General features: G+C 36.7%; 6 protein-coding genes across 7 annotated transcripts; 2 read left to right on the top strand and 4 right to left on the bottom strand.

The window, feature by feature from the left end:
- Positions 1–50,767: 50,767 nt before the first annotated feature.
- On the bottom strand, positions 50,768–55,699 carry LOC149237473 (putative glutamate carboxypeptidase LAMP1). Its single transcript, XM_089369287.1, has 10 exons — positions 55,600–55,699; positions 54,138–54,232; positions 53,483–53,635; positions 53,305–53,379; positions 52,590–52,677; positions 52,406–52,489; positions 52,079–52,167; positions 51,616–51,744; positions 51,394–51,516; positions 50,768–51,291 (listed from the first exon to the last, which is right to left on the bottom strand). Exons 1-10 carry the CDS (start codon positions 55,697–55,699, stop codon positions 51,100–51,102), a joined length of 1,128 nt encoding a protein of 375 aa, XP_089225413.1. The 3' UTR covers positions 50,768–51,099.
- Positions 55,700–62,622: 6,923 nt separating this feature from the next.
- Positions 62,623–64,350, bottom strand: LOC149237472 (flavonol synthase/flavanone 3-hydroxylase-like). 2 transcript variants are annotated; one of them, XM_089366823.1, is made up of 3 exons: positions 63,742–64,350; positions 63,309–63,630; positions 62,623–63,089 (listed from the first exon to the last, which is right to left on the bottom strand). In XM_089366823.1, exons 1-3 carry the CDS (start codon positions 64,140–64,142, stop codon positions 62,784–62,786), a joined length of 1,029 nt encoding a protein of 342 aa, XP_089222949.1. In that variant the 5' UTR covers positions 64,143–64,350; the 3' UTR covers positions 62,623–62,783. The 2 variants fall into 2 exon arrangements, with proteins under 2 accessions (XP_089222949.1, XP_089222950.1); XM_089366824.1 differs by having other exon boundaries at positions 62,626–63,086; positions 63,742–64,337.
- A 1,869-nt stretch (positions 64,351–66,219) lies between these two features.
- Positions 66,220–66,846, bottom strand: LOC149237471 (uncharacterized). The gene has a single exon (XM_089369286.1). It carries the CDS (start codon positions 66,844–66,846, stop codon positions 66,220–66,222), a length of 627 nt encoding a protein of 208 aa, XP_089225412.1.
- A 2,137-nt stretch (positions 66,847–68,983) lies between these two features.
- Positions 68,984–69,742, bottom strand: LOC149237470 (uncharacterized). Its single transcript, XM_089369285.1, has one exon. It carries the CDS (start codon positions 69,740–69,742, stop codon positions 68,984–68,986), a length of 759 nt encoding a protein of 252 aa, XP_089225411.1.
- An 8,702-nt stretch (positions 69,743–78,444) lies between these two features.
- Positions 78,445–79,476, top strand: LOC149237469 (uncharacterized). The gene has a single exon (XM_089369284.1). It carries the CDS (start codon positions 78,445–78,447, stop codon positions 79,474–79,476), a length of 1,032 nt encoding a protein of 343 aa, XP_089225410.1.
- Positions 79,477–80,709: 1,233 nt separating this feature from the next.
- Positions 80,710–82,053, top strand: LOC149237468 (uncharacterized). The gene is made up of 2 exons (XM_089369282.1): positions 80,710–81,518; positions 81,951–82,053. The coding sequence occupies exons 1-2, from the start codon at positions 80,710–80,712 to the stop codon at positions 82,051–82,053; spliced, it is 912 nt and encodes a 303-aa protein (XP_089225408.1).
- Positions 82,054–144,179: the final 62,126 nt, after the last annotated feature.

Genomic DNA, 144,179 nt, shown 5'->3' with positions numbered 1-144,179 from the left:
TGTAACCAGAAACAATGTATTTTTTTGTTCCAATTAACCCATATTATGATCTAAACAAACCTCGATGGGGGGGACAAACATGCCTAACGCTTAGGGTTGTACGTCATTCATTAATCACACACATACACATGATGAAGCATGTTAAGGATGTTAGTTTTCATGCCTTGGATGAGAAGTAGTTTGTATGTGTTGGAGGAGAAGGATCGAGAAGAAAATAATTTAATTAAGTTTGAAGGAATATAAGGAGTCGTTGCTATAAGGTTTTGTGGTATAGGAGGAGTGATGAGGTCAGAATCTGATGTTCTTACTAAGTAGGGTGGTCATTGGTGCAACTTTGTCATTCAAACCCCTAACACAATGATACCATATAGTAGTTTTTTCTTTAGTTGTAGGAACAATTGGAGCAAAAGAGTGAGGGGAGAATTTAATGTCTAGCACACGGGGCTGATGTTAGAGGTTTGGCTCAAGGAAGTCCCATGGAGATAGTGAATAATTTGACACCTTCTTCAAAGTAGAGAGACCACACGAGGGGTAGAGGGGTTTCTTGTGTCTTCAATAGAGGTAACAACTTTGTTTTCTTTGGTTTTTTCTATACATTATTTCCATATCTAGGGTTTAATTGTGTTTTGTATAAGTTGGTTGGGATTGGATAGACAATATGTATGGTAAGATTTGGTCCTTGACCGCCTTTCATCCCGTGTATTTGAAATGTGGGTGTGCATAGCAATGGGAACTTTCTAATTCTAGTTTGGGGGTGTTTTACAGAAATGGGTTAGAGCATATAGTAGAAGTTACTCTTCTAGTAAGTCTTTATTTTATTTCTTTATTTGTAGATGCGTTATTGGTTGTTGAGGACATGAATATTGATTATTGTGTGGAGTTTTGGGCATGTGTATGTCTAATTTTCAGTGGAATTCCTAGCTTCTAGCCTCCCACTATTATAGAGTTCTTGGTGTTGGTCAAAACACAGAGGGTATGGGGTATTTGGGTCAGTGAGTCGGGAGGAAGTTTGTGGAGGAATTTGGGTAGTGAGTTGAGGCTTGGGAGAATGTTGCGTTAGTTGGGGCAGGTAAGATGGGGAGTGGGATCCTATTGCTAGGGTGTGGGGTATGAGAGAGAGCCAAATGATTTAGGACAAGTGGTTGAGAAACCTCAAGGAATCACATCTGTGTGGGTGGACATGTTGTAGCCTTTCAACTCCTTGGAGGAAAAACTCAACCATGTCATAGCTTTAATTTAGTAGATGGTAAGGGATCGTTATGAAGAGATAAATGAGATAGTATCATTCATGAAAAATATCTAGCACAACCAATGGAAAATGTTGGACCAAATGGCATCGCTTTGTCGTGGACAAAAGCATCTATAGGAGCATGTGGATCATCTAGAGGGGAGAGTGGAACACATGGAGGCACATGTTAGTGAAGCTTTCATCAACAACATAAAAATGGTATTACAAACCAACCTATAGGAAGAAATATGGGTCGAATATTGTCATGGTTTGTATTTGGCTACTTGGTATATTTTGGGAAAGATGGGTGATTTTCTTGAGAAACCAAAAATTTTTGTTATTTTGGTGAACAATTTCTTTTTGTATAACTTAGCCAACAAGTGTGGGAGGACCAAGGCCATTGGTATGATTTTAAAAATATTTCAAAGTATCATTTTTTAGAATTAACATAAACTATAGACTTACAAAAAAGAAACATTTGACCCCCGCAATTTTCTTTTTGTTACAACAATATCTTGTTCATATCCAATACCTCAATAGAACCTAATATAATCTTGATTCCTTTTTTATAAATTTTAATCAAGGTCATTTCAAATTGTATCAAAAACACTAAATGAAGTTTCTAATAATTTCTTAATAATTGTTTAAAAAGTTATAGGAATCAAGATCGGTCCATCTCCAATCAAGTTTATTGCAAGCCTACACATATTGAAAAATACCTCCAAGCTCAACTCCACCACAATGTAAGCCAAAATCTTGGGGTTCTTAACACCTTGGCTGCAAGATCCCTGAGAATTTTAGATGACAACCATTTACTCAATGAGAAAACTCATATTATTGATTTTTTAGGAAAAATGGATACACTAAACACCAATATATTAAGGTCTTCAAAAATGCCAATAAATGACCTAAATCAAAATATGATATCAAAAATAGTGTTTCCAAAGTTTGTCTCACTTACATTCATGGGACTACTGACAAAATTTCTAATATCCTTAGAAAGAAAAACATTATCACTACTGTTAAACCTATAAACACTATTCATACCCAAATTAGTTTCGTTAAAGATCCCATTGACCCCACCAATAAGAAAGGTGTGTACTTGATCCCTTGTTCCTGAAGTAAATCATATGAGGGTGAAATTGGTTGCTCCATAAAAATTAGAGTTCAAGAGAATTGTGCTGACATAAAACATAATCGCTCTTGATCTTCAACTCTTGGAGTGAGCACTCCCTAAAGAAAAATCCTCACATTTGCATTGAATATTCCAGTTTATTTGATAGGATTGACCATTACCACCACAAAAAATTAAGGGATGCTATTAAGATTGGTAAGCATCCCAATAACCTAAATAGAGATGATGGTGGAAAAGAAGTGAAAAATAGATTGTCACCCTCACCTGTAGAACTATCCCATTTTAATCTTTCTCTCTTTGAAAAATGATTTTTTCTTTATCTTTAATAATTATCCATATTAACTTACCATAGTCCTTAACCCTTATATCATTAATTTACTAAATTCCTCTTTTTAAACATAATATCTATATTCATATCTATCTATCTCTATCTATAAAATTCGAAGTATATATAATCAAATCAATATATTTTAAACATTATAAATTTTCACAAAACTTTAATTATTAACATAATTATATTAATAAATAACTAATATTAATTGTTTTGAAAAAAAATAATGTCACAAAAATATGCTCATTCATAAAACACATATAAATTTTGAAAACTTCAATTTAAAAAATATATAAAATAAAAAATTATAATATATTTCTATTATTATAGTTATATTAAACATTATTGGTAAATTTATATTAAATATTTTTGATAAATTTATATTAATAATTTTAGTCTCATATATATATATTTATATAATTATGAAATTTTAAAATAATCTTTTTTATATATAAAAAATTCCAATAAATTTATTAATATAGATTTGGGTATATCATTGAAATTAATTTTATTTCTTTTAACAGAAATGGTTGATTTTTATTTATAAGAAGAGGTTGGGCATGGCCAATCAACCTCGATTATAATCATTTGAGAGATTCTAGCTTTTAGAATCCTCCTATTCTAGCTTTTGTATCAGAGCTTAGCTGTCACTTTTGAATCTTTTGGAATGGCTGACTGTTCCTTGCTTTTTTATAGGATTCTGGGTTTCCTTTCTTACATTTCCGCTTTCCTTTGGTAATTGAAAATTGCCTACCTTACAATAATTCCCAGATAAATATTAATCCTAAGTCTATACTTGCTCGCCCAATTATAGCTATATTATTAAATAACCTGGCCACACCACCAATAAGCCATCCTACTCTTCCATTACCGACCCTAGGTCAGGGATAACTTCCCTTCTTGTTCCTCACGTGGTAGCCATAGATCTTCCCCCACCTAGATCCACCGCTTATCGCATCCTTCACTTTCCGACTCTTAACTCCTCAGGAACGTGCGATATGGGAAGTTTTGTCCCACCACGTGTCAAGCCCTTAGGTACATCATGTTGATTCATAAAAAGCTGCCCAGCAGCCAAAAGCGGGGCGATGAAATCCACTTACCGCTCCTCATGGCATTAACTCCCCACCATGATACTTGCACGATGACCATCAGATCTTCACTTGCCAAGATCTGACACTTATTGTGTCCTTTACTGTCTAGCCTTTAACACCGCGGAAGCATGCGATATGGGCGGTTTAGTCCCACCATGTGTCGTGCCCTCAAGTATATTGCATTTGATTGAGAAAAAACCCCCCAGTAGACATAAGTGGTGTGATGAAATTTGCAAACTGCTCCCCGCTTCATTAACACCCCACTATGTTCCAAGCGTGATAACTGTCAAATCTTCGTTTGCCCAAATCCAATGCTTTTTTTGTCCCTCTTTGTCTGACCCTTAGCACCTCTGAAACACACAAAAAGGGATCATCGTGTCCAAGTGAGGAATACTGCCCAGCCTCCATACGCGGTGCAATAAGATCGCTTACCACTCCCAGTGTCAAAAAGACACTCATTCTCTGATTACCTTCTATTATGTTCCTTGTTTAATCCCCATACCTTCGATGGTCCATGCAGTAAAACATATGCAATAAACCATCCCACAATCTGATTTCCTATGCTAGAGCCTTGAATCTGCATAATTCTTCTACCCTCAAAGTGGAATTGGACAAAAGCATTGGGACTAAGGCCCACTACCTTGTATAACCTATCCTTGTACCGCTCACCTGTTCTGTCAAGGAATTGGGTGCATTTCAACATCTTCTTCATTCTTTGCCAACATTCCTTGAGCTAGAAGACACCCTTTATTATCCATTACGTCATCTTCCTTGTTAAGAGTTCTCAGGACATGGCAGAATGAGCAGGAAGTGAAATTTTGAGTAATCTTTCTTATTATTTCTAGGGTCTTGCTTAGAGCAGAGCTATTGAGTTGGTCACCAGTATTAAGGGATTTTATCATGATTTTAGAGTCACCGAAGATTTGAAGATTTTCCACTCTGTTCCTCTAAGCCAGTTGGCATGCTTTGAGCAGTCTTAGAATCTTAGCCTAGTTATTTGTGCTCTGGCCTATACCCGAACTGAACCTGTCCCTTTTGTGCCCATCTGTGGAGTAAATTTTTCTTCCTACCCCTGATATCCCTGGGTTTCCTTTGGAGGCTCCATCGAAGAATGTCGTGACTTAGCCCTGATTTTTCCATCAATTTTTAAATCCTCCTCAGAATTTCGAAGTTGCCACTCTGGATTATGGCTAGGCAGGGAGATGTTATTTTTTATGCTGGCCCATCTCAGGGATTCACCTAGCCAGCTAAGTTCTTCAGGTAGTAGGGAGTTGTGATGCTTAGAAGGTATGTTTTCAAATGTTTCTAGAAGCAGAGAATTAGCCTTTACTGACACTGCGTTGGTGGATTGAAGTCTTTTGTTAAAGATGGCTTCATTCCTAACCAACTAGATTCCCCAACAAATGTATTTTGGGATTGCATTCCATATTTGAGACCATGTAGATTTTATTTTCAGAGTGTGTGGATAGCTTTCTTTCCATGTTGCAAAGAGACTAACAATTGATGTCTGCTTAGGGATTTGGGCTTTGAGCCCCTTCACTGCTTGATACCAGACTTCTTGAGAGAAGGGGCAATCTATGAATAAGTGTTTGATTGTTTCTTGAGCCTTGCAGCAGAGAGGGCATCTGTGGGGTCTAATGATTCCTCTTTCCTCTAAGTTATCTCCAGTGAGATTCCTTCTACAAATGAGAGTCCAGTAGAGGAATTTGATTTCGGAGTCCATTAAGGTCCCAAACATGCTGCCAAAGCTTTGCAGTGTGGATTTGATGATGTTGTTCTTGTAGAGATGCAAAACCCATCCTTGCTGAGTAAGCTCTTGTCTTTCCCCAACCCCACTTGTCCTTCAACTAGAGATGCACAGGTGCCAAACCATTGAGTTTAGCAAGTAATTGATGGAGTTGAGGGAGAATCCAGTCAGGGGGATGTTGGAGGGCCCAATTACTCTAGTTTCCTATCGTATCCCAACTATAGATGTTAGTGAGACTATGGATGCCTTTTTAAATGAGCCAATTGTGTAGGTCTGTGATTTCCGGTGTAAGATTTATGGGTTGGAGGCCCATGATCTTGTCATCCCACAATATAATTCTTTCTCCATTTCCTGGTATTTTGTAGGGCTATTCTTTGAAAAACTTCCAGCCTTGGCTGCATAGCTTCCACAATGCGGTTCCTTTGTGGGAGGCTCCTTCTTCCATATTCCTTTTTGAGAGTGTGTGTAGATATTTTTTAATTAGGACTTGACTAACAGGGTGTCTTTGATTTGAGAAGATTTTCCAGAGGATCTTGCCTCCCATTGCCAAATTGGCCAACCTAGGATCTCTTACCTGTAGTCCACCTTCAGAAATTGGCCTTTTCACTATGTCCCAATTTACTATATGGAAAAAAATTTGGTTCCCCCTTCCTCCTTGCCATACAAAGTTTTGAATCAACTTTTCTAGTTGTTCGATGATAATTTTTGGAGCTAAAAGGAACGAGGCCTATTATATAGGAAGGGATGAGAGAACTGACTTGACTAGAGTGAGCTTACCTACTGTGGTGAGCCACTGTCTGCCCCAAGAAGTAATTTTAGCCTTGATTTTGCTGATAATTTCCATCCAATGAGGGGCCTTGCTGGTATCCAAGGTTAAAGGTAGGCCAAGGTACTTAAATTTTTCTGAGGAGACATAACCGATGAAGCCTAGAGCGTGGGAGATCCTAAGTATAGTTTGTTGATCTACCGCCCAATCGTACACTACACTTTTCCTCTTGTTGACCACTGCTCTGGAGATTCTGTAGAAGCTTTGGATTACTCCATTGAAGACTCTTTCTATTTTAATGGAGACCCCCCCATAAGGATGGAGTCATCGGCGAACAAGGCATGATTGATTGGGGTTGTTCCAATTATGGTTGAGATGCCAGGAAGAGTCCCCTTGAGCTTCTCAGCTGTGATCTTTCTGCTGAGAGAGTCTACCATCAGAATATACAGGAAAGGGGACAAAGGGATACCTTTCCTCATTCCCCTCGAAGCTTTGAAGTATTATGCCAGTCTGCCATTCACTAGGGGGGCTATCCAAGGTTATCCAATGCATACTTTAATTAATTTAACAAATTCATGACTGAATCCAAAAGCAAAAAGAACTTGGAGGAGGAAATAGTGCCTTACTTGGTTGAAGGCATTCGCCATGTCCAGTTTGATGATCATACCTTGCCTTTTGTGTTGATTACTGGAGTGGATGATTTCCTGCACCAGAATCACAATATCCAGGATATGCCTGCCTTTGACAAACCCTCCTTGGTTGGTGGAGATGAGTTTTTTTAGTAGAGGCTTTATTCTATTTACCAGTAAGTTGGTGAGGATTTTGTAGGATGCATTACAAAGCGAGATTGACCTGATTCTGTCGAACGCCTCTGGGTTGGCTTCTTTGGGAATTAGAGCTAGGAAGGTGGAATTTGTGCTTCCTCCTACTTTTTATTTTCGAAGGAACCCTTTGATCATTCGGTACAAGTCAGCCTTGATAGTGTCCCAGTAGATTCTATAGAAGTGAATGGAGAATCCGTCTGGTCCTAGGGGTCTGTTTGGTTCCATCTTCCATATTACATTTCTTATTTCATCTTCAGTGAATGGCTTAAGGAGAGTTGTGTTATCCTCCTCATTTACCAACCTTGGGAAATGCTTGAGGAAGTCACGAGCTTCCTCACCATCCACCACGCCTTCTTCTTTGAACAACAACTAAAAATGAGAGGTTGCTGCCTCTTTTATTTGAGTTGTGCTATTGAGTACAACCCTGTCTAGCGAGATGATTTCAGCAATGTGGTTTCTAGATAGACGGGTTCAGATTTTCTTGTGGAAGAATGCTATGTTTTTGTCTCCAGACGCAAGCCAGAGATTGTGGGACTTGAGTCTCAAGTATTCTTCCTCCTCTCTAAATGTCTAGAGGGTTCTGGTTTGTTGCGCTTGCTCACTGTGAATTTTTGCACTGGTTATGACTTGCTTCTCCAGGCCCATTTGTAGATCCAACAACTTCTTTGTGCTCTGTTTTCGTTGGGTAGTGGGGGAGTATGTGGACTTTTTTATCCATTGTTTCAGTGCTGATTTGGTGGCTTTTATCTTTTGCTCCCACTCATAGTTAGGTGAACCAAGAACATGTATGGACCATGCCTTATTCACTATTTCCAAAAACCCTTCTCTATTTGCCCATAGTGGGCAGAATCGATAGGGGATTTGCCCAAGGTTTTCTTATTCTTCTAGCAGAAGGAGGATGGGTTTATGATCTAACTTCCACTTTGGCAGAATTTTTGTGGAAATGATCATCTTCTCTGAGAGGAAGGAGCTCTGGAGCAGGAACCTATCCAGCTTGGCTGATATGTACTCCTCCCCTGTTCTGTTATTTGTCCATGTGTAAATCCCTTTTTTTGGCTTGAAGTCCAGTAAATCCCATTGTTGAATCATATTTTCCACCAAGGTAAGAAAGTAGTCCCTGTTGTTGGTTCCTCCTCTTTTTTCTTTTGGGTTGAGGATTAGATTGAAGTATCCTGCAATAATTATATTCTTGAGGGAGTATGCTTCCATAAATTCAGTTAGAGTTTGCTAGCATTCTTCCCTTTTTGTATAGAAGACAGGTTAAAGAAAGCAAAGTTTATCTTACTTTTGAGATGGCAGATTTCGGTGTAAATCTAGTGTTGCATCTAGAAAGAGCTCTCAATATGAAACTTGTTTGCCTTTGAGAGTGTGGCTATTGGGTCACATGTTCCTTTGTCACTTACTGCTTTTCCAGCTTTTTTTTCCATTTTTCTTTGCGAGTTCCAAAAGGGCTTCACCTTCTATTTTAGTCTCCAGGAGCATGAGGATCTTAGGGAGTTTTGATTTCAGTAGGCTGTTGATTGCTTCCAATTTTGATGGATTCCTGAGTCCTTTATAGTTCCAAGAGACTACTCGCATTATTTACTATTATGGGTTAGGGTAGCACCTCCCTTGGGAGGCCTTTTTCTGGTATTTTTGCTGATAGACATCTCTATAGTGGCTTGAATTCCTTGCATTTTTTGTATCTCTGCTTCCTCTTCTTTGGCCTCTCTATGATATTTCCTTCCCACTCTTTTTGAGGGCCTCTCATTTGTTTCATCTTCTGAGGATCCTGATGTCTCTAGGGTCTTCTTCCTTGTCATATCTGCATAGGATGGGGAGCTAGAGGCAGCCTTTGGGGTTTTGGTTTGGGGAGGGGCTATTTCCTCTTGCCTTTTGTTTTCTTCCATATTGTTAGCCTATTGTTCAACCTCTTTGTCTACTAGATCTTGAAGCTTTTCTAGTGTGTTGTGTATTTCAAAGAGATTTGTGGGTATGTCTGCTCTTGGAGGGGTTGTGCTTCCTTCAGCTTAGGCTTCGGGGGAGCACCCCTCCCAGTGGACAAGGCTTTCCCTTTGTTCCTTTTGTTCTACTTAGTTGTTCTCGATTTCTGTACCCGAGTCCATTGATCTCCTTTCTCCTTCTTGATTCCATCCTTTGTTTTCTTTTTACAGTGCTTGGCAAAGTGTCCATAGCCATGGCAGTGCTTGTATTTAAGTGGGAGTTGTTCCTAGTCTGGCACTTGTAAGTGTGTCCAGTCAGCCAGCGTGAGTTTAATAGATTTAGGGAGACCTTCCTCCAGCTATACTTCTACACAATTCTTGCACAAGAGTATTGATCTCTTGTTTCTGGTCGATTGATGTATTTACCCAGTTTGTTGCCTGTGGTTTCTAAGGATCTAGGGTTCCAGCAGTGCAGAAGTGGATGGGGCAATTGCACCCAAACCAGAAAAGCTGAGGGCACATCGTGAGTTAGATCGAAGTCTGGTGTCCATTGATTCAGATACAAACCCTGCGGCCCCATGAGATACGAGTGTTTTTGAATATAAGATTCTTGTCTTCTATTGCTTCAAATGTGAATACAAAGAATCCTTTGCCAACGAAATGGCTTTTTATTCCTTCCTTGAACAATGGCCTCCAGTTTCTTTGTACTCAGGCTTCTACAGCTTTAGGCGAGGGCCATAAGCATGTGAACTATCCAATAAGCCCTTGTTCCACTAGGTTTAATGCCACTTTACAGGGTTCCTCAGTCGGAAGAGCAACTGTGGGGATGGATTCCATCTTTTGTTGCCCCCTCTTGGGGCCATGGCTTTGTAACTACGCGTTGTCTCTTGGTTAATTGTAGCTCTTTACGCACTCCCCTCAACTAAGTTCAGTTAGCTTATGCAATTTTTATTTAAATTAAAATTTTAAATCTATATGTAAGAGGAATTTCTATCTATAAATAAATAATATAAAAATATATAAACTAATATTAGGTTTCTAGTGTATACCTTTCACTAAAAATAACTTTTTAATTAAACATATTACTCTTAATTTTAATTATTTATATACTAACCAAATTTTAGTACCATACAACCCTATGGTTTTCATAGTTAACTCCAATTAAATTTTTGGAAACCTATTAATCTTTGAATAAAATATAGTTATTATTTACTTATATTTATATTTTAAAGTATTTTAATACATCAAAATGCTTATAAATTATAAATTAAACATTTTGGAAACAATATAAATAAATTTATTAATTGATATTTACAAACATTTATTTAAAAGCCATAGATTTAATAGTGAAAAGTAAAGAGTCTTTTTTCTTGTTTTTCATTATGTGTAAAGTTCAATTTTTGTGAGGAGCTATCTAGAAAGTTATAGAATAACTTGATGTAATAATTAATTATGTTATCGCCTGAATAGAGACTAAATGAAAATATATATATATATATATATAAGTGGATCAAATTATCCTGAGTCTAACCTAAAAAAATCAAATCCAATAATGAAAAGTATTGAATTTTTCACTATTGAAAAAGTCTAATTTAAATACAGACCTAGCGCCATAAAAAAAAATCCTGGTCAAATATATTATTACACCCAAATAAATTATATTAAATAATTTACTAAAGCCGTATTGGAATCATGTACCTCACATTTTTATTATTACTTTAAATATCAAAACCAATTTATATATTTTACATTAAAATAGTTACGATTCCCTTGGCAGATTCATATATTATAACACTTCCACTATTTCAAACTTTTAAGAGTCCCATCCCTGGACTACAATTCTCATTATAATGAAAACCATGTAAAAAGTCATGAAACTAAATATAATAAAATGAAATCTATATCTTCTTCGATCAAATCCTCTAATTAAAACTCGTACAATATCATTCCTACCATCCATTGACTACGATCCTCGTTCTTGAAAACCGTACACACTACCATTAAAAGTGAATAAAATAAAATAAAAATAAAATGGATATCCGTAGCTTCCTCCATCAAAACATACAGTTACAGTTCCTGGCTCGGAAGACATTGACAATCTCACACCTACTTTAACAATTTTGTTCCTGCTCTCCTTTGACTTTATTTCTCTTTGGACATTATAAATAGTTTCATTTTCGACATTATTAATTAGCTGATCTTGAAGTGGTTGAAAGTATCAAATTTAATAATGGATGAAGTTTGTAACTTTTTTATCTCTAAATAGTATTGTCGATCCACTCGTCAAAAAAACATTTAATTTTATTCTTTCAAATCCTATAACCTACATATTCCTCGCTAAAAGCAACAGCATTTAATACTGCCCGGGTGGCCAAATTAAAATTAAAATAAATATAAATATAAATATATAAAGTTGTTAAACACCGTTGAATTTTCTGAAATAAATTTTCTAACGATATCCAAACCTTTAATCGCAGCATTTATGTTCAGTACTATAAGAACACTCTCGAGCAATGTAATTAAAATACATGTAATACATGTAATGGAATCTAAGGAATTAGAATATATATAAGCTTATTTTGTTTAAAATTTTATAAAGCAGTTTACTTTTATGTAGCCATTTCACTGCTAAGTCTATGAAGGTATACATATTTTACTACTCTATGGTTTTGAACCTGTGACTTTTTAGGAGGAAACACATGCTCTAAACCATTAGGCCCACTGAAATTGTATAAAATAAGCATATAATTTTGTAATTTCTTCATTACATAAATTTATTTATTTATATAGCTATTATATTTTTATTTTTTTGGTATGTTTTGGTGGGTCTTCACATCAAGGAGTGCCTAAACAAAGAACCCAAAACCCTATACATAGCTATTATTAGTATTATTATTATTTTCAAATAGGTTTTAATTTTTTGTTTTTTTAAATGTAAATTTTGAAATTATTACTTGTTATTTATGAAAGGACATTTTTAAATTTTAAAATAAGGGTGAGATGATTAAGGATTTATTGAGTTCAAGTCTCTATGTTATGAGAGAATTCTAGCATTCATAATATACAAGGGTGGATGTGGATGATGAAAAATATTTAGGATTTGATACTTATTATTTTTGTGTGACTTATGAGGACAAAACCATTTCTATTTTGTTGCATTTCATCTATTCCTTGATATGGTGTACCTTTTCATGACATAAACTCCAACACAAACTTATAGATAAGGAATCCTGATATTGTAATTCACCATTTTAAGTGTTACTTAATGTAAGCTTTCAAGAGACACCTTATCCTTTTGAAACCCTAACTGAATTCATGTTTCAAATGCATTTTGTATTTGATGATATGATAATTAGTATGATGTTTAATATCAATATTTAATATCTTCAATCCTAAGTCAGCATAATGTAAATTCCTTTCTTAAATTTGTATGACTTTTCACTTTACAAAATACCAAAATTATTAGTCATGGATTATGGGTGTAAAGTGTAATCGTATTACAAACATACGAGTGAGATTCACTACAAATGTATGGTTCAATGATAACTTGAAAAAGAAACATGATAACTTGAAAAGGAAACATTAGACATCCTCTAAAGCCTGGAAAATAATGTAATCTCTCTTTCTTCTGGTAATATAATATTCACTCTTCATAAAAGCATGTAACATATTGATAAATCTAACATGTTATATCATTGCTATTTTAATATTTTATTATTATTTGAGAATATTGGTTATCTTAATCACTTCTAGTATGTACTTCATGGCATCTATATTATGGTAACATATTCTTAGTGGAAAAACATGTCAATAAGAATGGAAAGAGTATGTGAGCAATCCATTAATGTTGTATAGGTTTAATTAAAGCTTTTAATAAGCATGTTTCATACTTTTCTTTTGTTTCACACAAAATTTCGTTAATGATTTTGTTTCTAATAAAAAAACCTATTAATATAAGTGATAACTTGTCTATTCTTGATTAAGTTTATATATGAATCTATTCAAAATCAACCTAGTCAATATAAAAAAAGAACTCATAATTGAGATAACAACAATATTAATTGTGATATTCCATCTATTCCATTTTCTATTATTTTTCTTCACTTTTAAATAATTTTATGCATTTTTATTAAATAACATTGGTATTAGTGTAATAATACTCAAGTGCAAAATATTTGAAAATGCTCCTTATATCATAATTCATGTTTTCATGAGATTGGTGTAATGGGGATTATTGTCTAAGCCCATTATTTCAAGTATTGTTTTTTTTTTCTTCATTTTTTCATGATTTTAGAGATAAGTGAAGATTATATATATATATATAGAGAGAGAGAGAGAGAGAGAGAGAGAGAGAGAGAGAGAGAGAGAGATTATGTTTGTCACCTACATAATAGATTTATTTAAAGGGATCACTTCTTATTGGCTTAATCACAGAGTCTAACTCTTAGAGTGTCAAGAAAATTGAACCCATAACCTTTGAATAGAAAAGGTGCTTTAAGAACAGAAAATCCACGTAGATAACCCTTGGGCCTCAAAATTTATTTATTTATTTATTTCAATATATGATTTAAAAATTGTGAAGGACTCAAGTTCGTGTTCAAAAAACCATTGAATGGAAGCAATGCTATCAACGTGTTTTTACTCGATTGAGGTTGACACACGACCAAATATAAAACATTCATCACTTGAATAGGAATGCACACCATCGTATTGTTTCAAACAGAATTGTAAGCACGTTAAAATTAACTTATATGGAATCTATGAATTCAGGATGCACTAATTCATGTCGCCCCATGGAAACTTATTAGTCTTCGGTGAACATAGAATTATATAGCATATATATTTATTAAAACTGAAGTTTTAGGTGTAGGTGCACTTAGAGATTTTATTCATGCAACTACATTGCATATGGAGATGTTTACAAAATCTTAATAGCTAGTAAGAGGGCGTGTCTTGTCATGGATTCTCTTAAGTATATAATCTTTGTACATGAACGTTGTGTAATAAGTATAGAAGTTGATGTCAATGGTTAATTGAGGAAGAGGCCTCACTAATATCCCCTAGTTTGGAATGTTGCCATATGCAAATGAGCATCATCTTCTTTCTTTACTTTTCAAAACACGATGTACAACACTTCTGAATATTTTGTTGCTCCATACTTGCTATATGTAGAGAAAAACACACTTGAGGCTTAAGATTGAATTCGATTGAAGAATTAGACACCTTTTTCAGAGCACAGAGACCATGCCAAGGGTAGAGGGGGCGCTTTTGTGTTCGACATAGGTAACAACTTTGTTTGCTTTATTTTTTTCTATAAACAACTTCCATATATGTGGGTTAATTGTGTCTGGTATAAGTTGGTTTGGGTGGGATAGACAATTTGTATGGGAATATTTCATCCTTGATCCCTCTGTAACCCCTGTATTGGAAATGTGGGTGTGCAAAGGCATGGGCACTTTCTAATTCCAATTTATGGGGTTTTTTGTGGAAATGGTTAAGAGCGTACAATAGAAATTACTCTTTCAGTCAATTGTTCTTTTATTCTTTTGTTTATAGATTCATTATTGGTAGGACATGAATCTTGGTCATTGTGTGTATTTTTGGGCTTGTGTATGGCTAATTGTCAGTGGCATTCCCAGTTTCTGGCCTCCCACTATTATAGATTTCTTGGTGTTGGTCAAAATGTAGAGGGTCTAGGGTAGTTGGCTCAGTGATTTGGGAGGAAGTTTGTGGAGATATTTTGGTCATGTGTTGAGGTTTGGGAGCATGGAGCATCAGCAAGGTTAGGTAAGATGGGTAGTGGGACCTTGTGGCTAGGGCATGGGAATCAAAGAAAGGTAAATGATTTAGGATAGGTGGTTGAGCAACTCCTTGGAGGCACATCTTAACCATGTCATGTCTTTAATGGACAAGATGGTAAGGGATTGTCATAAAGACAAAAATGAGATAGTTGCATTCATGAAAAATATCCATTACAACCAATGGAAAATCTTGGACCAGATAGCCTCCCTTTGTCATGGATAAAAACATCTTCAAGAGCATATGGATCATCTAGAGGGGAGAGTGGAACACTTGGAGGCACATGTGAAAGAAGCTTTCCATGAAAAACATGGCAATGGTCATGTATACCAAACTACAGGAAGAAATATGGGTTGAATATGGTTATGGGTTGTATTTTGGTTCTTAGTCTTTTTTGGGCAAGATGGGTGATCTACTTGAGAAATCGTAGCTTTTTGTTATTTTGGTCAACCATTTTCTATTTGTATAGCTTGGCCAACAAATCTTGTAGGATTAAGGGCATTGGTATGGCTTTGATAAGATTTCAAAGATGTATCATTTTTATAATTAATAGAAACTATCGATTACAAAACAAAACAAAAAATTGATCTACACAATGGTCTTTTTGTTACAACAATATCTTGTTCATATTCAATACCTCAATAGAACCTAACATAATCTTTATAGATTTATAGAAATTTCAATGAAGATCATTTCAAATTGTATCAAAAGCACTAAATGAAGTTACTAATTTCTTAATAATTTTTTAAAAATTCTATGCATCAAGATGAATTCATCTTCAATCAAGTTTATTACAAGCCTACACATATTGAACAATACCTCATGTAAAATTCCACCACCATCTGAACCAAAAGATTGTGTTTCTAAATACCTTAACCACAAGATCCCTGATAATTTTGGATAAAAACTATTTGGTCAATGAGGAAACTCATCTTCTTGATATTTTTATGAAAAATGGATACAACAAACACCAAGTTATTAATGTCTTTAAAAATTTCAATAAATGACCTAAATCAAAATATGATATTAACAATAGCATTTCCAACGTTTGTCTCCCTTACATTCATGGAACAACTCACAAAATTTCAAATATCATTAGAAAGAAAAACATCCCCACTACATTTCAACCTATAAAAAATACCGATAACCAACTTAGCTTCATTAAAGCTCTAATTTTCCCCACCAATAAAAGAGTTGTGTACTTGATTCCTTGTTCCTATGGTAAATCCTATGCGGGAGAAACTGATCACTCCATAAAAATTAGAGTTCAAGAGCTTCTACTAACATAAAACACAATCACTCCTGCTCTTCTACTCTTGCAACGCACTCCCTAAAGTCCAGTCATCACTTTTGCATTGAAAATTCAAGTATCTTGGCTAGGATTGACCATTACCACCACAAGAAATTAAAGAATGCTACTAAGATCGATAAGAATCCCAATAAACCTAAATAGAGATGATGGTGGAAAATCAATGGAAAGTGGATTCTCACCATCTCCTCTAGAACTATCCCATTGTAATCCTTCTCTCTTTGCAAATTGATATTTTCCTTATCTTTAATGATTATCCTTATTATCTTACCATAATCCCTAACCGTTATACCATTAATTTACTAAATTCCTCTTTTAAACCTAATATATACATAATTAATACAGACTATATATAAAATCAAATCAATATGATTTAAAACTTAGAAAATAATGGAGAGACTGTAATTGTTAAGATTGTGTTTCTAATTAGGAAGTAGTTCCTATTTTCTAGTTGGTTGTTTCATCTCCCTAACTAAACATCATCGTATAAGATTATATTAATTGATTTGTGAATTCAATTAATTGAGCCAGCACTATGGGCAGCCTCATGGTCTCCTAACTTGAGGACTACTAGTTTCTCTCCTTCGATTATGTCTTCCTATTTTTCTAGGTGGTATCAGAGAATGAGATCAGAGGTCAGAGTTTCATTTGTTAAGGGAGTGTTGTCCATTGCGTGGACATTTTGCGCAGAGTCTGTTGAAGAGAGTCACAAAGTTGGTGGAGAGGTATGTGATTCCATGTCGCATGAATTTTCACTTGAGGATTTTCATGATGCCCACAGTGTTAGAACTGGAGCTAACATGGAATCATAAGGAAGTATGTGTGATCTTCATAGAGGTTGGGGTTTTTTATTTAGTGGCACCAAGTTGAAAAAATGTGCTTCTATGACTGTATTCTGTGGCTCAAAGGACTAGTTTGTGTGGGCATTATGTTGAAGATCGAGACTTGATCTGCCACTACCTCGTTGCCATTTGGATGTTTTGATCTTGTTCTGAAGCAATTGTATGATAGATTTAACCATCCTTATTTATTATTAAACCACTTGTACCAACGGAGGCAAAGCATTGTTGTAGGAAACCTGGTTCTCTTAATCCGGCCGATCATGGAAGCACTGTTTCCAAAATTTGAAATTTTATTACGTGTTACTAAATAAAATTCTCCAAATTGTTGTTTTGCACTAAAATGGCTTATAGGTCTTTGAATCAAACTTTGATATGGACAATTAGTGTTATCATCCTCCATGTAAGGGCATTTGCAGCGGGAAGTTTTTTACTTCGTTCGACCACACCATTAGAACAATAGCGCTATTCCTAATGAGGATCTAGGCTGGATCAGATATGATCGAAGGATCCATGTGAAAGGCCATCGAAGTCTGTTGTTCCTGGTAATAAACCAATGACATTTTATTTTTCATCTTTGGAGCATCACCTTTATCTCCTAAGAGGAGGAGCACTGGGGGAGGCAATCTTCACAAAGTCCAATTTTTGGAATTGCAATGCTGCTTGATGCTATCGAGGAATGTGGTGGTATTGCTCAAAGGAGAAAATAGGTCGAGGAACTCGTTGGTAACACTGAAATTTTTTTCCACGTTTCATTAGTATAATCATATACAAGCCAGGATAGTCCTCGTCCTATTTTGCAACTATTTGTTTATTTTCTTTCTTCCTATAGTGACCAACTAATCAAACAATGGAAGGTGGTCATTTACAATAGCAGGTGTATAGAATTATTATTCAGACTAATGTGTGTTGGTAAGAAGCACATGAGCACAACATTCTTTCTCCACTCTATTTTTTTAAAAAGGGAGCACGTGAGCCCTCTATTTTTTAAAAGAGGTTTCAATATATTTAAAAGATGGCTTTGTTTTGAGTGCCCATGATCTGAACTTAAATAGGAACATAACAAATTACAGATATAATCATAAATATAGAGATTCAGTACAAAAGCACTTCATTTCATTAATAGAAAAATATTGAACTATGCTTAAAAACGAAATGGAAATAAGATAGCTTTGGTGATGGTAGCTTGCCTCTAAGAAGAGATTTGGCAGCTACATGCTAACTGAACTGTGTTACAATGAGGTTCAAGGGAACATTTATTATTGAAAAACATGAGAAAAACCTAAACAACCAAAAACCTTACCCCGGAAGATGTAAAGCCAATATTTTGTGGGCTTCGTTGGGGTTAGTTGGGCAACCAACTTCCGAGGGCCGTAACTTGGTCATATTATCTTTGTTTGGCACGTACGATACCTTGTTGGAAAGGTATTTCTTAGTAATACATTTCTTTTAACAAGTCCCTACACATGTCTATGGACTTGTATCAAACCTTAAAAAAATGCCGTTTAGGGGGTCAAAACTTCTCTGGAAGTTCAGGACCCAAAAATATGCTAAAAATAGTAAATGCTAAAATAAACAAGGAAACATATGAAACTGACTAGAGGGTCTAGGTGGGATATGTGGGTGGACACCAGTATCCACCTGGATCATTTCTCATCTCTTAGAAATCAATGGTCCCCATTAAATGAAGAGGCTCCATGAGGTGAGGAAATTTATGCTGAACCTAGTCCATGGTGAACCACATTCCTTGGTGAAAGAGTTGGCCTACTTTGAGAACTCAATATAGTTGTGTTTTTTGTTGGCAAGTGTTCTTGACCTATGTGTCCGTCATCTGATCAGTTGTGGCCTATTCCATGTAGTGTGGGTTGAGTTTTGCTGGTGTGAGTTATTCTACAATGTCGTATGTGTCCAATAATAGTGGAAAGTATGGCTGAATGTGGTCTACATTGAACATTAGCTACAGAACAAGGAATGATGGGATGTTGAGATTGAAGGGATTGTCACCGAAAACCTTGGTGATGTTTTATGGTCCATATCAGAGCAGGTGAAGCTTGTGGTGGGCTCTAGCGAGGCGCTTGTTCTACAAACATAGCCAAACTTTTTCACCCACCTAGACCTTGTGCAACACTGGCTGTTGATGATGGTGTTGCTTATACTTGGCAATGGCTTTGTACAATATATCATGGATGTACTGGTGAATCTTCTAAATGCACTCAATCAACTATTAGCCCTTTTGGCTTTAGACTAGATGTGAGCTGAATTTTCCTGAGTGGTTGCAAATGGTATGGCCAAATAAATGGGACATGATGGCTAAAATCCCACCCCTACCTGAAAGGGGCTATGCCCTGTTGAGATCTAGAGAGATCTATTGTAGCTATGTTGGACATAAGGGAGACTGTCATCCCACATGCGTGGATGCTTCGAGTTGTACATGTGCAGAATGTGTACAATCATCTTGTTGACAACCTCTTTTTGGCCATCAGTTTGGGGATTAAAAGCCTTGGAATTAGTAAGTTTTGTATCCAGCATCAAGTAGAGACTGGACCAAAATGCACTTAGGAATCTACTGTCCTGATCTGGGAAAATAGACTATGAGATCCTAAAATGTACCCACACTTGCTCAAAGAAGAGCTTAGCAGTCGCCTTTGCTATGATGCTCTTCCTGTAAGAAGCCATGATGTCCATCTTGGAAAATCTATCGATGACAACAAAAACACAATAGTTGTTGTGCATAGTAGAAAGAAGGCCCAACATGTAATCCATGGAGATAAGCCTTTCTTCTTAATGGTTGGATTGGAAATGAAGTAGGCGGTGGAGTATCTAATGTACTTCCTAACATCCTGACGAAGTTTCAACTAATCAAAATACTTTTGTAATACTGCCACTCTTTTCTCTTCTCTGAAATGTCTAGCAACTTGACTGTAGTGCGCCTCCCAAATCATCTAGTAATGCTCGCTTGAAGGAATATAGATGCGTTCAATAATGTCTGGTATGTGTTGCCAAATTTTGGATAGATCTTGTGAAGATGCAGGCACCCCAATGTCTCGTTCCACAAGGTTCGAGCATAGTGATCAATGCCATGACCAGTGGTTAGCTGAGGCAATCAGCAACATTACTGGTGTTGCCCTTATTCTAGTTGATATTCAAATGGAACTCTTGTGTGTAGGTGGACCATTTTTGATGGAGATCGTTCTACAACTTCCCCTTTGTTTGTATGAGCTGGAGGGGTCAGTGGTCTGTGTGGATGACCGTTTCGTTCCCTAGAATGTAATGTTTCCATTGCTGGTAGGCCTACACAATAGAATTCATTTGTTTGTCTTAAGTGGGATACATGCAGACTGTTCCTGAAAGTGTATCATTGTGGTAAGCCACTGGATGCCCATGCTGAGTAAGAACAACAAAAATAACATAGTGAAAGGCATCTTTCTCAATCTCAAATGGTTGTTGCAGGTCTGGCAATGTGAGCATTGGTACAGAGTAGAGGCGATGCTTCAACTTAGAAAATCCCTGCTATTGGGTTTTAGTCCCAAGAAAATTTGCTTTTGCTTTGCCTTTGTGACTTGACTTAAAGGCCAAGTGATATGAGACAACCCCAACACGAACCTGCAGTAGAAATTGGCAAGACCCAAAAAGTGACGAAGCTCTATTAGAGTGGTTGGGGATGGCCAATCCTGAATGACTTGTATCATGGTTGGGTCCACATGTACACTGATCTGAAATGGGGCACTAAAGGCTTCTTGTCAAGCTTACAAGAACCTCTCCCACTGCAAATCTTATATATTCCCCTAGATCTATGCTTATGCTTGATAAATGCGGAATTAAATAACTTGAAATAGGTGTGTGCTTGTTCTTGTTTTTAAACTTTTCAAGTGCTTATGTATATTCACTTATGCTGATATTTAAACACACATAACAGTAAATAAATCAGCAAATCAGCAAACACATAAGACAACAATATAATTAGGAGTTCACCCAAACCTCTTGGGCTACGTCTCCATGAGCTTTGGTCAGCTCGACTAGGCTCTCTAGGAATATGTAATCTTTCTTTTACAAGTTCCACACTCAACTCCATTGGTTTACAACTGAACCTATGGGTTTAGAATACCAATTTTTTGTCCCTGGCCATTTGGCTCTCTGGCTCTTGGCTCTTGGCTTTGGCTATCAGCTCTAGCTCTATCTCTAGCTCTAGCTCTCGTCTCTGGCTCTGGCTCTGGCTCTCAGCTTTGGCTCTTGCTATGACTCTGGCTCTTGGCTCTGACTCTCACTCTAGCTTTGGCTCTGTTGGCTCTGGCTTTGGCTCTTGGCTCTAGACCTCATGAGCTTCTGGGTTCGCTCGACCTCCAAGCGACCCTCTGTCAATTATGCTCTCTATGTTATCTCTTGTCCTATGCATGCATTCTCAGTAACCTTCAGCCGGCCTGTCAATTGAGCTCTATGTGTTTTTGTAACACATCGGTTACAGTACTCCACCATGGAAAACCACGTGTTTCCACAAAAGAATTAGTTTCACATTGCAATGAATCTGCGGGCACAAGAAACCTAACCATTCGGCCTTCCTCCTACAAAAATCCCGCGTTCGAACACGTAGCAAAATACACAAGTAAAACTAGCAAAATCACATCATTGGAGCATTTAACCGAAACTCAAAATGCATTCAAACGCATTGACAAACCTATCGGGTCTGTCCTGTCATTGCAAATCGCAAACGCATAGGCATATGGCCAAAAACCCCAATACACGGGAAATACACAGAAATCCCATATATTTGGATTTCAAAAGTTATGAAATCATGCTTATAAACTCTATTGGGTCCACCTTTTATCAGCATATCGCAATGTGCATTGGCCCTTTGTATCAGGGATCACCAACCACTGATCGCTGATCGCCAATATTAGCGTATCACTATTGACCCCATCACTATATTGTCATATCACAATATCACTATCACAACGGCCCCTAGGGTCTTCCCTTTGACTGTGTCGATCACCAATCCGCCGAACCCAATTGCAATTGCTCATCGCAATCACTAATCGCCTCACCCGGGGTTCCGATATCTCATGTAGGCCTACCACCGATGCGATATATCAAAGATCACTGATCAACGATCCGTCCAACCTTTGGTCTAAGTCCACCCCTTTCACCTCTTCCAATGCGATATTTATATAGAAAGTATTTATTTCTCCTAAGTCCAATTTAATAAAAAAATTCCTTCTTTTCAAAGAACAATGAACAATTTTCTTTTTATAATATCTCCTTCATCTGATGTCCATTTTCACCAATTCAAATTGCATTAGATTCAGAATGAGGAGATCTCTGTAATGAGACTATTTCCAAGAGCATCCTTTGACTTTCATTTTTCCTCTGTGAGGAAAATTCAGATACTTAGAAGTCTATGTTAGATCCATTTTGGATCACGCCTTTCCACTAAAAAGCTTTTGGTCTCCAAAAGTCTGATATACTGATTTGAATAGTAGATGAGAGTACATCACCCTCTTATTTTAGCCTTCATACACTTTCCTGCATGGCTAGTGCCTCTGAACGAAAGCCTTTGAACACTTCCTTCCTAGATGTGCTTGTCCTCCTGGGAAGAACTGCTTTCCTCCTCTTAACATTTTCCTCCTTGATTTCATGCAAAACTCCTACTGAGAAGGTCACAGAAGGTAGTTTGAAATTCTCTACCTTGATCATTGATCCAAAGTTGTTGAAAGTAATGTGAAGTTATATCCACTTCACAAAATTTTCATTTGTACCTATTTCACATACTGTCAACAACAATTGTTAACAAGAATAGGATTACAGACAACAACCAGATGACTTAAACTTCTGCTTCAACAAAAGAAATAGATTTCATAACTTGTGAACACCTCCATTTCTTTACATCTACATACAAATGATTGACTAGATAACAAGCCAACAAAACATGCCTTTAAAACAATTGACCGTTCAAGTCAAGCATGTCTTTACATATTTTTCAAAGATGAAACACTTCATCATTATCTCCATCTTGGAGACCAAATCAACTTTTTCCATGTCAATATTAACATTACATGCATGCCAAAGCAATAAACCCTTCAAGTTAATTACACATACATGTTCAAATACAAGGAGATTATTAACATCCCTATGTTCATGCACATCATTCTCATGCATGCATTTCATGCTTCAACTTTTGCTTAAGCACACTGTAGTTTTGAAGCTGAAATGAATATAATGTTGTAGCAATAAAGTGAGTCTCCTACTCAATTTTTTCCATTCACCTTCTTGGTAAAACTTGAAACTTCCATCTCATTAACAAAGAAATGCAAATAGATGCATTATCAAAAGACATGCAACCTTAATTGGATAAGAACTCTAACCATTTCTTACTAATCTGTTTCAAAGGTCCTTCCTTTGTCTACACACCTGCATCAACATGTGAATTATCCTGAAACACATCAACCATCGAATCTTTCTTTCCATTTCTGCCATTTTCTCTTTCCACCTTCTTCAAGTTTCATGGAAGCATTGTTGGATTTAGAGTCCAACATTTCACAACAATATGTCCTTTCTTATGCTAGTAAGTGCAACACATGTGCATCCTCTTGACAACATGATTTACCTTGTCCAATGGACCTTTGGCTTCTTGCTTCCTTTCCTTCAAAAGTTTCCTGTATGTGGCTATTCTCTTCCAACATCTAGAAACATTATAGTTAACCAAACCAGAAAAGGAACATACAATTCTTTTCCCATGCTTATATGCAAATTTATCATGCTTAACATAGTCAAAAGGAATATGGTTAGAACCAAATTTATACCTTTCTCTTTCACCTTTATTGCCTTCATGAGGAGGTGAACTGAATGAAGAAGTAGCTCCCTTTGGAACACCATCAACCTCTTTAATGGTTTCAGAGTTTCCACAACTCTCTGGTTCAAGCGTATGCTTATGAACACCTGCATCTTGCAAATGGTGTTCCAAGCTATTGCATTCCCCATGAATACAATCTTCACACTCTTGAGGTAGAAGACCTGAAATGAAACTCCTTGGAACTGTTTCAATTGTCTTCATGGCAGCTTTGGAAATTTCTCCATAAGATTGTCCATAGCCAAGACCCAAATACTTAGGCCTTTCCTCAACTATTATTGGCTCAAAAATAATCTGTGCATGTTTCCCTAAGTCTTTCCTTCATAGCCCATCTTGGACGTTAACTTGGAACTTATGCCTCTGGTATGTTTTTCAAAATAAGCAATATAAACATACTTATAGGAAATTGAAGACAAACTGGAATTATTTACCTCTTCTTCAAGCTGATACTTGACTAAGGCTTCTTTGGCAACAAAGAGTTGTATCTCCAACACATGCATCCTCTCCAGCTTCATATTTGCAATAAGAAGTTGCCTCTCCATTTCCTGCAATTTGTCAAAAAGAAATTTCCTCTATTCCTTCATGGAATTCAACTACTCTCTAAGTATGATGCTCTTCCTTCCATCCTCATACATTTCTTTCCCCATGTCCATCATGATGAACAAGTCTTGCTTCATGTCTTCATCAAAGAATCTTGTGAAGAAAGAAGAATTCAAGGACTCACTTGTAGAAGTAGTCATTATCAAAATTAACAAAATAACTTCAAACAAGATTAACAAAGAGCTTATTCAAGCAACCTTTTGCAACAAACCTCCTTTGCTTCAAGGATTGAATTAAGGTACTTGTGGATAAGAAGGATGCGTTCAACCCTTCTTCCTTCTTGTCCTCTCCTGGACTTAGCTAACAACAGCTTCCCCTGAACCTTTGCAAACTCAAACAACAGTCAGTTTACAAACTATCAAACAAAAAAATCCTTGCTACTATTTGAACACCTTTCAATTTAAGAAAGAAAATAGATTGCTTTGTCAATGAAGCATTCTGATATGATATCACCTGCATGATGATACCATCTGCTCTGGTATAAACAGTTCTGATATCACCTTCTTCGAAGGTGGGGTTAATCATCCTAATGCTCTGATGTAATGCTCTCATACCACCTGATCTAAAATGGGGCACTAAAGGCTTGTTGTCAAGCTTACAAGAACCTCTCTGAATCCAAATCTTATATATTCACCCATAACTATGTTTACACTTGATAAATAACTTGAAATAGGTGTATGCTTGTGCTTGTTTTTAAACTGTTCAAGCGCTTATGTATATTTTATTATGCTGATATTTAAACACACATAACAGTAAATAAAGCAACAAATCAGCAAACACATAAGACAACAATATAGTTAGGAGTTCATCCAAACCTCTTGGGCTACATCTCCATGAGCTCTAGTCAACTCGACTAGGCTCTCTAGGATTATTCTAATCTTTCTTTTGCAAGTTCCACACTCAACTCCATTGGTTTAATACTGAACCTATGGGTTTAGAATAACATTTTTTTAACCTTAGCCATTTAGCTCTCTATCTTTGGCTCTCGGCTTTGGCTCTGGCTCTAGCTCTCGCTTTGGCTCTCAGTTCTAGCTCTAGCTCTGGCTCTGGCTCTGGCTCTTGGCTCTGGCTCTGGCTCTAGCTCTGGCTCTGGCTCTAGCTCTCGGCTTTGGCTCTGGCTTTGGCTCTGGCTTTGGCTCTGGCTCTGGCTCTTAACTCTGGCTCTATCTCTTGGTTTTGGTTCTCATGAACTTTTGGGTTATCTCTCAGCAACCTTTTATCAATTCTACTTTGTGTGTTATCTCTCAGCCTCTGTGCGCATTCTCAGCAACCTTCAGCTACCCTATCAATTGAGCTCTTTGTGTTTTTGTAACACATCGGTTATAGTCCTCCATCATGGAAAACCACGTGTTTCCACAAAAGAATCAGTTTCCCATTTCAATGAACCGGCGGGCATAGCAAACCCAACCATTTAGCCTTCCTCCTATAGAAAGCCCGTGTTCGAACACGTAACGCAATACACAGGGAAAACTAGTGAATACACATCATTGGAGCATTTAATCGGAACTCAAAATGCATTCAATCGCATTGATAAACCTATCAGTTTCATCCTATCATTGCAAAATGCAATCGCATAGGTTTATGGCCAGAAAACCCAATACATGGGAAATACACAGAAATCCCATAAATCCATATTTCAAAAGTTATGCAATCGCGCTTATAAACTCTATCGGCTTCGCCTTTTATCGACATATCGCAAGTCACATATCACAATGTGCATTGGCCCTTTATATCGAGGATCACTGATCATCGATCGCTAATGTCGGCATATCACTATCGGCCCCATTGCTATATCAGCATATCTGTATAACATCAAAGGGAAGACACTGATATCAGCATATCAGTGTTCCAAACATCGGAGGGTTCGATAGACGCCTGGTGATACCTTGACTTCAATTAAATCTTGCTAAAATATTTGTCCCCTTTGAGCTGGTCCAGGATGTCATCAATCTATGGGATTGGGTACCTATTCCAGATAATGATCTTGTTCAGCCCCCGATAGTCAATACAGAGTCTCCAGGTCCTCTCCTTCTTCTCTAGAAATACAATCAGCCCCCCACAAGGTGATGAACTTGGCATAATGTGCCCTTTCTGCAATATTTCCTGAATCACCCTCTTAGTCTCATCGTAATTTAGAACAGAGCATCGATAGACCAGTATAATGGGTAGCAGTGCACCCGAGGTCAGAGCAATGGAGTGATTGACCTGACAGTGTAGAGGTAGCCCTATATGTGAAGCGAAAATATATATGTACTCCTCCACGACCTTGTCCATCTACTATTATTGTGTAGAGGAGCCCTGCCTGGAAGTAGTGGCCACAACCTTCTTCTTGCCCTGAGGGTGAGTCATAACGAAAACAAATTTCATGGTTTGGGAAATGATCTTAGTGCATTGCTTTGAAGTTATCAAAGAGATGGTGGTAGGCGGGGCTCCCTCCATTATGTTGTATAACTTATTGGAAAAAGTAATAATCACAAAGCGAGGTCTAGATGCATATACAACATGTCACTTCCACAAGTATGGTTGTCCTAACAGTACATCAAAAACTGCAAGAGGAGCAACATCACACAGTAACTCATCCATGAAGGGCTTGATGCTGTAGGGAAGGCGACCCTACTAGATGATGCGTAGATCTCACCCTTGGTGAAGCCACCTGATGATGTAGAGTTGTGGATGTGTTGTAGTCTTTACATTAAATTGCTTCATGACCTCTATTGAAATGAGGTTCTTTTGGCTCTCGTTGTCGATAATGAACTACAGTGGAGAACCCTTATCCACATCTGTGAGTGGAAGAGGCATTCCCCCTCCTTTGGATCTTCAGGTTCAATCTTCTGGATCTTGGTGGTGGCCATGGTGGGACTGAGCTCTACATCAATGATCTACTTCCCTTTGTCATTCCCCTTATTAGGTTATGATTCAGAGCTAGAACATGCATGTGATTCAGAGGCCTTCAGCTTGGCCACCAGTGACTTCTTGGCTCGACACTCACTTGTGTTGTGAGTGGAGCTCTTATGAAACTCACACCATTTTCTCGTGTCCTTCTTTGTGTTCATGGTGTTTTTATTTACTTGCGACTTTGGTCAGTTGTATTGGGTAGCCCCACCTTGGTTCCTTCCTTTTCTTAGTGATTTGCAGGTGCCTTTACTTACTTTGGATTCGTAAATTCAAAGTCTTGCTTCTTATGTTTAAACCTATGCTCAATCCTGATAGTGCATTGGTACATGGTGCTGAGCCAAGATTTCTCTAGGAACTCAATCTCATCCTAGATGTACTTGTGTAGATAGCTGCGATACCTGAGTACCAAATGTCTCTTAGCGTCCTTGATACCCAAATTCACAAAAAGAGTATGGGAAATATTTGTGAACTCCGACACATCTTGGTCCCTTCCTTGCCATAGCATGCTCCACTTTATGTATTTATCTTTATAGCTCCCGATAGGATAATATTGTCCCTTGATGGCATCTTGGAAATAATTGCAAGTGGGTGTGGCTGAAAACGAAATCTCTTCCTTTTCTTCATAGTAGGTTTCCCACTAGTCCTTGATGTGTGGGGCAGATTTGAGAAGTGAAAAAGTAATATTTTCATGATTGGAAAAGTCATGAACTAAAAAATATCCTTCCAACAGGTTTAATCATTTATCTACGACATCTACATATATTAGGCACTCAAATATTGGAATATCAAAGTTAAATTGTACCTTAAAAGGAGTGGCACTTCCAAAGTGGCTCTTGGATGAAGATTTATTTCTTGTGCATAGCTATTGAAGGATGTAGGCAAAGTTATCCATCATCTCATTCCTCTGTTGCTTGAGGGCTTCCTCGAACAACATGTTTAAAGGATCACCTGCCCCCTCATCTTTCCTTTCTTCCGCCATGGGAGGTCATCGTGGTTTGCGAGGCCGATCTTGCAATGTTTCAACTAGATCGAGCCATAACTCCTTATACCTTGACCTCATTGGGGACATGCAAAGAAAAATAGAGAAAGAACAAACTGATCTGATACCACTGATTTTAACTTAAACATGAACCCAAAAAATATATATATAATCATAAATACAGAGATGCAACAAAAAACCACTTCATTTCATTAATAGAAAAATATTGAACTATTCTTACAAACAAAATGGAAATGAGAGATCTCAGGCGATGGTATGTTATCTCAAAGAAGAGATGTGGTGGCAAAATGCCAACTATATTGTGTGAAAATGAAGATCAAGGTCCTATTTATTATTGAAAAACATGAGAAGACCCTAAAAAACCAAAAACCTAACCCCAAGAGATGTAACAACAAGATTTTGTGGGCCTCGTTGGGCTTATTTGGGCAACCAACTTCCCAGAGTCATATCTTGGTCATATTATATTTGTTTGGCATGTACTATACCTTTTGGAAATATCTCTCTCAGTGCTACATGTTTTTCCATAGCCCCTTGCCTATGGCTACGGGCTTGTGAGAAACCTCAAAAAAATGTTGTTTAGGGGGTCAAAACTACTCCAGAAGTTAAGGACCAAAAAAATTTCTAAAAATAGCAAATGATGAAATAAACAAGGAAACATATGAAACTGACAGGAGGGTCTAGGTGGAATAGGTGTTGGCCACCAATATCCACCTGGATCGACTGATGTGAAGGGGATATATTAAAAAAAAAAATTATATTATTTTTCAAAAAGCAAAGCAACCCTTTGAAATTCATAATTTCAGTTATTTGAGCTATTAGAAATCCTCTTGAAGATATTGGGAGAATATGGTGAATCCACTAACAAATACATACTTGAATGAAGCAAATCAGTTGGATGGCACAAACTACGCAACTGGAGATTCAAGCTACAAACATTATTAGAAGGTTATGGCGCTTGGACCATCATGAAGGGAGAACAAGCGAAACTTGTTGCAGGCTTGACAACTGCATCAATTCAGCACTGGGAGAAAAGGGATAAAAAAGAAAAGGTATTATTAAGAATGTCTATGAAAGACAATATAATTACTTACATTCATTATTTTCATACCTCCCATGCGACTTGGAATGCATTGAAGGAGCTATATGAAACTAAGAACACAAATTGAGTCATGTTTTTGAAGAGTAAGCTCTTTTATATTAAGATGGAACTGAATGAATCTGTTAGTGCCTTTATGTCCATAATTAAATAGCTAAAAGATAAGCTCGGACATATAGGATAACGAGTACATGCCACTCATCTTGTGAAAATTACTTTAAATGTAATGGTAGAAGAACACCTGATTTTTATTACAGGTCTTGCAACAAGGGAGAAAGTGCCAAACTTTGATGAACTGTGCAGGAAGAAGAGAGGTGCAAGAAATTCAAGCCTCAGAATCTAGATTTTGCACTTATGGCAATGAGGAAATTCAATAAAGGGAAAGAAGGAGGAAAAAATAAAGGTGGAAAAGTATCCCATAAAAGGCTATTTCTGAAACCAAATCAAGGTATGTCATATGGAATAGAATGATTTTACTGTGGTAGAAGTGGTCATCTTTCCAGAGACTGTTATAAGAAGAAAAATGATGATCTAGACATAAACATAGAAAACAATCAAGACATTTTGCAGGAGAAGTGCTGAATTCTGATATCAAAAATCTCAAGCTATTTGTGACTAATGTTTCATTGTCTGCTAAAATGGATTATGCTAATACATGGTTTGTGGACTTTGGAGCTTCGATTCATATGACATTCAATAAGGACTAGTACAAAAACTTCATGGAAACTAGCAATGATGGAAGCAACTACCTTGGAGATGATTGTGTGTATAAGATCATGGGATATGGAGATATACCTGTGACTTTACCAAATGGCAACAACAAGTTCATCCATAATGGTATGTATGTGCCTCGAATAACTTTTTTTTTATCTGTGCATCTACAATTACATATAATAACCCGAAGGTTGAATTCCTTAAAAAACATTGTGTAGTGAAAGATTTGTTGTATCACTGCAAACCTGCTTCTTTGGAAGTCATAGTTGGAGGCCTGTACAAGCTTGATTTTACCAGCAAAATTCATAAATCACTAAATTCTACAACAATTTCAACATAAATTCTTTTGCATTATAGGTATGGTCACATCAATTATCATGACTTATTGTTGTTGCAGAAACAAAGTATGTTTGAAGGTCTCCCTATGTTAAAGAATGAACATGTTGCTTTTGAAGCTTTTGCATTCGATAAAATTCTCAAGGATGAATTCCCCTCTAACTATGATAGGAGTAGAAGAGATGTGTTAGAACTTGTGCATTTTGATGTTTGTGGACCCATGCAAACTAGATCCCTTGGAGGATCTTATTATTTTCTATTTTTTATTGGTGATTGCACAAGGTACACTTGGGTGTAACCTCTTAGGAAAATGAGTGATATTTTTTAGTATTTCAAAGAATTCAAAAACATTGCAGAGAAGGAGACAGTTGAGTTTGTAAATATCCTCCATTTAGATCAAGGGGGAGAATACAGATTAGGGAATGTTGTCAAGTACCACAAGAATCATGGAATAGTGCAATGATTCACAATACCCTACACTCCACAATAGAATGATTTCGCAGAAAGGAAAACCATGAAATTGGTGGAGTGTGCACGAAGTATGATCAAAGGTAAGAATCTCCCAAATTTTTTGGGCAAAAGCCATTATTCCTGTTGCTTATCTAAAGGATAGAAGTTAATAAGTTATCCTGGTTCTAAGACTCCATTCTAAGCCTTGTATGGTTTTAAACTAGGAGTTCGCCATTAGAGGACATTTTGGTGTAAGGCTTTTGCACATATTTCGAAGGAGTATAGAAAGAAACCTGATGCTAAAAGGTATCAAATGTATTTTTGTAGGATATTGTTTAGAATTTAAAGCATTTAAAATATTTGACCCATCTATTCATAGAGTATTTGCGAGTAAATATGTAATTTTCCATGGAGAGGCAGATGAAGGCAACAAGGATAACAACTATGAAAGATGGCACATTCTTCCCGAAGTTAAAGACAATAAAGCAGAAGAAAAAGTAGAAGACAATGAGAAGTAAAAGCTTGGGGAACAATCCAGTGATGTGGACATCACCAATAATCAGAGCCCAATCGGAAGTGGAGAAGTACTTTCAGAGAATAGAGGTGAAAAAAGTGAATTACAAAGGAGAGATAGTTGGCAACTTCAACTACCTGAAAGGTATAAGGACTATGCTGTCATGAGTAGTGTTTTGAATGTCATAGAACCCATGAACTTTAATGAAGATGAAGAACATGAAGAGTGGAGAGAACCTATGGAGGAAGAATATGAAACTATAATTTAAAATAAAACTTGGGAACTAACTGAATTTCCTAAAGGAAAAGAGCCTATAGGATGCAAATGGTTATGCAAACCAATTATAAAGTAGATGGTATCATTAATAAATATAAGGCTATATTGGTGGCAAAATGGTACTCATAAAAGGAGGGTATCAATTATGCATACAAATTTTCACCTGTAGCTAATCTAAATACCATTAGGTTGTTAATTGCATTAGCTACAAAGTACGATTGGAATTTTCACCAAGTAGATGTAAAAATTTCTTTTCTGAATGGTGACATAAAGGAGGTGTATTTGACACATCTTGAGGGGTTTATGAAAAAGGGTAGGTAACATTTAGTTTGTAGATTAAATAAAGATTTGCATGGGCTGAAACAGGCATGTAGGTTGTGGTATGAAAAGATACGATCTTTCTTTTTCCAACAAAGTTTTATGAGAAATGAAAGTGATCTAAATTTATATACCAAATTTGATGCAAAGTGGTATGTGTTGTTGATTCCTTTGTATGTTGATGACTCAATCAATATAGGAAATTCAACCAAGTTAATTAATGAAATTAAGATGCAAATGTCACAAGTATTTGAGATGAAATATGTTGGTGAGTTGCATTAGCATTTAGGTCTTGAAGTTTGGTGAGATGTTGGTCAAGCTTTTGTTTCACAGGGTAAGTATGTCAGAGAAGTGCTTAAAAGGTTTAAGATGGATCAGTGCAAGGCTACTTTTCTTCCTATGCAACAGAATGTGAAGCTTCATTTTGATGATGGTTCAAAATAGGTTGATGGTACATTATAGAGAGAAATAGTTGGAATTCTAATTTATCTAACTTCCACTAAATCTGGCATTACATATTTAGTTAGTGTGTTGAGTCAATTTATGAACAGACCCCTAGAAATACAATGGAGGGCAGCGAAAGAAGTACTCAGGTATCTTAAATGTACAATTGATTTTGGCCTTAAATATACCGATTCATTTGATATTAAGATTAGGGGTTCCTCATATTCATATTGGGCCAGTAATTGAGATGATAGAAAATCTACTACAAACTATGCATTCAATATTGGATATGGGATTGTTTCATGGAGTAGCAAGAAGCAGCCTACTATATATTTATCATCTACAAAGGCATAGTACAAAGCTTTGTCTGCAACAACTTGTGAAGTTGTTTGGTTGAGGAGAGTTCTCCAAGATGCTGGGGGAGAGTTCTTGAAGATGTTGGAGAAGAAGGCTATAGTGATCAAGTGTGACAACCAAAGCTCAATCATGTTGGAAAATAATCCAATCTTTCAAACAAGGACAAAGCATGTCAATGCCCAGTTTCATTTTATTAGAGAGAAGGTACAATCTAAGGAATTTTTTAGGGAATATTGTAATACTTGTGAAAATGTTGTTGATATTTTCAGAAAGCCCGTTGGGAAGGTGAAATTTGAATTGTTTACAGAGATGATAGATTTGGAAAGAAACCATTTGTCCATTAAAGGGGGAGGTTAGAAAATAATGGAGAAACCATAATTGTTAAGATTGTGTTTAATTAGGAAGTAGTTCTTATTTTCTAGTAGGTTGTTTCATCTCCATAACTAAATGTCACTATACAAGATTTTGTTGATTGATTTTTGAATTCACTGCATTGAGCCAGCATTGTGGGAATCCTCAGGGTCTCCTCACGTGAAGACTGCTCTCACGATCCCAACAATAAATATGTAAAAATAAAAAAAAATATTTACATGGCTTATTAAACCTTACTCCACCCATCTATGCGAACATAGAAACACATATGTAAAGGTATCGTTCTTAAGTATTATACGCTCTGCTATATATGCAAACCTTAACAACACGTATGTCTCACTCTTGTCATAATACTATATGGTTTACACTTGGTGACCTTTGGGAGTTAATGTTTAAGTCAAGGTCAGTTCATCTACCGGATTGTTGCCCTGACCAACTCTGGCACCAGGTGGTTGACGGAAATTTAAATGGCTTCACCAACCCTTGCCAGGTGGCCTAGCACCGTCGTGAAGCCATGCGACTCCTCGGTTGACACGCTGTGGATTTTCGCGCCCAGACTCCCGCTTGAATGAACGATGGGGATTCATTACTTACATCTAAGGGCTCAAACTCGCCCAAGGGTTTGGAGGGTGATTCATATACCACTGAGTCACTTGATTTGGCTCATTTGCGTATGTCTGGTGAGGCCGAATACTCCCCAGCCCGGCGGATTCCTCCTCTGCACCGATTGCCAGGTTCTGCATCGTTGTTCAGGTATAATAACAACTGATGCCTACCATGCTTACTAGTCTACTCTTTGGCTATTCAGATATATATACAGTGCGTTTATTTTCTCAGAATGTATTAGTTTAGATTGTTTTGCTCATGAGCTAACTCCGAGTATATTTGCCAGTGTACAGGCGGGTTGCATCCACGGCCCTCCTACCGCTCGCGGAATGACTATGCTGCCTCAATGCGCTCTCAGGTATGTACTCATATCTTGACTGGATGCGGAGCTGAGATTTACCCTGATTGGTAAAGGGTTTATACATATGAGATTTGTTTAACGTCGATTTCTTGGCCAGAGGAGTTCCTCATGGCACTCTCTGTTTTATTTGTCTCAGGGTTTCTGCAATCGATCCAAACCCTGGGTTATGATTTGCGGTCGGCCATTCCATGCCGGAACCTGTGTCTCGTTTGATTTATTAGGCTATGTTAAATGCGGTTTCTGGCTTATATGCCCAATTGTTGTATGTACATTTGATTTAAGGGTTCACGGCCTCCATGCCTGAACTGATTTAATCTGAAGTCTGAATACTCACCCCTTTTGTTTCTCATGTTTTAAAAATGTTTAATAGAAACTCTCAGATCGTCGTCTTTATTTGTGAAGAACTATATGGTATTCATCGGTTCTCTGGGCATTTAATATACATTGTTTCGTTGTACCCATCAAGGGTTATTCATATAACTTAATGTTAATATGCTTCCTTTCTTCTTCTGTGAACACGATATTTATACTTCTACATTCGGTCGAGTTTGTATCAATGGTCGTCTTTGCCTTATACGCCATTAATCTTGCTTAAGGTAGTATGCCTTAAGCTCGCTTTAATGATAAGATTTATTGTTATTTCCATTGTTTAACAAGGTTGAGCTAAACTGCTATAGGGTTTTATTATACCAATCGTATACATTTGATTCTTTATATGTAGCTGTACCACAGCAGGGTACGTGGCCATTTACCCATGGCTGGGTTCTGTTCTGAGATGATATAATGTTCGATTTTCGGTGATTATTTGTATTGGTTTACTTGTGCGCTTAGCTGGATGAGTCCTGGCGTAGCGTAGCACGATAAACACAATTATTTGCTGCCATACATGATACAAAATGTAATGGAATGTCTGAACCCTCGGTACAGGGGTCTGTTTTAGTTTTCATTACTACTTCGTTATTTAATATTCACAGCACTGTTATTTCAAATGTATCTTTCTACTGTTCTGGTATTTCAAATGTATCTTTCCATTCTGGCTGGGCGCCATGCCGTAGCTGGGCACCATGCCGTGTAATCGCTTTTTATTTATACTATTTACATAAATATTCTGCACAACTACTATGGTCTTTCAGGACCGCATTTGGGTTTTCGTACTGTTATATATAGATAGCATGAATCGTTTACAGCAGATAGTTTCTCTCGTTTACTGTCTTAAACATCTAGCTTCCAGATATTCATTTGAACTGTACATACTGTTTCTATTTTACAGATATCCCACAGTTATATTTCTCTTTACATTTAGCTGCTAAAAGAGACTCAGATTCAACTGTATTTTCTATCTATATACTCAATATACTGTTACTATTGTCTAATTTCTATAAATAACTCGTACCTGGTCTACCAGTCACAGGAGTTAGCGCTCCAGAAGTTCACCTGCGTTTCATGCTTGCTCTTATCCACCCAACCTTGAGATCCATCATCACGTTGGATTCTCCCCCCGAGCTATCTTGCAGGCCTGCAGCCCTCAACAAGACTCATGCACCTCCGTGCTTGGGTTATCTGGTCCTTACCAGACTTAACCCTTTCTCCTTTTCCTTTTTTTCCTTCCTTAGAATTTTCCCCCTGTGTGTCCCAACAGCCCAGGGGTTTTCCTTCCCAGGACTTTTCCTGTGTGAAAGGGTAGTTTTTCAGTTTCATAACTGATTCCTTTTCTTTAAAAATCCTCCACCAAGAGGCTGCCAGCATTTCAAAGATATATATTCCAATATATTCAATTTCATAAATAAGATAATGTCATTTAGTAAACAATAATTAACAACTCACATTAGTTTCTTACCACAGTAACATTCCATATTTACATTTTTCCCGGGGTCATCACATCTCCCCCCCCTGGGATTGGACATCGTCCCGATGTCTATTCCCCTTAAATAAGTCCGGGTAAACTTTTCTAATAAGTTCCTCGTCTTCCCAAGTAGCCTCCTCAGGCCCGTAGTGCTGCCACAACACTTTAACTTGGGTAATAACTCGTTTCCGCAGCCGCACTTCTCTCCGGTCGAGAATGCTCTGTGGTTCGACCAGAACCTCGCCTTCCGGTTCGACCTGCAGACAATCAATACCTTCAGTCAGTTTCTGTTGAGTATATCTGCATAATCAAAACAACCGGATTAATTCTTACCCGAACATCTTGCCATCTGATCACATGTTTAGGGTCGTATACATATTTCTTTAGAACAGAAACGTGGAAAACATTGTGAATCTTAATATGACTTGGCAAGGCGAGTTGGTAAGCCACCGGCCCCACTCTAGCCAAGATCTGAAAAGGTCCAAAGTACCGAGGAGCCAGCTTAGCGCATCCGCTCCATTGCAGTGTGCTTCTTCTGGCTTGGATCCTCACAAACACATGGTCACCAACCTGATATTCTTTGAATCTTCTTTTCCTGTCCCCAAAACTTTTCTGTCTGTCCTACACAGCCTTCAAATTGGCACGCACCCTTTTCACCATGTCTTCCATTTCTTTAAGCATTTCCGGACCCAAACTCAGCTTATCCTCAGGTCCACCCCAGCTTGAGGGTGTGCGGCATTTTCGCCCATACAGGACCTCAAAAGGACTTAGCTGTGTCGACGTATGATATCCATTATTATATGCGAATTCAACCAGGTGTAAATACTCTTCCCATTGGGTTGGTTTCAGCATCACATATGCCCTCAACATATCTTCCAACACCTGATTCACTCGTTCGGTTTGACCATCGGTCTGCGGGTGATAGGCTGTGCTAAAGTTCAGCTGTGTTCCTAACTCAGCGAACAACGTCCTCCAAAAAGTGGATGTGAACTTTACATCACGGTCTGATATGATTACTTTCGGCAGTCCATGCAGTCTGAACACATTCTGCATAAAAAGGTGAGCAATTTGCACCGCCTTATAAGTGGACTGCACGGGTATGAAGTGTGCCGCTTTACTCAACTTATCAACCACCACCATGATGGAATCATTGTGTTTCTTTGTTCGTGGCAAACCGGTTATAAAATCCATGGAAATGGTTTCCCATTTCCACTCCGGAATAGGCAAAGGTTGTAACAGCCCGGCCGGATGCAGATGTTCTGCCTTAATCTGCTGGCACTCCAAACACCGCGCCAAATATTCAACTACCTGCTTCTTCATTCCTGGCCAATAATATTCCTTCCTAAGTGCAGTGACCATCTTTTGGTATCCTGGGTGGCCAGTGTAGTGGCTGATATGGAACTCGTCCAAAATCAGATTCTTAAGATCATTCGAGTCAGGTACATACAACCTTTTATTAAAATACAGCATTCCAGCACCATCTAGTGTATATCCTTGCTGTAATCTTCCATTAACTGATTGCTGTACCTGCTGTTTTATTTGTTGATATTCAGCATCTTGATTTGCTGCTGTTTTTATTTGCTCAAACAGAGAATTCCGCCACTTGCTGACTGAAAGTTCACACAAACACTGCACCTTTCGACTTAATGCATCAGCCACCCGGTTCTCTTTGCCTTTTAAGTGCTTAATCTCGAAATCGAATCCACTTAGGAAATCTGCCCAACGACCTTGTCTTGCATTCAGGGTAGGTTGACTGAAGTAATTTGTCAAGCTGTGGTGATCTGTTAACAACAGAAATTTCCTCCCCAGGAGGTAATGTCGCCACATTTTCAGCGCATGAATAACAGCTGTTAACTCTAGATCGTAAGCAGAGTATTTCTGCTCATGATCTTTTAGTTTTCTCGATTCATACGCAATTACTTTCCCTTCCTGCATTAATACTCCTCCCACACCCTCCTTACTTGCATCGGTACACACCACGTAATCCTTATTAGGATCAGCTATACTCAAGATGGGTGCGGTGGTGAGTAAATGCTTCAACCGATCAAAGCTCTGCTGACACTCCGGTGTCCACTTAAATACCTTCCCCTTTTTCTGTAAGGAAGTGATAGGGTATGCTATCCTCGAGAAACCTTCCACAAATCTTCTGTAATAGCCAGCTAGTCCCATAAAGGATCTGATATCAGCTACATCCTTGGGTATGGGCCATTCCATAATAGTCTTTATCTTCTCAGGATCCACTGCAATTCCTTCTTTGGTAATCACATGGCCTAAATATTGGATTTCCTCCTTGAAAAAGTCACACTTACTAAACTTAGCGTATAGCTGGTGTTCTCGAAGAGTTTGCAACACCACCCTAAGGTGCTCTTCATGTTCCTCCTGGGAACGAGAATATATCAGAATATCATCGATAAATATCAGCACGAATTTGTCCAAAAACCTGTGAAACACGCTGTTCATCAAACACATAAAGGTGGCAGGTGCATTGGTCAAACCAAAAGGCAACACCACAAATTCGTAGTGGCCGTAGCGTGTTCTGAAGGCGGTTTTGGCAATGTCCTCTTCTTTAATCCTGATCTGATGATAACCAGATCGCAAATCGATCTTGGAGAATACTTTTGCCCCCTTCACTTGATCAAAGAGTTCATCAATCCGAGGCAAGGGGTATTTATTTTTGATCGTGAGCTTATTCAGCTGACGATAGTCTATGCACATACGGAGAGTTCCATCTTTCTTTTTGACAAATAATACTGGAGCTCCCCATGGTGATACGCTGGGGCGGATATAATTCTTATCCAACAGCTCTTGCAGTTGCATTTTTAATTCTGTTAATTCTGGTACGCTCATTCGGTATGGTGCCCGTGACACCGGTGTTGCTCCTGGTGTTAGCTCTATAGTAAAATCTATATCCCTTTTGGGGGGCAGTCCTGGTACCTCCTCAGGAAAAACATCCGCAAATTCCTGTACCACCGGAATATTGTCCAGTGCAGATGTTTTGTCTTTCTGGTTTGCATAACCAACTTGAATAGCATAAATTTGACATTTCTTCCTGAGACATTTAGCTAGCTGGGATGCAGTAATAGGTCGGATCTGTACAGGGTGTTTAATCCCCTGCAACTCCTGCTACTTTCCCAAGTCATCCTTATAGTAGATGGTTTTGGTCTTGCAGTTTACCAATGACCAGTGTTTTTCCAGCCAATCCATACCAATCAGGACGTCGTAGGAACCCAATGGAAGTACATTCAGATCTACTGTTATTGGCTGTCCAGCTATGCTTAAAGAGCAATTACTAATTTTGGCCAAGACTCGTCTCTTAGCTCCCGTAGCTACCTGTACCAGCCATGGATTCCTGAATCTTTCAGATGGTAACTTACACTGTTCTACTATTTTTGGGCTAACATAACTTAAAGTAGCTCCTGGGTCAATAAGAACAGCTATAGAAAGATTTAAAATTTTACCTTCAAACTCCACCATGGTCGGCTGGTATTCCGCTTGACGATCATCCAAGGCTGCGTTAATCCTTGGTACGCTGTACGCCACTTCCCCAACGGTCGATGCTTCATGGATCTGAGATATCTGGTCCACTCCTTTACGCTGCGGGCAGTTCTTAACATAGTGCGGTCCTCCACAACCCCAACATTGGACTGGAGGTCTGGTCATCCCTTCAATATCCGACCTAGCAGGTGGTCCACTGATCCTGCTCTCACTTGGCTTAGTCCGGAAAGTACTCTTTGTTACATTTCTGCTAACCTGTCCCTTACCAGCACCCTTGCTGCCATTACCACGACTCCCTTTATTATTACCAGCAATTCTGTTACCCTTTCTTTCATTCCATCTTTTATTTGAAATGTCTCCTTTTTGTTTGTTCTGTTGGTAACAGATTCTTGCCTTACGAATCGCCTCATCCATTGTTCTGGGATTGTCAAACTCAATTCGTTCTCTTATATAGGCAGGTAGGCTGCTCACAAATCTCTGCACCTTGGCCTTCTCCTCCTTAATATATGGCACATAGCGAAGCAGGGAAGTGAAGCGGTTAATGAACTCGTCCATAGACTGTTGTCCTAGTCGTAAATCATGGAATTCCCGTGCCTTCTCATCATAGAAACGCTCGGTTAGATATCTCTCCTTGAAGTATTTCTGAAACTTTTCCCATGTTATGTTCTGCTCACTCACTCCTTTTACAATCTTGGTTTCTTCCCACCACAGGGTTGCTTTACCTTGTAGCTGGAAGATGGCCAGCCGTGCCTTCAGATTCTGATCATACTCATACAGCTGGAAATACTTGTTCATGTTAATTAACCATGCCTCCGCCGCTTCTTCCTGTTCCCCATCGAAATGTGGAGGTTTAATTTTTCGGAATTCCCCCTGTAATTCCATCTTCTGTCGCTTTGAGGTCTGTTGTTCTAGTACGTTATCAGAATGGTCCTCCTTTTCTTCTGAAATTTCAGGTGCAGTTGGGTAATTTCGTTCTTCAGTTGCCCTTTGCTGTTCTGCACTGGGATTGGCTAACGGTGGATTTTGTCTGTCCGACAAACTCTTCAGTATTCTTTCCTGCTCCACCGTCAATCGCGCATTGTCTTCTCGCAGACGTGCCATCTCATTTTTCAGTTCTTGAACAGTTTCTAGTATCGCCAGATTGGTACTGCGTGTCTCTTCACCAAGCTGTACCCACAGCTCTGGATTTTCCCGAAGAATGCTGTCAGCTCCCTGCATTTCCTCTACTTTTATTGTTGACTGTTAGCTGATTATCGTTTCTGTATTTACCCCCTAATTAATAAAACAAGAGAATCAGTTAGCTGAATTAATTCTTCATATATATATATAAGATAATCTTCCATGCAGCTGGATCTTACTGCTCCAGAGGCCACAGTATTGAAACCTCCGCTCTGATACCACATTGTCACGATCCCAACAATAAATATGTAAAAATAAAAAAAAATATTTACATGGCTTATTAAACCTTACTCCACCCATCTATGCGAACATAGAAACACATATGTAAAGGTATCGTTCTTAAGTATTATACGCTCTGCTATATATGCAAACCTTAACAACACGTATGTCTCACTCTTGTCATAATACTATATGGTTTACACTTGGTGACCTTTGGGAGTTAATGTTTAAGTCAAGGTCAGTTCATCCACCGGATTGTTGCCCTGACCAACTCCGGCGCCAGGTGGTTGACGGAAATTTAAATGGCTTCACCAACCCTTGCCAGGTGGCCTAGCACCGTCGTGAAGCCATGTGACTCCTCGGTTGACACGCTGTGGATTTTCGCACCCAGACTCCCGCTTGAATGAACGATGGGGATTCATTACTTACATCTAAGGGCTCAGACTCACCCAAGGGTTTGGAGGGTGATTCATATACCACCGAGTCACTTGATTTGGCTCATTTGCGTATGTCTGGTGAGGCTGAATACTCCCCAGCCCGGCGAGTTCCTCCTCTGCACTGATTGCCAGGTTCTGCATCGCTGTTCAGGTATAATAACAACTGATGCCCGCCATGCTTACTAGTCTACTCTTCGGCTGTTCAGATATATATACAATGCGTTTATTTTCTCAAAATGTATTAGTTTAGATTGTTCTGCTCATGAGCTAACTCCGAGTATATTTGCCAGTGTACAGGCGGGTTGCATCCACGGCCCTCCTACTGCTCGCGGAATGACTATGCTACCTCAATGCGCTCTCAGGTATGTACTCATATCTTGACTGGATGCGGAGCTGAGATTTACCCTGATTGGTAAAGGGTTTATACATATGAGATTTGTTTAACGTCGATTTCTTGGCCAGAGGAGTTCCTCATGGTGCTCTCTGTTTTATTTGTCTCAGGGTTTCTGCAATCGATCCAAACCCTGGGTTATGATTTGCGGTCGGCCATTCCATGCCGAAACCTGTGTCTCGTTTGATTTATTAGGCTATGTTAAATGCGGTTTCTGGCTTATATGCCCAATTGTTGTATCTACATTTGATTTAAGGGTTCATGGCCTCCATGCCTGAACTGATTTAATCTGAAGTCTGAATACTCACCCCTTTTGTTTCTCATGTTTTAAAAATGTTTAATAGAAACTCTCAGATCGTCGTCTTTATTTGTGAAGAACTATATGGTATTCATCGGTTCTCTGGGCATTTAATATACATTGTTTCGTTGTACCCATCAAGGGTTATTCATATAACTTAATGTTAATATGCTTCCTTTCTTCTTCTGTGAATACGATATTTATACTTCTACATTCGGTCGAGTTTGTATCAATGGCCGTCTTTGCCTTATACGCCATTAATCTTGCTTAAGGTAGTATGCCTTAAGCTCGCTTTAATGATAAGATTTATTGTTATTTCCATTGTTTAACAGGGTTGAGCTAAACTGCTATAGGGTTTTATTATAGCAATCGTATACATTTGATTCTTTATATGTAGTTGTACCACAGCAGGGTACGCGGCCGTTTACCCATGGCTGGGTTCTGTTCTGAGATGATATAATGTTCGATTTTCGGTGATTATTTGTATTGGTTTACTTGTGCGCTTAGCCGGATGAGTCCTGGCGTAGCGTAGCACGATAAACACAGTTATTTGCTGCCATACATGATACAAAATGTAATGGAATGTCTGAACCCTCGGTACAGGGGTCTGTTTTAGTTTTCATTACTACTTCGTTATTTAATATTCACAGCACTGGTATTTCAAATGTATCTTTCTACTGTTCTGGTATTTCAAATGTATCTTTCCATTCTGGCTGGGCGCCATGCCGTAGCTGGGCACCATGCCGTGTAATCGCTATTTATTTATACTGTTTACATAAATATTCTGCACAACTACTATGGTCTTTCAGGACCGCATTTGGGTTTTCGTACTGTTATATATAGATAGCGTGAATCGTTTACAGCAGATAGTTTCTCTCGTTTACTGTCTTAAACATCTAGTTTCCAGATATTCATTTGAACTGTACATACTGTTTCTATTTTACAGATATCCCACAGTTATATTTCTCTTTACATTTAGCTGCTAAAAGAGACTCAGATTCAACTGTATTTTCTATCTATATACTCAATATACTATTACTGTTGTCTAATTTCTATAAATAACTCGTACCTGGTCTACCAGTCACAGGAGTTAGCGCTCCAGAAGTTCACCTGCGTTTCATGCTTGCTCTTATCCACCCAACCTTGAGATCCATCATCACGTTGGATTCTCCCCCCGAGCTATCTTGCAGGCCTGCAGCCCTCAACAAGACTCATGCACCTCCGTGCTTGGGTTATCTGGTCCTTACCAGACTTAACCCTTTCTCCTTTTCCTTTTTCCTTCCTTGGAATTTTCCCCCTGTCTGTCCCAACAGCCCAGGGGTTTTCCTTCCCAGGACTTTTCCTGTGTGAAAGGGTAGTTTTTCAGTTTCATAACTGATTCCTTTTCTTTAAAAATCCTCCACCAAGAGGCTGCCAGCATTTCAAAGATATATATTCCAATATATTCAATTTCATAAATAAGATAATGTCATTTAGTAAACAATAATTAACAACTCACATTAGTTTCTTACCACAATAACATTCCATATTTACATTTTTCCCGGGGTCATCACAACTGCCAATTTCTCTCCTTAAGTTTTGTCTTCCTATTTTTTCTAGTTTAAATATTATAAATTTTCACATAACTTAAATTACTAACATAATGATATTAATAAATAAATAATATTAGCTATTTAAAAAGATTGTTAGAAAAGTATAAAAATTCATCAAAAAAATATAAATTTTAAAAACATCAATTGAAAAATATATGAAATACAAATATTTTTGTTAATTTTTTTATTAAAAAAATTTATAAATTATAATTTATTTCTATTAATAAATTTATATTCATAATTTTATTCTTATTTTCTTTTATTTTCTTATATATAATAAAAATAAAATAGATATCTCTATCTCCCTCCACCAAATCTTACCGTACATCGACTTTAACAATTTCGTTCTGCTCTCCTTTGACTTCATTCCGCAGAGACGTTAACCACCACCATCTAAATCTTATTTTAAAAAACAAAAATTAAAATCAATATATGAGTTCCTCCATCATTCTAACGTACATCGATATCTTTCGACAAACCAATGACTTTGTAAGTTTAACTTTACGATGCATCTTTCAGGGCATGGATATTTATACATGTAATTTCGCTCATATGGCATCAAGTATTGTTTAACTATTATATGTTTTACAGTTTTGGTTGCTAATGTTTTTTAAACTTACCATTTCATGCATTTTTCACAAAATAAATCTTTATAATGGTAATTTCATCCATCTAAAAGCCTTATCTAACTATTATGTTTTAAATTTTACCATTTTATGCATTTATCACCTAATGGATCTTTAAAATTGTAATTTCCATAATCTAAAAGTGTTATTTAAAATCAGATAAAATTTTAATATTTAATTATTTAAAATATATTTCTATATGAACTTAGCATTTTGAAAATATTTTAGATGGAAAAAAATTCACAATTTAAACTTATGAGTTTAACAAACCGTCTAAATATCATAACGAAAGTGAGAATGGAAGACGGTATCCATCTCGGATGGAACATGGATATCATCATGGATATAACGCATAGAATTTGATGGAGAATTATTTTTCGTAGACAAATTTGTGTGCGACACATTGTTAAGAGTTTGAAATAATTAGAAATAGTTTCATTGTGGACATTATTAATTAGCTGATGTTGAAGCTGTTGAAAGTATCAAATTTAATAATGGATGAAGTTTTTAAAATTTCAAACCTAGGTATCATTAATATGTTCTGTCACCTTCTTTTTCTCACTTTTTTAAATACTATTTTCTATTCACTCGACTAAAATAACATTTAATAGTATTCTTTCAAATCCTATAACTTACATATTACGAGCCACAAGCAACGACATTGAATACTACCGGGGTAATTAAATAACTAGCATTTGCACCACATGTTGCAAAGGAAACGCCGTAAGGCAATGATATAAAAAACAATAGAATAGAAGAAAGAAGTCAAAATTTTATGCAAATGACATAAGAAACAACAACATAGAAGAAAGAAGTCAAATTTTTATGCAATTTTGTTTCTTTACCGGTGTTTATTTGTTATCATCAACAAATGGCTAGATCATCTATTCATATTACCAAGTGCTTTCAGTTCATAAGGTTTATCCTAAGGTCCTTGATGGATGCCAATACTGTCTTCTAACATTGCTTGATGAACATTTGACAAAGGATGAGAACAATGATGTAATTGAAATTCAAAGATTATGAATAAATAAGGAAGACCTTTATATAAGGGAAATTAACTCAATATGTTCATTTTAAAGATATGCTATCACCAATATTAATATTCATTAGGTTGGGGACAAATAGAAAATTAGCATTAGGTTTCTAACATCCAAATGGTCTCACCATTGTTTGAATTAAGCACTCCTAGTGATAAAAAGAGTGAAAATATGTTAAAAATTGGATTCTATGAGCTTCTAGAGGCCATTATGTTGTCAAAGATTGCCCGAGGTGAGAATTAATCAAGTGTCAGATACCCAAAAAACTAGCCATTGGATTTAGTAAACTACAAGTAAAGCCTGCTCAAGGTGTAAGATCGAATTTACCATAATGAGCATAGACAAACTAACTAGTGGACAGGTAGTCAAACAAACTATGTGCTTCGAAAGGCATTATGTCGTCAAATATTGCAGATGCCCCAACATGAGAATTAAACAGGTGGATGATACTAGAATTTGAATGTGTAACATCAAAGTTTCAAATGGCTAGTTTATAAAGAGAAAAGTAGTAAGAAAGGAGCAGGGTAATCTTATATAATTTCATTGGCTTCACATTTGAACATTATGTTGTTCTGAACCATGATACCCTTAACTCATATATTAATTCAATGGAGTTGCCCTCTGTCAGGCTTGCCTGGGCATGTATTTATTTATGTGAGGTTGTGGCTAGTATCACAATCACATGTCTCTGCCTTTCGTTTGCATGGATCTATGCTGGGCCCTGGCCGACCAGTAGTCTGCTCTACTTTCCATTGGTGCAACAGTGAGACAGAGCCTTGAACAAAAGTTCAGTCTGGTAACGTAATAGAAAAGGCATATGTTCTTGACTTAAAGGGATGACCGGATGGTGATCTCATATGTCGTTTTCCCATTTTCTGAGCATTCACATCCACCACTTCTTTAAGTATCACTTGTGTTACAAGCGAAAGTTAGATTGCTTCTCTGTGTTGAATTATCCACTCAGGAGATTAATTTGGGTGTTAGGATGTTTAGCCAGTTTATAATTGAAATCGTGTAGAAAATTAATGAGAATTTGAAATCACTATTTTATTTCTGAAATGAAAAAGCGATTTAAACACATTAATTTTTTTCACCATATTCCGATGAGAACTGGGCCGTCAGGGCAAAATTGTAGTTTCAATAGATAATGCATCTCCTCAATCGCGTAGTCTAAACAGATCACAATTTTGCTCGAAAAAAAAAATAGAAATTCTAATATGATTTTGAGAAAATCTCACAGAATTTTTTGAGAATCTCGGATACCACTGTCAAGCTTCAGGATTTTGGGGTGCCCTCCTCTGTTTTCAAAGTCTTAATTTATATTGGAGAAGGGAATGACCAATGTCTTTTTATTTGCATTTTTGTTATACACTAAAAGAACTACTAGTACCCTTTTATCCACAATTTCTCTATACAAGGAGCATAGATTTAAATTTCCCAAAAAAAATAACCTGTTACAATTTTACAAAATGTTAAAAGACACAACAACATGAATACAGGGTATGCCAGCTTCCTTTTAAAAGCTTTGCACATGAAATCGAGCTCGAAACCAGATCTGCATAATCTTATATAATGTGACCATGATCTTGCAACTGATGCATGAACTCCCTCTCCTGGGTAACAAATCTGGCTAAAGCAAACTTCCCAGCACTTTTATAGGCATCTATAACTACCTTGAACATGAATTCGTTTGGCTAAAAACCCTTCTGTTTCATTTTGTAAAACATTCTCCTAACACCGTCTACCAACCCTAGCTTCTCATAGCTAATTGTCATACTTGCATAAGTAAGTGTATCTGGTTCAAGACCTTTGGCTTGCATGATCATGAACATGTTGTAAGCTTCATTAATCCTCCTAGCACTACCAAGTGCATATATAACAGCATTGTAAGAAGACACATCAAAATCCAACCCAGAAGCTCTCAGTTCATCACAAGCTTCCAAAGCTTCAGCGTGCATCCCCACTGCAGAAAAGATTGTCATTCTCAAGGCCCGAATACCATGTGGAAGCTATACAAGGAGCATAGATTTAAATTTCCCAAAAAAAAAATAACCTGTTACAATTTTAGAAAATGTTAAAAGACACAACAGCATGAATACAGGGTATGCCAGCTTCCTTTTAAAAGTTGTGCACATGAAATCGAGCTCGAAACCAAATCTGCATAATCTTATATAATGTGACCATGATCTTGCAACTGATGCATGCAATCCCTCTCCTAGGTAACAAATCTGGCTAAAGCAAACTTCCCAGCACTTTTATAGGCATCTATAACTGCCTTGAACATGAATTCGTTTGGCTGAAAACCCTTCTGTTTCATTTTGTAAAACATTCTCCTAACACCGTCTACCAACCCTAGCTTCTCATAGCTAATTGTCATACTTGCATAAGTAATTGTATCTGGTTCAAGACCTTTGGCTTGCATGATCATGAACATGTTGTAAGCTTCATTAATCCTCCCAGCACTACCAAGTGCATATATAACAGCATTGTAAGAAGACACATCAAAATCCAACCCAGAAGCTCTCAGTTCATCACAAGCTTCTAAAGCTTCAGCATGCATCCCCACTGCAGAAAAGATTGTCATTCTCAAGGCCTGAATACCATGTGGAAGCCCACTTTTACGTGCAACATCGAGCTGCTCTACTATATCCCTTGGAATGCCTCCTCTCTTCAGAAGAATGCCTAGTGTTTTGTATGTATTCTCATTGGGTGAAGCCTTTAGTTTTAACACTTGATGAAAAACTTCAGTAGCCTCTCTCAATCTTCCATCTGCAATGAATAGGCTAATGACGCTATTAAAAGAAAGAACGTTAGTAAGAAATCCAGATTCTAACATTTCCTTTGCAATTTCAGTGGCTTCATTAAGCCTTCCATTCTTTTTTTATAAGGACAACATCATGGAAAAAGAAAATTCATTTGCCTGCTGCTTTTCCTTCAAGACTTTGAATATTTCTTGTGCTTCAGTCACCATATCAGTGCGAGCATAAAGGTCAAGCATACAACCTGATAAAAAGGCATCTGGTTCAACACCCAATTTCTGTATGCGTTTGTACGTTTCTTGTGCTTCAAAAAACCACGTTTACTATAAACCTTAATCAAAGAACTATACACCACAGAGTTCCCTGCAAAACCAGCATTTTGCATTATTTGAAAGTAACGTACAGCTTCTTCCACACATCCAGCTTCAGCAAATGCATTTATCAAGGCACCATAAACAAAAACATCTAGCTCCACACCTGCGTTAACCCTCTTTTCAAACATCTTCTCTGCCTCTGCAGCTTGACCCAATCTTCCATAGGCGAGAATAACAGCACAAAATGATGAACCCTGGAGGTTGGGAGTGGATCATAAGCTCCCGGAATTAACTTGGAAACTGAGGAGGCCAGGCTATAATGACACTGGGTAGCAGACCCCGCAATTACAAAGGAAAAGAACATACAGTAGGTAATGTTAAATGTATGTAACTGGTAAACAAGCTGCAATTATTAAACGGAGATCAGGTTGGCCGATACCACATATCCAAATCGAAGATTTATAACTCTTTATAACGTAGACAACTCCTTGAAATATGTAAACGATATAACATACGGGCAAAGACGAGTAAGCAAGGAATTGAGTATACATCACATTATTTTCTGAAGATATAACCGAAGACGCAAACCCCGAACTGGGTATATATATTTAGCAAAGATTCAAAAACAAATTTAAGCAAATGGTGCCGTCGACTGCTAGCCATGGTAGCCATATCAAACCGCAAAATAATTAACCGGCACAGCTCTATAAACCTTCATCGTCACAAAAGAGAATAACAGGAAACTATATAATTTCAGAGCAAAATAAGCTCTGGGTAATATCTGAAATGATAATCACATCGTCATAGCAAAATTTATTTACATTTGGGAAAAAACCCATTAAAAGCTCTAACCCTCTTCTAAATTGAGCTTTTTGGCTACGAAACAGGCATCCCATAGATGCAGAGAGCCATAGCCACGATTTAAGTTTCCCCTCCAACCAGGGCAAGTTCTTACCCATAACTGGAAACTCCGCCACTGTAGACACGTCGCCCTACCAAGCAGGTTGAGCCAGCTCCGGGTCCCAACGTCCTGCGTTGTATTTCAAATACAAGAAAACTGATTAGGGTATCTAATAGGGCTTGAACGCCTACAGTCACGAAGAACAAGGAAATAAGAGCAGAACAAGGAAATAAGAGCAGAGAACCAGCTGAAAGATAAAACCAAAGCTTTTTACCTGTAAACATTTCTGATCCATTGCCAGACCATCAAACAGGATTGAAACAGAGTTACCGACCACCGAAACAGCACTGCAGAAAATGGCCGCATCAGAGCAACCTTCGCGGGTGGAATGCAAAACAAATGAAGTCATTCTCTCCACAGTTGGAGATGAGGAAACTCTGGCAAAAGCTCCACCGTTGGGTCGCATTGGAGCCACGCTTTAAATTTCCCCTCAAACTATGGCAAGTTCTTACCCGTAAGGAAACTCCGCCACTGTAGACACGTCGCCCTACCAAGCAGGTTGAGCCAGCTCGGGGTCCCAACGTCCTGCGTTGCATTTCAAATACAGGAAAACTGGTTAGGTTTTATGATAGGGCTTGAACGCCTACAGTCACGAAGAACAAAGAAATAAGAGCGGAGAACCAGCTGAAAGATAAAACTAAAGTTTTTTACCTGTAAACATTTCTGATCCACCACCAGACCATCAAACAGGACCCAAACAGAGTTACCGACCACCGAAACAGCACTGTGGAAAATGGCCGCATCAGAGCAAACTTCGCAGGTGGAATGCAAAACAAATGAAGTCATTCTCTCCACAGTTGGAGGATCTGAATCTGGCATCTTCGTTCATAATCCAGTCCGCCCTCTGTCTGTAAGGGGATTTTCCTTCATAAAACGCGGGAAATTTCTTCTGATCGATGCAGGATTTCTCTTTCGATGGATGAAATTTGAAGCCCTGAAGATCCATTGAAAACTTTGCCTGCAAAACCCTCACTGGAGATAAAAGCTCATCAAGCTCCAAGCTCCTAGAGTCGGATGCCCAGAGACGCTGCCTGCTCAAGGAGATTTGAAGCAGCGAGAAAAATTGTGCGGCGATTTGAAGCAACGAGAAAAACTGTGCCGAAAAAATATAAAAAACTAACCTAAACTACATCCAACGGTCTGGAACGTTTCAATCGTCTAACATCTAATCTGATGGCTCAAACAAGGACACGGTGGCAATTGGGGGAGTTGATTTCAGAGGGAAATGCCTTACGGCATAAAAATGTTAGGTAGTAGAAGATCCTTTTTGTGAGAAATAATTTAAGCAAGTCACTTGCAACCATAATAATTGTTTTGCATATGTAAAAATCTCTCTCCATCATAAATTAATATTCTGATTGTTGGTTGTCGGGGAAAACAAGGCAATATATTTATGATGATAATGCTGGGATATTACAAAATGACAACACAAGATCGTTAGCTTGATTCTAATTATTGTAACCTTATAATATGCTGATTACAATTTTAATAGCTTTCTTGTTTATGACGTACTAAACCATACATAAGGAAAACTAGAGACATAGTTTTACTCTGATCTTGTTTGCCCCAGTGCCCCATCTAACCTGATGATTTATCGAAAACCAGAGATACGTAGTTTTACTCTCATTTTGTTAGTTCCTAAGCTAACATGATGATGGGCCTTATGGTATCAATCCCACTGGCCTTATGGCATCTCATGTGCCATTGCCTTTGTTTACCCCCAGGGAACATTTTGAATAGAGACTCAACTCATAACAGCTTGAAAATGACCAAATCAACTGAGCTCCCCATGAATGACCAGAGCTACACGGCTGATTGCTCTTGACACCCTCCATATTTGGTGCTGTACACCAGCCCACCCATCACCACTATGATTGGCCTCATTACCTGCTACAAGCGCAAGCAAGTCACTTATACCAGGAAACGCTGTTGTCCCATACTTGTTGATTTTAGACGGCCCATATACCTGCATGCGAGCCAAACATATGTGCAACTCTGTTTTAATAACCTTGCATTTAAGAAACATCACAAACACAACAATCATATATTTTGAACATATGTCCTTTACCAAGTGCTTATACCAAGGCGAACCAGGCAGCCCATCTGCGTCTGTAAATGCACGCTCTGCCATTACAAGATGTTCATTCAAGCTCCTCAGCTCTGCACTTTCATCCTCAAGAGCCTCCAGTTCCTGAATTTAGAGCATTATAAAGTTGTACCTAATCAATTACCATCCAAAAATTTAAAGGCCTTTATATCTCTTGCAGGGGTTTTGAAGAAGAAACCAAACCTGTGCTTTTTTCTTAATCTGCAACGCAGCTTTTCTGAGCTCAGCAATGGACTTATGCAATGGATTTGTAGACACGAAGCAAGGTGCATCGGCAGAGCTTAACTGTGATTCTAATGTATCCACATACAACTGTCCGAATTACAGGCCAAATATGTCAAATAAATTTCAATGGATTTTCAAAATTTGCATCTTCTGATACTAATTTGCCAAGTATAAGCAGTTGATTTATAGCATATGGTATCAATTAGAATTAGACTGAACAAAACTTCCTACTATCAATTAGAAAAGAGTTAACAAACACTTTTCTGCCATTTATGTTCAGAACAGCAGATGAATTTATGTTAGGTTTAGATTTTATTTATTTAAAATGAAAAACTTAACATGAATTTTTGCTGGTTTTTAAATATATTTGTTTATAAAAAAGACGAAGTCTTCATTTAAACTAATCCAACATCTTTCCTACCTGCAGATTGTCGGCATACGTTGTATAGTTGAAAGGGAGAACCTTTGCATCCGCTAGCTTGAGCGTTGTTAGACCCCACATTGCTCCCACTGGACAATAGGTAGAAAATCAAATGTTTGATTATAATCATTAAATTTAACTCTCCGACCATCTTCAAAGGGGCCAGGGATGTCTGCCATGAACAAATTGCACAGATACTAAGACTTTACAGGTTGTGCTGTGGGATGTATGTTACTGCAACCTGTAAGCCTTTGGATCCACACAACTTGTGCATGGCTGATATTCCTTGCCAGAGGGCAATGTATGGAACGTTGACAATGTACTTACGTGCAACATGCCTATGAAAATGCGGGTTGCCATATTTTGCCATCCACATGTAATCATCATACAGAGAATGATATGCCGGAAAGTCTATCATCAATACATTGTAGAAATAAGTACAATAACTTGTTGATCTCTCTATTTGTATTTAATTTCAATTTCCTGTATTCTATGACTGTGATTTCTTTACCTTCTCCAAAGGTGAAGTCAGTGCCTGGAATTCCGGCATGCTGCACAAATGGGGCATAATCGGATCCCCCTCCACCTAACCTTTTAATCTGAGATGGAAATTTAGTAAGCTCTTTACAGCAATACCCAATTTTTATTGGCAATTTACAGCAATACCAGATTGTTATGGGCAAATATTAAGCACCATGTAGTCAAATCCGATGAGAATAATGTGATATTCAATTTGACCAGATAAAAAGAGAGTAAACCAAAACTAATCATTGACTTACTGTGTGGTACTTAATATTTGCCAAATTTCCTTCTGATAGGGAATCAGATTAATCATATTGATTTAAAACCAATGAGATGTAATCTTACCCGATGAGAATAATGTGATATTCAATTTGACCAGATGAAAAGAGAGTAAACCAAAACTAATCATTGACTTACTGTGTGGTACTTAATATTTGCCAAATTTCCTTCTGATAGGGAATCAGATTAATCATATTGATTTAAAACCAATGAGATTTAATCTTACTTATCCTTATCATTAATTGAAGCATAAAGTCATGAAACAAAACATGAGGACTTACAGAAGGATGGGAATCTTGGCTGGAAGAAGCCAAGATTAATCAGAATCAGATTAATCATATTAATTTAAAACCAGTGAGATGTAATCTTACTTATCATATCATTAATTGAAGGATAAGGTAATGAAACAAAACACGAACACTTACAGGAGGACGGGAATCTTGGCTGGAAGAAGCCCATGATTCATAGATTGTCTTTCCAGGATTGTCTGGATCTTCCACCTTTGCAAATCAGAGTATAATAATCAATTCAAAGTATAACGATCAGTATTTCACTGAAAGTGGAAAGTAGAATAGACCCACTTGAATAAAATATCCAACTGACCTCTTTAGCTATATCCTGAATAAAATCGTCAAGTTGGGGTGTTGATTGAAGTTTAAACCCCGGGCCCTTGACAGCCTCATCAACATTGAGATATGCCACGGCTGATGAGAACAGTAAATCATAGTTCTGCTCCACCCATTCCGTGGATCCAATCTGCAATTTTTGTTGGTTGATAAATAGCATATATATCAGAAAGATTCTAAGTTTTGTGTTAATCACATTTATTTAACATAGAAAGAAAAAAGTAATAAAATTTTCAGAACTTTTTTGGATTAATCTGGATATATATATATATATATATTTCAAAGTGAACTTTGTGGGGAATTTAAAAGAGTAAAGGGAACATGACACCTACAGCTAATCCATAATTAAACAAATATTTAGTAGTAGTAATATTACTATTACTAGAGACTAGTTAAACTTACCCATCGATATAGACTCTTCTCTTGGTACAATGAGTAGCTATAATTATATTTTTGGAATCCCAAATGGATATCCTTGACACATACCTCCTCTATCTTAATCTAAACTACCATATTTATTCATAGATCAGATAACTGTCAAAAACAGTACCCCAGAACACAATGGGGATGAAATACTAATTGCCAGAACATCATATTCCTCCACTCCTCCTAAAGTAAATACAAGTTCTTACCATTGCGTATTCCTCTGCATCCCAGTTACATAGTGTAGTATACTTCTCTTTGGCTGCCAACCTTGTTTTAGCAACTTCCCTGGTCTCTGAGATATCTGAACAAGACACAGAGCGATTAACTTGGATATATTTACGAATAGAAATAGGTTAGAAACAAGGGGGATTAAGCTCGCAATGATTCAGACGGTTGCAGTTCCGCTATTTGGGTCACTGGCACCAAAGGTCCATGCATCGTGGTGGTTACCCAGCAAAACATACCTGCTTATCACTAAATATATTTTTCCTTATATCAATAGCTAGATTTATTTAGTGAAGACTTGCACCAAATAATCAGGAGTTAGATGATATTAACCATCGCTTCAGCATTAAAATACGCTCCATGAATTGACATGAATTGATGAAGTCAAAGTCCCAAAAGGTGATCTATACCTGTTAGGCTCCTCCGAACCTTTTATGAGTCCAAATACATCTCGAATTTTGGCAATGGTATGATTTGACTGTAATTGCAATCAAACATCAATATGTAAGAATCTCTGCCTTTTATCAGAACTACAAACAATATTCAGATTAATTGTAACAAACTTTACATGAGAGGAAAAACAACTGTTATAGAGTGTGAATTTGATCTAAAATCACGAGAATGTAATATTTCCATTAAAGAAAAATAAGTATAGATTTCATAGCTTCTCACCCAAATATAAAATGTACTGTAAGGAGAGTGCTAAACACCATGCTTCTAACTGGTTATGAAATATGCACATATCAGTACAAATGTCCTAAACTAATGGTTCCGTTGAGGGGGCCTAAGTTCTAAATCTTGTTTGGAGAAGGCAGTCTCATGGAAGCAAATAGCCGAGCCTTTCATGAGTAATGGAATTTATATCTCATGAAAATTCTAATCTCCTCCTACTTCGGAGATTCTGATAATCTCACTGTCTTTTCTCTTATTCCGGTCGTCGAATTTTGCTGGCCTTGTGCGGTTTTCTGCTTCTTCATATCGCCAAAGTAATGTCTTTTGCAGCCTTGCTACTCCGAAATCTTTCTCAGAAGACACTTTTCAGAATAATACGAAGCCCCTCTGTATAAGCATAGCCTAATATTATGCTTTGTGTGTAACAGAAAGCTAACTATCCACACCAGTTTTTAGAAAAATAGGAAGCTCCTCAATGAAACTATAGCGTAATATTGTACTTTCAGTGTTACAGGACGCTAGCTATCCACACCTTTAAATTAGATGAATTGTTAAAAGAAATGATGAAAGGGGCATATAAGTCAGTGATAGAGTAAGAGCAAGTACTATGTTTAATTCTTAGTTTATCCACTTTTCAACATGGTATTGGATTCAATAGGCTCCTCCAGGATGTTAGCAGTTCTGAGCAAGGGCGTTGGAAATCATGGAAAAATTGACAGAAACATACTTATTTTCCTGTATCTTCCTGGGGATCATACATTTTAATCTTACCGCTGTATAATGAACTAGAAGGATCCAACGCATACAAGTTACCATCCACCACAACGCTTAATTTTGTCCCTGCCTGCCTTGCAGGCCAACCATCTCCCATACCGTTTGGCATCTCCAGCCAAGAATCAGTAGCAGGATCATGTAAGGACCTTTGACGCTTTGAATCATGTAAGGTCTCAACCAATGATTTAAAGTTTGTGCTGGTTCCGTTACACTGCCCACTCAATCCGCTGGTTGAAGTTCAATCTTTATTTCCTTCAACGGCCATAACGCTCCACCTTCACCTCGATCTCTGACACCTTCACCTCGATCTCTGACATGTTTCTGCAGTTGCCGAAGATGAGAGAGAAACAATGGTGGCTGGAGTATGGCAAGCGCTGGGTAGTTTGATCCAACGGTAGCCATTATTCGAATCGTCTAACATTAAATCAGACGGAGGATAACGATGACAGCAAAGACCAGAGGTAAGTTCCTCTCAGAGGGAACGCCTTACGGCGTAAATATAGAGAAAAAACAAGGTTGTTAAACACCGTTGAATTTTCTGAAAAAATATTCTACTATATACAAGCCTTCAATCGCAGCGTTTATAACTGACAACCTCCACATCTTCTACGTGTCATATTTATAAGAACATGCATGACCCGCAAACAATGTTATTAAAAAATTAAAACAAAAAGCAATTGACATGAGATGGGTTGAGACTGGAACGTAACACATGTCATGGATCGTGATGACTTAATAATGTTTTTAATATATATATATATATATATATATATATATATATTTTTGTTTAAATATTTTTAGTTTATTTTGTTTAAAATTTTATACCGTTTTTTCAAGAATCGTAGTTATATTATTTAAACGTTATACAGATATTTTATAAGAAACATATTTTAAAATATTTCTTTTGTAATTTATTTATTTATTTATATATTTATATAGTTATTATATTTATTATTTTTAATTTTAAATATGTTTTAAAAATGTAATTTTTTAAATTATTACTGGTTATTTATGAAAAGAAAAGAATATTATAAAATTTTAAAATAACAGTCGCATATTTAAAGATTTATCAACTTTAAATATCTTATTTTTGATCAACTTTCATATTATATAAGGGTACATGTTGATCAAGAAAAATATTTAAAATTTCATCCGCATTACTTTTGTGTAACTTACTAGAACAAAATTATTTCTATTCTGGTTAGCTTTCATCTATTTCTTAATATAATATACATTTTCATGAGATAAACTCTAGCAAAAACATATGCCTAAGGAATCCTAACATTGTAATCCATCATTTTAACTGTTACTTAATGTATGCTTCGAAGAGAGGCCTTATCCTTTTGAAACCCTAATTGAATTCATGTTTCAAATGCAGTTTATACTTAACCATATGATAATTAATATGTTGTTTAATATCTATATTTAATAAGTTCAATCCCTAAATCGACATAATGTAAATTTCTTTGTTATATTTACATGGACTCTTAGGCTTTACAAAATACCAAAATTATTAGTCATAGATTATATGTATAAAGTGTAATGGTATTACACATTTATAAGTTAGATTCATTACAATTGTATAGTTTAATGATAACTTGAAAAATGAAACATTAGACATCCTCTAAAACCTACAAAATAATTTCATCTCTCTTTCCTCCTGTCATATAATATTTTCTCTCCATGCTAACATGAAACCTATTGATAAATCTAACATGTTATATCATTGTTATCTTAATATTTTGTTATTATTTGAGAATATTGGTTGACCGCTTAATCACCTCTAGCATGTGCTTCATGGCATCCATATTATGGTAATATATTTTTAGTGGAAAAGCACATCATTAAGAATCGAATAAAAATATGTGAGCAATTTATTAATGCTATATAGGTTTGATTAAAAGATTTTAATAAGCATGGTACATAATTTTTTTCGTTTCACACAAAATTTTGTTAATGATTTTGTTTCTATAAAAAAACACTATTAAAATAAGTGATAACTTGTGTATTATTAACTAAGTTTACGCATGAATCAATTCAAAATAAGCTTTTTCAAAATATAAAAAACAAAATCTCATAGTTAAGGTAAAGACAATAAGATTTGTGATATTCTACCTATTTCATTTTTTATTATTTTTATTCTCTTCTAACTAATTTTATGCATTTTTCTTCTTTTTAGAAATATTGGTAATAATATTCAAGTGCGAAATATTTAAAAATACTCCTCATACCTTAATTTACGTTTTCAAGAGATTGGTGTCACTTGGCACTATTGTCTAAACCTATTAATTTGTGTCTTTTTTAATCATTTTAGAAATAAGTGAAGTTTCACTTCTTGTGAGTTCAATAACAAAACTTAATTTCTAGAATGATTAGAAAATTGAACTCATAACTTTTATTAAAAATAATTTAATAAAAATAATTTGAAGACAAAAAAATCCACCAAAATTTGTAGTCAAGTTCGTGTGAAAAGAGCCCTCGAATGGAAGCAACGCTATCAATGTGATTCTGCTCGACCGACGTTGACAGGAGACCAAATATACGTCACTTGAATAGTAATGCATACCATCGAATTGTTTCTAACAGAAGTGAAAAGCGCGTTAAAATTAACTAATAGGGATTCCATGCATTCAGCACGCACTAATTTATATACTATATATTATTTATTAGCAGAGTCATATTAATTTATATACTATATATTATTTATTAGCAGAGTCATATTTATGAAAGTAAATATGGTTGATATAGGTGGATAGACCAACTGGTTATTAATAATTATATAAATATTAACAATTATATTATTTATATATATTATTACATGAATATTATATTAATATAATAATAATATAAACTCATAATAATATTATTAATAATATTTTTTTTGCGTAAATACTAATTCTATTAAAAAGAGAAAATTTATGTACAAGGAGGTTGAGATCTCAGAGGGGGCAGATGCCAATCCTCAGCTAGAGATTTAGAGATATACATTTCATGCTTTCTATTGTTTTCAAATTACAGACTTCAAAAGATTTTGTACTAGACCATGACCCCCTGAAATACTTTTGTTCTGATTCTAACATGACATAGCTAACATCTTCAGAGATTTTACTAAGACGCATGCTATCATGCTCGCCATGAACAAAAAGACAAAATGGTACCCATCAAACCCATAGTTGTAACTGCAAGCAGAGAGCAGGTTGGCTAGTGCCACGAGCTTAAACAAGAACATAAACCGGACATAGGACCAGAGATTTAGAAACGAAGACACATAGCAAAAACTACATAGAGCAAAGACAAGAGTGCCACCCGTCGGTGATGAACCAGCCTTAGTCTGCATGCTGCAGAGAGTCAGGCATGTCCTTATCCACCTGGCTAGACGAAGCGACCCAGGTGACGAAGCCATTGTCATCATTTCCTTCAATGCCGCCTTCAGGAGTAGTCACTAGGTTGAGAATGCAGCCTGCACGATGAGACGGTCCACAGGCTAGAATCTCGTTCTTTGTTGAGTCGGCCTGATGCAGAGGCGCTTCAGAAACAGGGGTGTCATCCTGCATATTGTCAGTGTTAGACACCACCCCGGCCCTTGAAGGACACTGTCTTCCTGAGATTGAGAGGAAGTAGTGTGAGCCGAGCTGGTAGGATTACTCTCTTCCTCAGCGAGAATGACTGTGATGCTGGCAGTCAATACAGGCCTGTTGAGCCTACTGTGGAAGGTGAACCTGGTAGTCTGAAATGAATTGTGCGGAAGAGGCCCAGCTTGACCCGGGGGCGGAGATGAAGGGGAGGCCGATGCAATGGGTATGACATTCTGCGGAGCAGGCCGAGAGGTTCTTCCTCTGTTCCCAGTGTTACTTCCTCTGCGTGGGACTCCTCGATGGCGAGGCATACTTTGAATGACAGGCCGACTGAGAAAGGGAAGAAGGCGGAGCTGACGGGAGAGAAGCTGAGCGCAGAGGAGCCCAACAACACCAGTTAACCAGGCGAGCTTCCAAACAAGTTGAGCCAGGCAAGGGTGCGGGAAGAACCCCGAGCGGAGGTGAAACGAACCAGTGACAATGGCGTGAATTAGATATGAATCCATACATAAAACCTTACACAAAAGCTCTTGAACCAGGCGCTCATAAATGCTGAATTGTGTGACCAACATACCGTTCTGCAGAAGATTAAATTCGCGTGCCTTTGAAGTTGTCCGCCAGCCCGAGGCGCATGCTGTGGGGGTCGTCCGCCAGCCAGGTGCAGGGCCAGCTGCCTGCTCTGTGCGGCCCCTCATAAATAACATTTATTAGCACCCGCATCCGGGTAATATTATTAATATTAATTAATTAAATTATAATTATATTATTCAAGAAATAAAATAACATAATTATTATTATATTATTATAACAATAATATAAAATTATAAAAATAATAATAACAGTTACAATTATCATTATAATTATAATTATAATTATAATAATAATAATAATAATAATATAATTATTAATAAAATAATAATATAATTAATATTATAATAATAATAATATAATAGCTATTATAATAATAATTATTACTATTATATTATTTTTGTTGTTATTATTATTATATTATTTTATTATTTTTATAACAACAATAATAATAATAATAACAACTATATTGAATTATTATTATTATTATAATAGCTCATAATAATAATCATGATCTAATAATAATTACAATTGTGATAAGTGAATTATTATGTTTAATTTTTTAAAGACCAGCCATTTATGATAATTAATGAATATATAAATAATAACAATGATATTCTTATATATTTATATATTGATGATTATTATATTAATATTATTATAATAATATAAACTCATAAAAATATAGTAATATTAAATATTAATAATTTTTAATAATAATAATAATAATAATAATAATAATTAGGTTTTATTAATTCAACCATTTTTATTTTAATATTTTTAATATTTATCTTAGGGTTTGTATACATTGGGTTTATAATATTAGTCCATTTTGTTTATCATTACCCAAGGGATTAATACTAAAAACCCAAGGGATTATGAATCAAAGGGAATAATTTTAAACATAAAAGACTAATATTATAAACGCAAGGAACTAATATTAGACAACCATGGTCAACCATGGTTGAATGTCACATTGTGACAAGGATTGTCTCACCATGAAAATAAACCATGTTTAATTTAGTCTTTCTAATATTTTTATTAGGGTTTACCAATGTTGGCTTTATAACATTAGTCCCTTGGGTTTGATATTAAACCCTATGATTAATATTATAAGCCCTAGATGAACCCTTATATGATAGGAATATTATATGATAGGAATATGAACCCTTAGATGAATAAACCCAAGGGATTGATAATATAAACCTAAAGAACTAATAACAACAAGAGATTAATACTAAAAACGTAAAAAACTAAAAGGATTAATAACATAACCCAAGGTATATAAAACCTAAGATAAACAAAAAGGACTAATATTATAAACCCAAGGAACTGATAAACCCAATGGTTTAATATTATAAACCCAAGCAATTATTGAGCCAAACAAATAAATATTAAAAACCTAAGGGATCAAGAAGTGCAAGGTATTGATATTACAAATACAAGAGATTAATAAAGATGACCATGATTGATATTATAAACCCAAGTTAATAATAAACCCAAAGGATTAATAATAAACCCCAAGAGATTATGAACCCAAGTAAATAATATTAAACCCAAGGGACTAATATTATAAACCCAACATTGGTAAACCCTAATATAAATATTAGAAAGACTAAAATAAACATGGTTTATTTTCACGGTGAGACAATCCTTGTCATGATGTGGCATTCAACCATGGTTGACCATGGTTGTCTATGATTGACAATGGTTGACTATGATCGATATTATAAACCTAAGGGAATAATAAACCCAAGGGATTGATATTATAAACCTAAAGGAATAATAAAACTAAGACATCAATACTAAAATCCCAAGGGATTATGAACCCAGAGAAATAATATTAAACCCACGGGACTAATATTATAAACCCAACATTGTTAAACCCAAATATAAACACTACAAACACTAAAATAAACATGGTTTATTTTGTTGGTGAGATAATTATTGTCACAATGTGACATTCAAACATGGTTGACCATGGTTTGATATGATTGACAGTGGTTGACCATTATTGATATTCTAAACTGAAGGCAATAATATTAAACCCATAGGGACTAATATTATAAACCCAAGGAAGTAATATACCCAATGGTTTAATATTATAAACCCAAGGAATTAGTGAACCCAACAGATAATTATTAAATAAACATGGTGTTTATTTTGATGGTAAGACAATCGTTGTCACAATGCGACATTCAAACATGGTTGACCATTGTTTGCTATGATTGACAATGGTTGACCATGATTGATATTCTAAACACAAAGCAATAATAAAACGAAGGGATTAATGCTAAAACCCCAAGGGATTATGAACCGAAGGGAATAATATTAAACCTAAGGGACTAATATTATAAACCCAACATTTGTAAACCCAAATATAAATATTACAAAGACTAAAATAAACATGATTTATTTTCATGGTGAAACAATCCTTGTCACAATGTGACATTCAACCATGGTTGACCATAGTTGACCATGATTGATATTATAAACCTAAGGGAATAATAAACCCAAGGGATTGATATTAAAACACAAATGAATAATAAACACAAGGGAGTAATACTAGAACCCCAAGGGACTATCAACCGAAGGGAATAATGGACTTTGTAAAGAACCACAATCACCAATCTTTGCATGAATAGATAATGATGCAACAAGTCCAGCATTCATTCCTTCAGACGTATCAGGACTAATATTATAGACCCAACATTCGTAAAATCAAATGTAAATATTACAAAGACCAGAATAAACATCATTTATTTTCATGGTGAGACAATATTTGTCAAAATGGGACATCCAACCATTGGACTAATATGGTAAACTGAAATATAAATATTACAAACACTAAAATAAACATGGTTTGTATTGATGATGAGACAATCTTTGTCAAAATGCGACATTCAACCATTGGACTAATATTATAAACTTATTACTCTTAGACGAACATAGGTTTATGTACCATATAAATTTATTAAACCGGAAAGTTTAGGCGCAGGTCCCACGTAGAGCTTTTGTTCATACAGCTACATTGCATTGTTCTTTAATATCAACTTTATCAATAGCGTAGACGGAGATGTTGACAAAATCTTGGGAGCTAGCAGGAGGGTGTGTCTTGTCATGGATTCTCTTGAGCATATAATCTTTGTACATGAATGCTGTGTAAGCAGCAGGGCAGTTGATGGCAGTGGTAAATTCAGGAAGAGGCCTCACTATCATACCCGGGTTTGGAATGCTGCCATATGCAAACGAGCATCGTCTTCTTTCTTTACTATTCAAAACACGATGCACAGCACTTCTGAATCTGTTGTTGCTCCATACCTGCTATATGTAGAGCACACCACACCCATTAGAGGCTTAGGATTGAATTCCTTAGATTTAATGGTATGAATATATGTTGATTCGTAGGTAACGAAATAGTTTAATTTACCATTGCTATGCTATATGTTATAAAATATTATGTAAATCAAGTTCAAATCACGGTGGACCAAACGAACACAAAAATAAATAAATAAATAATTATATGGTGATTCCTTGAGTTACCTGAAGAATATCGCCAATATTGATGACAAGGGCGCCCTTGGTAGGCTTGATATGCACCCATTTACCATCCTTGAGAACTTGGTACCCTCCACTCTCGTCTTGTCCCACCAGCGTGATGCAGCTGCTGTCCTGATGCTCCCACGCTCCTATCTCTTCCTGCTGGCTCGTGGCTCTCGGATAGCAGAGCACTTTTAAGGGCTCAATCCTGTCCCCATTGAGTTCCTTGAGAAAATTAGTAGGCAATCCGAGGCTTTGGGAGATGAGGCTCTCCATAAATTCCACCATCTTGGATAGGAATATCATCAGCTTCTCTATTACCATCCTGCACTAGCAAGTCACGATATCAAATTAATGACTTCCCTATCAATTGGCCTATACGAATATGAAGAACAATGTTTGAAATAATAATCGATAGCTATGCTGGTTTTCCTACCCTAACTGAGGCAATTCCTCCGGAAAAGCGTTGCACGCTGATGGGCCAACGCCATAGTATAGATTCTCGTATGAATCCCATCTACCCGGTGGATACAAATTGTAACCCATCACGGGAATCTCGGAGTTATCACCTCCCGGGGCCCGTGCTCTGGCCTTCATCTTCTCTTGTGCAGGATACTCGAAGAATATACGTGAACTAGCCAACACTTCTTCTATAAGATCTAAGGGATCTCCATGGTTTATGACTTGGAAAAATCCCCATTCTTCACATGCCTTACCGATCTGTCCAACAACAGCTAATTCCGCCGCTCGAGCAGCAGAAGGGTCATGGGGATCCAACAAAGGACCAACATCGATGACGGGAACCGCGGCCTCCTCGTCAACAACTGTAAAATCCATGCTGCGTAATTCCAACAATCACACAGAAAAACACAAGGGCATAGTCGACAAAGAGGCCTCTAATACTTTAACAGAAAAACAAAAATGCGTACTCGACAAAGGCGCCCCGGTCGATTGCAGGAGATAGCATGGCTCCTTTTATAGGAGAAAATGGAAATGGGTTATTTAACGAGGGTACAATTTTTTCTAATGGCGGGTGAGAAACTTTTTGAAGATGCTGGAATTGGTGAGAAATTTCTTGAAAAATAGAATAATGGGAATGTTTGAATATTTTTGATGGCCTAAATAGATTTATCACCGTTAAAAACCTACATCACCTGAATCTTCGAACTTAATAATTATAACTAAAATTTCCAAAAAAAATAAAATCATAGAAATAAAACATATACGACTTCTGATACTCTCTTCACCTATCAAATTTCAAACCGATTGACGCTGGGGCTATTCTTTTGGTCTCGTGATATAAAATAAACAATAGGTATTCTAAATCAGATGACCTCGGCGTTCAAGTGAGTCCTATCCATTGAATCCGAACAGGCCGATTTTGTTGACGAATCCATATTTATTAAATGCGAATGGGACCATATCATATCCTCGAATGGGACATTGAATTGAAAAGGAAAATAAATAGTTCAATGTTTTACGGACTACCGACATGTCAGAGGGCCGCTTTTACCATTGAGCATATAGATTAAATTATCCCATAGAATCTTCAATAGCAGTAGAACTTGAAACTTCGTGGCTCTCAATTATATGGCACAATAAAGTCAAACATAGCGATTGTGAAATGCATTTCGAAGTTGTTTCTGTGACGGTGAGCTTACTGACTGATTGGTGTTAGACTTTATATTATTGCTGATGAATTTTCATCGATCTATGACAGAGTATATATATATATATGATTTACACATTCAAAATATGAATAGTCAAGTTAGAAATAATTAAGATGGAAGTTTCTATATATATTTAAAATATGAAAGGTTAAAATAAATTTATATAAATCATAAAAAATTATGATAAATGGAACTTTCTACTTTTTATTAAATGATATGATTTTTTTTATTTATATATAGAGTTGGTATTGTTGTATTTTAATTTTATAATAATATGTATATTACAGATATGAATAGAGGAATTTTATTATTGAGTGCATAGTTTCAACAAATATATTGTAAAAATCCTTGATAATTAGGTATAGATTTTTCTTATTGATTATGGCTCACGATGATTTGTAATCAGGTTGAAAATTTTTGAAATTATTTTAAAACTGAAATAAATGATGGATATAAAGAAAAATAATTTTTATTTATATGGTCTGCATTTCTTAAAAGTATGCTTTTAATAGATAAAATATCTATTAAGGGATAAAATCATAATAAAAAATAAATAGAAAATTGTAATTGTAATTAAATAATGTTTTTTTGTAAGGTTCAGCGAGACTTTATATTAATAAAATATAGTAGAATACATGATGCAGAGTGGGAGTCGATGGGACCTCCCTGTGTCTGCCTTTGAACAACTGAGCTGGTCTAGTCTCTGCTCTCATTCTCTCCTCTCTTTTTTTTTAATTTTTTAATTTTTTTTTCCTTCGAGTGGATCGCTTGCAACTTATATAGTTGTCAGTAAATGGATATTTGGAAGAATCAACAGAGCCTGGCATTTGCTAAGTTTGCTGGTCTACCTTGTTTATGGTGTGGCATTTCTTTCTGAGATCCCCCTCCTCCAGGTCTTGCCAGAGGATGTGATAGTCTTCACTCTTGGACTGAACGCCCGCATTGGCTATGGTGTCGGCCAACTTATTTGCAGTTCTTCTGACTGCTTGAAAGGTGATGCCTTGAATGTTGCTGAGATGGACTTGCAGATCCTTCAGAATTGCCGAGAGCCTCCAACTGGGTGTGATCTTGTCCACTTGCGTGCCGTTTTGAAGTTTCCTCATCATCTTGATGACTATCTCCGAGTCTCCTTCCACTATCAGGGGTAGGAATTTGTAGTGGTCAGCCAGGGTGATGCCTTTGATGAGAGCAATCAGTTCTGCAGCATTATTGGTGTTATTCCCCAGATTGCCATGGTAAATGAGCTATATGTTCCCCATATGGTCTATGATTGCTCCGCCATATCTGTCTTTCCCCGAGTTTTGCTTTGACACGCCATCGCAGTTTAGTTTGAACGCTAGAAATGGCGGTGTTCTCCATTTGTCCCACTTCATCGCTTGCGTGGTCTGGTTCCTGCCTGTGGGATTGGTCCGGGCTTTGAGTTTGAGGATTTGGACAATCCTTTGATCCTTTGGAGACAGGTTCCCCTCTTGCTGTGTTATGTCCATGGCGTGGATCGTTTCTGTTATTAACTGCCTCGATTTTTCCATTAGCCTATCCACTGTCATCGCAGAATTCTTAAAGATTCGAGCATTGCGCTCTTTCCAGAGGATCCAGACCACGACTCCTGGAATGAGGTTCCATGCCTTGTTGATCAGATTATTGGTGGACATGGTTGATCGCCAATTGCCCAAGGTAAGACAGATCGAGTCTCTGTTTCTGTCGGTTTGCCTGAAGACAAAATCCATATCATCCCATATCGCACAGGCTATGGGGCATGTATTGAGAATGTGGTTGAGCGTTTCATTATCATTCTCGCAAAGGGCGCATCTGGAGGGTCCGATGAAGCCCTGCCACTGTAGATTGTTCCATGTGAGCACTCTGTTGTGCATGACCAGCCAGGAGAACATAGTTATTTTGGGCCAATTGCCTCTGGTCCATAGAGCGTGCCATCTGGGGCCCGGTTGCCAATCTGGTGAAGCAGCACTGATTCTGTAGGCTTCCTTTAGGTTGAAAGTTCCTTTAGAATTGTTTCCCCATCGCAGGATGTCTTCTCTGGTTGACGTGAGGATTTTGCACTGTTCTAGTTGTTGTAGGAGTTGTTCTATGTTTCCATTGTGGTCTTGTGTTGGCCATTGATCTTTGGATAGCCATTTTTGCCAGGTGGTGGTCACTGTTTGTGGTTGCTAGTAATCTGCTACCTTTATTAGCCCTGCCTCTTGCATGTCATTTTTGACTGTAGTCCAATCTGGGTGGTGCAAAGGAGGGAGTTGCTGCCAAGCATCCTCCCAAAATAGGGTAGTGTTGCCTTGGTGCACTTCCCAGAAGCAGTGTTGTTGAACAAGGTGTCGATTTTCCCATACTTTGTTCCAGAGGGGAGAGCCTTGAGTGTTGCCTGTGAGCCTGATGAGGTCTTTGTCCTGTGTTTGATTTGTGTACTTTTCCATCCACAAGGTGCCCCAAAGGAAATTAGGATTCTCCACCCATCTCCACCATATTTTTGCTGCAATAACCTTGCTTAGGATTTTAGGATCTCTTAGGCCCAGACCTCCTGCCAGCTTTGGTTTACATATGTCTGTCCGCTTGAGGAGGGCCCATTTGCGCTTCTTTGAATCTCTGTTCTAGAGGAAGGACCACTGGATGTTCCGAATGGATTTGTAGATTGATTTGGGCACGACAAGGGCCGAGAGCATATAGGCTGGCATTGTTTGAAGCACTAATTTGACTAGTACCAGTCTACTAGCCATGTTTAGGGATCGATGAGTCCAACTGCTTAATCAGGATTTCATTTTGTTGAGGAGATCTTCCCAATTTGTAGTTTTGGGGGCATATTCTGAAAGTGGTATGCTGAGGTATTTGGTTGGAAGGGAGTTCCTCTGGATCTTGAGAATTTTGCTGAGATTTCTCTGCACAGGAATAGAAGTGTTGAAGAAAAATAATTTGGATTTAGCTAGATTGATCTCCATACTTGAGGCTTCCATGAAGGTACTCAGCACCTTGTTGAAGGTTCGGGCTTCCTTCACTGTGGGGGCTCCCATAAGCATTGTATCATCGACAAATTGTTGATGCGTTACTGTAGGTCCATGATGCACAGCTTTGATGCCTTTGAGCTGATTCATTTGGACTGCTTGGGATAGGGATCTTCCGAGGCCCTCTGCCATGATGACAAAGAGAAAAGGTGACAAAGGATCCCCTTGCCGTATGCCTTTGGATGGGCGGAATGGTTGTAAGGGGCCTCCGTTCAACATGATTGAGAAGAATGCTCCTGAGACCATTTCCATTATCCATTTTATCCAAATCTAACTAAAGCCGAAAGGCTTAAGGATTTCTCTGATATATGTCCAGCTGATTTTGTCAAAGGCCTTGAAGAGGTCAAGTTGAATGAGCATGCCTCAGATTTTTTTAGTTTTTATAGAATACATCACCTCCTGGTTGAGAATGATGCTGTCAGTTATCTGTCTTCCTTCAACATATCCAGACTGTTCATGAGAAATGATTGAGGGAAGGATGGGTTTAAGTCTGTTGGCCATCAATTTTGAGAGGATTTTATAGATGACGTTGCAAAGTGCTATAGGTCTGAATTTGTCGGGGGAATCAGCATGATCAGATTTAGGGATGAGGGTGAGGAAGGTAGCATTGATGGCTGGCAGCACTCTCTTGGTTCTGTGGAAGTTCTTTATCAGATTGAAAAGGTCTGCTTTGATGATATGCCAACAGGCTTTGAAGAATTCGATTGTGAAGCCATCTGGTCCAGGGGCTTTGTTAGAGGCCATGGTGAAGATGACATCTTCGATCTCCTACTCAGTGAATTCTCTTAAGAGAGGGGAGTTTTTCTCCTTCGTTACTAAGGGGGGAATAGCACTAGTGATTTTGTTGATAGCTTGGGTTCTATCTTGATTGGGCTCAGAGAGTAGTGACTGAAAGTATAGATTTAGTTCTGATCCTATTTGCTCTATGGTTAAGACTTTGGCACCATCATCTTTTTTGAGAGATAGAATACGATTATTGGCTCTGTGCTGAATGGTTGATTTATGGAAGAAGCTTGTGTTTTCGTTCCCCATCCTTTAGCCACTGCACACGTGATTTTTGTTTCCATAGCAGCTCTTTTTGTCTTAACCTGTCTTCCCATTGCTTTTGGAGGTTTAATTCCTGAGCTAGCCTGTCCTCGTTAGGCCCGTCCTTGATCATTGATTGTTGGAGGCTTGCCATCTTTTCCTCGAGCTCTTTTTTGGCTTGAAAAATGTTACCAAATGTGTTCTTGTTCCAGCATTTGAGCTTTGTTTTAATGCTCTTGAGCTTTTGCTGAAATATGTACATAATGTTGTCGCTCTTTACAGAGGTTTGGGTCCACAAACTTTGTATATTTTGCATGAAGGTTGGGTGGTCTATCCAGAATATTTCGAACCTGAAAGGCCGGTTTTGGGGCTTGATCATATTGGTGAAGTGCAGCTGTACTGGCCAGTGATCTGATCCCCCAATGGGCAGGATGTTGGCTTCCATGTCTAGATTCTGGAGCATGATGGATTCCGATATGAGGAACCTATCAAGCCTTGATGCAACCTGTCTATTTCCCCCTTTCTTATTGTTCCATGTGTGTAGACCATTGACTGTGGGAACATCAATGAGTTTAGATTCTGCTATGAAGGTGCTGAAAGCTTCCGCGTCTTTATCTAATCTTCTTAGGCCCCCTTTCTTCTCCGCTAGGTTGGTGATCATGTTGAAATCTCCACCTAGGATCCAGTGGTTGGCACCATGGTGATGTCTGATTTCGTTCAAGTCTTCCAACATCTTGAACTTCTCCTGAACTCGCTACGGTCCATACACATTGGTGATGCATATCGTTTGTTGTGAGTCTGGCATGTTGAAGATCACTGATAGCGAATGCTTAGTGGATAGAGAATTCTGCAAAAAGAACTTGTTTTTGTTCCAGAATATTAGGAGCCCTCCTGCTTGCCCAATGGCCTCTGTGCTTGTGCATTGAAAGATTTTTGCAAATAGTTTCTTGAGCGTTTCTATGCCATTGGTGAGCATTTGGATTGTTGTAGTAGGACCAAGACTGTTGATTGCGTGAAAAGACGGTTTTTAAGGATTCATCTTTTGGAGGTGCCATTTAGCCCTCTGATGTTCCATGTAGTTATCTTCATTAAGAAATCTTCGGTGTGGCTAAGACCAGAGCCCTCATCTTTCCTTCATTTATTAGGCACCTCCCGAGTTCTTGTATTTGTTGCTTTGTCGATTTTCTGCCCCGTTTTCTTCTTGGACCTTTTGGATTATATTGGTCCAGGTCTACGTTTGCTTGGATGCCTGTTTGGCTGCTTTCTCCCCATTGCTTTTTAGCTGCATTCTGATTCAGATATTCTAACTGCAAGTATGCCATTTCGATTTTCTCCAAGTGTTCCTAGGGAATGGCATTCACACCCTGTTTGGACCATTGTTCGTTGACCTCCTGGAGATCCAGGTCCCCCAGAATTTCTTCCAGAGGATTGGTAGGAGCGGTTGAGGGCAACCAATTTGGTTGATGTTCTGTGCAAGGAGGGGTATGCAGAGGAGCGGAGCTTGTATCGCTGTGGTTTGAGTTGGGTTGCGGGACTTGAAGCTGCTCCTTGGTTTGGGGTTGGTCCAAGCCAGGGATGGAGGTGGTTGAAGGGTTGGATAGTTGAGGCTGCCGAGGTGGATCTTGAGCCAGAGGGGCTTGGGATTTTGGAGGGTTTTCGAATGGATCCTAGTTGCTTAGAACTTCAAAGCTATTTTGATGGGTGAGGATTGGGTTGGGGGGGTTTTTCAGAGGATTTTTCCCTTTCTGCTTTTTGCTTTTCCTGGTAACAGGGATGAAATCTGGGGATGGGTTGTCCGCTTTGTCTGTTTGGGGTTGAGGGTTGATTTAGGGGCCACCCATGACTAAGATGTCCATGCTGTCGGCATTTCCTGCATCTAAAAGGAATATTTTCATAGTCGATGGCCTGCTTCCACTGAATACCTTTGTGGATCAGAGCAATATAACCTGGGAGAGGTCCTGAGACATCCATATAAACAGAGATTCTAGCATAGGCAGTGTATTTACCTTGAGATGTGAGGTCTGAAGTTTTGATGAATATACACAACTTGTTCCCGATGGCTTCTAGGATCCGCTCATTCCAATAATCCACCGGCAGGGAGTATAGCCTGAGCCAGACTGGAACTTTTGTGAAGTCTTCTTGCTCTGGAACAAAGTTTGGCTTCCAGTACGTTATGTAGAGTCCTGCCGAGTTGTAGAAGTATGGGCCTCCTTCGAAGGTGCGATCTTTTTCTTCCTTGTGGGTGAAGATGACTGTGAAAAAATTCCTTGCTCCTAACTGTAGTTCATAGTTTCCTTTGGGCTTCCATTTCGTGTTTATCCACCAGCAGAGAGCTTTTTCATTGAGTCTTACTCCCATGAACTGACAGATTAGGGCATGTTTTCTCATGTGATCTCTGTATTCTTCAATCCATGGGTCTTCGATGATTAATGAGGGAGTTTCCTTCGATATCGTTTTGTAGGGGGATGATCCATTTGCTTCGTTTTGGTTTGGGAAGCTTTTCTCAGCCACAGATCCATTTGCTGTCGAGGCATAGATTGTCGTTGGCGCTTTGCCTCTATCCCTGGATCGGGAGGCGGATGAGGTAAAGGTGGGCTCTGGAGGGAGGCTGCCGAAAACGAAGGGGCCGAAGGCTGGGGGGGTCGATCCCCCCTGAGGGTGTTCATTGAGCGCTGCTTCTAGGGTTTGGTTGCAGAGCGTTCTAGCTTCTCCTGAAACAAATTTCCGTGTGCCAAAAAAATTGTAATTAAATAATGTTATTATAGTTTATAACTTTAAATTTTATAATGAGTATAAATTCAAATCATAAGGAATAAAAAATAAGTAAATTTTTACTACTATTGTTTTTAGCATTGAGAAATTTTAAAGTATGAAATATGTTTTTAAATATAAATGATTTAATTTATCTTTTTTAGTTTGGTAGGACTATATCTTTATCATGCTCAATATATCACTTAAAGAATCACTATGTATCCAAAATCCAGTAGATAAAAATAAATAAACTTTTAAATATTTTTATTATTTTTATTTTTATTTTTAATTTCAATAGGTATAATTATATTTAAATTTTTAAGCCAAGAAATATATAATTAAATTTTGTATTTACAATTTATTTTATTACTAATCTATTAAATTATGTGAATGGATATTAGTTACATCTAACATAGCCAGATATATTAAATAGTTTTTAAAATTTGATAGGCAATAATGCATGATAAACATGAAGGCTCTTACTCTTTAAATCTCACATTGCACATATTAAAAAGAAAAAAACATAAAAATAATTAAATTATAAATTTGTAAAAATTATTATTAATTAAAAATAATTAATATATGATTTAAATACCTATATATCTTAAAAACATTTAATAATATTCTTAACTATAGGGATTCACATTACTTTATTTTGGATTTTTTAACTTGTAAATAGCTCTTCTTACAATACAGTGAGTTAATATTATGGCATTTCAATACCATATGCCCAATATAACATTTGTTGATATAACATTTTTATTAATTAATTAATTTGATATAATATAATTAAAATATCATAAAAACTGGTAAATAAATTTTATTTTTTTATTAATAAATATTTCTATAAATATTCTAATATATGTTATAGTAATTAAATATCTAAAATCTATTAAATAATTACTCATAATGAAATTAAATTATAAAAAATATTATTTCAAATACAAACACTTATATAAGCCTAACAAATATGATACTAGTTACATCTGAAATTTAATTATCCACCAAACAAACTTAAAATTTAATCATCCATCGAACAAGCTTAATATTCTTTGTATATAGAATTTAATTATGTATTAAACAAACGGCTATATTTGATATTTAAGTAAACACGTAAAGAGATATCTCAAAGATATAATAATAAATTTTATTTTAAGAATTTTTTTCGTTGGTATTTTAAAACCCATTTTTTATCTCTGAATTTCTCCAATGTCCATATAGTTGAAATCCATCAAGAGGCTTAAAAATAATATTGAAATAGAATATAGCTGAAAAATAATATTGAAATAGAATATAGCTGAGGGAATCTATTTTACTTCCGCGACTAATTTTAGCATAAATAATATTGTATCAAACATTTAATTACTAACCTATATTAGTAATATGGTAACGTATTATGGTTTGTGAATCTTTCCTTATGGCTCCTTTGTCTTCTCATTCTTATTATTAGTCTTTACATGTGGCTCGTTAACTTCATCTTTGTCTTATTTGTACCTGAGAAATTTTCGAATCTTAAAAAAAACAAAAATTAATATTAAACGTTTCTCAACTAGTTTTTGGGCTTTACCGAGTCATATCGGCTTTCTATCTATAAAATTTCCACCACTATATTCTCAGTCTTGAATTTAGTACCAAATTTCATCGCTCTTTATTATATATTCTCAGTCTTGAATTTAGTACCAAATTTCATCGCTCTTTATTATTCATAGGATATTTTGTGTGAAGGTGATTGCTTCTAATTACTACGGATAGATGGTGAAAATAATTTATTTCCTTAATTTGCTTAAACGCAGTAATATTTTGTTATTTTGGATATGAAAATTATTTTTAACATTTGAATGTGATGGAGAATATTTTAATTATATTTATTTTGAAATAAGGATAGTAGGGATTTAATATTTATGAAATATTTTAGAATATTTTTTGTAATATACAAAATCAAAGATTGACATTTATGGTCAGAGTGCTTATGTATATTTTGCTTTTTTAATTAAATTGATTAATTAAAAAAATGTCATATAAACAAGTGTCATATGAAGTGAGTTATGTTTTTTGGGGAATATGGTATTGATCAATCATGATATTGTGAGCCTATTTACAAATTAAGAATCTCCATTGTAAAATAGGAGTAAATATCCATAATTAGTCATCTTGTTCCATCTTTTTAAATTTACATATTTTTAGCTTATATATTAATTATCTTTATTATTAATAATATTAATAATTAAAAATAAAATTATATTCTAGTTATTTTTATGTCTTTTTTTAATCTTTTGTATTATAAAGTAAGTGTTTGTATATTTATTATGGATTGATGTCTATCGGCATTTACTAACTATATAATTTGTATGGCTGCACAAATCTTTATTTATAAATAGATTTAAAAATATTGAATTATAGTTTATTGGTGTTGGATAATGTTAATTTAGGATTCAAGGACTGTTTTCTCCCTAAACACAGTTGAAGTAGCATGAGTATAGATCCATCTCAACCATCGATCTAGCAAGCGCCTAGAGGGATCAAATCTATCTTAAGGTGCAAACCTCTTTAAAGTGTTAAACTTGGATTATAAATTTGCACCTCTAAAGATTCAACCTCTTGAAAATTTACTTTGCCACCTTGATTAGGTACATTGCATAGCTTAAATTTGCAATTCCATCAAACTGTTGCTAAACTTTAAAAAAAAATTAACCCAAAAAATATTCTTCAAAAAGGACGTGAATAATTTTACTATAATTTTTTTTTCAAATGTTTTATATAATATATACACATTTTTTTTCAGCCATATATAATATATACATATTTGGAATTGAAATTTCCACTTAACACGAGCTTTGAAATATTTTATTTTATTTTATTTATTAATTAACGATATTTTGTTTTATTTTATTTATTAATTAACGTGTTCACGTTAAAATATATTTCTTTCTTTTTATTAAATATTACTTAACGTATATATTGAAATATTTTGTTTATTATTCCTATTATATTTTTTATTAAAAATATTTGAAATGTCATTTATTACATTCATATTAAGAACTAAATCAATTACACATCTTCTTATTATTTAGAAGTTAGTGATTTTTTTTTGTTTCTTTCAATTACTTCTTTTCATTGAACATTGAAATATTTTATTATGATCAACACACAAAGACATATATATAATTATACATGTTATCTCTCTACATGTGAAGTTGATATTCGAACAAATTAGATAAATTAGCTAGCATTAATATTGAAATTGTTTATTTAAGTCTTATACTACAATAATTTTAAAAAAGATAAGAATTATATAACTCTTTCACACTCAAAAGTGAATATATATATATATATATATATATATTCTTTTTAAAGTTGATATAAATTATGTTGCTTGATTTTTTATGGTTGCGAATAAAGTATTGTTATGATGCATTTTTCTCTTTCATACTTGGTCGTAACATCAACAATGCTAGATTATTTATGGCTAAAAATGAGAGTGAAATATTTTTATGGCATCTAGAGTATGTATTTTAAACTTTTCTATTATATTTAGTGAAAACTAATCAAATATACGTATTGGTTTTGTTTTTTTTTTTTTATAGTAAAAAACATTATTTTATTTTATTTTTTTTAAACCATATTAAATTAAAAATGAAAACAGTGTTGACATGATTTTTGGAAGAGCAGAGCGGAGCGCTTGTGACGTGGGAACCAGGCGAACTACCAGCATCCAGGGGTCCTCAGTTACCCAATCCCAGCCCGAGATGTAGATCCTCTGGCGGACGCCTAAACCAATCAATGGCCTGCGTGAGGGCCCTCATCTTTCCTACATGCCCTCCATGCATGCAGAGCAAATGCTGGGCGATGGTGTCATTATCTGTGCCAAGTTAAAACTCTTGCGTTTTTACCTTAATCGACTTCTGCGCGGGTCTTTTTCCGCCACCCTTCTATGCTCGGCTTTTGCGCAGGTCTTTTTCGACTCACGCTCTCCTCTCTGTTCCATCAACTTTTCCTATTCTCTTCATGGCCTCTTTATTCCTCTTTAGAACATAAATATTTTCTTTTATCGCGACGCTGGCTGGATGTCTGGTGTTTGTTTCATCTGGAGCTCACGTTCGGGGTGTTTGGGCTCTTGCTCCAGGTCAGTGCCTGTTTATCTCATCTTCGCTCTCTATTTTATACATTATTGCCTTTTTTGTTATTAGATTTCAAGGATGGTCTTTCTATATACCTTTTGATATGTCTGTATGAATTCGTCCTGGTTTTGTTTTCCTGCTTAAGCGTTATATGAGCTGCTATGTGTCAATCTCTGGTTTTTGATGAAGAAATTTCAAGATGATAAAAGATATTCTTCTCAGACTTAGAAATCTAATTGTCATATATAAACCTTGCACTGATGTAAGGTTTAAGATAGGATATTGGTGGTGCATCTTTAAGGTTTATTGTTGCTGTCTAGGCTGTGATGAACCTTCTTCATAGCACATAGCGTTTCTTCAAGGGTCTTGAAATCGAGTCCTGGTTTCTCTATTCTTTCCTCCCCTTCAGAATTTTTTTTGATGGCCGGTCATGTTTTCCTCCTCCCCCAGATTTTTCAAATTGGTCCTGGCATTATGTTATGAGTAAAGTCTTCTTAAATCCTTGTATGAGTCCTTACAACTAAATCCTTAATAAATCCTTTTTGGGGTCCTGGGTGGCATAGATGTCACCCTCTGGACATCCTTTGTAGAAGGATCCTTTATGAATTGCCCTAGATCTCTCTCTCTCAGTGTCCTTATTCTGTACCCTCATCCGCTTTGATATTTACTTCCCTTAGGACGAGGTTGGCTTTGGTTGTCAGGTTCCACTAGATTTTGGGTACTTTTCTGGATTTGGATCTATCTAGACTGTCCTCAGATCTCGAGGATATTTTTTGGCGGTGCATGGAGGGGGTCTCTGACGCCATCGCCACGAAAGACCTTATCAAAGCCACCATGGAGGCTGAACAAGCTTGGGTGCTGCCGCTTTGGCAGGGGATTGGAAATCAACTTTAGATGACCTGGTGGTCAAGCCATCTATACAGAAATATGATTCGTCCACCCTGAAAGAGGTAGAGGTGTCACAGGAAGGTAAAAGCATCGAGGGTAAAAGTCACAGCTATAATAAGCTGCACAAGCCTGCCAAAACATCTCCCCCCCCGCCAGCGATAAGAATTGAGAGTGCGCAGTTAGACAACAGAATAAAGAGCTTGTAGAACCTGGCACTTATTGGAAAATGGCATTTCCCCGAAATGTCCGATTCTGACATGAGGAAATGGCTGGCGAACTTCTGGAAACCAGTCATTGGCTACGTTCCGGTCAAATCAAGCCTAATGAGAGAATGGTATTGTTTCCACTTCTTAAGTGCTGCTGACGCCGAAGCCATCTAGAGTCGGCCATGGGTTTTCAAAAGGAGTTTTCTTGCCCTGTATAGATGGTATATCGGCTTTAATACTTTGAAAAACACCCCCATGAATAATCTTATTTGGGTGAAATGCCCGAACCTTCCCCTAGAGCTCTGGTCTAGTGAAACTCTAGAGGTGATTGGCAATGCTATAGGACGTTTCATCTACATCGATCCTTGGTGCTTGGGCGAAAAGGATAAAAGAATCACATGGATTCTCATTCAAAAGCCGTTTAGGGGAGGTTATCCAGACCATATTGAGATTAGTTGGAAAAATCAGGTTATTAATCAGAGACTGGATTTCTGGGGTATACCTTTTAGGTGTGTTGCTTGTCGCAAAATGGGCCACTTAGTAAAAAACTGCCCCAGTGTCAAATTGTATGGTTTAAGACGGGACAGGCAAAAGACATTTGGAAATGACTTACCATCTTCTCCATCCTCCCCGAGAATCTCATTTCACTGTCCTAGAAATCTTGAGCCCCCACACGATCAATCTATTGATCTGTCTGTGCCCCCTGAGTCCTTCCCCGATTGTCTGAATACTTCAAATAGCCCTGTCATTTGTAGTTTGTCTGGGATCCAAAGATCCCCCTTTCTTGAGCCGAGAGAGGATAGGCTTGTCCCATCGCCGCGTCCCATGAATCAGAAGGAGTTTTTATCCGACTCTCATCATTTTCTATTGAAGGGGGCAGACCTTTCCATGGGTTCTATTCCCATTCCTATTTCATCCTCATCACCGCAACCTGATCTAGCTGGCCTGGGCCACAATAGAGGAAACGAGCTGTGTGTCGTGCCTACCCCTTTAAATTCCCCAGCCTCATCGCCTGTCAATCTCTATGACAGTGATCTGGATCACTTGCTTAATAGGAAATCCCTCGAACTGGAGCCGCTTACGATACACAAGCCTGGGTCCACTGCTATGCCTGTTATCAGCCCGGACTCGGCAAGGAATATTACGGTCCGGAAGAAGAGTAGGGGTGGCAGCAGACACTTTAGAGGGAGATCTACAGTTACTGATAAAGGAATTAGAAATTTGTATTTGGTTGAGGTGCCTATCTATGATCTGCCTGATTCACAGCCCCTTAGAGCAAGTCTGGCTGGTGAATCATCTAAATGATACCTATTATATCTCTGAATATTAGGGGTCTTGGCATTGATCCCAAACACATAACGCTAAAAAATTTCTTCTTCCATTCCAGGGCTAGTATAATCCTCATCCAGGAAACCATGCACAACCGGGAGGACACTTTATCTTATTTCAGGAAAATGCTCCCTACATGGTACATGGTTGCAACAGAGGCTCGTGGTTTATCAGGGGGCCTGGCTACTCTTTGGGATCCAGTTCGTGTAAGAGCAAAGGCGTACAAGTGTTGTGCAGGGATTATTATAGCAGCTTCTATAAGGGGATGCGACTCTCCCATCAATATTCTTAATGTATACGCGCCATATAAAAACCGAGTTCCCTTCTGGAAAATAATTTTTTCCACATATCTATTCGACATCGAACATCTCCTTATTTCTAGCGATCTGAACGCTGCTTTGATCTCTGGAGAGGTATGGGTCCAGGGGAAGTTAAACAATGCACTTGCTAATCTCATTAATTTAGAGATGCTCAACAGGAATATGGTGGATATTACTCTTGTGGTGATGAAACCGACATGGACAAATGGCAGAGTCGACAAGGCCTATATAGCTAAAAGAATAGACCGGTTTCTTGTACATATCAGCATCCTTGACAAAATGGGTATGCCAAGCTCATCTGTGGAAAACATTATGATCTCGGATCACAGACCCATTCTATTAACATGGCCTGGAAATCAATTCAGAACGGGATACTCATTTAAGTTTGATAGAGGTCACCTCCAGGATACTGCTTTCAACGAATATATTCAAAATGCATGGAAAGAGATTAAGGAAAGGGACAAACTCCACATTTTCTCTACCTTTAGAGAAAAAATGGTTGAGATCAGGAAGTTGGTTGAAAAATGGCAGATCCAGAAGCGACAGAAAGATATAAGAGATTTACAGAGGATTCAACAAGAGCTGGACTTGCTGCTGAGATCAACAGATTATGCCTTTTTCTCTTTTGAGATGAAGTGCCGATTAAGGAATTTAGAGAAGGAAAAATTCAATCTGTTGCAACAGGAGGAAGCAGAATGGAGGCTCAAAAGCAGAGCTTTATGGATTCAGGAAGGAGATAAAAACACCAAGTTCTTCCATAACTATGCAAGTGCAAGGAGAGCCAAAAATTCCATTTGGAAAATAAAGGATGATAAGGGCGGGTATGCTGTTTCTCAAGAGGCTATCACAAAGTAGGCAGTTAGTTTTTTCAAGGAACAATATTGCAGTAGAAAAGATATTGCTTTCAGGGATATTCTTTGGGGCATTGACTTGGTTCCGGAAATGTTTGACGAGGAGAAGAACGAAGCTCTGTTCCAGCCAGTCACAGAAAATGAACTTCTTGGAGTTATGAAGTCTTTCAAGAAAGACAAATCCCCTGGCCCCGACGGATGGACAATTGATTTCCTGATCCATTTCTTTGACCTCTTCAAATTATATCTGCTCAGTATGGTGGAAGCATCTAGATTATCGGGTTGCATTCACCACCACACTACTTCCACTCTGATTGCTCTTATCCCAAATAAGGGAGTGCCTGAATCATTCCTGGACTTCAGGACAATTTCCTTATGCAACATAACATTCAAGATTATTACAAAGATTATAGCTGAAAGAATCAAAGTGACGTTGGCATCCTGTCTTTCTCCAAAACAACATGCTTTTTTAAAAGGCCAAAATATTCTAGATGTCGTTGCCAGCACACAGGATTGCTTACATTCTATGTTCTTGCATAAATCAGAAGCTGCTATTATGAGAATCGACCTCCAGAAAGCTTATGATGTTTTGGACTTGGGATTTATGCAAAGTCTCCTGGCGAAAATCGGTCTGAAACCCGGCCCTATTTGATGGATTATGGCATGTATTGAAAATGTTAACTATGTTGTCATAGTTAATGGTGTTCCCTCTCCTTATTTTTGTGCGGAAAGGGGCTTGTGACAGGGCTGTCCACTGTCGCCTCTCCTTTTTATGTTGGCCATGAACTCCTTGAGTCTGCACATCAACCGAGCAGTGGAGGAAAAAGCGTATGCTTCGGTAAAGATCTGCAAGCAAATTTACATTTCTCATAATCTGTTCGTTGATGACGTCCTGTTATTTGCAATGTTGTCTAAAGCATCCTAGACATGCATTAAAAATATCCTTGACCGTTTCCAAAAGGCGACTGGGCTTATTATTAACAAGGCCAAATTGTTCCTGTATCACAATGAAACCGGCTGGGACACAACTTTATGGATCTCACAGCTCTTTGGGATAGAAAATAGATCTTTGATTGATGGAATCAAGTATCTGGGATTCCACCTCAAAGCAAAGGCATATTCAAAGAATGATTGGAGATGGCTACTTGAGAGATTTTTTAGCAAGATTTCGATGTGGGAACATAGATCTATATCGTTGGGAGGAAGAGTCATCCTCACCCAATCTGTCTTGATGCAAATGGCGGTTTACTGGGCCCATCTTTATCTCCTCCCGGCCAGTATTATCCATGCCATGAACAGGATCTCCGCCAACTTTATTTGGGGTGCTAAAGCAGATAGAGGAAAAATCCATCTGTCAAAATTGAATCTCTTAACAATGCCAAAAAAGCTCAGGGGCTGGGGTCTGATGGATCTAAGGCTTTTCGGAAAAGCTCTGGTCTGCAAAACTTTGTGGAGAGGTATCTTCGGCGCAAATCCTTGGAGTGCTATCATTCATCAGAAGTATCAAAAAGGCAGAAGCCTGGAGTTCTGGTTCAGGTTCGGCTCCATTGGAATTAAACAGGGTTCTGCAATTTGGCACAGCTTCAGAAAAATTGAAAAATACTTCTTAAACAATCTGAAATGGAGGATGTTCTCTGGAAGGAAAATCTTCATTGGTATCGACTCATTTGCTGGCTATAGGGGGAATCTCCATGTTCCAGACCCTCTTCTATTTTTCCTTCACAGAATGGGTATTTTTACTTGGGACAAGATCATTGCGGAGTGGAGGGGCCTTATGCCTTCTCTGAAGGACGCTGCTGACATTGGCCTTCCTCATGCCTTGTTTTTACCTTGGGAAAATGTCAAGAATGCTCTAGCTGAAGGAGGGATGAAGCGTGCCGAGCCAGAAGATCACTTAGTATGGTCCCTATCACATTCTCATTCGACAGCGACTGTAAAAGATATCTACTATGATCTCGTTTCCAAAAAAAATATGCCTGCCAGACAGATTTTTCCGGTGCAATGGTGGAAACTTGGTTGTCCTCTCAAAGTGATTATTTTCTCATGGTTAGTTTTCTACAACAAAAACTTAACATGGGAAAACTTGAGGAAGAGGTGGTGGCATGGTCCCAGCAGATGTGTGTTGTGCAACGCTGAGGAGGAGACAAACCTCCACATGTTATTCAAATGCGCGGCCTCCCAACAAATCTGGTATGAATTGGCTTCTTCTTTACATTTTCCTCACCTGAGTTTCATTTCTGTTAATGCAGCTTTTGACTGGTGGGGAAGACAAGAGGCATCTAAGCGTCCAATCCTTCCCATTGTGTTATTGTGTGTCTGGAAGTGTAGAAATTTAAAAATTTTTGAAGACACAAACATCTCCTTCAAGACTGTTTTATTAAGCTTCTCCTCTCTCTATGAATCTATCCAAAGATAGGACAAAGAGCTCTACAGGTTCATGGTCTGGAGCAAAGTGTTGGATTTTTGTGGGTGTCCAAGGCTTCGGCTTCTTACACATGGAGAATCAGCTGGCTTGATCTTCTACATTGTAAAGCCTCCTCCGGCGAATGCCCGTTTCGGCAGTCGTCTACCATCTGAGTGATATCTTGGGCTCCTCTCTCTTGTCGTTCTTTTTGGTTATGTTTTGTCAATTAGATCATCCAGCAGCACGTTGTGGCAATATTTTGTGATATATGTTTTTATGTGTCCTGTTTTATATCATATGCTTCTATACGGTGCCCAGTGGTTTTTTAAATATGTCTTTCAACTTCATGTAAAATCTGTTCAAAGCTGTCTTTTGAGTCTGGTCACCATTGTTATGGGAACCAAATCGCTTCTCTATATTCTATAGGTCATGCTGTATATATTGCCTCAATATAATATATTGCTTTTTCTTCTGAAAAAAAGAAGATAAAATGACACATTTCTATTATAATTATAAAAAGCATCTCTTAACATAAAATATAATATAATGGTCTCTTTCTATTAAAAGAAATGTCAATGTTCAAATACAATGCGCATAAAAAGTTGCATCGTCAAAATAAAACTAACTTGCCTTTTCTATTCAAAAATATTCACTCTTCCTTCTTTTTGTATATGCACAGAAAGATAATAATCCGCTTGATTCCACTCAGACAACTCCTTAAAACCATAACTACGAAGTGTGTTACATGTAGAAACATTAATAATAGATAAGCATAGTTTTCATCTAAAACATTAGATTGATCATGAGTATAAAAATTATTTTTAAATATAAAATTTGTAATTATATTTTTTTTTGTATTTTTAATATTAATTCTAAGATTATATTAATATCACTTTATTTTAATATATGTTTTATTTATTTATATATATAATCACAAATAATATTAACGTTGTATATATAGATATATTATATTAGTAATTTAAATTAATACTAATAAGATATTAATATAATATAATTAAAATTTTTAATATTAATATATAAAATTATATATGTTATATAATTTTATATATTAATATTAAAATAGTAAATTTAATTTAATCAACACATTATTAATATTTTTACTAATAAAATAAAACAAAATAATATATAGAGATTAAGTTTGATAATTGAGTTTAATGAATTACATATGGGATTACATAATTTTGAGTTAACTATTTTTGTGATATTATGAACTTTACTAGATATGGTCACCAAGTTATGTTAATTAAGTGATGTGTTTGTTTGATTAACAATTCTAACTATGTACTATTAGTTATTATTGAAGCACTAACTGTTATGTTTCTTTAATCTAACTAGTATGAGCTCTCATTGATCACTGGCCCAAACAAAGTTTCATCCAATATCCAAATACTCATTGAGATAAAAAATAAGAATAAACAATATGTAATCTTTCTCTTAATAGGGGAGATGAATTTATTGCTTGCTAAAACATAGGGAGCACATGAAGGGGGAAGAAATCTTGTTTTTTTTTATTAGAATTAGGTGATTAAATAACATGTCTTTTTTCTTATGATTAATCAAATGCAATCTCTATTGGTGCATCTAGGATGATAAAGTATGATTCCCCACACTAAACTGATTAACATCCTAATAATATGTGGCATTACTCTAAATCTGCATAGAATGAACACATAGAACTAACACTAGAATTCTCTCTCTATATGAGTAGTTTAAATGGTCAATATCAAATCCAATAGAAAAGCATTCAACTACTTTAATAGAAAATTAGACTCAATATTATTATAAAAATTAAAAAAAAGAAGTGCTTAATAGATTTCCCTAGAATAATAATTCCATTATATATATTTATATATGTAAGATTTTTCAATAGGATTTGTCTAGAGTAATAGAGATGAATGATTAGAGTAGTAGGGATGAATGATTAGAATCTACCCTACTTAAATTCAATTCTCACAAATAACATAAAACAAATATATTCATTATATAAAAAAAAATCTCAATTATATATATATAGACACATACACATACACATGTATATGCTACTATCTTGAATGCATGGAACACATGCCTGTAGTATAAGAAAAAAACAAATGCAAGAATTATACAAATATTTTCATTGCCTAAGCCTTTTTAAATTTGGTATTCAATTTTTATCACTAAATTTAATTACTATGGTAGTTAGGAAAAATAATTAAAATCCATCCTACCTAAATTCAATTCTCACAAATAGCATAAAACATATATATTTACACAAACAAATATAAACATTACATAAACATGGTCATTATTAATAAGGTCCCTTTAGTTTTGGTATTCAATTTTTCATCACGGAATGAAATTACTATTGATTATTATTTTATTTTATCGTTGTTTGATTTATAGGATTTCAACCTGAATCTTTTAGAATATAACATTTCATTATAAGATTATGGCAGGCTAAACTACTTAATGAACAAATACCATCATTATTTTAAATGGTAAAAATAATTATACTTTTATTTGATTCATATTAATCATCTTCTTGTCCTTTTTTTAAATGATAATTAAATTGTTTTGAATTATAAATAAATCACTTTTCTACTTTGTTTTTGTTTTTCTGCCTTGAGGGATGCTACGGAAACCTAAGCCTTCTTATTTCCACTGTTTCATATAAGGATGCATGAACTGGTCATAGGTAGGACATTTTGAGGTTACTGTGCTTCCTCGTGTTGTCATCTTTGCATATTTCTAATCCCTATTGTATGGACCTGCGGTCCGTGCGACGGGCAGGGCGACTCCACGTGCAAAGGACTTGTGTGAAATACAAAATGATTGAACCAAGGGGTGAGTTTATACGATGCTGGGCGATTTGGTAGGGAGGTCCCACGAGTTGGGCGAGCCGACCCTCCACTCGAGCGAAGGAAACATGTTGAACGAGTGGGCTTGGGCGTTGGGCGTGGGTCGGCCGAGTGACATAACCCGCCACCTGCCCGTATATATTGGTGGACTGTTTGTGGAGGAAAATCATCATTCGATCAGCACGAGTTTGATCAAGGAGTTATGCACTGCGTGGATGAGCCCGCACGACGGGCGGAACTCGGGTGAAAAACTCGTGCAGAGAAGTTAGGTGAAAAACTCGGGTGAGAAACTCGGGTGAAAAACTCATGCAGAAAACTCGGGCGAAAAACTCGTGTAGAAAACTCAGGCGAAAAACTCGTGCAGAAAACTCGGGCGAGGTTGTTCAGGTAGGACTCGGGCGAGGTCATTCAAGCAGGACTCGGGTGAGGTGATCGGGCAGGAAACTTGGGCGAGGTCATTCGGGCGAACCAAGTGAGGTTGTTCGACCGACTTGGGTGAAGTCATTTGGGCGAACTGGGTGAAGTCGTGTGGCAACCTGTGTGAGGTCGTTTAGGCAAACTAAGTGAAGTCATGTGGCGACCCGAGTGAATTCGTGTGGCAACTCGGGTGAAGTTGTTTGGGTAAATGAGTTTGGGTGAATGGGTGGACGTGCAGACAGATTGCCGGGTGAGGGCACACCGTGAACGATGAAATGAAGAATCGTACGGACGGGAGACTTGGGTGAGGGTGCGCCATGCACGATGAAATGGTGGAAATGGTGAAGTGTTGGGGTTGTGAATGAAGGTGTGACTCATGCGGAGGCGCCCATGTGTGGTGACTTGGTTATGATGAGGCGCGCCCAAGTTGGGCAAACAACATGATCGTGCGATGAGGTGAAGGAAGGGTTGATGAGTCATGCGGTGACCATGCGGAGGCATCGACGAGCTGGGCAACCGAGTTTGCCAAAGTTAGAAATTTGGCTAAGTGTAAATTTGGGGTTTCCCAAGATTGAACTTGTACTTATAAAATAAGATTATATATATTGATTTGGGCAGACTCATATTGCAGGGAGTTGCCCCTCCCTTTATACTATTGTGCATTTCTATTGTATAATGTTGTCTATGTGAATGTTATGGGCTTTCATTGTATAAAGGATAAATATAATACTTGGTAATGAAAAATAAACTAAGTATGGAATGTTAGGCGTAGTCTACAATCGTAAGTATTGGTGAAAAGAAAACGGTTGGTAGTGCTGCACCCCACTATAGTGCGGTTGGAAGAGTACCGTCAGTGTTGGGGCATAACAGGTGGTATCAGAGCTAGTGCCGGGGAGCTAGTGCTGGTGTTGAAGCGTTGAAGCTGATACACACCTGCACTTCGTGACAGGTGGTATCAGAGTTGGTCCAAGTTTTGCAGGAAACTTGGTGAACTGAATGAAGAAGCTGATTCTCTGAAGACTGAAGACTTGAAATGGAGTTCAAGTTTTGTAGGTGACAAGTGGAATATCAAGGTGATTCAAGTGAATAGTGAAATAGGTTTAGCAGAGGTGAAGCTTAGTGCTTGGGCCAAGCTAAACAACAAGGCATGGTAGGTTTGGAAGAATGCGAAGGGAAACTCTTGCTTACCTTATACAGGTTGAAGTGGTTGAAAGAAGAGAATCCCCGGATTCGAAAGGAACTTGAAGTCTTGGAAAAGAATGTCGAAAATGAACTTCTTCAACTTGGTTGGACAATGGAACAAGATGAGGTTGCAGATTGTGCTAACAAGGAAGAGGAAGCCGTGATTATTGAGGATGTTGCAGATGTGACAACGATGGAGGATGAACTTGAGATTGATCAAGTTAGACCAGGATCATCCAGTTTGCAGACATGGATGGATGGGGATACTCACATGGAGGAGCCTCATGATGATGTAAGTACTATTGATACTTGTGTTTCATTTGAGCATTTGGTAGATGAACCGTATGCAGGGAGGAGAAAAATCAATTTGCCGATGCTAGGGAGGATCTTACCATGGATGTCTACAATGAGACCTTGTATGGAGAAGCAAGGGTTGTTGATTGTTGCAAGACTTGTTGGGGTTGTTTGTGACTTTATGGTAGAAGGTACAAAGGCCTATGACAAGGGAGGAGCATGATGATCGTTGCGGAGGATTGGGTCATGCTTAGCCATATGGATAATTGGCTAAGTGCCTGGCATGACTCATGGACATATTGGAGAAGGGCACACACTTGAGTTGCTTGGGTGGACTTCTCATGGCCGAGACCAAGAGATAGTCTTGGTGTAACCTTTAGTGGGGGAGCTATGATGGAAGGGACTCATGATGATGATATGGTTGGGTGACCGAGTTCACTAGACTGAAGATTGCAGTCATGGATGAGAATAACCAATTGTTGTGATGGGTTTACTTGGTTGGATTACATGGACAACTTAGTCATGGACATCAGGCTGGAGACATGGAGCATGGCAATCTTATGCAGGGAAATAATGTAGGAGCACTTGTAGAGGTGTCACTTATGGGCATCCAATGAGGACTGCCAAGGCAGAGATGTTGTGCAGGTGGATTTGCTGGTGTGACATGGAGATGTTTTACATATGATCCGATGGAGAGGTTGTGCACTCTTATACAACAAGGCCATGGACTTGGATGGAGTTGTGAGCAGACTATGGAGCATTCCTACTACATGGAGAGTTGAGCCATCTTGCACAGACCTTTGGGCCAAGACTGGTATGCTTGCTAGAATTTTGGTTGGAGATGACTCATGGAGCTCATGATGACATGAGGTTGTGAATTTTGGAGACTTGATATATGGTTGACTTGGAGGATCTAAAGGATTGAGGAGCTGAGGTCAAAGACTTTGATGCAAAATGGGATGCATACTTCCGAGTACATGTATGGGTGTGGCTTGGAAGAGTGACTTGATGTGGAGGATCGATATGAGACACTTTGGAGTGATGGAGTTACAACGATGATGATGCCTTGGTGGCAACACTTGGGCATGGGTTGAGCCGAGACTTAACCACTTTTGACACATGGGAGCTGATTGATCTATGATCATGGGCAACACATGGATAGATGAGACAAGTGTATACTTGTTTCTATGGCAGACTTGAGGGATGGCACATTACAGATATGATGGAGGTTGCTTCATGGACCTGGATGTGGCACATCGAGAGTCAGAGTTTGATGAGATGATCTCTTCACTTTGAGGAGATGGATGTTTTGCAGATGGATGATGATGTTGGATAGAAAACATCATGGACAACATGTTGCAGATGAGATGGAGATTACTTCATGGACCTGAGCATGGCTTACTTGTATGGAGATGGATTCTTGATCGAGTTGAGGATGTGACAGGATGTTCAGAGAAATGACTGATGATGGCATGAGGATGTACATTCTCATGGTTTGAGCATGACAGTTGGATTAGCTACCCAACTAGTTCAAACATGAGGGCTAGCAGTGTGCAGAGATGTGTTAGCATTATGTTGGAGTATCATGGCAGTAGTTCACACGAGGATGATACATGATGAGGTCGACATGAGATGTTGCAGGAAGCATGTAGCTTGAGATGGAGGGGCCAGCCTTCCACGATGGGGAGCAGCATGTGGAGATTGTGATAGGGTGGTTGATGGTCATGGATTGAGATGATTTTCCGATATATGACATACCGATGGGGTGTATACCTTGGTATGGTGATCTTGGTGACAGGTGGTTGCCGAGATGAGGTATTGTCGATGATGACAATTACTTGAAGTGGGGGAGGATGTATGGACCTACGGTCCGTGCAACGGGTAGGGCGACTCCACTGTACGAAGGACTTGTGCGAAATGTGAAATGATTGAACCAAGAGGGGAGTTTATACGATGTTGGGCGAGTTGGGAGGGCGGTCCCACGAGTTGGGTGGGCTGACCCTCCACTCGGGCGAAGGCAAGATGTTGAACGAGTCTGCTTGGGCATTGGGCCTGGGTCGGTCAGGTGACATAACCCGCCACCCGCCTGTATATATTAGTGGACTATTTGTGGAGGCAAATCATCATTCGATCAACACGAGTTCGACCAAGGAGTTCTGTAGTGTATGGATGAGCTTGACGATGGGTAGAACTTAGGTTGAAAACTCGTGCAGAGAATTCAAGTGAAAAACTCGGGTGAGAAACTCGGGCGAAAAACTCGTGCAGAAAACTTGGGCAAACAACTCGTGCAGAAAACTCGGGTGAAAAACTCGTGCAAAAAAATCAAGCGAGGTCATTTAGGTAGGACTCGGGCAAGGTCGTTCAGATAGGACTCGGCCAAGGTCGTCGGGCAGTAAACCTGGGCGAGGTCATTCAGGCGAATCGGGTGAGGTCGTTTAGCCGACCCGGGTGAAGTCGTTCAGGCAGACCGGGTGAAGTCGTGTGGCGACCCGGGTGAGGTCGTTCGGGCAAACCGAGTGAAGTTGTGTGGCGACCCAGGTGAAGTCGTGTGGAAACTCGGGTGAAGTTGTTCGGGTGAACGAGTTTGGGTGAACGGGTGGATGTGCGGACAGGTGGTCGGGTGAGGGCGCACCGTGCACGACGGAATGAAGAATCGTGCGAGCGGGCAACTTGGGTGAGAGCGCACTGTGCATGATGAAACGATGGAAATGGTGAAGTGTTGAGGTTGTGAACGAAGGTGTGACTCGTGTGAAGGCGCCTATGTGTGATGACTTGGTTACAACGAGGTGCGCCCAAGTTGGGCAAACAACACAATCATCCGACGAGGTGAACGAAGGTTTGGTGAGTCATGCGGCAACCGCGCAGAGGCGTCGATGAGCTGGGCAACCGAGTTTGCCGAAGTTGGAAATTTGGCTAAGTGTAAATTTTGGGTTTCCCAAAATTTACCTTGTACTTATAAAAGAAGATTATATATATTGATTCGGGTAGACTCATATTGCAGGGAGTTGCCCCTCCCTTTATACTGTTATGCATTTCTATTGTATAATGTTGTTTATGTGAATGTTATGGGCTTTCACTGTATAAAGGATAAAGATAATACTTGGTAATGAAAAATAAACTAAGTATGGAATGTTAGGCATAGTCTACAGTCATAGGTATTGGTGAAAAGAAAACGGTTGGTAGTGCCACACCCCGCTATAGTGCGGTTGTAAGAGTACCGCCAGTGTAGGGGCGTGACACCTATGGTTGAGGTTGATACATGCTAATCCTACTAGTTATGGCTGGGACATAGATGCACAATAATATAACTTCTCTACGAAAAATATTTTAATATAAAATGTCTTTGATTAATGCTCGCATAATTACATTGCCAAATCACGTTGATTGCAAAGCAAAAGTACTCTAAGATTAACATGATTGATTATAGCATAGTTTATAAGAAATTATTGGTTATAGTATTCTTAATGCTAGATTTTTAATACGCAAGATTAATATTTTATAATAGATCCAAAAGGTAGGTACTAATTATTTTGAAATTTTTCTTATTGTTATACATTATAGTTGCTTGGGGAGATATGAATTTAGGAAAGAAGGTTTGTATAACATGAAACTTTTTTTTTAATTCTAGGATAATCGGTAACTGGTGAATGTTATCCTGAATAGACTTAGGATCAAATCCAACTGGCTGCCACTATAAACCTAGTCTAGGTGCAACAACCTGCAAGCTGCACACAATAGCAATTAAACCTAGTCTAGGTGCAACAACCTGCAAGCTGCACACAATAGCAATTAACTTATGCCTCAACAAGAGCCGTGACGTCCGCTCTGGGGTTGCCTACTCTTCTAGCCAAGACACAACAGGCCATATACTCAATGAGATTTGAACCCTCATCTCATGGGTTTCGATAAAGTTGAGCGGGCTTGGCCCAGGAAATGAGTAACACCCGCAGCTAGTCAACGCCCTCGCTCAGGTTTGAGCACAAGACCTGACCATCTTTATGAATGTGACTTTACCAACCAGCTACCTCCGCCAACCTTTTATATAACATGAAACTTATTAACATCTACTTTATATTTATGCGGTTATATTTTTTATTATCAAAATCTTTTTTATATTTACGGGTTATATTTCTCAATACCAAGAAATGATGTGTAAAGTTTAAGTTTTTTTTTATTATGATTATTATGATTATTATTATTTTTTTGGAGTTATCTAAATTTAAAATCATTAGAATGATTTTAATTTTGATGATAAATATCGATTTAAGGGTTAGATTAATTGGTTTAGTGGTTGTTTAGTGCTTTTCTGGTTGGGAGATTATTTTTCGAGTCCTCCTCATTGAGATTAATCTGAATTGATATCTAGCAAAAACAATTACTTTAAACAAATAAATAATGAATATATATAAATATAAATGTAAAAGTAAAAAAATCTGGGCTCATAAATTTCCATTAATATATTATGTTTTATAACCGATTTTTTTATTACAAGAGTGCCAGCTGCCTTGTAATGGTGAAGAATTCCCGGTCAGATTTCATGGGAGACATATATATAAGACCGGGAAGATCACTACCCTGAATGTCCTTGTTCTCTGCATTCGCAAGTAGAATCCGCGTGTAACTTCTAAATATATGTAGAGGAAAAGATACAATGTAAAAATGTATTTGAAAAACATACAAATATGAATTTATGAGTATATTATAGATTTATATTAAATATGAATTTAACATGAAGCTTTTAATTTATTTATGTGGAAATTTTTATATCATTTAAATGTTTTGTGTAGTTTATTTTTTTAGATTTTTAAAAATTTGTATTTTAATTTATATAAAAAAATTTCAAAAAATAAAAACAAAAAATTTGAATAACGACGCGCATCAACTAATTCATTTAATCTTATGGTATCTCCTTACCTTTACACTCTTCTATAAGGAATGACAGATTTTCATTTTCCTGAGAACAGAATGGAAGCCAAATCGTTGCAAAGCGTCTAAGAGAGCATAAAATGTAAGCGAAGATCCTCCGTCGTCAGAAGCATAATAGGACAGTTTTCCTACGGGATAGTCTAAAGCCAAAGCTGAGAATACTGTGTTTATAACCGTCACTGGAGGTTCTTTGATAGTATCAGCAGTCCATATAAATATATGTGGTAGATCTCTCTGAAACCTGTCCTCATATTCCCATAAAAACATTGCATGAAATCTTAATTATTTGCAGTTGTGCTACATAATGGATGAGAAAATTATTACCTCTCATAAGCTTAAAAGCATATTTAATAAAATTCAATTTATTTTTAATGATAAATATATTAATGAGTGGGATCCTTTCCAGCTGATTAGTTATAAAGCATGTTTAATAAAGTTCAATTTATTTTTATTGATAAATATATTAATGAATGGGAGCCTTTCCAGCTGATTAGTTATTCATGGAATGTTTATTATTTTATTTTAATTAATATTTTCAAATCAAATTTTCAAGAAGTTTATAACTGATCTGAAATCAAGTTCATAACTGATTCTGAAATCAATATAAACTCCTAATACAGACCTATAATTATAATTATAATTATTTCTTAATATTAATTAGAAGTTAAATATCCATTGTTCACCTGTTCTTTTTTACATAAATAAATTTAAATTTCATGACTTCAATTCTGAAATAAAGAAAACTATAATAAACTTAAACCACAAAATAGAACATAAATATTTAACTTGGAAATTTATATGGGAACTTAGTGGAAGTGCATTCTATCCTTTTATATTATGGATGTTGCAAATAAATGATTGAGTTGTCTAAATTTATTGTCGGAGACACTCTCGTTTTCTCAATCATTTACAATTTCTTTTCTCTAATATATGAGTAACCCCTCTGCACTGCCACTTATACCATGAAATAATGACCGACTATTGAAAATGTAAATTATTTCCCGCTATTCAAGTAGTTTTTCTATATTTAGAGTTGGTATTGGGTTTAATGTTTCCAAACTCCCTTGAAACCTCCATGATGATTTCAAAGTCTTCCATGGATTCTTCCATGTTACTAACTCAATATATTAAAATTTAAAACCTCCATGATGATTTCAAAGTCTTCCCTGGATTCTTCCATGTTACTAACTCAATATATTAGAATTTATGAGTTATTTGTGGTTGTCAATTGGATATGTGGGAAATATTTAGATCATCTTTATTTTGGATATAAATTTTGCATACAAGTTTTATTTTTCAATGTGTAATAGTTCATTAGAAATAATATCAATGAGAAATGAATTTTGTTTTGGATTAGTGAAGTTTAATATAATTTTAATTTGTTGTAGAAGTTAAAGAATGATGTTTAGTGGTTTTAAATTGCAACAAATGGTGTTGATCTAATTTTTGAAAAATTGACACAATGTTTGATCTATTCCAAATTATAATCAATCTGATTTAGAGTGTTAATAGATGTTACATTCATAGGAATTTATCTCCAGAATGTTTAGTTTTAAAGTAATTGAGAAAAGAATTCCTCAACATTTTACTTGGAGTTCTCTTTGGCCTTCATGTGTACTTATGCCTTTAGTCCCACCTACAAACATTCTTATTAACCCCTTCTAGTCATTCTTATATTTGTTGGATATGTGTTATATTCTCTCCACAAATATCTCCATGCATTGTATGTTACCTCAAGTGCAATGGCATCTCACGGCAGGCAAAGACATGGCGACTTTCTTTGAGGGTTCAGGGCCAAGGGTCTGAATTCTGTTTTTTCGGGGGGATTTTTTACGGCCATTTTTGGTGGTTTTTAGCACATAATTTTCAACTTTAGTGATTTTGTGGTGAATGGTATTTTTTCCTATGGTTTTTTAGATCCATTTAAGGAACTACGATTGTATTCTTATTGATGGTAAATGGATGCTACAAATTTATGGATATCACTAGAACCTCAAAACGAAAGACTTGTTTGTTGATAGAGATTAATGGATATTTGTAGATGCAAGAACTTCACTAATAGGGATGTCTATAAAAATTGGCCAAGTTGGACCTAAAGGAAAATATCTCAACACAATTGATTCTCTTATCACTACAACAAAACCCTGTGATTAGCATCTCTTTTTGCTTCCTTTTTTACTTCTACAACCCATTTTTGGTGTTATTTGTGTCCATTTATCAACTATGGTGCAAAAATTGATGCAAAGTTTGTACCGAGTTTTGCACCAAGTCTTACACCAAGTTTAGCACTAGGTATTGTAATAGGTTTTTTACCATATTTTACACCAAGTTTTACTCCAGGTTTTATGCCAAGTTTTTTGCCATCCTTTGCACCATGTTTTGCATCAAGTTTGGCACCTAATTTTATTTCACCAACTTTTTCATCCTATATTGCATCCACTTTTTGTGCCTACACTTGCATCAACTTTTGCATCATCTCTTGCATCCTCTTTTGCATCATTTTAAAAATCATTTTTTGCATTCATTTTTTGCATCTGCTTTGCACCAAGTTTTGCATCGAGGTTTGTGTCTAGTTTCACATCTAATCTTGCATCTACTTTTGTTGCATCCACTTTTTCATCTTGTTTTTCATCCATATTTACATCCACTTTTTCATATGTTATTGCGTACACTATTGCATCCAATTTTTTTATGCCATAATTTGCACCTAGTTTGGCACCTCCCTTTGCAAGCATTTTTTTTTCTAAATTTGCATCGACAATTGCATCCTCATATACATCTAGGTTTTCATCAGCTTTTACATCTATTTTTCATCTCTTTTTGTATCCACTTTTGAGTCAAGATGTGCATCATGTTTTGTGTCACATATTGCATCTACTTTTGCATGGAATTTTGTTGCATCAACTTTTGCATCTTATTTTGTATCCATTGTTGCACCGATGTTTGTGTCCACTTTTGCATCCCTTTTTGCATCTTATTTTGTATCTTCACTTTCTTCTTTTTTGCCTCTATCATTACATCCACTTTTATTGTGACACAATTTGTGCCATGTTTTGTACTTACTATTGTACCCACGTTTTCTTCCAATTTTGCATCCATCTTGCATCCTCTTTCGCATCAAATATTGCATCTATTTTTTTCATCCACTTTTCTATTTGGTTTTGTGGCTCATTTTGTATCTTCTTTATCATCTAATTCCATTGCATCCATAATTTGCATCCAATTCTGTTTCTCCTATTGCACCCATGTTTGCATCCACTTTTACATATTGCATCATGTCTTGCATCTAATTTTGCATCATTTTTTGTGTTTGTTATCACATCTACTTTTGTTGCATCCACTTTTGCATCTTGTTTTTCATCCATATTTACATCCACTTTTTCAAATGTTATTGCGTACACTATTGAATCCAATTTTTTTATGCCATAATTTGCACCTAGTTTGACACGTCCCTTTGCACCCATTTTTCTTTTCTAAATTTGCATCGACGATTGCATCCTCATATACATCTAGGTTTTCATCAGCTTTTACATCTATTTTTCATCTCTTTTTGTATCCACTTTTGAGTCAAGATTTGCACCATGTTTTGTGTCACATATTGCATCTACTTTTGCATGGAATTTTGTTGCATCAACTTTTGCATCCTATTTTGTATCCATTGTTGCACCGATGTTTGTGTCCACTTTTGCATCCCTTTTTGCATCTTATTTTGTATCTTCATTTTCTTCTTTTTTGCCTCTATCATTACATCCACTTTTTTTTTGACACAATTTGTGCCATGTTTTGTACTTACTATTGTACCCACGTTTTCTTCCAATTTTGCATCCATCTTCGCATCCTCTTTCGCATCAAATATTGCATCTATTTTTTTCATCCACTTTTCTATTGGGTTTTGTGGCTCATTTTGTATCTTCTTTTTCATCTAATTCCATTGCATCCATAATTTTCATCCAATTTTGTTTCTCCTATTGCACCCCTGTTTGCATCCACTTTTACATATTGTATCATGTTTTGCATCTAAGTTTGCATCATTTTTTGTGTCTGTTATCACATCTACTTTCTCATCCAATTTTTTTGTGCCACAATTTGTGCCATATCTTGTGCCTATCATTGCAACCCACATTTTCTTCCACTTTTGCATCCACCTTTGCATCCTCTTTTGTGTCCAAGTTTTCATCAAATATTGTTTACATTTTTTGCATCCCATTTTGCATCTACTTTTACATCCACTTCTAATGCGTCCAATTTTGTATCTAATTTTGTGTCCATTATTGCACCCATGTTTGGTCCATTTTTACATCTATTTTTTCATCTAAGTTTGTCTCATTTTTTGAGTTCATTGTTGTATCCACATTTGTTTCACCACAATTCATGCTAAGTTTTATGCCTACTATTGCACCCATGTTTTCTTCCACTTTTTCATCCATATTCGTATCCTATTATGTGTCAAAGTTTGCATTAACTATTGCATCTACTTTTTCATCCACTTTTATGTCAATTTTTTTTTGTCTCATTTTTCATCTACTTATGTTGTGTCCACTCTTCATCCAATTTTATGTCTATTGTTGCCTCCATTTTTTGTTCCGTTTTGCATCCCTTTTCGAACACTCATCATACTTTTTGCATTGATGATATTTCTTATGACATTGACAATTATGGACAACTGATGACTATGCCAATAATTATGACCATGATGATAATGAAGATGATGACAATGACATGAATTGTGATTATTATGATAATGACAATGATGATAAACGTGATGGGGGTTACAATGACAATGATGATGATGATGCTAATAACCTTGGCCAAGCTTCTCAATTTTTAAATTTTGTCATAGTCATAATCATTATCTTTGGCGTCGTCTTCCAAGTCATCATCATCTAATCATCATTATCATTATTTTCATCTTGGTCATCATCAACAAGAATAATGGCAATAATGATTATTATGATTTTCATGATGAAGATGACAACACTAATGACAGAAATTACATTAATTATGATGATGGGTATGATGAAAATTATAATGACGATGATAATGGTAGTGATGATGATGATCATCGGTCACCTCTAAAAAATAAATTTGTTATTTCTCTTGCATATATCATGTGTCCTAACAACCCTTTTTGAGCACTCGTAACATTTTTTGGTTTGATGATATTTTTTACGAAACCTATAATTATGAACAATTCATGACAATGTCCATAATCATGATGATGATTATGATGATGGCAACATGAATGGTTATTATGAAGATAATGCGATGATGACAATAATGATGACGATGATGGTGGTGATGATGACGATAATGAAGATATGACACTCCCTATAAACTAGAAAAGTACTCATAATGAGACAAAAAAGTAGTCTCAAGTTGAAATATTCATATAAGAAGGGATTTGGATTGATAAGCATCAAAGATGATTTACATCATCATAGCCAACATTGTCAAAATAGTAAGGCCTTGACTAACAAGTTCTATTTCTCCATTAGATGAGAGAACAATGTTCGAAGGCATAAATTTGGACACCACTCCCTCTCTAGGCACTTACCTGACCAGGATGTTTAATAGGTATGTCCTCACATGTTCATTTCCTAATCCACTGTCATAATATTTGACACCAGGAAATGTCGATCCTCATCAAGATTCTTATCTTGGATTAAACTACTTGACTTATGATAATTAGTCTTAGTCAAAGTACAAATTCGCAAAGAATATTGGTCCCAAATGTTTATCCAATCCACCATTCTCCCTACTGATGTCTTTACTAGGCTTATGACTGTTAGTCCTGACCATAGTACATGACACATGGATAACATAGTGTCCACCCTCACTCCCTATCAACTAGGGAGGAGACATCCACAAGCATAATATTTTCTCAAGAATTCTCATCATTTTCATAGAGAATAACATCATTAATTTGTTTTCATCACATGATGCCTTTATTATTAAGAATTCATATATTTGTGGCAAAATATTCCCATCTTGTTAATTTTTATGAAAGAAAATAAAAAAGTGAAAGCCAAAATCATTAAAGATACACTATAATGATTTATCTAAGTCTAAACTATAGGTTGAAGTGAAAATTCATGTAAATGTTATATCTATGAGTTGTGAAAAACTTATGAAAACTTATTCCCTAAGTCCTATATATAAGAAAAAGCAAAGGAAAGAAAAATAAGGATCAATGAATGGTAACTCGTGTATTCACTCCCTGTTTGGAAAACATATCAATATATACACTCCTAGTCACACTTGATCACATGTTTCTGATGGTTAAATCATGAAGTCCTCTTTTCCCTTTCATTTTCACGTCATCATTTAAGAACCTAATTGAGGATCTAGGGAATGTTTGTTTCCTAAGGGTTTCATGTCTACTTTTGGTTTACTTATGTCACACTATAGTCAATTTATGTGACGGAGTGAAACACTTAAGTTTGTGGAGTTATTAGAACAGTGTATTAAGTTAGTCACCACACGCACATGTATTACATCTCATTCATCCACATGTTTGGGTTGGAGACTTATTTCTTGAGAATTTTAATGTAGACTACTTTAGGGCTTTGATGGTATAGCTTACAAAATCTCTTGGTAAACACTATGATTCATCCTTTCTTTTCCTCGAGACACTTGATAATATTAAATCACTCCTAATAATCCGTGGAGATGGGAAGTATAAATTACTTGTGCTGGAAATAGAATTGAGAAATAGAGGTTTTCCATTTGCGATATTAGAGTCATAGACATTGGATACATGGTAGTAGTCCTTGATGTCAATTAACTAAAATTGTATTGTCATAATGTGAAAAGAGGGAAACATATTGGTAACCTTTATGTTCTTATCATTCCACATAATATCCATTACACCCAAGTATCTCTAAGCATCAATCACTACTACATGGAAATTCCTCCCCCATTTAGTAATTATATGAGGTAGAACCTCACTTAATATTTTTGTTTCTTATATCAACATTATTGATGGGTGCTTTGCGTACCATTTTTCTTTTAGGAGTATTTTTTTTTTGTTACTATTGAGGCCCCCCATGTTCCATGAGACTATTTTCATGGATAATTTACACAGAAAGAAAGTATAATGTGACTAAAAAAACATGTTTGAAGATTTAATTGCTTGCACAATGCCACTCCATGACTACTATATTTCCTTAACCTAGGACCAAATGGTGAACTTGACGACCTTAAGGGAAATTGACCAATGAAAATCTCAAAAAGAGGTGATTTTTTACTTTATCACTTACAAGTTAATATACTAAAAAAATATCCATAACAATTTGTTCAATCAATGAATCATTAAAAAGAATATCCAAAACAATTTCATCAAGAAATGAGTCATTACATTATAAAATACAATCTATAAACTTTTTAGGAACTTTTTTCTAAACCATGCTCAAAACCAACATATTTAATTCTAATATTTAACAACAATATGGACAGTAACACATTTTCATAAATTAAATAACATGTTATCAAGCCTAAGAAATGTCACTAACAGAAAACTAAAAAGCATGCAACTAATGGGAGTGACCACTCAAGGCCACCATAAGACAATTAATCTATTAAGACCAAGATTAATGGGGACAAACATCTACAAAGGACAAAAGAAAACCTATTTTAACTTTATTGTTTTATTAGGTGCAAGTTGAACATCTCAAGATATAATGAAGAGATGAATTAATTCTATTGCATTAAGAAAACCCAAGCACATTCTATAACTTAGCAAGGAAGAGATGTATAATACCCATCTTAGCAGCATAACACATGGCATTAAGTTACTTTTTTATATATAATTTAAAATTCTATCATAAAATCACAAATTTAGCAGGAATGGAATGTTTAAGATCCATTTTTATAAGAACAAAATATAATTTTTGTTACAAAAAATATACCAAAAACTAAATATATTTTTTCGAAAATAAAAAAATACTAAAACTAAATATATATTTAAAAAAGAACTAAAACATAAGGAAATATTCTTTTTGTTTTTGGATTTTAATTTAAAATCATTTTTAAATTTTTTTTAAACACTTCCCTCCATTCTAAGAAGAAAAACTAATAATAGAAATAAGGATGACCAAAAATCTTCCTCTCCCAGGTAAGTGTTTCCCACCATTCATTCCACTCACTCAAGTTATTTCATAAAACAGAGGTAAGTGTTATTTCACGCTCTTTTGGCAAATCCTATTGAGATTTGTCTTTGATATATCTATTCCTTGATGGATTCCTTGATATATTGATCAAGTTTTGATTCCTTGGAGATTAATTAGAGAAACTAAAACATGAGCACTCTAATTTCAAAGTTCAATGCCTCTCATGATGGACACGAGGCAAGGGAGGGCTTTCTATCATGGTCATAACTCCAAGTTCATTGTCTTTGATGGTGGACGAGGCAAGGGAGGAGGTTGTGGTCATGGTCTTGGATTTTTCTCTTTTATATTACATTTAGGGAGTTCAAATCAATTTGAATGGAATCATTGTTGTCACTAGGTATAATGGATTATGTGTGATAATGATAAAATGAAATAATTATTTTTGAGCATTTGTTCTTGAATGAACATTAGCATCCATTTCATCACAGAGAAAAGTACATGTATTAAAAACAACTCAATATTTCATGTGACATTCATATCGTATGTGACTTGTTTTTCATTAAAAACTATTTACTTTTTCATGTTACATTCTTTTTTTGTTAAAATTTCTTCTATTTCTAATTTGAATTACAATTGTAATTTGAAATAAATCTTCCAATAATTCTTAATTTACAAATTTTGCATGGACATCCTAAGAAACATTCACAATATGATATGAAAAACAAATGGGTACCTACTTCATATGCATTAAAAAATGCTTCTACTACTTCATGTGAATTACAAGTGTAATCTTAGTTGGATCTCCAATATATATTAAACCATATTTTCATTTTATTTTTTAGTACTATTAAACGTTATTATGTCCTACCTCATTTTATGGTTAGCATCATAATAAAAATATGAATTTTGCTATAGAATTAGTACTAACATGTAATATTGATTTTTTTTCTAGAACGCTACAGGTAATGACACGAAGATGATGATACAGATTATGTTTCGATTACATCATATATAAGAGAAGATGATGATGAGGATAAGGATGAAATTGGTGATGATTATTTAGATGATATTATCAGGATGGTTAGGATGATGATCATGGAAATGATCATGAGGATGATCTTGACTATGATTTTCATGGTGCTAGCTAGCCATGTGTTATTTTTTATATTTAGTTGGGATGTCTTAATATGGTAATCATACATTTGAATTTTAGTTGATTCAAATAATGATGATGATACTATTGGTACTATATTGTTACCTTATGAATATGTTGAAAATTGTTTACATTTTTTTTATGAAGAATTATTGTGTATGATGAGATTCCTATTTTTTTATGGATGTTGTGAATTTACCTTAGAATAATGATATCTATGAAACAATTTTGTTTGGTAATCATACATTGAATTTTATTTGATTTTATTAAATATGATGATGATATTATCACTTTTATCTTGTTATTTTATGTATATATTGAAAATTATCAACATTATTTTGATGGAGAATTATTATGTTACTATCTTTTGATGGATGTTGTGAATTTACCTTAGGATAATGGTGTTCACGAAATATTTTGATCTGAAAATCACACATTTGAATCTTAGTTGATTTGATTAAAGATGATGATGATATTATTAGTATTATCTTGTTACTTTATTTTTGTGTTGAAAATTGCCAATGTTTTTTGATGGAGAATCATTATGTATGATGATATTACTATTTTTGGATGTAATGTTGTCAATTTACATTGGAATAATGATATATGCGATAAGTGTTGATTTAGTAGTCATATATGTATATTGAAAATTGTCATTGATTTTTTGATGGAGAATTGTTATATATGAGGATATTGCTATATTTTTTATGAATGTTGTGAATTACCCTTAAATTTGTTTACAAATATTAAGTTATAAATTTGAATTGTGATATCTTCTTAAATGTGTTATACATGAAAATACTTCCTCATCATCTTGGAGGAGAATACTATGTTGTTGGTTGAAATACCCCTTTCTCCTAGACTATATAAGACTATAATACAAGTTATGTACGATGAGGACCACATTATCCTAGTCTATAACAAGTTTTCCCCTTCATATAACTTTTGGTACCAAAATTCTCACTCAGTCACGAGGAAAAAAATCAAGCTAACTAGAATTTGACACTCTTGTTCACTTTCAGAAACTCATATGGTGGAATGTGATCTTCTTATCCTCAACTTTAGCTTTTTTCTAAAAAAGCATACAAAAGCGGGAAAGAGCCATGAAGCACGGGGAAGCTTTTTCCTAAGCACAAAAGCATGTAAAAAGTGGAAAATGCCATTTTTATATGAGGAAACATTATTCACCCAAAATATTTTGCCCAAATTGAACTAATGAGGAATTTGGGAAATATTCATAGCCTTCACTTTCCTATATATTGGAGGCTTGGCCATTAAGAAAAGGATGGGAATTCTTGTATTGTCATGCTACGAGATCTATCTTGAGAGGGAGAGTTTTGGAGCTAGGAGTTTGGGGAGGTGTTGTGGCAACCCCATCTGATGGTTGTAACTTTCCTCTAGCTCCTTTATTAATATATTTCAATTTTTCTTCCTTCCATATGCTGCTATTCATTATTTAATTATTCTATTTAACTAATCAATGTATGGGATTTTGGTTCATATTTATTGATTCAACAGTATTTATATGTTTATGATAGTTTTGATTATCAAGATATTATGTTTTGGAGGTTGCTTTGTTCTCTCTCTTATGTGTAGGACCAAGCTTTGGAGATAGCTAGGAGTGTTTCCCAGCTACACTAAAAACTCCAACAAGACATGTATGCGAGGACTCACAGGAATTCGTTCTCTTTTTCTTAATATATACTCTACATCTTGATCTACTAAGAATCTCGAGCCTTAGAAAAACCTTTCTCTTAATCGATTTGTCCTAGGTTTCGAGGATAAACTGAGAGGGTTTTATGTTCATCTAACCGTGCATTAAATCCTACAGCAAAATGATATTTATAAACTGTAATATATTTCACTATGTAATTGAAATTAGTAAAATGAACCCATAAAGGGGGTCATAAATGGAAGTAAAAGTAAAAATCTAAACAAGAAGCCAAAAGTGGATGTAACCATGGATGCAAAATTTGCAATAGAATTGGATGTTAAAATAGCCATCAAAACAAGATGCAAACAATGACACAAAAGTGGTTTTAAAGTAGAATTAAAAAAGGGTGCAACAGTAGACACAAAGAAGGGAACAAAATAGGGCATACAAAAGGATACCAAATTGGGTGCAAACAAGGATGCAAAAATGGACACCAAAATGAGGATAAAAATAATGGTGTAAAGTTAGGATGCAAAATTGGGTGCAAAAAGGATGTAAGAAAAGACACAAAACAAGATGCAAATTGGGACTAAAAAAGGGTGAAACCAAGGATGCCAAAAGTGATGCATAACTAGATGAAAATTCAAACTAAAATCTAGGTGCAAAATGAGATGAAAATGTGGACATAAAATTTGGTAGAAAAAAGGATGAAAATTTGGATGCCAAAAAGGATGCAAAATTAGACACCAAAAAGGATGCAGAATTGGACATAAAAAATGGCACAAAATTCAACACAAAAGTAGAAAAAATGGTGCAAAAATGGGCATAAAAATGGCTCAAATTTGGATGCAAATTGAGATGCAACATTGGATGTAAAATTAGGTGCAACAAATGATTCATAACTTGGTGCAAAAAAATGCAAAAGTAAATGAAAAACATGGCTCAAAATTGAGCATAACGTTACACACAAAATGGGATGCAAAGGTGGACACAACACATGGTTCAACATAGGATGAAAATTTAGATGCTCAAAAGCATGACAAATTTTGCACTAAAGCAGATTCAACATATGGTGCAAAATTTGATGCAAAAAATCATGTAGAAAAGGGTAGAAAAATTGGCACAAAAATAGATGTAAAAATAAGTACAAAATTAGAAGCAAGAAATGACATAAGACTATATGGAAAAATAGGCACAAACTGGATGCAAAAAAAGGCACTAAATCAAATTCAAAAGATGGTGTAAAACTTGATGCAAATTATGACACAAAAATAGAAGCAAAGAATGGCAGGAAACACGAAGAAAAAAATGATGCAAAATTAGATGCAAAAAATGGCACAAAACTAGAAGAAAAACCTGTTGTAAAACCAAATGCAAATCTTGGTGCAAAATATGATGCAGAAAATGTATAAATTTGGCATAAAAAAAGATGCAAAATTTGGTGCAAAAAAGGACACTTTAAAAATTGTACAATAGAGCGAGATTTAGTGCCAGGCTGCTCATCCCTATTGAGAAAAAAATGCACTAAAATATGGTGCTAAATCTGACACAAATTACCTGTTTTGTTGTAGTATTGAGTATTATTGAATGTTTCAAGAGAAGCTACAATGAAAGCATTGTGGAACACGTTAGGAAATTGTATCAATCTAAGTCCCGAGTGAAGAAATTTATCCTCCAAAAAATTTTGGATAACCTAAGGATGAAGGAAGAATACTCAATAATACATCATCTAAATGCCTTCAGTACTACATAAATTAGCTATTATCTATTGATATTAAAATTGTAGAAGAATATCAGTGCATAACTTTGTTATTTTCTTTACCAAACTCATTGGATAGTATGGTTTTTTGCATAGGTGGTATTTCCAGTGTAGTCCCATCCTTCTTATAGAAGGAGATGAGATTAGAAAATATGTAAAGTTAGAACACATACACCTTGTCTATAAGAATACACTCCCATAGTAGAAATGAAAATATGTTCTTCGGTGGAAGATCTAAGTCTAGAGGAAGATATAAATGTTTAAGAAAATTTGTAAAGGTGTAATGTAGATTTTGAAAAGACCTAGAAATGAAAATAAGTTCTTCGGTGGAAGATATAAGTCTAGAGGAAGATATAAATGTTTAGGAAAAATTGTAAAGGTCTAATGTAAATGTTGAAAAGAACACTCTTACAAGAAAGATTGTAAATTCAAAATTGCTGAGAAAGGGAAGGGATCTAATGATGCTCCTTATACATAAGAAAAAATCACCTCTGGTGAAGGAGGGGATGTGTATTTGGCTTCTTCAAGTACAGATGTGAATCATGAGGCATGGATGGCCAAATCAATTGCATCCTTCTATATGACTCCTTCAAAAGAGTGGTTCTACGAGTATGAAGGATAAGATGGTAGGATATTTTCATAGGATATGACTCGACAACCAAAATCATAGGATGAATTAAATTGAGGTTGAAGCTCATAGGTTGAATGATTACAACACTCCCTAGTTTTTTTCACATCTCAGGATTCACTAGAAATTTGGTTTTTGTAAGCAAGATGAACAATGTAGGTGTAAAAATGGTGCTTGAAAAGGATACATGTAGAATGGTTTGAGAATAAATGCTATTATTGAAAGTAATTTGGATTCGAAACATGTATAAAATATTAGGAAAAAAGTACATTGGTGAGGGGAAAAAAATGTCACCATAAGCTCATTGGTGACGGTCAAAAGAGCCTTCGTCACCAAAAACTGAACGTCACCAAAGGTGGCGTCGCCAAAAGTATAGGTGTTGTAGTGACATTCAAAGTCCGTCATCAATAATGATTTAAGATGATGGATAGCGACCATCACCATTTCATATGAGCAATGGTGATGGACCATAGCCTCCGTCACAAAAAACTAAACATCACCAAAGGTGGCATCGTCAAAAGTATAGGTGTTGTAGTGACATTCAAAGTCCATCACCAATAATGAGTTATAATGATGGATAACGACCGTCACCATTTCATATGAGAAATGGTGATAGACCATAGCCTCCGTCACCTAAAATTGAACGTCACCAAAGGTGGCATGACCAAAGTATAGGTGTTATGGTGACATTCAAGGTCTGTCACGAATATTGGTTATAATGACAGATAGTGACTGTCACCATTTCATATGAAAAACAACAATTTATTGTAATGGATCTTTCATGGTCATCATTGTTGCCGCATATATATGGTGACGTTCATTGACCGTCACCAAAAGCGCATTTCCAGAAGTATAGGTGTTGTGGTGACATTCAAGGTCTGTCACGAATAATGACTATAATGACAGACAACGACCGTCACCATTTCATATCAATAACAATGATTTATGGTTATGAACCTTTGAGGGTCGTCACTATTGATGTGTATATATGGTGGTATTCGTTGACTGTCACCATTTCGTATTTTGGTGAGTGTCAAAAAATGTCACCAAAGCTCATTGGTGATGGTCAAAAGAGCCTCCATCACAAAAAATTGATCGTCGTCATTCCATATGGATGTCAGGGCACGATGGAATCGAACCACCAACCTCCTTCTTATAAAGAAGGTGCTCTTCCATTGAGCTAGCACCCCTTAAAGAATTAGACTTTTAGAAATTAGACCTTGAAACTTCATAAATTGTAAATACTACAACTTTCAATAAAGCAAAGTCTCGTCAATATTTTACTAAACAAGAAAAGCAACATCGATGTTGCAGGCCCCTACCTAATGGTTATGGAAGTTATGAAAAGTGGGGGGAGGGAAAAATAATTATGTATAAGAGAATTAATATGTTCAGTTGAATACTCAATTAGAAGTGAAAATATGAAGACATTTGTAATCTATAAATGACCTATAACTAGAAAATGCACCAAATATTGCAAAGGAAATGTCATAAGTGGATAACATATGGAAGAAGAACATTGATGAAGACAGACGAAACATGTTATAGGTTGAGTGAAAGAAAAATCTCAATGTTTTTTTTGTTTTGTGTTTAGATATCTAAATGATATCTAAACTTATGTGAAAATGTAACATGGATCTCCAGAAACCATGAACGACATATGATAAAAAAATTATAGATATGTGTATATCTATATATATATATATATATATCCCCTTTACATAAACCAACATGCAATTTGGAATTTCACAAGTCCGCACTCAAAACATGACAGCAACCAACAAATAAAAGAAATTGACTTGGACAGAAAGCAATAGCTTCACCTTCATTCTTGAGTTGCTTCTGTTTATTTGAATTTGACTTGTGACATTCTTTATCTGACAAGGAATCAAAATCATCACTAGTATTAAATTCATCCAACACAGACTTTGGAGATCCCACTAACATCTGCGTTTTTGTTGTCATGCCTGAAAACCATGGATATCCATGTCGATAGTAGAATAAGATGTGTGTTTGTTGCTCAAGAACACATTCCTTATTAACCATTTTTACCTGATGGAAACCAAAGAGACAACACAATATCAGTGTACATAAAATCCCCTACCGAAATATAATCATAAGTTAGCTAAGAAGTCTAAAAGATGTTCTTAATTAATAGGATTTGTATTTGGAAATTTTGTTTCTTTAGATTTAAAAAATATTATGTTGTACAACACTTCTCTCTATTTATCCAGGCAATTATGTCATAGCATATGTCACACGGTAGCAATCTACAGTACCTAAAGTACAAAGACAAATTTGCTCAAGGAAAGAGATTTAGAAAAGAGCTTTGAAAACTATATCTTTTTCATCAAATCTTTAATTGGTTTAACAACAAACTAGTTGGGGTTCAAAAATCAAAACCATTCATAGGAAACAAATAGGACAATGGCCAAAGTTGCTTTCATACAAATAAAGCTAGAGTCATTATCGTGATTGCAGATAATTGAAATTTGGGCAATGGTATAATAGTTAGAGCTTATTTGCAGGGATGACTTGTCAATACCATCATTTTTTTTTCCACGGTCTATTGTGTCTCTAGATCCAGATCAGATAGCTTATTATTATCAAGTTCTGCCTTTCAAGTGTTGGTTTCTGGCTCACCTTTTAAAACACAATTCTACCACTCCATTTGATTTTGTTTTTTCAAGAGAATTGGTAGGACCTTCCCATACTCTGTTTTACATCAATCAATAAACATTGAGCAATGATATAAAGAATAATAGATGCACAACAAAGGCCAAAGATGCACTTGTTGTATACCTATGCTCTCGGAATCATCTGACCTTACTAGTGCAAAGAGCTCACCCTAAGAAAATAATAGCCACATGGAATTGGCAAAACCTTTTTAAATCAAGATCCAAGTAAATTGTTGGACACCTAATCCTCTATGGGTTAGTGTGGAAGTGGAATAGACTAAGGAAGTCCAAGAGACCTTGGGATGTGGAACTCAATGGTCAAACCATGTACTATAAATGTATATCATTTGTTAATAAAAAATGTACTCTCATGTTTTATCTTTCATACTCTTTGTGCCATGTGTGTGTTTAACATGGTATCAGAGCGGGCGATCTCCTGCCCTGCTCAAGTGTGAGCCACTTGTTTCTGTGGCCTTTGTAAACCAATGCTCTCCTCCTGATTATACTTTTCTGAGCATTTCTTAGAATAGAGGTTGTTACCTCTATCAGCACTGCCATTCCTCTGCTGTGAGCAGTCCTGGCCCTCTGCAACTTAAGTTCTCTATTTTGAAATCCTATCAGCCATATTTTAGTTGCATTCTCTATGCACACTAACCCAAATAGAAAATCCTGGCAGCTCTGATGCTTCCACTAACCTGAATGCATCATTATTCCCCTGCGACTCACTATTATTCCACTAGCCTGTTCCTTCTTCTACGCTACTCTTGTCGCTGCTCCACCTGCATACAAAATGCTGCTCTCTGTCCATTATTCTGACATGGTCAAAATTAAGACATTGCGCACATCTCTTTTGAAGATTTTCTCTCCAGTCTTACCGTCGCCTGGAGGAGTCTTATTTATTGTACTGTGTTGAAACGTTATCGGAATTGAAGAAGTTGTTTGATGCAAATGGGCTGCTGTCAAAATATATTGAAATCTGGCTGCGCAGGAGGATGCAATTGCGGTGTGAACCTTGCCACTGTTCTTGAATATCTGGCTGCTGAGGTTTTGGAACTTGCTGGTAATGCTGCCCAGGATAACAAGAAGAATCGTATAGTTCCAAGACATATTCAACTTGCCGTTCGCAATGATGAGGAGCTGAGCAAGTTGCTGGGTGCTGTAACCATTGCCAATGGAGGAGTCCTGCCTAACATTCACCCGGTTCTTTTGCCTAAGAAATCTGGAAAAGACAAGGGGGAGATTGGATCTGCTTCTCAGGAGTTCTAATCCCGTGGCGTGTTGTTGAGTGATTTAGAATAGTATTTTTATTTGTAAATGATTGGTCGAACAAATCTGTTTACATATATTTTTTATGAAATATGGTGAATGCCGTGAGCGTGGAATAATGATGTTGCTGTTGATCGAACAACTGACCTGCGATGTGGCATTTATAATTACCTGCTGCCTTATAATCCTTTCATACCTGCTGCAGATACAATTCCTTGCTTGATAGCTTCGTTTTGTATTTCATCTAATCTTTTTGATTTTGGACATTGGAACTATCATGCTAGTGCGATGGATGCTGTGTTGAATGCTCCAAGTATCACTCTAATGGTGTTTGAATAAGTATGCAATATCGTTGTCAGTGCATGCTACAATGTTTTCAGAGAGGAATACAGTGTTTTCGAAGCTCTGAAGGGTGCTTTGGATGGAGGATTAGATATTCCTCATAGCGACAAGAATTTTGATGGCTATAACAAGGAAAGCAAGAGCTCACCTAGCCTAACATAGTATCAAATTTTCTGCGAAATTTGGTGTGTTCTATACATTCAAAAAAACATGAACCTCTATATTGTGCATCTTGGAGCTAAGTTGAACATCCTATTTGAGCATTGGTTCATTAGTTCTACTGTGCGTTGAAGGTGTATGGAGAGACTCGCTTGTAAAAGGAGTGATGTTGCAAATGAAAGGACTTTCGACTTGTGAAAGGAGAATTGTTGTTGCTGTGCGTAGAACACTTTTTAAAAAAAGGCCTAGTTTGAAGATTGCGCATTGCAAATACTCTTGCATATGGTGCGTTCTCCAGGAAGAATTTTAAGTATATTGCAATGAGTTAAATATCTGTGTTAATTCATTTGTGAAAGCACAGTGTGTTGAGGTTTGTGGTGGTTGATAACATGTGTTGACTACATATTCTATCAAAACCATATATTCAATTCAATATAAATCGTGTGCGCTCCTAGCTCTGCATTAACCCATGTTTTGAATTATGTATTATGCGTGCCGCCCTGATTGAAAAGGATGATAGTGTTGACTATGTATGGATGGTTTTAAATGTGGGTGTTGTTTGAAGGTTGATATATATGCATTCTTCTCTGAAAAAAAAGAGATTTTGAACGAGAATTTTTTGAAGTATTTTAATTTAGTGTTTATAGTGGAATGTGAAGCAGAAATTCTTGTGCCCTGACTGTGATTCAAAAGGCCGAGTCATTATAGATCTAAGGGTTTCAAGCGTTGAGTTATAATAGGGAGAGAGCCGCATTATTCTAGATGCATCAGCGATAGTCTCAAGAGAATAAGTGGATCAAATCATCTGCCATCACTTCATGTCTATTGAAAGGAGACAATTCAACTAGCCATTGGAGAAGCCATGTTGCAATATTAGGATCAAAGGAATTGAACTAGAGCCACTGATGTTATGAGCTAATTTCTACATGCCTGTAGCAGTGAGTTTATGAGAGGTTGAGCTTGTGTACATGTTCCAGATTTCATGTGCCTGTAGTACCTTTTAATGTGCATGCAGCAGTCTATCAATATCATTGTGGTTTATTTGCTTCGTAAAGGAAGGGAAGATCTAGAGAAAGGGAGCACTTTACTGGGTTCACCAAAAAATTGCATTGAAGGCTATTGTGCACTGATGTTAGTGTTATATGGTGTATGGTCAATGAAATATAGAAACTAATATCATTTCTGTTGGGGTCTTGTTATTGCTGGAAAAGAAGAGCCTGTGGGTTGAAAACCTGTCAAGATGGACATTCTGTTAAAGCAAGAATATTGGGATTGTTGTGTAGAAATTGAGGCACAAGACATTGTGAAGTGAGAACATGAGCAGTGCAAATTAATTCGTGTTGAAAAGTTGGAAAATTAATATTCTAAAACCATTATTGTTTCTACAAGTGCATTTTTGGTCATTTATTGATTTGATTGTTTGAATAATGGAGAAAATTCATGGATTATTGAAGTTATTAATCACTCTAATCTTATCTACTAGTGGAAGCACAATTAAAGTCAGCAAAGACACTCTCAGATATATTCAAACATCTTTACACCATGCACAAGAAAACATTTTTTTTTGCAGCTTGAATCTCAGCTACAACGAGTAGAATTAAAACAGAGGAGTCATCATTCTAAACATGTTACTGTTCAGAACATTGAAATAGACTCCCATAAGCAGCAAGTTGATTTAGATCTAGTGCTCATTTCAGAAGCAGATTAGCATGCAGATGCAGAAGTTCAGTTTTCACTTCCGAAGCCCATCATCAGACCTTGGGAACATCTTGTCCACAAAAAGCATAGAAATGGTCTTGGATATGACAAGGATGTGCCCTTTCATATTCCAAACTACTCCAAGCCAATCCAATTTCAAAGTGCTGGATTTCTTCAGGATGGTTCATCTTCACCTACTCCTCATAACAGTTCACCTTCAGCTGTTTCAGATTCTGGTTCTCTTCCACAGTAGCCACAACTGATTATGAAATGCTAACACTGTGATTGAGTTGGCCATCTGAAAGATCATTGTTTTGATCTTCATCCATGTAAGCGCTATCATAAAACTAGTCATTCTTCAAACAGATGCTTCAGAAACAAACCTCCTGCAAGAAAAAAGATTCATCTTCGATGGATCGCTTCTTGGCAATGGGCATCAACAGCCAAGAAGATATTTCATTCACATGTAAGAACTTGTTCAAGAGTATTAAATAGTCTTGCAGTTGATTTTTCACCATCATCTCACCTTGTATCTGACAGGGGGGGAAATGATGGTCATCTACAAGCTTCAAAGCCACATCAAGAGACCCTGAGCCACAACCTGCCACACCAGTTTCAGAGTTGTAGCCAGAGACAAAGATGCCCCTGAGCATGCCTTCAGTTGGTAATTCCTATTCAAAGAATTTGGGACACTTTCTCTAGCAGAAGACTTCATATTCTTGCCAGTTTTGGAAGAGTTCCAAGAATAGAATTGGGGACACTTCCTCTAGCAGAAGACTTCAGATTCTTGCTAGTTTCGGAAGAGTTCCAAGAATTGCATTAAGCATTCTAGAGTTGTTGGTCATCCTTAAACCATCATAGGTTGAGACTTCCCTTTTTAGGTTGAACTTCTCCCTTTTATGTGGGGTGAGACCTCCCTTTCATGGTTGAAGGTTTCCCTCTTCAAAACATCAGGAGCACTTCCTCTAGCAGAAGACTTGAGCTTCATGCCAGACTTGGAAGAGTTTCGGGAACTGCACTAAGCGTTCCAGTGTTGGTGGTCATCCTTAGACCATCACCCTTTATACCAACATTTCAGAGAGCACATTCAGCCTAGTGCTTCCATGCATATTTTTCACATTTTGTATTACAACTCTCTCCTTAGACTCATACATAACCATTCAGATTAAGGGGTGGAATTTTGGACACCTAATCCTCTATGGGTTAGTGTGGAAGCGGAATAGACTAAGGAAGTCCAAGAGACCTTGGGATGTGGAACCCAACAGTCAAATCATGTACTATAAATGTATATCATTTGTTAATAAAAAATGTACTCTCATGTTTTATCTTTCATACTCCTTCTGCCATGTGTGTGTTTAACATAAACCAATCAAAATATGAACATCCTTTTAATCAATAAAATCTTTGACTTAAAATATAAGTGGCCTAGAATTGAATGTTATATCAACCATGTCAAGTAACTAACATCGGGTGAGAAATACATGCCATGCATATTGGATTAGCGAAATAATTCATGTGATAAAGCTTAAAATCAAACAGATGACTTATAGCTAAGAAACATGAATAAATGACTTACAACTAAGACATGAGGTTTTCCTCTCAACACTGTCGTTAAATAACTCTTCTTTATGTCACATACCATTAAACTTTTTATTATACCAGGTGGAAGTGGTATTGTAACATTAACCTATGATAGAGTCTGTGTCCATGACTACTTCTCAAGATCCACTCCATTACTAGCATTTGGGGCTAGATAAGATACATGCAAAAACCATCAACATGAAAATGAAATCTACATCCTTGTAAAAAAATGGGAGGAAAAAATAATCAACAAATTGCAACAAACTGTAGGACAAATCATTCCTACAACATAATTATCCTATCATGAACAATAAAAAAATAAATCAGGAGAAATGTAATTTTTGCCACATTTTGACAATAATTTCCTTTTGCATATTCTATGAGCAATTGATGAAAAAGTCAGCTAAAGCTTGTCAACATCAAGATTATAGTAAAACATAAAGGAACCGCTCCAACACATATAATCCTAAACATAAGTATCTATACATACAAGTATTTATTGAGGACATTGTATTTTGTGAAAATATGGAAGTCAAATATTTGAAATAATAGAATTTATGGTGCCACTGCCTTACGAACTCCATTCATTTGAGTATTTACGAAGTCCATTCAGGAATTTCTTCAAAGTTCAAAGTTCAAACAATTAAAATGTAGCCTAAAAAAACATAGATTTGAAAAGGAGATAACCCAATGATGTAGAGTATATATCTCACATTTAAATATCCTACTTTCTAGACATTGAAATGACACTTTTTAGCATACTATTGTGAATTCAGTCCAAAATGCTAGAAAAAAATATTGATGGTTATTTTTTTAAAATGGAAACTAGGGCCAAATTCCACTTTGAACAGCTCCTTTTGGAATATAATTGTGGCATTGAATTCCTCTTTTCTAGAGGATCAAAATCGCTCTAAATATCGTCAAATTTGGATAAGTAGAAGAGGAATTTTGAATTTATGTTTCTCTCATGTAAATTATTGAGGACGACCTCAACTATATGTCAACTTAATAAGATCAAAAGTCACGTCCCCTCAACTCCACTAAATTGTATATATAGAGGAGCATTCTCTCTCATTTGGGACACATCAATCAAAAGAAAAAGATATCTTTGTGGCAGCAAATATTAAGGAGGATAAATTCTGGTTATTGTTGGGACTATTTTGTTTAGGGGTTTGTCATAACAGGTTCGAGTTTGGAAGTAGTGCTTCGCTATGGTTAATGAAAATCTTATATATGGGTTATGGCTTGTTTCGTATGGGACTTCTTCCTGTAGTTTGGCTGCAGTGAGAAGATATTCTCACAGCTTGACCGCAGGCCTTGAATCACTTGCCCAAGAAGCTGAAATACAACAGAAAGTCATTGACCATATATGATAGTATTCAGGTACTTGTTGAAGATGACATGGAAACTTAAAAATAGTCTAGGACTACCACAAATAATAGAGCCCTTGTAAGAAGAAAAAGGCCACACTGTTTACAGAATTCAAGGGCTGGAGCAGCATGATTTAGAAGCCCTAATCCAAAACCACAAACATAATATCAACGGTGACATTAATGTGGTCATAAACCAACTCCTTAAGCAAACCAAAGGGAGCATCATGTGAAATAAGGAAGGTCACAGTAGAAAGGAGGATTTTTGGATTAGTCAACTTAGAAATAAATGGACTATTGTTTCCCTAACCAGACCAATCTTGTACAACAATATTATTTGTCCTCTATGAACAAACTGCCCAGATTACAAGATTGAATGGATCTAAGAGAAGCGATGCTTGATCTTCATATTGGAAAGTTATTTTATATCATTTTACTTTCTCTCTTTCTCTATTGAACATTCGATGATAATAATAAGAAGATTTCATCAAGGGTTTTCCCCATCTTGGGGTTTTCCCTTGCTTGGGCCATATTCTCGTGTATTTTTGTCTTGGCCTGTCTTTTGCATCTATCATTTATGTTATTTCATTAGTTACTGTTATATAATGTCTAATGTGATTGGTAAATGGATTAATGGGAATATGGTTGAATGAAGTATCTAACATAAACAAAGAACATGTTAACTTAAAATTAACATGGTATCGGAGCTTAGGTGAGGACAAGCCCAAGCTTAAAGTGATTGCAATCACTAAATAATTTCATTGATACCTCCATCTCTCTGTGGTAAATCAAGTCAGAGTTCAAATCTTGGTTATTTCTCAAGGCCTTATTCAATCCCTAATCAGTAAACATGGGCAACAATCCTAAATATATTCAACTATCATGGGCAAAAGTTGGAAGACAACAAGCTATGTTCTTGTACTTTATAGCAGTGCTACTCATCAAGCTTAAGACTGTATACTCATCATAAGCTTATGGAAAGATATTTTCTATGATCCCTGGAGGTAAGGTCAATCCTCTACAGATCTCTATTTGAAATACTATTCTCATCTCTAGAGGACTGATCAAGTGTAGGATATATCTATCTAATATATATTGAATACTTTAGATAACAAGTATAGGCTTGTATTCATTTTATCATTTCTTTTGAAGCTGAGCTTCTTCCCTAAGAAGTTATAGTCATGGACATTGATCAAGAGTAACAAATCCTAGACCAAAACATATTTCAGAAGGGTCCCAGAATCTAAAATTCCTCCATCAAATTCTAAGCATGATCACCATGATCATTGACTAGTATCAACTATTCAACACCTATTCTCTTTATCAGTGCCTTTGGTTTTGGAAGGATATTTCACTTTGGAGAAAGAATTTTTTGTGATAGGGTCAAGTCACTATGATGCCTTGCTTGAAGGATCAAATCATCTAACTTGCTGCAAGAATAAGGCTGAGGGATTGTGTAAGACAAAAGTTAAAGAAGGATCATATTGATCCTAAGAGAAATATTATGGTTATGTTGGAGGTATCCCTAAAACAAGGTTATTGATAATCTGAGCATAGGAAGGTTCGATTAGTCAACACTTGGCACTCGATGGTCATTTTACAAAATCTCTTGGCCTCCTTGAAGGTCATTGTTGCAGTAAAATTATAGTATATTCTTGTTGGTGAAAGTTGCAGTAACTATGTAGACTTGGTTATTATTATTTGGAAGGCTCATATCTGAACCCTGTGGCATATTGAACTTTCTCATTGACTTAAGCATGATAACCTTGTCATTAACATAACTATGTGGCCTCCTTAAGAGAGAACTGATTCATTTTACCATCCTACAACTCGCAAGTTGATTGGCTATTAACTTTAAATATATGTGAGCATGAAAGTTTAAATAAGCCATCTTTGTCAAGATTCTGAAAGAGGTAAAATTTAGCAACAAGACCAAGATGACTCTATCTGATGGAAAAAAATAACACAAATGAGACTAAATGAGCACAGTCCACATAAAAATGGTTTTAAACTTTTGTTGTTGAATATCTTACAATTGTGATAATTATCATCAACACATGTATCTATTGTCCTTTGGTAACACTATAGTTTGGTAACTTAAAAGAAATACAAGTGAAAGACAAAAAAAAAATTACTACATGTAGAATTTCTTGCCAAGACTCTCATCAGATTTGTGGTCATGCATTTGTGCTTTATTATTGTGACACTCACTATTTCCAAGCTAAGGAAAACATGGACAAAGATAAAAATAACTTGGCGAAGTTGAAGGCTCTATTTTCCTTATTAACATCTTCCTTTGACAAGGATATTGGTCATCTATAGATCTTTGGGCACTCAACACTGGATGTTAATTGGATGAATGCACAAGGTCAGATTCAGGATACTTCTTTATCTCCCTAAGATCTCTCTAGGCAGTTCCAGATGATCAGAACCTCTCATGTGTTCAGAAAAATTAATAGGACAACATATACTCTCTCAAAGGAAGGATTGCAGTTGTAGGAGAACTAAGTTCTGGAGAAGGAATTCATTGGTGGTCATTTATCTTATTTAAGAGAAAAGCATAATAGGTTCCACCACATGGATACCTTCCTTCAGAGCATTCATATCAAACTAAAGTTGTTTAACATTTTTAATTTGCAGTAAGTAGAGAAAGGTAATTTTATTGATGTCCAACAAATGACAAAAAAATTCCAATGAGACTAGAATGTACAATCAATAATTACCAATCTATAGGGGTGTCCTGAGCTACTCTGAAAGCATAAAGAGAAACTTGTTTAGTTTTGTTAGAGTGCACTTGTGCCAAAGATTTAATTCTAAATTTGGTTGCTTTTTACAGAAAACTTCCACACAAGTCTCCCTAAGATCTCACTTTTATCAATAAATGATACCCACATTTACTGCAAAAACCACTACCAGAGTTTTAAGGCCTCCTAGTCATTAGGGAAGTTGATTATTAGGATTAACTGTGACATCCTATGTATTTTTCAAATGCCAATACACCATATATAATTCTTATGTATTTTAGAAACTCCAATACAAAATCAATATTACTAGGAGTCATCAAGGCCAACAAATATATCTTCAACCATATAGTTGGCCTTGACGACTCCTAGTAATATTTTTGCCTTCACTAAATGTATATGTAAGATGAATTCACTCACATCCAAATATATGCTTCTAAAAAATAGCTTGTAGGTTATTAAGGATCATTTAAGAGGTAATGTCCAAATCATGCAGGTTAATTGTGTGTGCAAGTGTTGTAAAATTTAAATATACCTGACTCTGGTGTGCAGTGCTCTATTTACATTTTCCTAAAGGTAGATAACATCATGTACCTCATGTGGAGTGCTATGTTTACTTTGTCCTAAAGGTAGATAACATTGACTAGAAGTGGTGAGGTATGCTCATCTGGACAATTGAAAAAGCTATTTATTTACTATCATGTCTTGAGGCTCCACTTCTCAACATACCACAAACACTTGAAACAATGGTGGTGGAAAGGCATGACACCATGCCAAAGGTTGTATCACACCTGTCAATGAACTTGTATGAAACTGAAGCTTCCAGAATTCCTTGAAACTGTTTTATTGATGTTGTTCCTTACCCTTCGCTTTCTTCTTAGAACACTAAGAAGCATAGTTGCCATCCATACTCGGAGGTTCTACAATTCTTGTAAACTATTTTACTGTTATTGTTGCTTACCCTTCCCCTATTTCCCAAGATACTGAGAAGCATATTGGCCATGCTTCTTGCACTTGATATGGCTCAAATTATTCTTTTGCTAGTTAGAAGAGCTTGAATCTTCCTTCTTCTTCTAACCCTTCACAAATCCTATTTTATTCCCTCCTTTCCTCACCCTCCCAATGAGGGCTATCTCTGATACATCCTCATCACTAGCTAAAACCATCTCCAATCTCATTTCCTCCTCGAAAAATTCATCCCACAAACTTTCGATTGAAGGTAGCTTCTCACAAGCACATACAAACTGTACAAAATGGTGCCAAGATGGACCAAAGCCATTCAAACTGATCCAAATTAGTCCATTCTCTTTTACCTTGTCATCAAGTGTAGCTCATTGATATATCAACTCTTGATCTTTATCAGATAGATAACTACTGTAGTAGTGTTGCTCATGCAAGTAATGGATGATTTCTTCATTAAGAGCATTTTGCTAGACATGTTCTCGCTCCAATACAATGTAATCAAGGTAATATGCATTTCCCTATCAATATTTTTCTCTACAATGAAATGGGTTAGATGATTCTTCACGAAATCCAAAACTATTCGTTCCAGTTTGACCAATTTCTAATCATGCTCAGACAACCCCTTGGTATCTGTTGAAAGTAAAATCTCCTTCTCCACTACGTACCACAATTCAACCTCTTCCAAGAGATGCTGCATCTTGAACTATAATAGAGTTGGAAGTGCCCTCCAACATGTGACAATCCTAAAGACCCTAACCACTTGTGATTACAATTCTTTAAACAAACATGAAAACATATCGAGAACTAAGAATTGAACCTGCAACGTCTTATAGGTGGAGGCAACCTTTCGCAAACACACTAAATAACACTCCAATCCCTAGAACAACTGGGACATCACACCCCATGGGTCACAACCTTTAATCGGTCTAAATATGCTTCACTTGCTGAAACTCGGGCATCCCACCCTTGAAACCCTTCAACAACTCCCTCTAACAAGTTGCAATCCTATCCATGCACAACTTCCTATTAGTTTCAGTGAAAGTGCTCTGATACCATGTAAACTAGACAATAGTAAGTAAATTTTTCACTAAAATAATATTCCTAAGATCCCAGATAATTTAAATCCATTGATGGGTATTCTAGAATCTACAAAAACACACTGCTGAAAAATAATATGAGCATGTACACAAATCTGAACTCTCAATCACATCTATCTTCTATTGAATGCAGAGCAAAGAAAATACAATGCAATACCTAAAAACCAAAATCTTGCTAACCAACAAGGAAGTGTTCACTACATCTCCTTTATAGAATAGGAAGACGAGAAAAGATATAGAGTATCTGGTCACATGCATGAAGCACTCAAGGTGACTCAGTCAAACGCTAGCCCAAGTTTAATCATCTAGTGTACCCTTGCTGCATGGATAAGTGTGCTAGCTAACAAAAAAAAGCATGCATCCCCTTCCTTGAGAATTGTGCCCCCTACCAAGACTGGAACCTTATCATGCAAAAGAACTCTAATTATCTAGGATTTTGTGCCCTCCAAATATTAGATCATGCATGCAAAACTGAACTGAATTGAATCTGAACTACAAACTAAACTAAACTAAAGAAAAAATGGAATTGCTTAATCTTAAACAACATGCAAACTGAAATTAATTGAGGATAGAAAAATTGGAAATATACCCTCTACTCTCTTACATAACAACACCTCCATCATACTATAATGTGCACAAGAACCATGACAAACAACTACCATTATTACTGTTGTATGGACCTACAAAAGGTACACCCTTACTACTATTGTACGTGCCAATTAAGTGCACCGTGGTACTGTGGAGAGGACTGTCAGAGTCAAACAAGGTAGAAAATATGACAAAGGATATGAACCAATTGATAAAAAAAATATTACCACAGTGATAAATTGAATCCTTAAAAGAGTGACTATTGTGGGAAGAGACAGAGTTAAGTCAAACAAAGTATAAATATTTGCCATAGATAAGACAAAATTTACTGCATGGTTTTAAGAAAATCCATCTCAATGAGATAATAAATCATTTCAAACCCCAAGATTGAAAGGAAAATGACTTAATGTACAAAAAAATGTTACTATTTTGTTAAGCTACACTTGCATTTACTTAGAGGTGTTGATTTCATGCTATATAATTCTTAAAGCCATGTTCAACCTACAATGAGTCTCTAGCTTTTCTATTGTTAAAGTTGCAGACCTATTTTAGCAAAGCCATAGGCTTTGATCATGATGAAATGTAGTTAAAGGATTTTTTCTGGATTTATATATTTTTCACAGTTTAGTTTTAATTATGCATTTTCCATACCAGGTAAGAAACAAAACAAACCATTAGCAGACAAAGAACATATCAATGAGAGCTAAACATGTAAAATAGAATAGATAAAGCACATACAAATGCAGAATGGAAAGCTTTAACTCATAAACTGAATAGACAATGTGGCATTAATAGTACCTATATAGCATGTTGGCATTATGATGCATGTGTTGTACTTGATGGCAACCCTCTCATAGAAGATCATCTCACTTGTATACATTCAGATGAATCCACAGAAGAGATATCAGATATGACAGAATACATGGATGTAGGACAATACAAAGGGATCAGATGACAGTTCACAAGTAAGCTTCGCCATCAAGTCCAAAGGGGGAGATTGTTGGCATTATGGCTAAAGTGTTGTCCTTGATGGCAACTCATACAGGTGATTGATGTTTAGCTCACAATAATGAAGAAAATAAGAAGTACACAGGTACACAGTACAAAAGGCACGGACCTGCAGGAATATCATAGATAAAATGCGTACATACCCACAGGTACACCATGTAAAAGGTGCGGACCCTAGTTCACACACTTTCACGCAGTGAAAAAGTATTCTCACGTGGGAATCCAATGGTGGACCATAGTATTTAGCCCGACGTATTTGATCCTATGGTTTGGTCAGTGGTATTGTTTTATATTGTTATTATTATTATTGAGCCCCATGTTTTTGGGCCCCTTGTATTGGTTATCTATGGTATTGATTCATGGTTTTAGCAAGAGCTTGCCTATATAAAGCAAAGGAGATCATTTGGCTAGACACTTGTGAAATTAGAAGATCTTAAGAGAAGCTAGATCTGAAATTCTTATAATCGGTTTGTGAGAGAGAGTTGAATCAATATCAAGGAGAAACATGAGAATTACAAGTCGGATCTACTAATGGGTTGGTATCTCCTCGGCGCATGTTCAGATCTGTAGATCTGACAGTCTGGGTTATTCTTGAAGTCTTGAAATTATCTATACCCGCAGGACCGCAAGTACAGTGAAAGAAAAGTGCATAGGTACGCAGGCCCAGAAGCACTGTGGGTGCGGAGGTTCGCAGGCCCAAAATTGCAGAAGATGCGGAGGGGTGCAGGCATTCCACTGGACACAGAGCGGAGGTGCACAGGAAATCCGCGAGACACAGTGCGGGGGTGCGCAGGAAAGCAGTTGGAAACAGTGCGGATGTACGCAGGTGGTCTATGGGTGAAGCTGCGGACTTTTCATGAAATCTATTTAGCTGCCCCTGTTTATTATTGTTGTGTTCTGGGTTTTGAAGTGATGTCTGGTTTCTGGTATTATGTTCTGATAATAGCAGTGATTGATTGAATAATTATGATTAGCTTCAGTATTGATAGATGAATGGATCAGGCTCATAATGACTTATCCTTATATGATCTGGTGGACTAGATCTGGTTGATAACTCGCATTGTATATGTATTGATCTGGTGATTGGGTGATTCAGAAGGTTGTTTGATTATGAGCTTAAATGTTGTTGTTGGGTCCAGTATGAAAATTGGATGAAATGTGGCCTTTCAGATTATGTGTTGTGCTTCAGTGTATCCAGTCTGAAAATTGATGAAACGTGGTACCTGGAGGAGAGAAGATTGTAGGTCAGCACCTACGTACTAGTATCTAAGCTAGTACAAGAGCTAAAGGAAATCTTTGGAGCATTGTAGCAGGTAGCAGCCTGCGTACTAGTAAATGGATCGGCTAGTACAAGAGCAAAGGGGGTTGTAGCTCCCGTACTGGTATAAGACTGCACCAGTACAAAATATTGTAAAAGGATTTTCTTATTAAGAAGAAGATTGAGATGACTTGCAACAGGTGGTTTTCTCCCGCATTGGGTTTCCACCTTATATCATGGTGTTCATGTGTGTGCCTTATGTGTGATGATCTACTCTATGTTACTGCATCTGTTAACTGATAATATGGTTGATAATGTTCTAATGCACTCATTGAAGATCAATTAACTTAATCATAAGAAGTTGTGGAAGTAGAATATATGAATCAGAGTTTGGAAATGAAAAAGTTTTATTGACTTGATAATACTGATTCACCCCCCCCTCTCAGTATTATTTCCAACAATTGGTATCAGAGCCGGTCCTTCGATAGAAGCTTGATCGCTTGAAGGAGATCCGTGGAACAATGGGAAAGAAGCTTAAGAAGAAAGCACCTAAGAAAAAGAAGTCATCTCAGAAGAACTATGACAGTGGGAGAATCGATTGGGGATTAGGTATAAGAAGTTCTTCAGATTCAGAATCATTATCAGGTATGAATATATTATCCTCTGATATTCCAGCTATCTTTCCTTTTGGAAGAGATGAAAGTGATAGTGAAACTACTGAATTTGCTCTTATGGGTGAACAAGAAAGATATCAAATAGAGGCAGAATTTAAAAGGCTGACAGACAAAATTAGAGATCAACAAGATCTATTGAACAAAAGGGAATGTGACTTCGAAGAAGAAGCTACCAAACTAAAGGCCCAACTAGAAGAAGGAAACAAGGTAAGAAAACTACTCAAGGACAAGGAAGACCAATGTCAAAAATTGCAACATGAAGTGACATCATTAAGAAAAGAAGTCAACGAAAGAAGCACAACCATCAAGAAACTCAAATATAGATCCAGCTACTATGAAAATCTTGAAGCTACAATCCTCTCACTAAAAGGAGATCTTGAAGAATCAAAGAAGCAGAATGAAGATCTACATCAAGCAATTGAAAAACAAGACAACGAAGTCATCAGCTTAAAATCTCAGCTGGAATGTGCCTTCCGAGTTTGTCAAATGCAGCAGGATCTAAATGAAGAATAAGAAAAGGAGATTGTCAAACTAAGGGAACAAATGGAAGAAGGAAGGAAAGCTGAAGAAGATTTGAAAAAGCAATCTCTTGAAAAGGAAGAACAGCTTCAGGTTGAGGTAAATATCTTGAAAGGTAAATTCGAAGAAAAGGATAAGCTTTTACGATTTCAAGATAGTTCTAAAGTCTTGGATGATATTCTTAGTAGTCAAAGGTCTCCTACTATAAAGACTGGTCTTGGTTTCCATGAATCTATTGAAGGTGAATCTAGTTCACAAGGTGAGGCAAGGAACTCCAAAGAGAAATCTAAAGTGATCAACGAAGAAATGAAAGATCAATCTCATCATCAACCAAGGAAAGAGATTCCTCAAAGAAAATCCTTTACTACTCCCATGAATAATGTTGAATGTTATCTATGTCATAATCTTGGACATGTTGCAGCTAGATGTAGAAGAAGAAGGGTTCAAGACCATTATGTAGAAAGATCATCACATTCAAGGTACTTTAATGGATATTGCTTTGCTTGCAATATGTATGGTCATAAAGCTACTGACTGTTACAGGAGGAATATGAAACATGTAAGATGTTATGCATGTAACAAGCTTGGACATGTAGCTAAGGAATGCAGGAACAAAGTGTGGGCACCATATCAAAAGGAGAAAATGTCATCACCACGCTTGAAGATATGGAGGAAGAAGGAAGTACAGTCAGAAAAAGGCGACACAACACAACGCACAGACATACCAGAATCAGAGGGAGCTGTAAGTACAAAACTTCAGTGTCCTGAATCTCATATGCAAACTCCATAAAGGGAAGTCGCGTATATACGCGAGTTGGATACTGCACAATCGCGTATATGATTGTTTGAAGAAAGGCAGTAGGGAAAGTGAAGTTGGAAGTGAATCTATGAAGTATGATCTCTCGAGCACAAGATCAGATCTATGTATCTGACTGTCAGAGGCACCTTGGAGGACCATTTAATTGGGTTCTAATCAGAGGTACGCAGACGATTCTCTGTGAAAGTGCGGGCGCACGCAGCAGAGCGAAAGTTCCAGTGCGGAGGAACGCAGGTGATACACAGTGAAAGTGCGAGGATACGCAGCGAAGGCACAGTCCCAGTGTGGAGGTACGCGGCGTAATAGAGGTTCAGGTGCAGAAGAATAGTAAAGGTACGCGGCGTGGCAGAGGTTCAGGTGCGGAGGCACAGTGAAAGTACGCGGCGCTACAGAAGCCGCAGGTGCGTAGATACGCGGCGCGATAGCATCTGAGGGTGCGTGGCCACAGTAGTAGTATGCGGTGTGATTGAAGAAACAGTGCATGGGTACGCGCTGTAGTAGAAGGCTCTCTGTGGGAATATGCAGAAACATAGAAAGCCAAGTGCGGGGATACGCAGAGGAGCAGAATGTGAAGTGCGGAGCCACGCAGGACATATAATGAGAAACTGCGGATCTGTCTTGAGGCATTTATTGGCTGACTTTTCTTACTGATAAGATCTGACAGATGGCACCAGTTTAGGGGGAGCATATGTTTTTAATGCATTGTTGGCATTATGGTTAATAGTCCTTGGTGATGAAGGTTATATGGCTAAATGATATATCTTGCTATGATGTGGTTATGAGTTGTCCATCTCATATGATTCTTGGATTTACATAGTTGATTTTCAGATCAGATTTATGGTTGATTCTCTAATGCTACATATCTGGTGCTTACATGGTGATCTTCATAAGGATAAGAAGAATTATGATGCAAGATTCGTATTGTTCTTGGCACATATGAGGATTTTTAGTTGGATACATGGGTGATTATTCAAAGTTGCAGACATGATGATGATGAGCTCTTACCTATATGATGATAGGTTGTTTCGTACATATGTTGATTGATGCAGATATTCCCAAATGATGATCTGGATGGCTTTGGTGTTTCTCCTTATGATAAAAGATGTTATGGAGCAGATCATACAGTGTTGTTGCTGATGTTTATCTTAGGTGATTGGTCTCTGTAAAGGTCATATCAAGACTTATGATGTAATACTATCTATTGTAGTCATCTCTTCAGGTCATGTAACGACCTATGTTGGTTTCCCCACTATGCCTGGGATGAAGATGTAATGTATTTAGTTCCTGATGTATCCCCACTTGGTTGGGTGATGGATGTATGTATTGAGTCCTTTAGTGATAGGAAGGTCATTTATAATATATAGAGTCATGTTCTTCTTATAGAACATCTTTTTGCCGACCTTGCTTACAGTCAAGGGAAACTTGAGCATAAACAACACTATATAGCAGAGTAGACATTTTAGCTTGTTCTGAGAAAGGTCATGATCAGATTGGTTCACCATGGCATATACAAAGGGGGAGCTCATTCAGAGACTTCAGCAGATCTGGTTTATAGTCAAGAGGAGCATGTTCTTAGGGGGAGCAAAACCCTTTGCCCTTGATGTCAAAGGGGGAGAGTGATTTGGTGTTGTTGCCATAAAGTCCAAAGGGGGAGATTGTTGGCATTATGATGCATGTGTTGTACTTGATGGCAACCCTCTCATAGAATATAATCTCACTTGTATACATTCAGATGAATCCACATAAGAGATATCAGATATGACAGAATACATGGATGTAGGACAGTACAAAGGGATCAGATGACAGTTCACAAGTAAGCTTTGCCATCAAGTCCAAAGGGGGAGATTGTTGGCATTATGGCTAAAGTGTTGTCCTTGATGGCAACTCATACAGGTGATGGATCACAGTACAACCAGTCAGTAGCAGAGATTGATGATTAGCTCACAATAATGAAGAAAATAAGAAGTACGTACGTATACAGTACAAAAGGTGCGGACCCGCAGGAATATCATAGATAAAGTGCCTACATACCCATAGGTACACCATGTAAAAGGTGCGGACCCTAGTTCACACACTTTCATGCAGTGAAAAAGTATTCTCACGTGGGAATCCAATGGTGGACCATAGTATTTAGCCCGACGTATTTGATCCTATGGTTTGGTCAGTGGTATTGTTTTATATTATTATCATTATTATTGAGCCCCATGTTTTTGGGCCCCTTGTATTTGTTATCTATGGTATTGATTCATGGTTTTAGCAAGACCTTGCCTATATAAAGCAAAGGAGATCATTTGGCTAGACACTTGTGAAATTAGAAGATCTTAAGAGAAGCTAGATCTGAAATTCTTGTAATCGGTTTGTGAGAGAGAGTTGAATCAATATCAAGGAGAAACATGAGAATTACAAGTCGGATCTACTAATGGGTTGATATCTCCTCAGCACATGTTCAGATCTATAGATTTGACAGTCTGGGTTATTCTTGAAGTCTTGAAATTATGTATACCCGCAGGACCGCAAGTACAGTGAAAGAAAAGTGCGTAGGTACGCAGGCCCAGAAGCACTGTGGGTGTGAAGGTTCGCAGGCCCAGAATTGCAGAAGATGCAGAGCGGTGCATGCATTCCATTGGACACAGAGTGGAGGTGCACAGGAAGTCCGCGAGACACAGTGCGGGGGTGCGCAGGAAAGTAGTTGGAAACAGTGCGGATGTACGCAGGTGGTCTATGGGTGAAGCTGCGGACTTTTCATGAAATCTATTTAGCTGCCCCTGTTTATTATTGTTGTGTTCTGGGTTTTGAAGTGATGTCTAGTTTCTGGTATTATGTTCTGATAACAGCAGTGATTGATTGAATAATTATGATTAGCTTCAGTATTGATAGATGAATGGATCAAGTTCACAATGACTTATCCTTATATGATCTGGTGGACTAGATCTGGTTGATAACTCGCATTGTATATGTATTGATCTGGTGATTGGGTGATTCAGAAGGTTGTTTGATTATGAGCTTCAATGTTGTTGTTGGGTCCAGTATGAAAATTGGATGAAATGTGGCCTTTCAGATTATGTGTTGTGCTTCAGTGTATACAGTCTGAAAATTGATGAAACGTGGTACCTGGAGGAGAGAAGATTGTAGGTCAGCACCTATGTACTAGTATCTAAGCTAGTACAAGAGCTAAAGGAAATCTTTGGAGCATTGTAGCAGGTAGCAGCCTGCGTACTAGTAAATGGATTGGCTAGTACAAGAGCGAACGGGGTTGTAGCTCCCGTATTGGTATAAGACTGCACCAGTACAAAATATTGTAAAAGGATTTTCTTATTAAGAAGAAGATTGCGATGACTTGCGGTAGGTGGTTTTCTCCCGCATTGGGTTTCCACCTTATATCATGGTGTTCATGTGTGTGCCTTATGTGTGATGATCTACTCTATGTTACTGCATCTGTTAACTAATAATATGGTTGATAATGTTCTAATGCACTCATTGAAGATCAATTAACTTAATCATAAGAAGTTGTGGAAGTAGAATATATGAATCAGAGTTTGGAAATGAAAAAGTCTTATTGACTTGATAATACTGATTCACCCCCCCCCCTCTCAGTATTATTTCCAACATAGCAGGATTTGATATCAAGAGTAAAGACACACCAAGTCCATTGAATGCCTCTTTCCAAGAACCCTCAGTAAGAGTTTTCCAAAGTCCCTTTGATTTCCCAAATGCGCTAGTTTACATCCGAGTAGACAAAATGTCCAATGGCTTTCCAAAACAAAATAACCCACCACATAACATAGTGTTTATGTATAAATTTGAGCAAGAAATGTACAAGTAAAAATACCAAAATTTGGCTATAAAATCCAAATCACTAGGAAAAAGCAGGAAGAAAAGGATTTGTACTTGTGTTATCACAATTGTGCAAGCTCTAGTTGTAGTAGCTACAGCCAAATTTTCCTTTGTTCCCATACACTTGTTCCTATGTTTTAAGTAAAATCTCTTAGACTATAGCCATAATAGTATTTGTTAAATTTTTGATGTATAATTGCTTGATGAAAATTGAATAAGCTAAACTCATGGTAAATAATATCACAAGTAATTATCTATAGATCAGAAAAGGTTTTTCAACATGGTATCAGAGAAGTGAGATCAGGCAGTGGAGTGTGTCTTGGTGGAATGATCTTGCATCAAATAAATTTGTGTATTTTCCCTGGAACTAGTTTATCTGTAGATCTGATAATTCAAGCATGCATTACGTAAAGATCCATTGACTCTAGCACCATTATTATACACAACTGCTTTTGAATTTTTGTTTTATCTTATTCTAGAATAGGTGTAAGGAGGTGGGAATGATCACTCTCCATATTCAAGTTGAAAGGAGTCATAACATTAGCTGTGTGGAACAATAAATATTAATTCATGACAATATGCAATCCCAAGAGCATGGTTTTATGCAGTCTCTTGTACTCCGATTTGCTTTGAGCACCACAGATATAAAAAACTGAAGGAACGATGAGCTTGGGAAATTTAAAATGGAACACTTCATCATTTAGCAATGACTGGCAATGTGTTGGAATATATTCATGATAAGCCATTTGATGTGTGTTGATGTGAATTGATGGGTAACATGAGGCAGAGGCTATTTTCAAATAGATGAGGACCATAAACATACCTTCCAATACCATCTTGTATTCTATTATGATAAATGGATATTCCAAAGCAAGCCAAAATGGGCGATGCTTTCAAATTGTTTGATGAAATGATGGATTGTTATATCAAACTCACTGTTGTCATTTATATTGCACTCATGATTGGTCTCTCCAAAGGAGGCAAGATGATGAAAGCAAATTCCCTTATAGAGGAAATGATGCCTAAATGCATGTTACCAAATATTGTTACTTACAATGTTGCTCATTCAAGGATACTACAAGGAAGGGGACATTGAAAATGCATTCAATTTCCTTTCCAATATTGAAAGCAAAGGTTCTTCCCCTAATATTGTAACATACTAGACTCTGATACATGGATTTTGTAAAGAAGGTAGATTGAGGTATTCATTGAATATTTTGAACGAAATGGGTAATGTTTCCAACTAATGTAACATATACTACCCTGATTGATGGCGATTATAGAGAAGATAATATAATTGGGGATTTCAAATTTTGGAATGAAAGGGCTAGTGCCAAGAAGGGTGACATATGGTGTCCTCCTCCATAAGCTCTATGAGGAAGGGAAATTGGAAGAAGCCAATAACCTTTTGTGTGAAATGGAGAAGAAGGGTCCTGGACCAGAGCACTTCACATGTGATATTTTGATCAATTCATAGTGCATGAGAGGTAACATGGCTAATTCCTGGAAACTTCGCAACAAGATGTTATAAAGCGGGATATTTTTTTGTGTATAAATACAAGGATTTTATTCATGGATTTTGAAAGTTTGGGAAATAAATAAAGCAACAGAGGTCCTATTTAGAATGATGATTCCAGGCTTATGCCTAATTTTAGTGTTTACTCATGGCTAATTGATGGCTATTGTTTCCAACACAATGAAGGGGAAGCTCTGAAGCTTCTTGATGATTTTTTCGAAAAAGTTTTATCTGAAGATGTTTTTTATATAGTAACACTATTTGAGGTTAGGAAACCTGAGCAGGGACAAAAACACAATCAATAACATTTTTGGAGGGGTCTTGTTGGTGGTGCCCTTATTTATACTACTGTTATTTATGCATACTTGGGAGAAAGTGAGAGAAATAAAGCTTCAAAACTTGTCAAGAAATGGCCTAAAAAAAGATTCTGGTCAATCTTAACAAAAAAATGTTTTTGATGTATTCTTTAGATATAGATGGCAAACCTAAGGTTTTATGGAATGGGATGATAGAGAGAGGCTAGGTTGTCAAATGTGCTATCAGAATGTGAGAACTATTGCACAAACTTCCATTTCGAGTATGCTATTTTGATATGTAAGTTGTAACATTAAGACTCTATGATAAGTAAAAAGCACATGTTGTTACTAATGCAGTGAATAGGAATTAAAAGACATAGTATTGGAGAGGCTAATTAGGTGATAGTATTGAGTAGATGGTTTGCACAATGGTAAGCAAAGTGCAAAAATTTCTCCCGCTAGAGCTAGACTTCTCCAGGGCAATGAGAAATTCTCCTTCACAAGCTCGATAAACCAAACCTTGAATTTGCTTATTTAGTGATCATCTACATCTCCCTTCAGTTTTCCCAATGCATCTGTCCGGCTCACGGTGACTCCCTTACATAGACCATTGAAGAGCTTGGCAACTTCCGAATCACTCCCAAGGTAATTTATAATGATGTCACTTTTCTTGAGCACAACTACATCTTCTTCAGAGTTAATCAACTCATCCATTAGACTCAAGTAACATGTCACATAATTGATTTCAGATACCTTGCATGCCTCAAAAGTGATCAGATTATGGAAGAGTACCTATGTGTGATTAGTGATATTGATGGGTGGAAGATAAATTACGGTGCTTTTACGCTCAAAATTGATCTTTTGGATGCCTCCATCGCATAGGACAAATATGATCCCATAATTTCATAATCTATGGCATAAGGGATGCGTCTGATGCCATTTACTACTTTCTCCACAACATTGTGGTCATTTTGTCTAAGAATGACGACACTTCAATTTTGCTGGATATTAACAATTGTGGGAAGGTTGATCCTGAATGAGGAGACACTCATTTAATGTGTCTGAGTCAACAAAAAGTTTCACTATTTGTCAAAGTTCCTCCATAGCTTCAATACAACTTTTCCTGTGCGGCTATTGTTTTAAAAGTTCTGTTGCTTGGCTATAAAGCCTCGTGGGAAAGTTGATCCTAAACGAGGAAACATTCATTGAATGTGTCTGAGTCAGCAAAAATTTTACTGTTTGTAAATGTTCCTTTACAAGCTACCTCTCCTATGCAACTATTGTTTTAAAAGTTCTGTTGCTTGGCTATAGAACCCCGTTAAAGGAGAGTTTTATATTGAAAGTATATGAGCACCCAAGAGAATGTGCCTCATTTGATGAACTTGGGTGCCATTCTGGATGGGATTTTAACCTTCTAAAATCTTGGCAATGAATTGTGGATATTTCTTAGAGAATTACGCCCTCTAAGCCATTGAGAAATAGCCAACACTTAGTTATTTTTCTCAGGATTTCATTTAGCAATGGTTGGGAACTAAAAGCCACATTTCAACCTTTATTCTACCATAAGGAACTACTTCAGACACCAATAGAAAGATAATTTCACACCAAAATCAATAGAACTTCGCTCATCAAACATGCAATTACAAATTTATCTCATGGCACAAATATTTGCGAAATAATTCATGAAATTAGTACCTTCGTGAGTTCCAAACCCTGCCCAATTTGCACCAATGTCAAATTTTGCTTCTGCAGCAATGTAGAAATCTCGCTGCAATCTAGCTAGGGCAACACCAATCTCAAAATTTGCTTCCACAACAATGCAGAAATATCGCAATCTAGCTAGGGTGGCACCAATGTCAAATTTTGCTTCCACGACAATGCAATGAATGACAAAATCTAGCTCGAATCTACCTAGGGCCGGTTTCTCACCACCAAAACTAATTTTTCCAATGGGGTTTTTGGACACCGTAGCCTCATAGGATTCCAAACTCTCTAAGAGTTTTCTTCTTCAAAAATACAAATAACCAAAATGAGGAGAATGCTCATTTTCCCTTTTTACAATTTCCCTCCTATTTCAAAAAATTTTTTTTTTTCAATTTCCCTCCTCTTTGAAATTTTTTTTTTTTTTTTTTTAGTTTCCCTCCTATTAAAAAAAATAATATTTTTTTCATTTTTATCTCTTACTTTATAAAAGCTAACATAAGCTGAAGTGGGAAAGGAAATTGCTTTGAAAATACAAATGACCAAAACTAGGAGAACTCTCATTTGCCCTTTTTATAACTTCCTTTTCATTTTTGGCCTTTTATTTTACTAAAATTATTAGTTTCTTCAATTTCCCTCATATTTAAAAGATATTATTTTTTTCATTTTCCCCTCTCATTTTATAAAAGCTAATGTATGCTCAAGTGGGAAAGGAAATTGCAAAGTGAGTGAATGATAATGATATGTTGCTTAAAGATTACACAAGTTTTTTAATTAATTTGTAAAAAAATAATAGAAGATTTATGGAAAAAGGTCTATGGATAATGTAATAACATGATCTTTAAGATGATTAAGAATATTTTCATATGGGTTTTTTGAATTGGTCAAATACTATCAATAGTGATAAGATTGGTGGTACAAGTGCTAATATTTCCATGTTTTGGACAATTATAAGGGCCCTCCTAAGTAGGACATGGGTATGGGTGTATTGTCTCTAACCAATTCTTTCAATTTGAGAGTTAATGTTTAGAAAAATGAATGTCTTCCTGTGTGCTTGAACCCTCTATACCTATTGATAGAAGGTGATGTTCAAGGAGTGTATAAGGAACATGTGGTTTTCTTGGCCTCTAAGGAAGGTTTTTGTTTCATTTGAAATAGTAATGATGTAAAGTCATTAGAAGTTGAGGAAAAATGAGTTCTTAGTTGTCGAGGAATATATTGTAGTCAACCAAATCCTTGACCTTTCAAGATGCACTTTGGCATGAAATTTTATTGGCAAGAGGGTAGGGATGGACTACTTTTTGAGATAGATAAAGTAGAGTGAAAGTTCAATTTTATGCTATATACTAGCAACTCACATATTAGCAAGAGAGATGCATTCTCTTTGTCTTTTGCAACGAAGAAGATGTAGTTTCTATATCAAATGAAGTTTGGTTTGTGGATAGGTCTTATTTGTCTATAAAACCCCACCACTCCTTTTTTATCCTAGGGATGAGACCATGTCAAACACCCTAGTATGGATAAAACTTCTTGGACTCCCCTTGGAACCCTAGACTATTCAAGATTTATGCACAATTGAAAACAAGCTAGGAAAATGTATTCTCATGGATGACATCTTTGTTTTTGAAAGATAAAGGTCAATTGAAAGGATGTTAGTTTATAATGTAATTATAGGTCTTTTTGAGACAACTGTATTGATTATTAAAAAAATGCAAGTGTTCTTTACATACACTTTCCCAACCCCTGATCAATTTTCACAATTTTTATGTTGTAAATGGTGGCCATACTTGTTGGTCCTTCATTTTGTCAAAGTAAATATGACTTGTAACCTTTGCCAATTAACCAAATAGTATTTATATTATAAATGTGACTTTAAATTTAATTGATTTATTAAAGATAATTCAACCAACTAATTATCCTTCCAACTCTTTGTGTTTTGTAAGCTTATATTCTGTAGTGCTTTGAAGTTAGAATATTTTGTTGTGATGGTGGTTCTTGATCATGGATTTGTGGAAAAATCTAAAGTTTTTCCCCCCTCCTTAAGCCATCTTATGTGATATTTTTGGCACCAGAGAAATTCTTCCTAAATGCAACCTTCTTCTAATTGAGTGAGAAGCTAACTTTCTTCCTCAACTAATTTGTCAAATCGACCTTCAAGAATAATGCATTGTTGGACTTATTCCATGTGATCGTCAATTCCTATTTGATTTGGTGGATATTCCAAAAATATTCCCTATTCCATTTTTTTATTTGAGCTTTTAAGAACTTGATTTTCTACAAGAATTGGTGCATAATTGAGCCCAGTCGAGGAGTGGCTTCCTACCACCATTATTGGGAATTTTCCAAGAAGGAAGGATCCCTAAGAAAAAAGCTTTCAAAGTGAAAGGGTCTATTTTTGGGGCTTGCTTTGATATTTGCTTCCAAGCTTACAGGCCAATGATATGATATGCAATAGGGAAGGATTAAAACCTCCACAAAGTTCTCATTGTCCCAAGGAGCTTTTGAGACCAAAGAGATGTCAAATCTAGAAGTAATTTGAGGGAAGCCAACTTTTCGATTATTCCAAGTAAATATCCCATGTATAGTATCTGCATATGTGGCATGCAGGTCTTGCATGAGGTCAAGGAAGAGCTACGCATCAAAGTCTAGTTATTGCAAGCCACCTTTTTTTCTTCCATCAATTTAATGATGTGGAAGTTACCCACTATTATCCATAGGTATTTTAAAGATATGGAGTGGAGTTCATTCAATAGAGCTAGACCACATGCATTTGTAATTCTACCTATTGACTTAAACCTTCTGAATTGAAAATGACCCGAAAGAATGCATGGGGCTATAGTTGCATTGGTGATGGTACTTTCCATGGGATTTCATATAAGAGCTAGCCTTCCTACTTTTCTTTTGCATCCAATTCCATTGAAGCACTACCTTTCTAACATTTCTCTAGGATTTCACTTACAAGATCATTGGAGAATTTTGTTTTTTGTAATATGAGTACTATAGGGATTTCATTATGTTTTTAACCTTTTGGGACCCTCAACTTTCCTTTTTAGTTGAGGCCCCTAATGTTCCATGTGATTAATTTCACTAAGAATGATGGGGAATGGAGTGGAATACATCTGTCATGAGAGCCACCTTACTTGAATTGGCTATCATATCGCCCACTTCTTGTATGAGGTTTTTGTTGCTTTTCTTCCCATTCTCTTTTGCCTCCTTGTGGTTCTTTCAGGGTTGTTTGAAGTTATGAGTTTGTATGCCATATCTTGACTAACCTTATCTTTGAGATGTCATCCCTTTATGATTACAGAGTTTCAAGTAGGATTGATGTAACATCTACACTATTTGTTCAGGATTGTTTACAAATATTTTCCTTTTAGCTCTTCTACCATGCTTGCCAAGATTGTTTCTTCCACATCCATTTCTTTTGCATCATCCTAGGTATCTCTTGGAATTGTTTTTTTGCTTCTGGTTTGTCTTCTCGTGGCTCTTCTTGGCTGGTTTCTGGTGCCTTACTTTTGATAGAGCTTTGATATATTTTTGGATCCACAAAGTTTTTTTCTTGTGATGGGTTATCCACTTGGAACAATGAAGGAGATAGAATGGGAATGGGGGCAATTGAGCCTAGTCCTGGAAACACGGTTGGTGGATTTTGACCCCGCTCACAAACATATCTTAGTGAAACAACTTTGGGCTATATTGTCGAGCCCTCCCTTTCTCTTCTAGATAGAGGAAGCCCTTCACACTATTGGCAAGAATCTTGGTAGATTTATTTCTGTGGACCCTAGTTGGTATGTTTCGATTAATAGGCATTGGGTCTAGATTGTAGTCAAAGTAGATATCAAAGAGTGTTTATTCAAGGCCATTGAATTATTTTACAAGGAAAACATCTAGACCCATAAGATTGATTATTGGAAACTGTCATTTCATTGTTTCAATCATTACAAAGTTGGACATGTTTAGACCCAATGGTTAGAGTTGAAGGCTCCCATTTTGAGAAGAAGAGAATTTGGAAGTAAGTTAGAAGCAAGTTTGAACCAAAACCTACAATTTCTAATTATCAAAAGGTTCATGTCAATTTGGAACCTATCCTTAAGGTTTAGCGAGAAGTTCAAGTAAACATTACGCCTCCTTCTGCTAAGATTAATTTCCCTTCATATTCTTCTTTGTTTTTATCTCTTCATATAAATTCTTTTACTTTGATGGATTTCCCTATTATTTTGCATTCTCCACTCCATCTTCCCTCTCTTTTCCTTTCCCCTTCTATTCCTAATCGTATCTCCCCTCCTTTGACCTTGAACTGTCAGGCCTCCCTAAAGAGGTTAAAATTTCAGTGAATAAACCTAAACATTCAAATTTCCCCAGCACTCTCAAGCCTAAGGGTAGAATAATGGAAGAATGTTTATCGAAAGGAGGATTAGCTTCAGAACCACAAATATCAAATGCAACAGGTTGAAAATCTCACCTTCTTAATGCACAAAAAAAATCGCGACAAAATATTAAAAGGGGAAAAGGAAAAGGAAAATGAAATACATTTCAAAGAGGTTGGGAAAAAATAGGAGTTACAGGAGGCAAGCCTACAATTGCAATAAAGGGTTGGGAAAAAGTAGTTTCAGATAAAGGGAGACTTTGGGCTATGCACAACACTATTTTTCCAGTGACTTGGTTGTGTTCCCAAATCGCAAAAAAAGTAAGGCTATCTATAAGGGCATGATAACTAGGGAGTTCCAAGGTCTGCCAGGGAATGACAAGAAGTTCTAACACATGTGAGATAGTTCCAAGACATGTTAAGCATGCCAATATGTGCCAGGTTCCAGGGTGTGGCACCAACGCGTGTTAGGGAGTGCTAGGGAAACACAAGCGAGCACTAGTTTCAATTGCATGGAAATGAATAAATAAGAGTGTGTGATAGGGAGTGTTAGCAAGTTCCAAGTGTGCTAAGGAGGATCAACCCCACCAAATTTAAGCACACTAACCCAAGGATAATGCAAGGATCCATTAACACAAATTGCAACTAGATACAAAACCCATTTCAAAATACTCAACCCATATGATTTCTAAGGAAATACATGTGTCAGATATTGAATTCAGCAAAACCCATTCCAAAAAAAAAGAAACAACATGCATTAATTCTAAGGAAAATATGCATTGGAGCTACAAACCTATATTTTTGTCGACCCCCAGCATAAACCTCCGCCTAGTACTTGGTCTTACATGTATCTAAGGGATACAATATGGTAGTACTGATGAACCCTGCTATGGATCTTGAAGTTGTGTTTGTCAAATATTCAAAATCAACCCCCATTGCATATAAATTCCACCGAATAAGATCTTTAATCTGATATATATATGTGTGTGTGTGTGTGTATATAGATATATACTGTGGGGGTACAAAATCAGGTATTCAGAACCCAAAGTGTGAATACAAAAAATTGATGATTGATGCTGGAAGTCCAATAATAAGAAGCTGGGTTGCTCGCAACTGAGATTCCAAATCAAAACAAAAAAATCTCCCTAAGGGATTAGAACAGAGAAAAATTGGCGTGTTTAACTAATCCAATATATGGGAGTTTCATGCAAGTGCTGACGTTATCTCTTGACTTACCCGACTATCAGTTACGATGAAGTTCAAATTGCAACTCTTGTTGACAATTTTGACAGTGTGTTACAAGGTAGAATTGGATGTTTGGTGTCTCAGTTAACCAAGCTGCAAAAACTTCGACTGGATCCAATTTTTTATGAAGCTAATTTTAAAATTGGGTGCCACTGTTTTATGTAATTACATGTAATGGTTCACAATGCTATTGAATGAGGTATTGTGCACTAGTCGAGTGGACTAGGAATTGGAATTCAACATTGTTATTAGATTTATTTTAGATTTGGATTAATCAGGTATTCAAGAATTTAGATAGATTAAATTTCTTTTTATTTTTAATAAGGAAAAAAATAATGATTTTCATTAATAAAAAGTAGATATATACTTTGGTATTTCATTGTTAATGTTTTTGCATGCCATATATTAGATTTTAAAATAGAATGGTTAAATTTCTATGTATGTTATTACTCTACATTATAGTTCTTTTATTTCTGAAAATTGTCTACTATATCAATTTTCACAAAAAAAGGTTAAAGTTTTTTATGGTGACAAATATAACATATATGATTCAAACATGAAAAAAACATATCATGATCTATGAAAATTTTCATGGACGGATGACAAATAAATGAGATGAAGGAAAAATTTTCAATGGCATCCCTTTATAAGTAAAAAATCCCTGAGTTGCAAAAGGATTCTTTGTCGAAAACTGAGTAGAAAGTCCTCCTTAGCACATGTACAATTGCATCCCTTCTTTGATAAGAGATCTTCCACTTGATTCTACTCTCTATAGACATTAGTAGAGGCCAGTCTTTGAAAGGTATTCATCAATGATCTTATGCATTGCATCCAGAAAGTGAGGGAAGGTGGTCCAAATTTTGTTCTCAATTGTACCCAATCTAGGATCATCTTGGAATCTCCAAACACAGGTAGATCTTCAATTGCAATCTATTTAGCACATAGAAGAGCCCCCAAGAGTATGATTAGCTCAACTCTATTATTTGACCCTATGCCACTCTATCAACTGAAATGGAAGGTGTTGTCTAGCTTCAAAACCAAATGTGTCCCATTTCCACAAACCCAGTTGGTGGATGCTCCATAAAAAAATAAAAATTAAAAATAAAAAATAAAAACAATAAAGTATGACCATAGCTCCATGAGTCGAAAATGTCTTCTAGGTTGTTCCTCCTTCATTAGCCATTTCTCCATAAAATATGCAAAGATCTTTAAATAGGCATTTCTAGTATCTAGTTTTGCTTGTTCAAAAATCTTCTTATTCCTGCTTCTCCATATGCCCCACAAAATATATAAAGGCATGGAATGATATGTCTTGAAACCTTCAAACCATTGAGTGAGAAATCTCTAAATGGAAACCATGTTTTAGATTACATGTATTTTAAGTGTTTGAAAAACCCCACTCCATACCAAGATCACAAAAGGACATGTTAGAAATAGATTTTCCATGTCTTCTAAATCTTCTTTGCATAAAGAGCATCTTCCAAGATCCTCAAAGCCCCTTTTATGGATATTATCCCAAGTTAAAATATTATTGTGGATCACCAGCCACATAAAAAATTATAATTTGAGAGGTATATCCCATCTCCACATGTTATGAAACCAAAAAGCATTATCATTCAAGCGACGTCCACTAGGAATATGTTTATAAATCTCTTTAACTGAGATTTGCTCATTATACATAACACCTTCCCATTTTAGTTTTTTTTTCTTCTCAGTGAGTTTTAAACCTGTTAGACTTAATTGTGTTGTCAAACGTGCCCATTGATCTGGACTGAAATAGGAACGCAACAAATTACAGAGATAACCATAAACACATATATGAAGCGGAAATATTACTTCATTTCATTAATGTAAAATACTGAAATATGCTTACTAACAGTAATGGAAATAAACTAGCTAGGGCAATGGTAGCTTATCTCTGAGAAGAGATGTGGTGGCTACATGCCTCTGAAATGTGTTACAATGAGGCTCGAAGGGCTATTTATTGTTGAGAAACAATGGAAAATCCTTAACATTCCAAAATCTAACCCTAGAAGATGAAACACCAAATTGTGGGGCCCATTTGGGTAAATTGGTACACCAAATTCCCGGGGTCATAACTTTGGCATACGATCTCCGTTTGATGCGTACAATAGCTCGTTAGAAAGATCTATTCGAGCAGTACCACTTTGGGAGGCAACATCGTTCCAAGGACCCACGTTTCCCTAGATTTCCCAAAAAACATTGTTTAGGGCCTCAAAATGGCTCCGGAAGTTCAGGACCCGAAAAACTGCTAAAAATAGTAAGTTGTGCGACAATTAAGGAAACTGAAAATGCTGAGAGAAACAATGGTGGGGGTCCAGGTGGACTTGGCAGGTGGCCACCAATATCCACCTGGATCATTCCTCCCCCCTTAGGAAGCAATGGTCCCCATTGCATTGAGTTGCTCCATGAGATGAGGAAGCTTTTGTTGAACTTGTTCCCTGGTGAGCCACTTGCCCTGGTGAAGGAGTTGGCCTGCTTTGACAACTCAATATAGTTGGATATTCTATTGGCGAGTGTTCTTGATCTGTGTGTCCACGATCCGATCAGTTGCAACTTGTTCCATGCAATCTGGATTTAATTCTGTGGGTGTGAGTTGTTCTGCAATGTCGGATGTGTCTAGCAATGGTGGAAAGTATGGCCGAAGGCGGTCCACATTGAACACTAGGTGCAGGCCAAGGAATGGGGGAATGCTGATCTCAAATGCATTGTCTCCCATAGCCTTAGTAATGGTGTAAGGACCATATCGGAGTGGTCTCAGTTTCCGATAGGCTCCATTAAGGCGTTCCTTTTGCAAATGCAACCAGACTTTGTCGCCCACCTGAAACTTGTGTGGCACGTGATGTTGATCATGTCGCTGCTTGTACTTGGCATTTGATTTCTCTAGAATTTCATGGACCTGCTGGTGAATATTTTTTATGCGCTCAATGAAGCTGGTGGCCTTATCTGTTTTGGACTGGACATGAGCTGAATTTATGTGAGTAGCTGCAAGTGGCATGGCCACATCAATGGGGCATAGTGGCTGGAATCCCAAACCCACCTGAAAAGGGCTATGGCCAGTGGAGCTGTGAAGAGCTTAGTTGTAGCTGTGCTGAACATAGCGGAGGCTCTCATCCCATGTGCGTGGATGCTATGAGTTATGCATGTGCAGAATGTGCACAATCATCCTATTGACAACCTCTGTCTGGCCATCAGTTTGAGGATGGAAGGCTATGGACTTCGTGAGTCTGGTGTCCAGCATTGACCAAAGACTGGACCAAAATGTGCTGAGGAACTGACTGATCTGAGATGATAGACTATGGCATCCCAAAGTGCGCCCACACTCGTTCAAAGAAGAGTTTAGCAGTGGCTTCTGCTGTGATATTCTTCTTGCAGGCCGCCATAATGGCCATCTTCGAGAACCTGTCGATGACCACAAAAACACAATCATTTCCCTGCTTAGTGGAAGGAAGGCCTGACATGTAATCCATGGAGATGTATTCCCAAGGTCGACTAGGGGTAGGCAACGAGGTATAGAGGTCGTGCTTCTTGATGGTTGGTTTGGCAATGGCATAGGTAGTAAATGATCTGATGTACTTCCCAACATCCTGTCGAAGATTCAGCCAATAGAAATAATTTTGCAGTACTACCACTGTTTTCTCGACGCCGAAATGCCCAGTAGTCGGACTATAGTGTGCTTCCCAAATCATCTTGGCACGCTCGCTTGAAGGAACAAAAAGGTGACGTAGGTGGCATAACGGGGCATCCTCGAGGTGAAAATCTGGAACATGCTGACCCTCCAAGGGTGTCTGGTATGTGTGGCCAAATTCTAGGTCGCTTTTGTAGAGAAGAGGCCAATCAGAAGTCTCGTGCCCACAAGAGTTGAGCACGGTGGTTAACGCCATGATCGGTGGTCGACTGAGGCAATCTGCAACATTATTGGTGCTGCCCTTCTTATACTTGATATTCAACTGGAACTATTGCAGGTATGTGTTGGGTCCCTACAATACTAGTGATTACCCCATTACTATTGTAGTTGTACCCCTTATTAATATTGTTGTGCCCCTATTTCCCCCATATTGTTATTACTGTGCTCCATAGAATCCCTCTATTGTTATTTTTGTGGCTTTATATTATTATTGTTAGGTTGGCTAGATTATATTGTGACTCCTTAGACTCCTATATATAAAAAGGATGTTTTTTCATTTGAATCATCCAAGAATTGTTCATTTATGTAATGTAAAGGAGGTTTCCCCCTCGAAGAGGCTGAATTCTAAGGCATTGATCTATCTTTTCTATCTTTTCTTGATCTAGTTTCATAACATTTGGTTTCAGAGCTTTAGATTCTAGGGTTTCGTTGCTCCAAATAGGTCATTGTGGCATTTTCGCTATAACTTTTTTTCTGCGACGTTTCAGAAGTTGAAAAAAGACCCATTTCAGAAGAAATCACGCTGAACCTCGGGTCCGAATTTCAGAGCTTTTCGCGCTATATTTGCGGAGATATGATCTGAGGAAGTTGGTCTTTTTGCAGACTCGTAAATTACATTCCAAACAGGTGACCTAGGTAAAATCGTCATAAATTTCTCTAAGGGGATTGGATTGAAATGTCGTAAGAAGTTACAGAAAGAGGACGGATTGTAGTTTCTTGTATACATTTTTCAGATCCAATGGTCGAAACAGTGACTCGTGGCATGTCGTACAAGTTCACTCTACTGAACTAGTCTATAATCAAGTCATTGTGGGAGATTTCGCATAACTCTTCCTTGGAGAATCCAATTTGGGTCAGACTTGTGGCATTGGGAAGAGGACGCAGAAGGCTACTATAGGTAGCAATTTCAGAACTAGAGGATCTGAATTTACAAAGATACATCAGATTCAATATCAGGCTTCTAGAAAGTGAAAAAGGTGTGTAGTTTTTTTTTAAATTTTTGCGTAGGCTTGGTTTGAAGGAATTCAAAGGGCATAGTAAAGCATTATTATCGGTAACTGATTCCCCGAGGAAAGAAAATGCAAACACCTAGTAGGGAACCTGAAATCTCTAGCATGAATCATGAAGAAGAGGAAGAAATGCTACATGATATATCAACATTACAAGAACAAGTGCAGCAAATGTCATGCTCACAAAAGATAACAGAAGCTAATATAAATGGCATGGAATCTAAGATAAATGGAGTGGAATCTAAGATAAAGTGCATGGAAGCTAAGATGGATGATTTGAAGACAGATTTGAAGAGAGACATGGCAGATTCGAAGACAGATTTGAAGACAGACATGGCAGATTTGAAGAGAGATTTGACAAATTTTCTACAAGAAATACGTACTAATGGTGAAAAGGTTGTAAAGGAAACTCATGATGTGAATAAAATAAATGTTAATCATAATTCCATAGACTCTAATGTTGGATCGAAGACCCACCATATTCCAAAAATCGATATGAGGAAGTTTGATGGCAAGGATCCCGCCATATGGATATTACAAATGGAGCAATTCTTCGATCTCCATAATGTGCAAAACACACAAAAGGTACATATGGCAACTTTATATTTGGAACCAAATCAGTTTGTATGGTATCAATGGCTTTGCTCTCGTAAATAATTTATCACTTGGGCAATTTTTACGGAAGAATTGATAGCACATTATGAGGATACAAAAAACAACACTTTTTTTAGCCAATTGATAAGTCTCAAACAAAAGGGTTCAATAATGGAGCACATTGAGGAATTCCAAAAATTGAACATAAGGGTAAAAGATATTCCAGAGGAGCATAGGATTGATGTGTTCATAGGGTCTTTAAAGGATTATATCCAACATGATGTTTGCCTTTGGGAACCTGATTCATTCAAGAAGGCATTCAGGTTAGCAAGAAAAATGGAAAGCAAAATTATGGCAACCAGGAAGCATACCACTCACAACTATAAAGACGGAAGTGTTGTTGCCCCTAGTCTTCCACAAACTATAAGGTTGACACCACAACGATTAGAAGAAAAAAGAGCAAAAGGGATTTGTTACAGTTGTGATAGAAAATACACTAAAGGTCATAAGTGTGCTGAGAAGAAATTATTCTACATAGATTGTGAAGAGGAAGAAGAAAAGGAGCAAGAACGGTCAAAAGAAGAGGATATACTCCAGGAACATAGCCTAGATGAAGAAAAAATAAATCTGACCATATATTGTAATGCATTGGCGGGAATTACCACTCCTCAAACCATCAAGATAGAAGGACAAATCAAGAAGAAAAATTTAATAGTGTTGATTGATTCAGGAAGTACCCACAATTTTATCCATTGTAAGGTAGCAAAAGAATTGAATTGCTTCCTATATCCAGCACCAAAGTGTCAAGTGATGATTGCAAATGGAGGAACAATAAATTGCTCTGGAAAGTGCCATAATATCAAGTTATCCATGGGAGAATATGTATTGACTAGCCCAATGCTTTCCATTCCAATGGGAGGTGTTGATGTTGCACTAGGAGTCCAATGGCTACAATCCTTGGGTACAATAGCTTCAAATTTTCAAGAACTTTTCATAAAATTTTCTACGGAAGGAAAGGAAGTTGAATTAAGGGGTATTACAGGGAAACCAAGAAAGATAACTAGCTCTAATGGTATGACAAAGCTTCTAATAAAGGAGCAAAGAGGTGTAATTGCACAATTATGTTCGCTACATGTTTCCACGTTGGAATCATCTATTTCTCCAGATCTCAAAAAAGTCCTGGACAATCATTCCAAGGTATTTGAGACTCCCAAAGGTCTCCCACCTATGCGTGATCATGATCATGCTATTAATCTGATTCCAGGAAGTGTTCCTCCAAACATCAGGCCGTACAAATATCCCTATGTCCAAAAGAGTGAAATTGAATGTATGGTTGTAGAAATGCTAGAGGCCGGTATAATTCAACTGAGTCAAAGTTCTATCTCTGCTCCAGTAGTATTTGTGCACAAGAAGGATGGATCATGGCGCATGTGTCTGGATTATAGGGAGCTCAACAAGCTCACTATTAAAGATAAGTTCCCCATTCCTGTCATTGATGAATTACTGGATGAATTGCATGGATCAATTTACTTCACGAAGTTGGATCTTCGTTCAGGATATCATCAAATCAGAATGAAGACTGAAGACATTCCGAAAACAGCATTTAGAACTCATGAGGGTCATTATGAAATTTTGGTCATGCCTTTTGGCCTTACCAATGCACCTTCAACATTTCAAGGTTTGATGAATTCAATTTTCAAACCATTCCTTAGAAAATTTGTGTTAGTATTTTTTGATGATATACTAATCTACAGCAAGTCTTGGAAGGAACATGTTGAACATGTTGACAGGGTGCTACAACTATTGGAGGAGAAACAATTATATGCAAAATATCCAAATGTTTCTTTGGAGTCTAGGAGGTGGAATATCTGGGTCATATTTTATCTCATGAAGGAGTTAAGGTAGACCGTAGCAAAATTAAAGCCATTAAGGAATGGAAAATCCCCACATCCACAAAGCATCTGCAAGGATTTCTCGGGTTGACAAGGTATTATCGCAAGTTTGTTAAGAATTATGGGAGAATAGCAGCACCTCTAACAACATTATTGAAGAAAGATGCATTTTCATGGACTCTGG

Source organism: Pinus tabuliformis, chromosome 8 (genome assembly GCF_031772625.1).
Source record: "Pinus tabuliformis cultivar Carrire ecotype Pingquan chromosome 8, CPIR1, whole genome shotgun sequence".
NCBI classification, from domain to species: Eukaryota; Viridiplantae; Streptophyta; class Pinopsida; order Pinales; family Pinaceae; genus Pinus; species Pinus tabuliformis.
This window is presented reverse-complemented; position numbering and strand designations above follow the sequence as displayed.

What these genes read in the sequence shown, in the direction of transcription:
- LOC149237473 (XM_089369287.1), bottom strand. Translation starts at nt 55,699, where the DNA reads ATGGGAGATGGTTGGCCTGCAAGGCAGGCAGGGACAAAATTAAGCGTT. An exon ending in TTTTCATAGGCATGTTGCAC is followed by an intron (nt 52,168 to 52,405) that starts GTAAGTACATTG and finishes CCTATTGTCCAG; the next exon opens with TGGGAGCAATGTGGGGTCTA. An exon ending in CGTATGCCGACAATCTGCAG is followed by an intron (nt 51,745 to 52,078) that starts GTAGGAAAGATG and finishes TAATTCGGACAG; the next exon opens with TTGTATGTGGATACATTAGA.
- LOC149237472 (XM_089366823.1), bottom strand. Translation starts at nt 64,142, where the DNA reads ATGGATTTTACAGTTGTTGACGAGGAGGCCGCGGTTCCCGTCATCGAT. An exon ending in GAGGAATTGCCTCAGTTAGG is followed by an intron (nt 63,631 to 63,741) that starts GTAGGAAAACCA and finishes TTGCTAGTGCAG; the next exon opens with GATGGTAATAGAGAAGCTGA. An exon ending in ATATTGGCGATATTCTTCAG is followed by an intron (nt 63,090 to 63,308) that starts GTAACTCAAGGA and finishes CTCTACATATAG; the next exon opens with CAGGTATGGAGCAACAACAG.
- LOC149237471 (XM_089369286.1), bottom strand. Translation starts at nt 66,846, where the DNA reads ATGCACAACAGAGTGCTCACATGGAACAATCTACAGTGGCAGGGCTTC.
- LOC149237470 (XM_089369285.1), bottom strand. Translation starts at nt 69,742, where the DNA reads ATGTTGGAAGACTTGAACGAAATCAGACATCACCATGGTGCCAACCAC.
- LOC149237469 (XM_089369284.1), top strand. Translation starts at nt 78,445, where the DNA reads ATGGTTGCAACAGAGGCTCGTGGTTTATCAGGGGGCCTGGCTACTCTT.
- LOC149237468 (XM_089369282.1), top strand. Translation starts at nt 80,710, where the DNA reads ATGGCGGTTTACTGGGCCCATCTTTATCTCCTCCCGGCCAGTATTATC. An exon ending in AAAGTGATTATTTTCTCATG is followed by an intron (nt 81,519 to 81,950) that starts GTTAGTTTTCTA and finishes TGGGTGTCCAAG; the next exon opens with GCTTCGGCTTCTTACACATG.